We start from the raw sequence: 144,179 nt of genomic DNA on the forward strand, positions 1-144,179 counted from the left end.
CTCTCTCTCAACCTCCATACATTTTCGTGGGTCTCCAGATGGGTCCAGATTGAGAGACTTTGGGGAACTAGCTCGTTACTTGGTAGGAAGAACTTGAAATTTGTAAACACCAAGTTGTGGATATTTATGATCTTGCGAGGTGGCTACTCCCCCCACTAAACCCTTGTTTAGCCAAGTGCTTCCTCCCCAGGCCCCCATTCTTATGACAGTCGGACCGGACCGCAGAACTCCTGAGTCACCTGCTTCGGAGAGAAGCAGTTTTGGAGAGTGTCTTAGTTCCATTTTTGAAGCTAAACGAGAACGCCGGAAGCGACCCTTGACTCAGCCCGCCTAAGGCTTGGCGGTTGTGTCATTCCCCACACGTGATGCCATCCCAGGCGGCGGAGACTCGAGTATCACGGGGCTTTTTCATTCCAGTGACTCCACTCCTTTTCTTCTCTATTCCTCAACACCCCCGCCCCCACTTCCCCGCTCCGCCCCCTCTTGGAGACTAGAGGAAAGGAGGGTGGCTGGAGCCAGGAAATGCGACTCTCCCAAGTTGGCCAGGAGAGGCGGAGAAACTCAGTGTCTGGGAGAGCGCCAAGGTGTGACGGTACAATATTCTTCTCCAGAATGCTTTGCACTTACTCTCTTTTCCTCTGTTTCCCATTTTTCTCTGAGCCGGAAATTCTCAATCAGAACTGGTGTAAGTCTCCGATCAGCCTCCTTCCCGTTCCTGCTGCGTGACCTTGAGTGAACCACAACTTTCCTGGGCCTACTTTCCTTGTCTGTAAAACGGGGGCCAAACGTCTACCTCACCACGCCTGTTGTGAGGAACAAACGAGAAAGCCCTTTGTGAACTGCAAAAAGCAATAGAAACGTTAGCTGTGTTAACTCGGGACGGCTAGGTACGCTCCCAGACCCCTCCCTTTCCTTTGGGACCCGCCCAACAAATCCCGCCGGGTGCCCACAGGCCCCCCCTCTGGCAGTCGGTCCCACTGGCGAACGCACGGTCCGAGCGGCGCCCGGGTTGACGCCTGGTCCCGCCTCCGCCGGCGCACGAGGACGCATAGGCCCCGCCCCCGGCCGCGCTAGACCTCCCACGGGGCCCCGCCCCACGTGTGACGTGTGCCGCGAGCGGCCCCGCCGCCCAGGCAGTTGGTGCAGAGGCGGTTGGAATGACTGCGCTGACCGCCCGCATCCCCTCCTCCGGCTCCGGCCCCCAGCCCGCCGGGCCCAGCCCCTACCCCAGCCCCAGCCGGGCAGGACCCGTAGGGGGCGGTGCTGCCTGCTCAGCCGGCGACGCCCGGCCCCGCCTCCGCCGGCGCACGGAAACGCATAGGCCCCGCCCCTGGCCGCGCCAGGCCACCACCGGGGCCCCGCCTTTCGGGCGGACGCGACGCGGGTTCCGCCCCGCGGGTGACGTGTGGCGCGCGCGGCCCCGCCGCCCAGGCAGTTGGTGCAGCGGCTGTTGGGCTGAGTGCGCTCACCCCACCCCTCCCCTCCTCCGGCCTGGGCCCCCACCCCGCCGGGCCCAGCCCTAGTCCCAGCCGGGCCGGTGTGCAGGCCGGTGCTGGCCCCTCAGTCGGCGACGTCCCGGGCCGCCCGCCCGCCGGCCCGCTCTCCACCATGGAGCTGGAGGACGGTGTGGTGTACCAGGAGGAGCCCGGCGGCTCCGGGGCCGTGATGTCGGAGCGGGTGTCTGGCCTGGCCGGCTCCATCTACCGCGAGTTCGAGCGGCTGATCGGGCGCTACGACGAGGAGGTGGTCAAGGAGCTGATGCCACTGGTGGTGGCAGTGCTGGAGAACCTGGACTCGGTGTTCGCGCAGGACCAGGAGCACCAGGTGGAGCTGGAGCTGCTGCGGGACGACAACGAGCAGCTCATCACCCAGTATGAGCGGGAGAAGGCGCTGCGCAAGCACGCCGAGGAGGTGAGGGCCGGCCGGCCGGCGGGAGGGCGGGGCCGCGTCCCAGCGCCCGCGGGGGTCGCGCGGCCGGTCCCGCGAGGGTGGGCGCGCCCGCGTCGGGCCTCGTGGGGGCGGGTCTGCGGCCGAGGCTCCGGGACCCAGCACCGCAGCGCGAGGTCCCCGGGACCCCTGGGCGGCTTTGGAAACCGAGGCAGGCTAGTGAGTGTCCAGGAGGGAGTGAGATGGGGGTGGCAAGGCCCAGAGAGGAAGCCACAGCCTGGCTTGAGGGCACCTGGGGTTGGCTGAGGGCCGAGATTTTAGGATGTCTGGTTGCCCTTTGTAGTTTGGGGAAGTTTCCGACCACCGCAGGATAGTCAGACGGTGGTTCAGACTTTTACCATTGGGGACGGTGGTGCATGTCAACACTTCCGTCCTGGCTGTGTAACTTTCGCGGGTTCCAGTACCTTTCCAGGGGGTTACTGCTTTGGGAAGTTAGAGATCTCCCTCTTTCGGTCAGTCTCTTCTTGACGCTCTAACCCTGTTGAGAAGGATGTTTCATTTTATATTTTACGTGCTTTGATTGACACTTTGTCAACACTTGAATGTTGTATAGCAGTACTCTGTAGGTATAGTGTGCAGTGTTATTGGTATCCTACACCAAAGCATTCCTCCATATCAGGTGGTAACCTTGGACAGTTCCCTTTAAAAACCCTCAGTTTATTTATAAAGAGGACTTGCGGGGGCGGGGTTGAGGAGGTGCAGGTGACTGTTGGTGACCCTTTTCAGACTGCAATTTCCAGGTGTACTAGGCCGGTTATTAAGTGGTGCTAACACCTCAGCAGTGACCTCAGTACCCTCACCAAGGTTTATGAATCATTTGGAGCATTGGAGTGCAAGTGGTAATCTTTGACTTTTTGAGACAGGCAAGGATTTTAGCTTTCAGGCTGTCTCGGCGTTATTTCTGTGGAACTCTCTAATGCAGGCCAAGTGGCCTATTCATCTCTGTTCCCTGAGCATCTAGCAACACCTGGCTAAATACATGGTGACTGAGGGAAGCTAAATAACTCATTATTGAAGGAATGACATGTTATCTTTCAAGAATACTTGAAAAGTTTTTAGGATATGAGATTTGTTTAAAGTAGTACCACAATTTAAACTTTTTGTCTTGTCATGGATACCTTTGTATCAGCAAATAATTATTTATCTTTTTTAAGCTTGTCTGTAATGATGATTTTGAGTTCTGATATTGTGATCCATTTGTCTCAAAGGAATGCCATTGGATTTGCCAAACACAATTGACTTTATTTCAGGAGCATTTCCAAGCTTATACGGAAGGAGGGGTTGCAAAAAATCTGAGGATGGGATCACAATTTCCACTACTTTGTTAGCACTGTTTATAGAATAGAGGTCATGGACTACTTCGGAAATGGCATGCCATGTCTTCATGCTCAGACAGGCCGTTGCCTGTATGCGGATGTACTTGGAAGAGACTGGGGAATTAATCACGTATACACAGGTGAGGAGCAGCCCAGCATGACCTACAGCCTTGGATGAAAGAATAGCTTTCTTCAGCCTTCAACTCCTGTCAGTCCATGCAAATGTGGACAAAATGCCAGGGTTACACAGGCTAAGAAAACCATCTGCCACAGGTTGCAGAATCAGAAAATAAAACTAACTGCTAGGCTCTGGATTGTGTATTAAATTTTTTTTAAGTAAATGGTTTTTTAAAAATTGCTTATCCAGTGACTCTTTTGTAATTTATACTTTTTCAAACACATCTATAAATTCTCTGTGAAAACTTGGCAAAGGGCCATTACTGGAGAATAGAGAACATTAATGAAATGCTAGATGAGCCAACTCCCAGACCACAAACATAAAAACCACCTTGTTATCAGTCTTTATAAGATCATAAATCAAGTATTACCAGGTACCCAGAAATTCAGTCTCTTTTAGGCCCATATGCAAAAGTGAATTGTGTGTTTAATTTTATGTGAGTGCTTTGTTTGTGGCCTTAATATGGAGACTAAGAGCCTGTTATAGCAAAAGGGCCTCAGGATATTTACAGCAAAAGTATTTGAAAGCATGGAAATTGTCCATCACCAGAAAGTGTAAATTCTAAGCACCTTTGTGGAAAATTAGGAGGGTATGTAAATGGTGAGAATGTTTTAGTGGAGTGCTATAATCATCTCTTGCTTGCAGGAATTCTCAGCAAGGAATCAGAAATTTAATCTTTATTATAATGATACTACTTAATTTGAATACCTTCTGTCTTTTTCTTTGCTTTTCTTTGCACTTTTTGTGTGGAGTTAGCTGCTGTTTTTGTGAGTCTTTAAAAACAACCTTAGGGAGGGCTGATTTTGTGTGTGACCAGTTTCAAATGTGAGTCAAGAAACCTATCTTACTACTCATCTCTTGCTCCCTGCTCTGGCCATATATCTTTTCATGCCTTAACCAAGTCCTGTCTGATGCCTTTGCCCATGCTGTTCCCTTTGCTTAGAATGCTCTTCCTTCAAAGGTTCACCCTGGCTAGCTCCTCATTTTAGGCTCAGCTTAAATTTCACTTCTTGCTTTGGCTGGTAGCTCAGCTGGTTAGAGCATCGTCCCTATAAGCCAAGGTTGCAGGTTTGATCCCTGGTCAGGGCACATACAGGAATCAACCAGTGAATGTATAAATAAATGGAACAACAAATTGATATTTCTCTGTCTCATTCTTTCTCCTGTTTCTGTCCCTCTTTTCTCCTTCCACTCTGTCTAAAACCTATAAATAAATAAATAAATAAATAAATAAATAAATAAATAAATATTATTTTAAAAAAATGTTCACTTCAGTTAGAACTTACTTGTCTCTAGAGTAAGCCTTGTGAATCTATGAACAGTTTATTGGTAAATCGATTTTTTAAATTTTATTGATATTTTTAGACAGAGAAAGGAAAGGAGAGGGAGAGGAAGAGAAACATTGATGTGAAAGGGAAAAAATCAAATCAGCTGCCTCATGCACCCTACGGAGGACTGAGCCCAAAACCTGGGCATGTGCCCTGAGCAAGAATCGAACTCTCAACCTTTTTTTTGGTGTATGGGATGATGCTTCAACCAACTGAGTCACCTGGTGAGGGCACTTTGAGTAGTTTTTCTTTTTTTAATCCTCACCTGAGGATACTTTTTCCATTGCTTTTCAGAGAGAGTGGAAGGGAGAGAGAGAGAGAGGAGAGAAGAGAGAATGAGAGAGAAACATCAATGTACATCAATTGGTTGCCTCCCGCATGCACCCCAGTGGGGGCCGGGGACTGAGCCTGCAACTGAGTCACGGGCCCTTGGCTGCAATTATACCCGGGACCCTTCAGTCTGCAGGCTGGCTCTCTAACCACTTAGCAAACTGGCCAGAGCTTGAGTAATTTATTTTAATAGAAAATTTCCCTGAATTTATTAGTTCAAGTGATTCTTTGGGCCTGTTTCTTATCTTCATGCTTCCCTCCCTTTAATTAATTTTAAAATAAAATTAAAATATATATATATCTTTATTGATTTCAGAAAGAGTAGGAGAGAGAGAGATAGAATCATCAATGATGAGACAGTCATTGATTGGCCGCCTCCTGCACTCCCCCTACTGGGGATCAAGCCCACAACCCCGGCATGTGCCCTGACTGGGAATCAAACGCTGATCTCCTGAATCATAGGTGGATGCTCAACCACTGAGCCACAGCTGGCTGGCCTTTAATTTATTGATTGATTTGTGAGAGAGGAAGGGAGAGAGAGAGAGAAATAGATTTGCTGTTCTACTTATTTATACACTCATTGGTTGATCCTTGCATGTGCCCTGACTGGAGATCGAACCCACAACCTTGGTGTATGAGGAAGATGCCCTAACCGACTGAGCTCCCAGGCCAGGGCGCACCATTGTTTTCAAAGTGAGGGTTTAGTTAGCATGATTGGGTGGAGGGAGATTGCAGATTAAATGAAGATGCATCCGCTTCACCCTCCCTCCCCTCTCCGTGCATGACAGAAGCGTAGATGGAGAGAGTGGGCTGAAGAGAGAATACCTTTGTTGGGAAGATGTGTTTGTGACTGCTGTGCTGTGGCTTGCCTTAAAATATTGGGGTGATTAAGTGCACAGATGAAAAAACTGAGAATTTTTCTAATTAACTTTTCCCCAGTGAAGCAGCACTTAAAGCAGTAACAAAACTAATGTTTTGTATGAAGATTTTGATCAATTGGTTTTCTTTGGAAGTGTGTGAACATGTGGATGATAACATTTGTGGGCAGGGGAGCAGGCATTGATAGTGTTCTTTCTATTGATGTTATAGTTCGCATTCATTCACACAAATATTTCAATTAAAATTTGAGGGTATTTTTTATTTGTTTGCAAAGTAATTTACAGTGACAGTTAAGTTAATCTCTTTAATAAACACTAAAAAGGAAAATTGGAATCTTTTCTATTTTGTGACTTTATCAAGTGACTAAAGAGTAATTTTCCATACTTACAGCTTTAATTTGCTAATGGTGGTTATTGAGGACTTAAGTTAAAAAGCCAAAATTTCACTTCTACTTCAACATTGTTTATTTTGTGCCTTTAGCACAGTGGTTATTTATTTATTATTTTTATATTTTTTATTGGTTTTAGACAGAGAGAAGAATGAGGAGGCAGAGAGAGAGAACATCGATTTGCTGTTCATTCCACTTATTTATGTATTCATTGGTTGCTTCTTGTATGTGCCCTCATCAGGGATTGAACCTGCAACCTTGGTGTATTGAAATGACAGTTTAATCAACTGAGCTACCCGGCCTGGGCAGCACAGTTGTGATTTAAATTAGTGATTATAACGGTTCTTCAGTTTTTTAGCCTTAATTCTATCAGCTCTAGTGTCCTAAGGAATTGAACTTTGTTATAATGTAGGTTTTATTTCAATAACGTGGAGCAGCATGGGAAGAAGGGCAGTTTAGTTATGTGCACAGATGATCTGTCAGCACAGAACAAGTTGCTTATCTATGGGGTGTTAACATTTGACATCTTACATGTTTGAGTATACATGTTACTAAAGTTTTCAAACTCCTTTAAAAGTGAAGTCCCTCTGTATGGTATCTAGTGTTTTTGAAACCAGTATCTTGTGGTATCATCAGTGAACTAAAGATTTTTGGTCCAAGAATTGACTCAGGTGCTTACTTAATTTCTCTGTTGCTTCAGTTAGTGCAAGGGTCGGCAGCTTTTTGGAATGTTAGGTCTTAATTTATTCATTTAAACCTAAATTTTAGAATGCTCAGGCTACATCTTAGTGCTTCCTTGATCTCTGCATTACCTAAATTGTTTTGTACATAAAGCTAATACCTTTAAAAACACACTTTTTAAAAAACACATTTTCGTATTTTAAAAAATACCATTGTTTTTTCTTGCTGATCTCTTTGAATAAGCTACATGCTGCCTCTTGCCCCTAGTCAGTTCCTACTTCCAGACACTTTCTGAAATGAACAATCTTTTTGTTCTCTAGGGGAGTGTGTGTAGGTGGTGGTGATGGTGGTGCTTTTCCAAATGGTAATAAGTTAACCATTGTTTAACTCTTAAGACAGATAGATCTCACCCTTTCTTTTCCTTCAGTTTTCTGAATCTAGGTGTGTGAGATATAATGATATGTCCTTGCTATGGCGACATTCACATTTTTACTTAGTTAAAATTACAAAAAAAAAAAAAGAGCAAAATGGGTAAAGTACCTAGCTGGATCAGATAGATACCTCTAATCAGGGAATAAATTAGTAGAGAAGGACTACTCACTAAATGACTTTCGTACATCCCGTCGTTAACAGATCCAATTCTGTGCGTACTGTTGGTTTCTGTTTCTTGGACTCCATAGCTTACTTGTAACTACATGCTGCATACTTAAATCATACGGAACCTTGGTTCTCAGGAGAGCTAGTATTAGAATCAAGCCAAATATGTGTTGTTTTGTTCTGTTGACTTAATGGCTGAGTTATTTTAAAAACACCTTTGTACTGTGCTCAGCACTCATAATGAATACAGCTGTTACCTAAATAATTAGATTGAGATTTTAAAAAATAGCAATATAGGCCCAGTTTAATAAAACATGTAATGTGTCTATTCAGAAAGCTGATATTCATAAATATGTGTATATCTCATCTTGGGATCAAGTGTAGTATTTGTTCTTATCAGTTTAGCAATATGTCTGTAGCCCTGGCCAGGTAACTCAGTTGGTTAAAGCCACCTTCCAATATGCCAAGGTTGCGGGTTCCATCCCTAGTCATGGCCCATACAAGAAGCAACCGATGAATGCATAAATAAGTGGAATACAAATCAATGTTTCTCTCTCTCCCCTCCCTCCTCTCTCAGAAATAAAAAGTACATTCATTATTTGTATATTCGTTACCTAATTTCAGTACATAGTTGTTTTACTTATCTACCTTTATATGTGTATGTATGTGTGTATGTATATACACACAACATATATATACACATATACTACATATTTCTTAATTGCTAAAACCATTTCAAAGTTAATTGCAGATGTTATGACACTTGACCCTTCAGTACGTACAGTACTGATCTTGTAAAAAATGAGAGCATTCTTACCACATAACCACAGTAGTATTTATATTTGAGAACATTTTGTAATACAGATATTCTATTTGAGATAATTTTTAAAAGCACAACATATGTCAGTTATAGGGATGAGTAAGGTGTTAATATTTTTATAGTGAACTAATGTCATTCATCTGTAAAGGAAGAAATGATTGTTCGCAGTTTAGCTGCTTTTCTGTAAGAAATTTAAATCTGAGATCTGTAAAACTGAATTAAAATTGGTTAAAGTTTTTAATTTAAAACTATAGTGTAAAAATGTCATGGATTATATTTCCCTTTGAAACTTGGATATATAGAAATTCAGAAACTGACTCTACGTTTAATGTTTTTTTTCAGTCTTGCATATTTTCCAGGATATCTTGTTTCTTACTGCTTTACCTGCTCCACTAGGGTTATAGAGGCCAAGAATAATTTTTCACTTATAGTTTGCGGTCCTGCTGATTGGATCCCCTTCAGGGATTAAGTCTAGGATTTTTGTGATTCTGGGTTCTGTTATTGTCCTTTAAAACGTGTTTTCACTTGCTCTTCCTGCAGTTATTTTTTCTTTTTTCTTTTTTAAATTTATCTTTATTGTTGAAAGTATTACAGATGTCCCTTTCCTCCCCACCTCACCCCCCACAGTTATTTTTTAAGGGCTGGGAGGAAACTCTGCTACCTTCTAGTTCTGTCCTATCCCATTACTATAGGTTGATAGAAAGATAAACAGACACATAGATGATCAGCAAGGACAAATATTTATTGAGCTAGGCACTGTCTAGGCTTCGGGAATGTAGCCACAAACAAAACAGACAAAGAAGGTAGCCCATGAGTTATTGGAATTTATAGTGTAATCAAGAATAAATGAACCAGTTAATTACAGATTGTGATAGATGCCATGCATATAAAAAAGATGATGTTATAGAAGAAGGCACTTTAGATGGAACAAATAAATTTGTAAAAGGGTGAGCTGCCCATTGAGGAAATAATTCATCTCATAAGAGTAATTATTTAGATCTCAAACTTTAGGCATAGGTAGTCAGAATTTCTCCTGCTTGTTGTTCTTGAAAATTCTGACGCGTAAGTAGCTCTCAAAATGCATTTCTTCTGTTTTCTGCCTCATTCCTTATACTTCTCAGCAACATTCGACTCTTTCGGTAACTGCTTCTTTAAGAAACATTATATTTTGGTTCTGTGACTTTGACATGTCCTGGTTTTTTTCTTACTTTCCGACTATGGATTCCTCTTACTCAGTTAGTTTTGGTGTTTCTTGGCATTCTTTCTGAGGTCCACTTTAGTTCTCACTCTGCACACTGCCTAGCTTATATTATCCATTCCTGTGAGTTCAGTTATCATTTGTTGTCAGTTCCAGAATGTATATCTCATTCATTCAGCAGATATTTATTGAGTGTCAACTATGTCCTGTGTCCGCTGGGGATACAGTGGTGAGTAATACACACAAGATTCTTTCCTCATGGAGCTGACTGACAGCTTAAAAACTTTAAGGTCAGATCTTTCTGGAGTTTCTGATCCATATTTTTGTTTGTTGGACACGAATGTCTCCCGATACTGAACTGCTCCTCCTCTGTTCCCTATGTTCATAAGAGGTACCACTATCCACCTGGCCAGATGCCTGGTCATCTTCTCTCCTTCATCCCTATCGCTACTTTCTTTTGTTTCCAACTTTTAAATATTTCTGGAATCACTTTCTTTCCAAATCCATTTCTTCTCTGTTTCAGGCCACCCACATCTCTTGCCCTGAATCCAAACTCCATAGAGTTGGACCTTTGTGTCATTCTGACCAGGAATTGAACTGCGATCTCCTGGATCATAGGTCGATGCTCAACTGCTGAGCCATGCCGGCCCGGCTCACTTTTCCTTTTTGAGCCATACTCAACACTTTGCATGTGTTTTACAAGGTGTATTCTTTCCAGGCCTTCTTAAAAGCTGCCTGAATGCTTGGTGCTCTCTTTCTCTCTTCTGTTGCCTGGCTAACATTATTCATCTTACAGATTTCAATTCTGGGGTGCTTTTTATGAACACCAAGTGTGGATTGTGCCCATATTATATCTTCTCACAGCATACTATTCTTCCCCTCTCATAGCACTTCCAATGTTATATCAAACTACCCTAGTGCTTTAAGTCCCTTCTAAACAACTGGGATCCAGTAGGTATTTAATAGATACTATTTGTTTGTTTGTTGGATGGATGGATAATTATACTGAAGGTCAAATTGCTAAGCCTAACTATTTAAAATTCTCTTTTGTGCATTCAAGATGTTGTCTTTACTGTTGATGTTAAGTTATGCAAAAACTTCCAAAAAGTTCTTCAGTCAATAACTCCTTTGACTTTTACATATACAGAAAAACCATAACTTCTCCTGAGTATAGTTATTGCGGACACTTCACCTACTTTGTCCTATGCATAATAGATATTCTAGAAATATTTATGCATTTTAAAAACTGAAATATGAAGCTCATTGGAACTATTGTCAGAAGTATTGTAGGGATTATTTCTCATTTGCAAAGGTTGGGCTAGGTGATCTTAAAGTCATGTTAGCACCATGATTCTTGGATTATTTTAAACTTAATCGTAGCTTTCTGTATTCATTTGGGCTGCAAATATTTACTTTTAAGTTACAGGTTGAGGAATAAGTTGGTCTTTCTGAATAAATTTTCCACACAAATGAAGGTTAAGTGCCAAACTATGTGCTTAGAATCTCTTTTTTAAAATATGTTTTTATTGATTTTAGAGAGAGAGGAAGGGAGAGGAAGGGAGAGACAGCCATCTGCTGCCTTTCACATGTATCACAACTGGGGACCGAACCTGCAGCCTGGGCTGTGCCCTGACTGGGAATCAAATTGGCGACCTTTCGGTGCAAGGGATGACGCCCAACCAACTGAGCCACACCAGCCAGGGCTGCTTAGAATCTTTTGATAGGCGCTTCTAACTGGATACAAAAGTAGTACCCTATAGTAACAAATAAAATGGTTAGTAAAACAGCATTTATATTTGAAGAAAAATTTATTCTGAAGAATAGTAAACTTTTATTGCAAGGTGTTTAGAAATATACTCGATTAGCAACCTTGCTAAACTTATTTACTAGTTCTGAGTTTTTTGTGTGGATTCTGTAAGATTTTTAAGTATACAATATTGTATCATCTGCATATAGGTAGTTTTACTTCTTTCCAATCTAGATGCCTTGTATTTCATTTTCTTGCCTAATTGCACTGACTAGAACCTCGAGTACAATACTGAATAGAACTGACCAGAGTGAAAAATATTTTTGTTCCTGATCTTAGGGGGAAAGCATTCAGTCTTTAACCATTAAATATGATGTTAGGGTTGGGTTTTTATAGATGCTTTTTATCAGGTTGAAGTAGTTCCCTTCTATTCCTAGTTTGTAGAATTTTCATTATGAAGGGATGTTGAATTTTGTCAGATGCTTTTTCTGTAACTATTCAGATAAGCCAGTGCTGTTCAGATAGATTTTTAGGTAGAGGTCATTGTTTTTCTTAACATCTAGGAATATTTTCTTTTGACAAGACTTAAGTCTAATTTTATAATTCAAAAGTCAAGTTTGAGTAGTATAAAATTAATCCTTAAAGGAGGCATATGTATCAGTAGCGTATAAGAGTTATTTCCCTGTATCTTTGACAACACTTGACACTGTCAGATATTTTGGTTTCTATTGCCAATCTGATGTATGTGAAACAGCCTCTTGTTTTAATTTCCTTTCTCAGGTCACTGGCATGGTTGAGCATATTTTCTTTCTTTTTTTAACATAGTATCATTTTATTTATGTATTTTTAAAAATGTTTTTATTGTTGACAGTATTATAGATGTCCCCCATTTAACCCCCCCCCCCCACACACACACAGGCTATGCTTATAAGTATATGAGTTCTTTGGTTTATCTCCCCGCCCGGAATTTGTCAGTCTGTTGAGCATATTTTCTTGATTCTACTTTCCTTTTCTGTAAATTTCCTATTGAATTTCATTTACTCATAACTAGCAACAACCTCTGTCTGGCTAGATCTAAATTATATTTGTACAATGTCTTTATCGTATTCCCTTATGATCATCAATGGCTGCTACGATCACTCTGTGAAAGGACTTGGGAATCTGTAGTTTAAAAGACACCTGAGAGATGTATCATCCAATTGCAGCATGTGGACTTTGTTTGGAACCTGACTATAAAAGCATTTATGAGACAACCAAGCAAATCTGAACAGTGACTGGATATTCCCTATTATTTCATTAAGGATTGGGAAATGGCACTATTCTCACTCAATCCTTCAGCATTTATTAGCTAAATTTTCTTATAAAGGAGAACTTCCCCCTCATCAACTGTTTGGTTTACCCCAAAGTATAGTTTGTACAAGAAAAACAGAATAAGTGCTAAATTCTTTCATTTTCATACTTTGTAAGAGCTCTTCTTTGTTGTTACTTTCCCTCCAAATCCCACTTTTAAAAATAGCATACTGCTCTGGTGTCATGGATGCAGTGACTTTTCTTTGGTCTCTGAGTATATTAATTATAGTTTTTATTTGTTTCCTGCTTTGTCTGTTTTCCTCAGAGCCGCCTCCCCCCCTTCTTTTTTGGTCTTTATCTTTGAGCTTCAAGTACCTGATGACCCTTAATTATCCCTTCAAGTTTTTAAGAGCCAGGCACTAAAAACTGAGGGCCTTAAGCATTGTGTGGCTGGATGCAGTTTACTGCCTGTTGGGAACCCAGATTTCAGTACCCCATGGTCTTTTCTTAGAGACGGTTGAGGTTTTCCAAAGAAAGGTAGTAATCTCTGTGGAGGTTGGGCAGGGGAGTAGTAGATAAGCCTAGTTATTGGGAATGTGGGTGAGGGAAGGAGAGAAAGGGGCCTGTCAGTACTACTGTTTGATATATAGATTTTCACTTCATTTCTCTTCATTTGGCTGTGCCTGGTATCCCCTAGTGTAGAGTCTTTTTTTACTGAGTTTCTTCAGGGAACAAACTTCCTGTTTTCTGTATGAATAGGTAAGGGAGCTACCTGGCTGCTAAGGGATAGCTCTGGAGACCTACTAGGGATATTACTAACTAGTACTTTTAGACTTCCATTCATCCTGTTTTCAGTCCTACCCTTCCCCAATTTCCTAATTAATTACATAGTTTTATGATACAGATCTATCATATATACTTACTATTGATGGACATTTATCTTCCAGTTTAAAACTGTTAAAAATAGCCCTTCAACAAATATCCTTGTACATGCCCCTTTGTGCATGTACATTTGATTTTTAACGACAGGAAACTTATTACAATATTTTGTCATTTTATTTTAAATGCCACTAACAGTTCTATTCCAACTTATTTATTTGCTTTTTGTTATGGAAATATCCAAGTATTAGAGAGAATAGAATTGTATAATGAACTCCCATGTACCTGTCACTCAACTTTGACAGTTAACACCATCAAGCCAGTATTGTTTTATCTGTCCCTCCTATTTCCTTCCCCTCAGCATTTGCACCATAATTTTATTTTATTTTATTTTTAAAAAATATCTTTATTGATTTCAGAGAGAGGAAGGGAGAAGGAGAGAGAGAGAGAGAGATAGAAACATCAATGATGAGAGAGTCATTGACCAGCTGCCTCCTGCATGCCCCTGACTGGGGATCAAGCCCGCAACCCGGGCATGTGCCCTGACCAGGAATTGAACCCAGATCGCCTGGATCCTAGGTCAATGCTCAACCGCTGGGACACACCCGGCCGGGCTGCACCATAATTTTAGAGTAGATCAAAGACTACCGTCAGTGTACTTCTAAAAGATAGAGTTTAAAAAAATTACACCTAAAAGTTATAAATGATTATTCCTTAATAACATTTAATCAGTGTTCACATTTCTTCAATTGTCTCATAAATGTAGGGTTTAAAAAAAAAATTATTTTTAGAGAGAGAAAGGGAAGAAGGGAGAGAGAAACATTGATTTGTTGTTCCACTTATTTATGCATTCATTGGTAGATTTTTGTTTGTGCCCTGACCACGGATTAAACCCACAACCTTGGTATATGAGGATGACGCTTTAACCAACTTAGCCACCCAGCCAGGACTTCATAATACAGTTGGTTGTTTCAATCAGGATTGAAACAAGGTAGTCCACATAATTACATTTGGTCTAATATGTCCCTTAAGTTTCTCTTGATCTGTAACAGTTCTTTTTTTCCTCGCTTGCTATTTTGTTGTGAAGAAACAGAATAATTTTTGTGTTTTTTGTTTGTTTTTCAGAATCATTTGTATTCGAAAATTTTCCACATTTTGGATTTGGAAGGGTAGGGGAACCACATCCCTTGGGCATTATTAATATGGTTTAGCCTCTAGTTTCTTAAAAGATGCTACACTGAAAAACTATTACATTTAACTGAACTTAACTAAATTGAACAATAATTGTTAAATATAATGGAAATATTTTCCTTCCCCGACACTGCAGAGGAAATGAGAAGATGTCTTGGTGGATACAAAGCAAATAAATCAGCCTTTTATTTGGTGGTATTACTTTTTAGACAACTACTGTGGTCGAAGTTACTACTTTAAAGGCCTTTTTTTTCTTCTTTTTTGTCTCTTGCATCTTTACTCGAATAAGCAACAACCTCTAGGGACTTTTTTTAAACTTCGGGAGCTTGCTTTTCAAAGTATTCGTTTGTTTTTCTTCACAACAGTGGGGCAAAGCAGTCCCTATAAGCCATCTGGACTTGAAACCATTTGGCTTTATCACAAAGCTTATTCTTTTTAGATCCTGACATAAGTCTGTATTGTCTACTGCTTTTTTTTTTTTTTTTTTTAACAGAGTCTGGTTGCTCCCAGGAGAGTTCTATCTGAAGTTACGTCAGTGTTGTTGCTGACCGATTAGTTATTGAGAGGGAAAAGGGGTATCTAGTTAAGATGTGCTTATCATACATGCTAAAGGCCCATTGATGGGCTTACCCCCTGCCCAATACTTTTTGAAAAAGTGTGTGTGTGTGTGACAGAGAGACATAAAGACAGAGAGAGAGAGGAGTGGGGCTGAGGGGAGATGCGCACCCTACACTACCATAATGGAGGGACCTGATAAACTCTCCTATGCTGGGGGGAGTAACCAGAATTTTCCAGGGGAAGGATGGTTTCATAATTTGAAAAACTGCCTTTACTGCCCTGATTTTTATATTGCCCTAATGTCACTTGCCAAATGTAATAGAGGGTGCCCAACTTTATAAAGTTAAGCCACTGGCAAAAAGTTCAGTCACATTAAGTGGATTATGGATACCCTTAGGCTTCTTATGAGCATTCATGTACTTTTTTCTTCAGTCTGCTTCTGGCTGGGGCAGAGCTTCCAGAATTGTATTCACTTTGCCTAGAAATATTGTTATATGCAAATTACAATAACAAAAGGAAACCTAACTGTATTGGTAACTTTGTTGTAAATACCTTTACAATATAGGGGGGAAAGTCTATAAAATGAGTCTATTTGTACAATCTCTTTTTAAAAAATTTTATCATTTCATTTTTTCAATTACAGTTGACATACAATATTAGAGTAGTTTTAGGTGTACACCCCAGTGATTAGACATTATAAAACTTATTAAATCATCATCCCAAAAAATCTCAGACCCATCTGACACCATACATAGTTATAAGAATATTATTGACTATATTCCCTATGCTGTATAGTCTTTCTATAGAAATGGAATCGGTCCACATTTCTTTTTTTTTTTTTTTTTAAATCCTCACCCAAGAATATTGTTTTTCCATTGCTTTTCAGAGAGAGTGGAAGAGGGGGGAGAGAGAGACAGATCGATCGGTTGTCTACTTGTACTTGTCCTAACTGGGGCCCGAGGCTGCAACCAAGGTACATGCCATTGGCCGAAATCGAACCTGGAACCCTTCAGTGCAAGAGCCGACGCTTTATCCACTGAGCCTAACCAGCTAGGGCTGTAATACACATTTAAAATGGGTATTTTCAAGAGCAGAGGGAATTTTTTTTTAATGTTTTTTAAAAACCAACATTTACAATTTTTATAAATGGGGGAAAATCATTCTTGATTTCTTATAGAACTTGAAGTTGCATTGAAATAAATGCATTGTTTTGTGTTTCGTATATTTACCTTCCTGGGGAAAGAATCTATTTTCAAAGATTCTCGGAGTTTATGATGCCAAAAAGCTTAAAATCCACCATTTAGAATAAGAAAGTAAAAAAACATACCCTTATGAGAAATGGCAATTCATTTTGTAGTCTGTAAGTTTATATTTTAATTTGCTGGAAGGAAAGTCCTGGGATTATGTGTTTGCTATAGAATATTTTCATTATTGCTAGTCCTTTCCTGTGAAGGGAAACTGCAGAGATGAGATTTCCATTTGGCGATAAATAGCTCTGCCCATCCAAGAACTGTCACACAATTTTGGCAGGGAAAATCTTTCTTTTGCCATATTTACTTAAGGTTATCAGTATAGATATAAGGCCTCAGTAATCCTAAGAAAATGCAAAAAATTTTGAAGCTTGAATTGTCTAGGTAGGTCTAAGTAATGCTTGTAGAGTAAGCATATAGTAGTGACTGTTGAACAGTTATGGATTATTCATGCCTTTCTGTAGCCAAACTGGGTCGCCAAGAAACCAAGCAGACATAAAGCTGTGTGTCTGTGTGATGTTTCCTCTCTCTGTCAGAAAAGTGTTCTGAATAGGCAGAAGAGTGGTAAAATTTGTTTTCCCCTCAGCTTTATTGAGAAATAATTGACATATAACATTGTGTAAATTTAAGGTATATAATGTACATTGTAAAAGATCTACATATATATATATATGTAGAGAGAGAGAGTGTGTAAAATGATTGCCACAATAAGGTTAGTTAACACATTCTTTACTTCGCTCAGTTACAAATTTTTTTGTGTGGTGAGAACTTTTATATCTACTTTCTCAGCAACTTTCACACATACAATAGAGTAGTATGTTAACTGTAGTTTTTGTGCTGCTGGACATTTCATCCCCAGACTTACTTATCTTCTACCTGGAAATGGGTACCTTTTGACCACATTTACCCATTTCCCCCACCCCCGCTCCCTACCCCTGTTAGTGGTGAAGTTTTTTGTTAGGAGTTTAGTAGCACAGCATTGTGTTACTCGTAAACATCTGCTCTTTGTTATTTAAAACAACATTTTATTAATAGCACAAAAGAAACCTAAAATCAGAATTTCTAGTTACCCAGGTAAAGCAGTTTAGTAAGCCAAGGGAGCATCATTTTCAAAGCATGCCAAAAAATAATGACATTTTCTTATTGATACTTAGTCTTTGCTTATATCCCCAGGTAAAAATGTTGAAGTAATTTACTCATACTTCATTAGCAACATACGGTTGTTGTTTTTCTGTTCCATGGAACCTTTATGTTATCTGCCTGCACTCAGTTTGTAGCCAGTGAACACCCTTGGAAAGCAGGGATAGTGTGGTGCTCACAGTCATGTTCCACATGCCTGACACATCGTAAGTAGTCGTAGAAATTTTTTGAACAAACGAATGACTTGTTTGAAAGATTTGTCAACTTTGTCTCTTTTCTTATATTTACTGTATCCATTGCTCCTTCCACATATAGTTGTCTTTAGATTAATATTCTGGAAAAGTAAACAATGGTTGGTTGAGGCTTCTAAGAAGCCTCACAAATATGGAGTATTTTCATAGAAAAGTATGGGGCAGGAGTTCTAAATGGGGGTTTGTGGAAGGACTTATGGGGTCTCTGAGACCTTGAGAAAAATAGGCATAGTTTGGAGTGGGTAAGGGCATGTTTTTTCCAGGGAAACATGGTTCATGGATGTATCAAATTCCCAAATGATTAAGAACCAGTGTTTCAACCTAAGTATCCTTTGATAGGTGGTTGGATAAAGATGTGCTATACATATACAGTGGACTACTACTTAGCCATGAAGAGATGAAATATTGCCATTTGTGACAGATGGATGGATCTTGACAGTATGATTCTAGGTGAGATAAGTCAGACGGAAAAGGACCAGAGCTATATGGTTTCATTCATATGTGGGATTTAAAACAAAAGCAACAAATGAACAAACAAAACAAACAGCCCCCCCAAACTCTTAGATACAGACAATAGAAGGGAGGTTCCCAGAGGAAAGAAGAATGCAGAGAAGATGAAGGGGGTAAGGGGATCAACTGTGTGGTGACAGGAGACTGAGCATTGGGTGGTGAGCGTGCAGTAGACTGTATAGATGTTATAAAGCTGTGTATCTGAAAGTTGTATGTAAATGTTATTAACCAGTGTTACTCCAGTAAATTTAGTTATTAAAAAAGAACCAATGTTTCCGAGGTTGTAGGTTTCAAGCTTCAAAGATAAGAAAAACAGTGCTGGCTGGTGTGGCTCGGTGGGTCGGAGCGGCATCCCGTACGCCGAAAGGTGGCTGGTTCATTTTCAGTCAGGGCACACGCCCGGGTTATGGGTTCTATCCCCGGTTGGTTGATGTTTCGCTCTCACATCGATGTTTCTCTCCGTTCCTCTCTCTAAAATCAGTAAAAAGAAAAGAAAGAAAATATGAAAAACATTGGTTAGTGATTTAAGGAAGTCAGATGTCTCTTGAGGGAAAGTAGATGATTATTTTAGGATGCTTTCAGTTTCGTATGATAAAAACCCACTCAAACAAGCTTAAGTAAAATGGGACTTTATTGGTGTATGTAACTGAGAAAGAAAAAAAAGGCCTGGGAGTGCTGGCTCCAGGAACTGCCGAATGTGGGCCTCAGATGGTGTCCTCATTTCGGGTCTCATTTCCCCTTGCTCTTGGTTTGCCTTCATGTCGTCTTTATCCTCAGGCACGCTCTTTCTCTGTGGGGAAGGTGGCTGCCTGCAGCTTACGCCTGCTGGGTTCTTAGAGTTTGTGGCTCCAGAGGGCAGGAGGTGTGCAGTACTCTTCCTCAGAACTGGCGGGCACCCCAGGACCGACCAGCCGGGGCCACGCCGTGTGCCCAGCCTCGGGAGACGGAGCCCGCACCTCGCAGGGCGTGAACGGGACAGTTAGGGTGGAACGGGAGAGCTCCGCAGGGCAGACACTGCGCCAGAACAGCGTCCGCCGCAGCGACCGAAGCTTCAGGACAGAGGGACAAAACATTCCTATGAACACTAAGGTGTATTTAGTGATAGCTGTGTTGTTCTGTGAACTCTGCATTTTTCTGCGTGGGTTTCGGTTTTTCACTCTGGAAGTCTGTGTTTTTTCATTTGTTTAAACATTCGAGCACCCGCTATGTGCTATCCGCATTCTTCCTACGAGACGTGCGACAGCAAACAAAACCAAAACCCCTGCCCTCGTGGCGCCTACGGTTAGGGAGGCAACGCCAAGAGTAAGATAAACTACTAAAATATACAGTATTTTGTTTTACATGAGGATTAGTGCTGTAGATTAAAAAAACATAGAGGAAAGCAGGGGGTGGGTAGTACATTTTTAAATAGGATGGGCAAGGAAACTCTTAGTAAAAGGGTGACGTTTGAACAGGGACCATCGGGGGTGGGAGAGTGAGCCCCTGAGCCGCGCGGAGAGGGGATTCGGGCAGCAGGGCGTGCGGGCTGCAGGGGCGTGTCAGCAGTGAGAGGGCGGTGCGTTGTGCTGGTCCCGAAGGCGGTGAGAGGCCTTTGGGGGAGCGCAAGCGGTCAGAGGATTTTGAGCAGAGGGGTAAACTGATCTGCCTTTTTGTTATTTGTTGCACCCGCCTTACTTTTTTTTTTTTAGTCCTCACCTGAGGATATGCTTCATTGATTTGAGGGGGAGAGAGAAGAAGAGAGAAACACCCCCAGCTGCCTCCCACACACACCTGCACCAGGGATTGAACCCGCAACCTAGGTATGTGCCCTGACTGGGAACGAACCCAGTGTAGGGGACCACGCTCCAACCCACTGAGCCACCCAGCTGGGGCTGATCTGCCTTACTTTTTAAAGGATCACCCTAACTCTGGTATTGAGGATGCATTGTAGAGGGGCCAGGGTGGAAGGAAACCAGTTAGGTGGCTATTGCTATTGAACTAATCTAGACAATAAATAATGAATGCTGGCACAGCCCAGGTTGGGGGTGGAGAAGAGGAAGGTGGTTGGATCTGAAGGTAGATCTGCTGATAGATTGGATATGAGGTATTAGAAAACGAGAAAAGTCAAAGCTGACTCCGAAGTTTCGGCCTGAGCAATTGACCACAGTAATTTAATAAGCTAAGTGAGACCAGGAGGAGGAACAAGTGTTGACATGTCAAGTTTAAGATGCTCACTAGACATTTAAATGAAGTTGTCCAGTAGGCAGTTGGACATACACATCTGGAATTCATCACTGGGCTAGAGATTAAGCTAGAAATTTGGAGGTTGTCAGCGTATAGTCAGTATTTAAAGCCATGAAACTAGATGAGATCACCAGGAAGTAAGAGTAAACAGCAAAGAGAAAAAGTTGTCCAAGAACTGAGCCTGCCAGTGTTAAGCTGGGGAGAAGAGGAAGAACCAACAAAGAAAACCAAGAATGACAGCCAGTAAAGGGAAAGACGTCCTGGAAGCCAAATAAAAAAAAAAGTTTTGATTAGGGAGGAGTGAGTGATCAGTTGTCAGAAGGTGCTGGTTAAGCTGAGGACTGAGATTTGAGGATTACATTCAGTGATAATCTCCTTGATGAGAACAGTTTTAGTAATTGGGTGGAGATATTTCTAGGACATGCTCTTTTTCTTAGGAATTTAAATTCCATGATTCAGGTAATAGAAGACTGTCCATTAATCAAATAATCATTTAACAAATATTTATTGCTACTTCATCATCCTCTGGTTCTCTATTTGTTGTACATGTTATGTACAAAATTACATAAAAATTGTACCTTGAGCTCAGGTGAGTATGCAAGTATACTAGTAAAGCTCTTTCTGTTTTGGGGTAGGATATATGAATTTCCTATTGAATGTCTATTATATGATGTGAAAACACTTTTCATAAACAAATTATTTTGTCAGCCTTTTCTTCTATATTTGGAGGTTTTAAAACTTAATTTTTATAGAGAAACTAAAAAAATCAACCTAAGTTCATGATTCTGAGATCTTTTTGAGTAGTTAATGCCTAATTGTGATACTTGATACCAAGAAACACAGGAGTTGATAATGTTAAAAATTTTCATTTCTCTAATGAATATAATAAATATTTCTTTTATTAGAAATTCATTGAATTTGAAGACTCTCAAGAACAGGAAAAAAAGGATTTACAGACCCGAGTGGAATCTTTAGAATCTCAAACAAGACAACTTGAACTAAAAGCAAAAAACTATGCTGACCAGAGTAAGTAAAAAGACCTCTCTTCATAAGTACACATTAAAGAGTAGGCTCTAATAGTACAATGACTCATCCTGACATTTGACTAGGGTTCCAAATACATGCTTGGAATTGTTATGCCAGACTCAAGATTGAGACCCGGAAGCTAAGTTTAGTTCTTTTTTTGTTCAAATTTTTATGTAGCACCCATGTCTGCAGAAATGACTAAATCAGAAATATCTATAACACTCTCTTCTTCAATTTAGCTCTCAGCCTTTGTTTATAGTTAACATTGTGCTAGATCCACTGTGCAGGATTCTGGGGTGTGTGCATGCAGATCATTTCTTCTCATTTTGATCAACTACACAAAGTTCCATTGGTTTCTGTATTGTTTTGGGATTTAAAAATATAAGAAAAGTTCTAGCTTTGAAGTATGTATAAAAAAATGACTGAATTCTCTTTTTCCTTGTTAGTGGAAAACTGAGGGCATTTAAGGGAACAGACTGTCATTTTTCAGAATCATTTCATTTTTAATATAATTTTATATACTATTCTTGATTTTAAAATAATTGCTGTTTCAAACCCCAAGGATGATTTCCCCTTTTTGGCTAATGAAAGTGGTCCTAATTAAGACAAAATTAGAAAAAGAAATGGGGGAGAGGCTTCATGGCCTATTTTCAGGTTTGATTCAGGCAGGCAGAGTACTCTCCAGTTTTCCATCTCAGCAAGAGATGGCCAGCACTTACCATTTGCACATCACCCATTAAGGGTACATAGTGACACCTGCTGTTAAGGGACTGGCATTCAGGATGGATAACCTTCACTACCAGGCTTGGAGTGTGTGTGATAGCCGACTGCACCCTCTAGGACTCTGGAAGAGCCTAATAGTTAACCCTAGAGTCACTGGGGATCTGGAGTTCAGGCATCGTAGAATTCAAGGAGAACTCACATGGCTGTTAGGCAGATATCGTAAAAGGGAACCAAGGAATATTTGGTAACAGAAGCCAACTAGAGTGGTAGAGAATAAGCCATGTGTCATGTCTTTGTGTTTTTAGGCTTATAGATACCTAGACTGCTGTACCCTTCCTTTGTTAACACTGAATACATCGAATGATTTCTATGATTTTACTGTAGAAATTTGAGGTGGTAGAGAGCTGTATGATGGACTGCACAGTGCACACACTAACAAATAACACTCCTGGAGTCACATACTGTGAGTACCACTCATCTAGTGGCAATTATAAACTTTTGGTATATTTTAAGAGTTGAGCATTTTCTGTTCAAAGAAGAAGAAAAATGTGCTATTGGAAATATTTTAATCCTAACTTGATTGTGCTTTCATATCAAGTATTATGTAGTAGTTTAGAACCAAACACTAATGGCACGGGTGACAGAACCAACCTCTCATTATTTTACCTATTAAATTTCCCTCTTAACTTCTGAAGAGTACCAAGTTTTGGATAAGGAACTTTTAATTAGGAAGGAAGGAACTCCTTGTCTAGAATTCTTTTATGCATTAATTAATCTGATTGAAATTGCAGTTTTGATACTAAAACATCTCTCTTACATTCAAAGGAGATACTACTGCTTTTTTTACAAAAGTAACCAAATGGAATGAACTAATTTCTTCACATATACTTCATCTTTTTTATTTCTAAAAATTTAAAAACCTACTTCCTGTTCCTTTCTCATAAATGTAAATAAAATATAGTAGTCTCTTAATTAAGATTTGTTATTCAGTACAGTGAATCCTATCTACCTTTTTTGGAACTGTCATGTTCTGTGGTATCCATTCTCTCATTTCTCTCTCAAAAGTACTGATTACTGTTTTCTATTTTAATTCAAAGTAATTTTCAAACATAAGGTATCTTTGCCCAGCTGGCATGGCTTAGTGGTTGAGCATCAATCTATGAACCAGGAGGTCTCTGTTTGATTCCTGGTCAGGGCACATGCCCAGGTTTTGGGCTCTATCCTCAGTAAGGGGTGTGCAGGAGGCAGCTGATCAATGACTCTCATCACTGATGTTTCTATCTCGCTCCCTCTCCCTTCCTCTCTCTAAAATCAAATAAAAGCATATTAAAAAAAGAAAAGGGGAAGGCCAGGAACTGAGGACAATGAGGAGAAAGGGGAGAACAAGATCATGGGACTCCAGGATAGCCAGAACTATCCATGCATGTTTGCAGATGTGTGCCCATCACAGATGCTGGTGGACACCGCTGTCAAGACATTGCAGTTGGTTGTGGCTACAAAACAGCCTCCTGCAATCCCATGAATATCTAGCAATGGCCCCATTCCCCTGAGTTATGCTGGTCCTCAGCCTGACACCCCAGTTTGCTTCCCAGCAGAGATACAATAAGGACAGAACATCACAAAAGGGACTGAACCCCAGAGGACATCCTGGGAGCCCAAGATGGGCAAAGGGGAGGAGCCTAGGACCCAGCAGGCTCTCTTCCTATCTCTCTAAAAAGCAATAAAAACTATTCTTTAAATAATAAATAAATAATAAACAAGCACTTATTTAAGGTCACAGAAATTACTGATGATGATACCTGTAGTAGAGGAGGGATGGATTTTCTGGTTAGTGCCATATTTTGAGTACCATATGATAATAGTATTTTGTCTAATTTTCATGTTTATCTTTATATAACATGTTAGAGTCTTTAATTTTAAACAGCTGCCAATTCTGGCTAATGTGTTTTAGGGCACATATCCCTTTTAAAAAATAGCCACAATAAAAGTCCAAGTTCTGCTTTGAAGACCACTTCCTATGTTAAAAGGGGAAATTTTGGTTGTAGTTACTTGCTATTTAAGAAGCAAGAAAATGTCAAGAAATAGAAACTGAATTAAAAGACATATTTTACAGCCTTTGATAGTATGGAATCTATCAGATTGTCATGATTTCACAGTGTCGAGAAGTTGAGTCCATAAAAATTTTGTGGTCACGTTTGATTTTGGAGATTTCTGGTTGCTCTCTTTTCAAAATTTGAACTTTGTAAGAAATATTTTGTTTTTTCCAAAAATGCTGTGTATTATTTCTTATCTGGGAGTAACAGCGACACTTCTTGGTAGTTAACATCTTGTGAACCTTGAGGAAGAATCTGAAATACATATGGAGTGGAATAAGGAAGTTGTGGATTGAGAAAGACCTGTTGGTGCATTTCAACTGTGTAAGGAGTCTATGTTCAGCCTTGCCATTCATAGTGTGGCAGGAATGGGTTCTTCATCAGAAACTACTTTATAGTCATTAGTTCTGTTGTATATTGAGTATTTCTATCTTATAAACCAAATTATCTTAAATGAATCAAGTAAATATTGACATTTTAATACAGTTAAAAATATTAAACTACTATTGTATGCCTGACATTCAGCCTAGGTATGGTTGTGGTACAGAAGAATATGATATGATCATTGCAGTCAAAGAATTATAGGAGTTTTTTGGTGTGTGTGGGGGGGTGGGGGTTATGTTTATGACCTAGTCTTTTTTCCATATGTACCATGTTTTTATGTCACTATAGTTGGAGTATATATATAATTTTGTATCTTTTCCTTAACATCATGTTTTCTTTGTTGTATAATCTTTATTACTATTATTTTTTAAATTAACTTTTCAATTACAGTTAACATACAATATTATATTAATTATAGACATTTATATAACTTATGATATAAGTGATCACCCCAATAAGTCTAGTACCCATCTGACACCACTCATAGTTATTCCAATATTATTGACTATGTAGTAAATAACTAATTTTTAAAAATGTCTGACTACATCTGTCATCCAGAAGCTGTGCCATCTATTAACAATTTTGTTTTCCCTGAGGAACTGTTTTCTTCTTTCCTCTAATGAGAATTAGTTAATGGCTACTTTTTTTTTTTATGTTTGCTTCTCATAAACTCAGAAGAAACTTAGAAGTGCAAACATAATGACTGGTTTGGATCTTTCCCGACTAGCATATTTAAATTGTTTTTTTCCTTGATCCACATTTTATACATATATAATGAATAATTATATGTTCTTGTAAGCTATTTCAAATTCTTTGTGAAATGAAGGAATGAATTAGAGTAGAAAATAAATATCGGTAAATTTAAAAAAACACAAAAAACTTCTGTTGGTGGTTGGATATTTTTCCAGTATAGTGAATCATATTTTTCATACCTATAGATTTCCCTCTGTTAATAATTTTCTTAGAATATATTTGAGGAAGTAGGTCAAGGAATGATGAATAGTTTGGTGGTTCTTGGTATATAATAGTGTTTGGTGATTTTTAATGTGAACAGAATTGGAGAAGTAAGGTTTAGGTAGCATGTTTTATTTTGTTTTTAATCACTTATGAATTTGAGTCATTATTTATAATATTAGCACCCAGAGCTGATATAAAACCACTTCTAATTTATTCTTTTGAGAAAAATAGGTTTCCCTCAAGCTTCTTGAGTTTGTATTAGATGTCTTTTCCCTTGAATTGTGGAAGAAGATGGCAAGATTTAGATGGCAATGATTTTAAGCTATTAAAGATTCTTCTCTGATTCTGTCCTTCCTTCCTTTGAATGAAAATCCCATTTTTAAAAATTAAATGGAAAAATGTTTTTGACAACTGAAGACATTTGGGGTAGAGCCTTGTACTTTGACCTTTCTACCCTTTACATTTTCCATATAACATTCATTTGCTTTTTAAATTTGTTGCTAGATCTTAGTCTAATAAAATATAACTTCAAGCCTTTACTTTGAAACACTTATTATTGTAAGGGAGACACTTCTTATTTCTTGGTCATAAGAATTTACTACCGTAGGAAAGTATGGGGAAGTTGTATAATCATTAACATATTTTTTATTTTAAAGGAATAAATGGCTTAAAACACTTCACATTTGGGAATTATTTACAAGCAAGATCTATTAATGATGTGACTGATAAATTGAGAATTTTCACAACACAGAAGAAAATACGTTTTTGGGTATAGTTTATATCAAAATTAATAGTTGAGAGGGTCTAAATATTTTGTCACTATTTTTCAAATCACTTAAAAAATACCTCCAGGCCAGTACAAGGCTTTATTAGCCTCTTTACTTGCTTTGCAATTGACAGTGAAATTTAATATTCTCAAAATTTGTATAATACTGTAATAGGTTCCTTCCCATTTTTAATTTTATCTTGTCAATAGGTAATCTCATCTGCATTATTTTTGGATGATTAAAGCAGTTAACTGATACATATTTTCATTGAAAGGCAGCTTTAGGAGTTTTAGATTTATATCTTCTAATTTAAAAAAATGACAAAATTTGTTGTATAGAAAGTTACTTTTTTAGTCCATTTAACTTAAATCCATTCCTTTGCAATATTAAGAATATTTGTATATTTAATAAACTTCATTTAAGGGTTGTTTCTTCTTTTAGAGCCTATATATGAGAAGGAAAGCAGAAAGTTAGGCACAAGATAATTTATGCAAACCCTAGCATTTTATTACGTCTGCTTCCTTAGGTAACAGTCCATGTAGTCTTCAGATGTATTTTATGTTATCTGTATTTGGACTCTCTTCATTTCTGTAGTCTAGTGTTGTCTATTGAGAACCTTAAGGTTGTAATTTATAATTAATATCTAGAACTAAAGATTTTATAGAAAAATAATTTTATGAGTAAGGGTTAAAGGATTTATGCTGATTTAACTTAGAGAACAGAATAAAAATGATTTGACTACTCCTTCAAACATGTAAAAGGGTGGGTAAAAAAGATACCAGGTTGTTTTTCTGTAATCTTGACAGATTAAATGAGGAAAATTGTTGATTTTGGTTGATCATAAGGAAGTGTTTCTTGACCATGGAGATGATACATAGGAATGTGTGCTGAGGGAATGTGTACATGGATTCACTCTACACAGTCTTTTGGTGGGAGAGTAGCCACCTTTTTGTCATGCATGACAAGGTAGCATCTTCAAGATACCGACTAGATCAGATTGCTAGAAGCCCCTACCACTGGGATTCTTTGAAGTTATCCTACTCTCTCTTAATTAAGGATATGATCATTGATTCATGAGAATACTGTAGAATTTCATATTGTGTCATTGGTTAATAACATAGTATCTGTCTGAAAATCTTTTGAGGTTTAGAGATATAGTGAAGGGCTTAGTTGGCAGAGGAGATTTATTACTGTTTTGATTCTGGTTGTCTGAGATTTGTTTGCTCTGAAGTCAGCGTTTGATTCTTGCTTACCTGTTCAGACTTTTGATGCGAAATTCTTCAAAGAAAAGCTTCCGAAAGACTAATGTCAGTTTTCTGAGGCCAAGTAACAGTTGGATTATCTGCCTTCCATGAATAGTAAGAACTGAAGATTCCTTTTGAGAAGGCAAATAATGAGTTGGATATGGCGATCTAGCAGGTCTGTTTCTCTTTCTTCCCCCCATAGGCCTATCAGCAGTCTGATGGGGCAGAAGACAACAGAGATGGAAGGTGTTCCAAACTTGGCAAAGGCCATCATTCTAAGGAGGTAAGCTCTGATTTTGAGCAGGTAGAGCAGGTGGCTCTTCCTGCCATAATCATATCCTCTCGCTCTTTGGAAAGAGGGATAGAAAGAGCATTTAAAATGAGGCTGAAGCCTCTCCATTAGTTATTATGAGGGGAGTTTGGATTAGCCTTTTGATTCTTTTTTCTTTGTCCCTTTCCCCCTTTTAAGATTCCTTGATTTGTTATTTTCTCCCCAGAATATTTGCAGTTTAAAAAAATGGCTTATTTGGTTATCTGTTGTTTTGGGATAGGAAGGGTGAAGAGAATCTTGTTTATTTCCAGTTAATCTCATGTTGTGGCTATTCTGACGAGTAAAATGATTAGGGGTTTTTTTTGGATTTTTCATGAGATCATTTTGAGGTTTGGGTTCACATGGGAACTATTAAACAGGAAACAATCTTTTACTGCCTTTCAGATATCATGCAACAACGCGGGTATAGGTGAGTTTTGTGGTACTTGAGCTTTCCAGGGAGGTGCACCCTTCTTGCCCACATGGGCATGTCTTTCCCATTTTCCCATCCCTTCTTCCCTTTGCTTTTCCCCTTACTAATAATTGTCTAGTGGCATTTAGGACTTTGAAGAGACTGCTCTTCCCAGCATTATAGGTGCTTCTCAGTTAAACACTGTAACATCTCGTGAGTTAGGCCTTGAGAAAACTGAGTTCTTTGACAACGTTGTTTTACTGAGTCTTGTATTTTCAGAAAAGAATCAGAGGTTCTGAATTTGTATTATATGATCTTGGTGGTTATCGCATATACTTTAAAAGATAACACTAGTATTTAGATTCACAGTACAGATACAGAAAACATGAAATATGTTACATCATGGACAGTTTTTTATTGAGGTACGGGATGGAGGTGTTAGGTTGGAGAGAAAAATAATCGCCAGAAGATCATCCAGAATAACGAAGACGCGAACTAAGCTACAAAACATGTAATGACTCAGATGTTATATGTTTTTTCTCGTTCATGTGAAGTTTAAAGTGGATGTTTCCCGTAGATGGGTGGTTCCTTTGGAGACACTGTTCTTTTCAACATACAGCTGCAAGTTTGTCATTGTCACCTACATTAAGTTGGAGGAAGGGGAAAGGAAATGGAGAATTACGTGTGGAAGGTTTTACTGGGCCAGGCCCAGAAGTGGCGCGTATAGCTGTTGATCTCACACACACACACACACACACCCACTGTAAGGGTTTTTAATGCGGCAGGGCTTCGAGTGTCAGTCACTGCCGCCCTTATCCAGGCTACTGTTCTGAGGATGCGAGGGAGCAAAGGCCAGAGTGGAGACACTGGTCAGGAGGCAGTTGTAATAGTTCAGGCAAGAGGGTGTCTTAGATCAAGGGGAGTATGATGCAGGTGGTAAAAAGCAGGTTTTAGGGTTATTTTGAAGGTAAAACAGACAACTTGCTGCTAGATCGGATATGTGATGTGAGGGAAGGAGAAGAGCTAAAGGTAGCTGAAGATTTTTGCCTGAGTAAGAAGATTATGGGAAAGAACAGGTTTGGGAGAGACAGACAGTTCAGTTTTGGCATTGTTGGCATGTTAGTGGTATTACATTATAAATGGTTTTGTATTTTTTATTTTTAGATATAGCAATATTCAGCTATTCAGTTCCTTCCATTCAGTTCTAGGCACCATCCCATGTCAGTACCTACAGACACACTGCAATCCTTCTAACATTACCTTTTGTCATTGTATTTGAAAACTGTGTGTCCTGGCACTATTCTATACCTGTACAAATATTAACTCACTTAATCCTCATAGCATCTCTGATACGCTGTCATTACTCATCAGTTATAAATAAGTAAACAGAGGCGCAGGGAGGCTAATATACCTGAGGTAACATAACTTGGAAGTAGCAAAGTCACTGCATTGCAGTCCATTGTATGACTATCATAATTCCCTTCACCAACCAACTAATGACAAATTTGGGGGTAGTTCCAGTTTGGGAGTTACTGTATAAGATACGTTGCATAGATCTGTTTTCATATCTTTGGGCATTGCTGTGTTTCTGTAGGATAAATAAGAATGGTAATATTGGGTCAAAGAATATACACATTGCTTATTTTAACAGATATTACCAACATGACCTTCAAAAGAGTAATTCCATTTTATCCTCGCAGGTTGCGCATCTAATCTAGTAACATTTTTGCTCATCTCCCTATACATTTTCACTGTGATTCAGCACACTTCCTTGGTAATGGTTCTAAATAGTCTGATTAAACTCTGTGCTATATGTTGAACTTACAGCAGTTGCTGGAGAACATCAAGAACAATGAGTATTCAAGCCAAGGAAAGTGTCTGTGTGAATGGAACACATTGTGTTTGGACTGGGGTGGCATGGGATTGTACATACAGTAAATTCATCAGGTCACCAACTCCTCCCAAAGGTAGCACTGTCCTGACTTCTAACCCGTTAGTTTAAATTAGTTCTGTATGTCTTTGAACTTTGTATTTTTTTGTTTCTATTTCTTTCCCTCAGTATCCTGTTTGTGAGATTAGTCCATGATGTTGTGTATAGCAACAGTTTGTTCATTTCATTGTTGTATAGTATTCTAGTACATGAATATTTACCCATTCTGCTGTTGATGGGTTGTTTCCAGGTTTGAATTATTACAAATAGTACTACTTTGAGGATTGTTTTAACTTTACTCTTTTTTTTTTTTATCATCACCCAAGGATATTTTTTTCCATTGCTTTTCAGAGAGAGAGAAAAAAACCCAAACATCAATGTGAGAGACACACATCGATTGGTTGCCTCCCACACTCGCCCTGACCCGGGGGCGGGGGGGGGGGGCTGGGGATCGAACCTGCAACCCAGGTACGTGCTCTTTGGTCAGAAATGAACCCGGGACCCTTCAGTCCCCAGGCCAACATTCTAGCCACTGAGCCAAACCAGCTAGGGCTTGAGGATTGTTTTCAGTGTCCTTTGGTGGGCACATTTATGCACTTTTTAGCAATCAACTTGTTTTATCATAGGGTTGGCAAATATTCAGCTTTATTAAATCTTGCCAATTTTCAAATTGGGTGTACCATTTTATACTCTCAACAGCAGTATATGTGCGTTCCAGTGGCTTCAGTCCTTACCAGCACTTGATGTATTGTGGTTTTTCATTTGAGCTTTTTTCTGGTGGATGCGTAATGGTATTACATTTGGTTTTAAAATGCATTTCTGCCCGGCCAGTGTTGGCCTAGGATCCAGGAGATCATGGTTCAATTCCCGGTCAGGGCATATGCCTGGGTTGCGGGTTCGATCCCCAGTCGGGGGCGTGCAGGAGGCCGCCAATCAATGACTCTCTCATCATTGACGTTTCTATCTCTCTCTCTCCCGCTTCCTTCTTCTCTCTGAAATCAATAAAGATGTATTTTTAAAAATAAAATAAAAAAATAAAATGCATTTCCATGATTAATAAAGTTGAGTGTGTATTTTACTTGGTATTTTGATACCTTTGAGTTGAAGTAGCTGTCCGTAACTAGGTTCTTGTACCTGTCTGTTACTAGGTTCTTTCTGTAAGTGCTCTCTATATTTTTTCCCCATAACTACAAATTTAAGTAGACTCCAGTATATAAAACAGATTCGAAAGAGTATTTCTTGAGAGCTAGTATTATAGCATGGTATTTAAAAATAGATTCTGGACCCAGACTCCTCCATTAGGAATGCTAGTTTTTCCATTTATTTGCTGTGTGACTTTGGGCAAGTCACTTACTAACTCCTGTTTGCTTCAGTTACCTCATTTCTAAAATGAATGTAATAATACTTTCATCTTAATGTCAGACTCAAATAAGTTAATTAACATAAAATCTGTAGGACAGTGCATGACGCATAAGTACTAAAGTTAGCTGTTAGTGATGGTATATAAATTTATTTTACTAATTCATATCAAGTTAGCTGACAAGAATATTGAGGGGTTACCGTGGGACAGAAATTTGAGATTGAGGGTTAGAGATGATAGTTGTGGTTTTATTTTAGCCTCAGTGTCCAGTTTTGTTTGTTAGTTTTTTTGTTTGCCTAATACCAAGAAAATCTTGAAGACGTGCAATTAAAAATAGATAAGGTTTAGCCAGTAGTTATAGTATTAAGCTTTTAGATCAGTTTAATTGACAAGCAGTAGAAAATGTTTACTTTGAAATTATTACTGAATATCTTAATTTGCTTGGATTTCCTGTTTTCAAATAAAAAGCAGAGAAGTAGCACTAAAAATTATGGTTTCAGTATCTTTTGTGTTATTTGCATCACTAGTTTGCTTTTTATTGCTTGCAGCCACAAGGTAAGATGAGTAGCACATGTTCTCAGCCTTTGCCTGGCACAGTAAAGTGTGGACTGTAGTGTGTGTTTACTCACTGGTGTAAATTTAATGAGCCAACATAGAGGCTTGATTAGAAACAAAAGTCAGAGCTACAGTTTTCCTAATTAGTGACATATTTTCAAGATATTCAAACAAAGGGGACAAGTAAGCTACACAAACCAACCTCAGTTTATCAAGCAGCACACATGGTATCTGGTGTGTTAACATTAGGCATATGAAAACATTTGTATGTGTGCTGTGATAGTTTATAGTAGTTACTTCTACAGCCTTCTGACGCAGTCACAGGCTGTCACTTACAAACAGCCTTGTCTGTTTGCAGGTGGCTGACCCTTACACTAAAAGAACAGTTCCATCTAATATCAGGCCTTCAAATAGACTTAAATGAGCCCGGTCGGCGTGGCTCAGTGGTTGAGCATCAACCTATGGAACCAGGAGATCGTGGTTCGATTCCAGGTTGTGGTCTCGATCCCCAGCAGGGGGTGTGCAGGAGGCAGCCAGTCAATGACTCTCTCATCATTGATGCTTCTCTCTCTCTCTCCCTCTCACTTCCTCTCTCTGAAATCAATAAAGACATATTTAAAAAAAAAAAAGACTTAAATGAGTATCTTTACAAGTTCCTCTGGCACCAGCTTTATTTCTCCCCAGCAGAATCTCTCCCACTGCTTCTTAGCCAGTTTGGGCTCCTCCTGCCTGGCCAGTCTGCCCTCTGCCTTACCACCAGCATGGTTTGTGTTCCTGTCCCTGTGGTAACAGTGCACAGTATACTCTCATCATCTGTCTTTAGTGCTGTAGTTTCTTCATGGTCTTGCTTGAACTCCACCTTCTCCCAGAATCAGTCTTGTCATCTTTCTTTCCTGTGAAATCCTGTCCCAGCATTCTAAAACTTTTTTAAAGAGTGTTTTAAAAGACTTTTTTTCTACTCTAAAACTTAAAAAAAAAATTATAAAGTTGTACTCTGGGAGTACTACCCCAAATCAATGCCACTCACAAACTCCATCAGCAGAGGGAGCTAAATAAAAGAAGAGGAGTCCCTGAAGCAGAAAAAAGCAATGACATTTTCACATACGGCTTAGTAGGGAAAAAGAACTTGAATAATGTTAGAAGTCAGTGATTTGGGCCCTAATCCCAGGTTGAAACTTCTTTGAGGTGATTTGTAAAGTATTATTGAAAGAAGTGATTTTATATCATGTCAAAAACCTATTTAGAGGGATGACCTAATAAACATGTGCATATTAGGAGAAGCAGTCTGGTGTTTAATTTTTGAAAATCTAGTCTATCCCCCTCTGAAAGTTTTATTTCTTAGGGATGATGAAATGAGATTACTAGCTTTGTGAAGAATTTCATATGGAGCACCGAGTCCTAAAGTTGCTAGGGATTATGGATAACCATTCCAAGATTTTAAGATGGAATTTTCAAGTATATTTCTTATATTTTGTTTTGATTAAGTGTATGTATCTTAATTTCAGTTAGCAGACTTGAAGAAAGAGAAGCAGAACTGAAGAAGGAATATAATGCATTACATCAAAGACACACTGAGGTGGGTTTCTGGGTTGTTCTTACCATGCTAATATTGAGACAAAAAAATTAGCCTTAGGGATTATGTCTTAGTTTTCCTTTGAAAATCAGTTAGTATAATTCTTGGGGGTTATTTTCAGAAAACATTAAATTTCTTGTAGCATTTTCCTAATTACCAAATGTTGACTTTTAAATGTTTTTTGTTGTTGTTTGGAATTACCTTTTCATTTGATGAATTAGTGTGCCTCCAATAGTTTCTTTGGCTGGCCCAGTAAAAACTTATGTGTGCATAATAAAAAGTCTACACAATGCTAATATGAGAGAATTGATTTAATTAATTTTGTTAACAGTTGAGAAATGACGGATTGGTAAATTATTTGTAAGAGTCTCTACATTTATAATCCAGTATAAAGGACTTATTTGCATTAAGCTTATAATAAATAACATAAACACAGTTATAATGCGTTAAATCAAAATGGCTCTAAAATAGGTTTTCTGCATGAAGTTTCAGTATTTTAGCAGGACAACTTCTCCTAACGTATAATAGCACTTACATATTTAAAGTTACAAAGGCAAAATTTTTACAATTTTCAGTATTTTAAATTAATGACCCCAGCACATAATTTCTCCAAAGCAAATTAGGAAAAGTACATTAGGGTTTTTTAAGTATGATTCTCTGTCAGTCTCTTATGTGTTGCTTTTGTTTATTTCTCAATGTGAAAATTGTTTCTGTTGTATCATGATCAGTCTAGGGATCACATACCTGACTATATGGAATTTTCATAGATGCATGCACTATTTGTTACAAGGAAAAAATAAGGATTCCTCTTTTTCCCTTCCTAGTCCAATCTCTCCCATGATACAGATGGTTCCAGTCTTCGCTCCCATTTTTCTTTCTTTCACTGGTTTGTGTGATCTCTTACCCTGCCTCTGGTAGAGACCTATATATTGTTGCTTTGTAGGAAGATAAAACCCACTGCACTCAGTTTCATTTACTTTGAAATAAGGTGCTTAACACTTTCTTGGTGAGTCGTTTGAGTTTCTTCCTGACATAGGACTTTTGAGTATCACTATCGTAGCTTACATGGCCACACACAAATCATGAAGTGTCACAGAATTGAAATTCAGTGGTAGAGGGAAAAGATTAGCCACAGAAGGCTGGAACCATAGAGCTCTGGGAAGACAGGAACAGCTTCACAGTAGCCTTCTCAGTATGTAAAAAATACCCACATTTTAATAAGATGGCATTGGTGGATATCAAGACTGTTTAAAAACGATTGGTAAAGGCCTCTTGTTGCTTCTTTTTACATCATTCATTTCAGTGACTGAACAATGCCCTGTATATAGTGTTTACTAGTAGTGCTTATCAATGCTGTAATTATAAGTATGTTTGGAGAAATATGTTTATGTTCCAGAAATAATTGATAGTGTTGAATAACTCTTTTGTTTTTTTTAATCAAGTTCTAACCTTTGTAATAATTGAGGATCATTAAATTAGGATGTGTTAAATTGAAGCATGCATAAAATACATGCATTCTTGAAAACCACTATAAAGTGAAATTTCATATTTTTTCTCACATTTATTTAATAAAAGTGATGTTGCTACGGAAAAACAACCCGACACCTTGAAATAAAAATATATAATAATTTTTCTGTCCTGTTCCTTCAGAAAAGGACAGTGCAGGAAGAAAAGATCTCAGGAGAAATCTTAAGTACCAATTCAGAGAGCTGGGCCTATGCAGTAACCAAGGCTGATTTTGTGTGTAGCAGGGCAGCTCTTTTCATCGGGTCCCCTCCCTCAGTCATAAGCAGCTTCTATCCTTTGCCCTGATAGGCTCCCTTTATTTTGCTCTGCCTCAAGAAAGGTTTATGTAACACAGATGTAGCTGCTTTGAAATGTGGGTTGGTTCCACTCTAGCCCACATTTTTCTGTGTTTATACATCTGTACAAGAAATGTCATTCAATTAGCTATCCAACACTAATGAACCAAGTGTACTTTAAACATAAATTCTGGAAACCTTCAGGGAAAGGAAGTCTGAAGAATTTATGCTTCACTTTTTCATGATTATTATCAACTAAGGTAAGCTTTTAAAATAGGCACAAAAATGTTTAAATACCACTTTTAGCAAATAGGGGAAATCTGTGGCTCTTTTTTAATGTGAATAACTGTTCTCTAGTCAAATCCAAAATTTTGTACACATTACTGAATTTGCTTAAAAGAAGACATGCTTAAAGAAGAGGGCAGTGTGGGTAATATAAACATCCAGTAATTGTGAGGTACTTGGCCAAATGTGTGCATACTCCTTTTTTTTTTTTTTAAACATATCTTTATTGATTTCAGAGAGAGGAAAGGAGGGGGAGAGAGAGAGAGAGAAACATCAATGATGAGAGAGTCATTGATCAGCTGCCTAGCCTGCAACCCGGGCATGTGCCCTGACCGGGAATCGAACCCCGATCTCCTGGATCCTAGGTCGATGCTCAACCACTGAGCCATGCCCGGCCGGGCTGCATACTCTTAATATTAATCACCAAAAACTTGAACCCCAGTCTTACATCAGGGAGTGTTTATTATTATTATTATTATTTTTAATCCTCACCTGATGATATTTTTTCCATTGCTTTTCAGAGAGTGTGGAAGGGAGAGAGAGAGAGAGAAACATCGATGTGAGAGAGACACACTGATTGGCTGCCTCCTGCACGAGCCCTGACAGGGAGCCAAACTGGCTAGGGCATAATGCATTCTCATTTATCCTCTGACCAAACCCATTTTACATATTGAATTTTAGAAAGCGAATGTCAAGATATTTGTCCCAAACCCTATGCTAGTAGGTGACTGGATTTGAACCTAAATCTGTCTGATTCCATTACCTGAATTTTCTCTTTTTTAAATACTTTAAAATTTTTTCTTTTTCTTCTGAATTTTCAATAATGCTTTTAGGTTGTGGAACACATGAGTATTAAATGCACTAGAAATTTTTCTGTGCTTCTTTGCTTTATGGCATCTCAACAACTTTAAGAAGCGTGACTACGGATGTAGATGTATGATTCTTGGGCTGCATATGGAAAGATTCAAGGTCAACACGATTAAAGAGAACCATACCACTGTCTCCAAAATCTCATTATTGCCTTGCTCTTCACTTTTAATCAAAGATGATAGTCCACCTCTGCTGTGAAGATTTCTCCAGGTGGGAGGGGAGTTGGGATTTTCCAGACAGTGTGCTTGGAATCCTTCTTCATGACTAGCTATGGGTTGCTGAATTGCCACCTGACTGTGAATAAATGTGCATGCCTGAGAAAGTTAAGAATTACAGTTCTGAGAGCAGGAAGGATGGGGCTGATGGACCCAATAGTAGCTTGTCTAAAGCATATCCCATTTTACTTTTACCTATCTGGCAGCACTGATCCTGCCTTCCCACTTGGGATTTTTAAAGACCAGAGCTACATTGTGAAACCCTGTCATTAAAATTTAGTTTTTCATTGTACAATTTATTTTTTCTACTCTTTTGTGCATTTATAGAATTAGTGCATATTTTATTTCAGACGTCAGGAAATGCTTAAGGGTGTGGGGGTTTTGTGGGTGTGAGGAAGAGAGGACAATGAGCTTATTGCCTGGCGTAGAGAATTAACTAAAAGGCCGGATACAGCATGAGTCCATAATGCTTACTGCTCAGTTGACTGAGTCAGAGGGACCTGAGTTCTGAACCCGAAGCCAACCAGCTAATGACACTTAGAACATAGTTGATCACTAGCTGGTCAAATAGGACATGTTATTTTAACCTCCTTAAACTGAAGTTTACCTTAAAATTCTAATATTGTGAGGATTAAGCAAAGCCATGGCTATAATGCACTGGCTGACCTGTAGTTGGTGCTCAATAAATGTTTTGTTGTTACTCTCTCCTATTAAGTTCTAGTTGAGTTGTGCTGGAACCAATTTCATTACCTAGAGCATTTTGGAATGTCAGAATAAAGAGAAAATCTGTAAATTTAAAATAAGTGTAAATTTAAAGTTTAAAAATTACTTTCACATACCATATTCATGTGATTTTATATTCATTTTTCTTTGCCTGACATATTTCTTATTTGGGTTAGTCTTAAGTGGAGGAACAACCTGATTAATTATTTTATAATGTTTGATTTGATAGAATTCCTCATCTTAATTCATGCATCAGAGTTTAGTGTTTTGTTTATTTAACGTAAATAACTTTCAAATTGAGTTAGATATTTCATAATGATTGTACATGAACACCAAGTAAAACTTTTACAACAAAAGCATGCTTTAAAATTTAAAATAAAATTGTTAAATTTTTTTTCTTTGAATAGTTATCTTTTTAATATGCTACAATGAATATTTAAGTTACTAAGATTGAAACCCACCTTTATACAGCTAAAGTTCCAAAGATATTTCCAAAGATATTTCAGGCTACAGTTTTAAGAATTCAGGGAATATTCCCAAGAAAGATATCAACCTTCCGCCTCCCCCCTTAATATTTACATTCCTTTAAATTGCTAACATACCTTTTGTTATTTTTAAAAATTCATTTTTTCTTATTCATATCATGTTAGTATCTAGCATAGGCTTTTTGATATTATGATTGAAATTTGTTGCATTTTACATATTTTAATGCTAAATTTAGGTTTCTTAAAAGTGGAATGATTATCGAGAATCAAATAGGACTATAGAATTTCTTGGCAGTTTATATACTTGATACTCTTGAAGTTTTTACTTCCATATTTAGCTTGTCTATTCAAGACACAAAATCACAGTGCTCTGATATTTTACTTGTTTTAATGTGCTGTTATTATAGATAATTATATTAAGTAATGATTCCAGTAAATTAGCAGTCAAAGGAGAAAATGTATTATCATTCTTTCAACTAAATATATAGAAAATAAGAAATAAACATCTTGGTATTTAATTAAGTTGAAAGTGATCTTTACTCTGTGAATCCTTTGTAAAATAGAATCACCACGTAAGGGTATGGTTTTGTTAAACGAAAAGCTTCCACAGCTGAAAGTTCTTCTGAGGACATCTCAGATTTTCTCCTTTTCAGTTTCTTCTCAAGTTTCATTTTAATTTCTTCGTTGTTTCCCATTTTACTGAATGGACTTCTCAAATGCCTTCTATTCTTTATTTTGCCAGTTTTTTCTGATCACCTCCTTCCCAGTGTCTATATCCTAATTTGTGTTATTTATTTCAAAATTATACCATTTGATAGCATCGCAATGTAAAAAAATAGTTTTTGGCTGTGCTAAGTAGTATGTTGGCTACTTCCATGGGTACCAGCATCCTTAAGTGTAAACATTTGCTATTCCTTTGCCATTAAAAAAATTTTTTTATTGAGTTTTTGGAGTGACATTGATTAAAAACACCATACAGGTTTCAAGTGCACAACTCAGCAGAACATCATCTGCATACTGCATCGTGTGCCCATCACCCAAAGTCAGGTCTCCTTCTGGTCCCATTTATCCCCCATCCCCACCCCTTTGCCCTTTTCCACCCGCCCCCCCCAAATTTTTTTCATACTAATATGTATTCTTTTATATGGAACTATGGGTAATCTGAAAAATAAGAAATTTATACAAAAGAGTTCTTTTTGTTTTATTCCAGGTATTTAAATTTTTGTGTATTTTTTTTCCTTCAAAACAGATGATCCATAATTATATGGAACACTTAGAAAGAACAAAACTTCATCAGCTCTCAGGGAGTGAGCAGCTCGAATCTACAGTCCATAGTAGAATTAGGTAAGCTGTGTCATACGTTTTGCCTTGAGAAAAAATCGAAATAAATAATTTGTCTATTTCTGTGTCTCTCTGTTCCTTAATCCTGGAACAATAGTTAGACTGATTCAAAAGCTCTCTGCTGTGGTTGGAATGCTATAGGAAGAATAGCTTAGAAAAACAAACAGCTTTCACTATTTCGAAGGTAGATTGTGAGCCATGCCATGTAAGCAGCATGTTGAAATTTTTTATTTTTTCCTAATACTGGGGATTACAGTAGATTTAAATTTTTCTGATTTGTGGGAACGCTGAACACTTTCCAATTCTCCTGGTTTCCAGTCCTTTTTGGTACCGAGAGGCACCTTTGAAAGGGTTAGCGACTCCTCTTTGATGTAGGAGTGTGAATAAATTATGTAGATCTCCAAGCGGGGTAGCCAATGAGCTAAGCCTGGGCTCCTAGTGGAGAGGAGCGTAGTCAATAGGCTGCCGGTCGCTCGGGATAGCTGCATAAATGCTGGGGGCTGCCGCTCCACGGATTTGAGGTGGGGAGAACGGGTGACGTCATCGCTTCGGAGCTGCTGCAGGATGGAGTGGAAAGCTGCTGCTGATGGCATTGTTTTCGTGGCAGCAGCCGAATGACAGATCCTCACTACAAAGATACCCCTTTGGCCCCCGTGTAGGCCTCCTGGTTCGGGCGTTTCACCATGCCAGCACAGCGCCATGAGTCCTGGATGCATGCTGCTGTTTGTGTTTGGCTTTGTTGGCGGGGCGGTGGTCATTAATTCTGCTATCTTAGTATCTCTCTCTGTTTTGCTGCTTGTGCACTTTTCTATTTCTACCGGTGTGCCAGCTCTGACGCAGAACCTGCCAAGGATACTCAGGTACTCCAGTCTCTCTTAGCAACCCCTGTTGGTTTTTTCCTCAGATTTTTAGCTTCACGGGTCTGCTTTGTAATCATTTCTGTTGCAGATTGAAACAATGGGAAATGGCCTGAAGCTCAGATTTCTATTTTTATTTGCATTCATTTGTAGGCCATCACTTAGGAATGCTGCTTTGTGTATGGAAACCTTGGACTTAGGAAAAGGGTTTTCATATTGTACTTACCTACAAGTACAAGGTCAGTGTGGTCTTGTTTTAAGCAGAGTGTTGAAAGAGTGAGGGGAGAGCAGAAGTAGAGTGCCAGGTCCAAGTTCATGCAATCTCTGGTTCAGCATCTGAGCATCTAGCAGCAAATATCTTTTATGCTGGGACTTGCAGTCAATTAGACACAGGCCATAGGTGTTTATTTTGTTCCAATTATCCTTTGACTGACAGAGGTTCAGTCATTATTTTTGCAGTTTTTGATAGCAGCTCATGGGAACTGAGAATTTAATTTTCCTCTTACAACAAATTATATTTTAAGGTGAAAGAGTGTAAACCTTTTAGGGCAAGAAATGCATTTTCCTCCATTATTTACACATCAAAGTTGTGAACGCTTTACAAAGCCTATTCACTATTGTTTAGTCAGATGTTGCCCTTTCTTTGTAGACTTGGGTGACAAATATTCATGCCTGCTTGTGGGGGTAGTCATTAATCTCTAGCTTTTATGCTGTTCACTCTGCTTGTACCCTGTGAGAACCATCTTCTACATTTTAGAGATGCAAGGTTTTGGTTTCTTTTGTTTCTAACTCACCAAACTAAAACTGTCTGATTTGTTCAGCTTTCTGCTTTGTGCATGGTTTTAGATGAAGGTTCATAGTGTATAGCTTTTGTTATTTAAATGTTTACTTAAAATACTTAACTCCTAATTGTGGATTTAGATAAATTAAGAGGAATTAAAGTAGTAAATTCCTTCATGTGTGTCCTTTTGAATTCACAGGTCAATTCCTGTTCAACATTAGTTTAAGGCCTAGATATTGAATTGTATGTTCCAGAACTAGATAACTTGGTCATTTATTTTCTTGGTTCTATAAATATCAGGAGGAATCTTATTACTTGTGTATATTTTAGTACATAAAGGATTTGTGTGTGTATATGTATATATAGGCTTTTAGGAAATTAAATATACCTTAACTCAGTATTAAAGTGAGACTAATTTTAAAGGGCTGTCTTAGGTTTCCATTCTTTTTGAGAAGTCAGTGCTGTGCTGTGTGGTAGGTAAGAGGCTTTGCAGCTGGACTGCCTGGATACACATGCTCTGCCACGTGTTAGCTATAGGACTTTTGGCACATTGCTTAATTTCTCTGTGTCTGAGTTTCTTCCTCAGAGGTTCTTACCCCATTATTAGGTGGTTTAAAAAATCAAGTGAGATGATTATTTTTTACTTGATCAGTTACAAGATATGTAATACATTAAACAAGTAATAATTTTTATAGTTACTTATATGTACCCCTTTATTAGCAGAACTATTTTAGCTCCAGCTATCTTATTGATCAAATAACATGATTAAATTTAAAAAAGTTCCTTGACACCAAAGTTGCTGTTAATCTGAATAAAGATACCGAAGTCCTCAATATTAAGATTAAATTGTCAAGAAGGTAGTTCCAAGGAAAGTATATTCTTGGGCCTTGGAGTCAAACAGGTCTGACTTTGAATCCTATCTCTGCCAACTAGTGTCTAAAGTCTCTTGAGAATTTTTCCTAATCTGAAAACTAGGAAAATAGTCCTTATTTCCATATGAGAATTAATGAGATAATGAAAATAAATCATCCATTTTAGTGCTTGCCACATGGTATTTGAGCAAATGTCATCTTTTTTTTACTGCCCTTTATATATATAGTAGATTTTATTAATGATTATTTAAGTGTTAATATAGCTGAAGCATATTTGTGAAATTATGCATGTAAGGTAACATTTCAATAAACAACTAAAAAATGGATATCTGGAACTAAGGCAGTTTAAAAAGAGTATAACAAGGATTCTGATAGGTGATGATAACTTTGTTTCTAGACAGTAATAGCATTGAGACATCTGAGGTTTAAATCTGCCACATGTGTCCTGTTCTTTGGTTTCTTCTGTGAATTTTACTGAAGCATTTAATACAGAGTACTAAACACGCCCTCCAACATAGTACAGACCTAATGTTCACCTTTTGGGGGTTCTTTTCAAAAGTAGGGTTCTAACTGGCTTGCATAATTACATGTCCTTCTCCCTCCCGCTAACTCTTACGTAATTTATCAGTGAACCAAGGAGAGGAGAGATGTATGTAGTCTGACTGTTTTTCATGAGTTGGAATAATGTAACCCAGAGTGTCATTGACCTGCTTGACAGCTAGTACCAGTCTCTGAAGAAAGTTCCTTCCCCATAGAGCAGTATCCCAATGATTAATGAAAGCAAGATAAAGAGGTGTGAATATTCCTTGTAATTAACAGGAATAGGAAAGTAAAACTTGGATCCACAGCAGACTTCTTTCCCCAGTAGTTTTACACTTTTTCAATATGTGAAAATGAATGTGTTGTCATTCATATAGGAAGATAATTCTGCTGACTGGCCTGTATTTTGATTTCTGTTAGCAGTTTGATGGATTCACAAAGTCTAGTATCTTTCTGGTTGTCTGCGTTTTGGATTAGAGAGCTTTCCATTAAATTTCATCTATTAAATTCCCAGTCCCTTTTTTTGCTTACGTCATTAAGATAAGTTTTTTTTTAAAAAAGTTGTCATCTGGTAGCTCCTAGAGCTTTAGATTTTCAGTTCCCAAAATTTGTTCCCCCCAAATTGAGGGATAAACATCAGGTCAACAACCTTTTGTTTTGTCAAGTCTGGACATTAATGCCTCTTTTTGCCATTTAATTATGAAAACTTTATTGCCGAACCAGCATTTGGGAATAAGTGGTATAAACAGAATAGTTAACAGGTTCCTTTAGTTTTTGTCATTTGGTTGTTTGGTGGCTCATCGTCAGAAACTTGGGTTTGGTATTAAATTCTAGTATTTTGTGCTGCCCACCTGCATTCGCATTTTCCTCCCAAATCAAATAGGAAAAGTACTCCACGCGTGAAAAAGTGATGAGTAATTAACTCTAACTGATAAAATCCTGTTTTATTTTCTTGTGCATAAAACCTTAGTAAAATGCAGTCTCTTGACTTGTTGCTTCATCTAATCTTTAAGAAAGTTTTCTCACAGTTTTATAAATCCTTTCTGATCGTCATTAGCAAACTCTTTGTGTTAAGTAGGGGCACATTTCAAAAGTGGTTTAAGTTTCTTGATATAAAAATGAGTTTACAGAATAAAATACTTATTTAGCAAAACAGAATATTTTGCCACTTTTATTTATAACCTCACTGTTTCTATTCTAACTTATATTCTTACCAGTAGAGGTAGAGTTCCAGGAGGCCCCAAACCTTTACTGTCTCATTTATTGCCAGTGTCCACACTTTCAGTTAATGACCTAGGATAACTATGTGGTAGGCTTGTTTCTACCCTCTAAAATCCCTTGGATTTGGAATCTTCCAAGCATCAGCAAAGAACACGTTTCTTGTTGCGATTCTATTATTATTGAAATTGTAACTCTTGTTCATTGAAATTTCCCACAAAGCAATGGAAACTCTACAGTCTTTCATAGAATTTTTTGGCCTCCTTGTTTGGAAAAACTGACAATGGTTTTTTCATATGTACTGTGATTGAAAGGAACTCATACATGGGTTCTGTAGAAGAATACAGCTTTCTTGCCTTAGGTGATAAAAGTCATTTTGAACTCTTTTCACGATCTAGTCAGTAGCCCTGATTTAGATCATATGTTGATTTTCCTTTAGGCTGAAAAGGCATACTCTGAAGGAGGTTGGGTAAACATCTAGGGATTAGTGTGAGGATTTGGGAAGTCTAGAAGCAGAGGTTGTGGTCGTTTCCTAAGGAGGAGGTTGCAAGTTCCCCTACGGCTAACCTAAGCTTCAGTGAAAGTTACTCTGTGAAAGCAGACCACAGACTGTTTTCTGGCAAGGAACTCATCAGTAATTTATAAAATTTCTTAAACCATTTCTTACTGCTTTTCTTAGTTGATTTCTTCAGGCTAATTTAAACTTCTGAGACCTTATACTTTCTCTTTGGTAAGTCTACTTGTTCAGATAGGCAGACAGTATTATTTAGGAGTAATGATTCTAAAGTAGTAACAGCCCAGGTGTATTACTTATAGTCATGATGAATAAAGAATTAAAAAATGAATGAATGCTTAACTTTTTCTCTCCTCTCCATATAGAAAAGAACGCCCTATATCACTAGGGCTTTTCCCATTACCTGCGGGAGATGGATTGCTCACACCTGACACTCAGAAAGGCGGAGAGACCCCTGGGTCAGAGCAATGGAAATTTCAGGAATTAAGTCAGCCACGTTCTCATACCAGCCTGAAGGTAAGCTTTGTTCTGCTGAAATCTTCAATTTGCATTTTATGAGTTTTCTTACCCAAATCCAAGTACTAGACGACCAAAACATAATAAAATGAAATCGTTTATACATTTTAGTTGTAAAACTGTCTTTTTTTGGGAAATGAGTTCTTTCCAAAGAGTTTTAGTTTTTACTGTTCTTTTTAAGTTGTTAATGGTACTAATGACCAAAAGTTCTTTTTGACTTAGGCTACATCATATGAATTTAGGGTGGGGTGACTAGTGAACTTAATTATGTTTTTTAGGATTGAAAAAGATTGCCACCTGAAACCCTTGGTTCACAATTCAGTAGGGCTGCACTTTTAAAAAACCGGTTCCTTCCTCAAAACCCTTCATAAAGCAATATCCAAAAGTATATTGTGTTTCACTTAAAAGGCCTGGTGTTAATTTATCAGAGATTGTATTCTTGGCCAAAACTTGTCATCAATAAGTTATAAATGTGATATGTATATAATATATATTCTATAGTATAATGTGTAGATAATGTACCTAGGAGTGGAGATACACTAATAATTGGTTTTTTAAAAATATTAAAGTTGTATTCTATATCTTATAACATGCAATACTTACATACTTATAAAGGGAATGAATGTTAGTTATAAAAGAACCTTGTTCTTTATAAAATCTACTTTGTCATAAAGCAGAGAGGCCACCCACAATGAGTACAAATGAGTTATTTACATCTTATCTCTTTTTCCTGCTCTGTTTTCTCCAGAGTACTTACCATAGTCTAAGTACTTGAAGATGGTTCTCAGGATACTTCTAATATACTCAGTCATTTACTTTTTGACTTTGTCTGTTTCTCTCCACAAAGAACATAAAATCCACGCAGTCTATTTACTGCTGTATTCCTGGTCCATAGTGGCCGTTCAGAACATGTTTGTTGGCTGAATTGTTTTAGATGTTAGAAAGACTCTTTAGGATACTACAAATGGTCTGTTCTCAGCTCTAGAAGGTAGAGGCATTTAGAATCATTCCATTGACCTTTGAAATGTGACCAAAACACTTAAACAGTCAACCAATATTTGATAGCTTTTCTTCCTCCAACAACTATTTTTAACACTAAGACTGACCTCACCTTTCCCCCTTCTCTTTTCCTTGTTGCTCAGTTTATTAGAAGTTAACCATGCAGCTGCTCAGTATCAGACCACAGTGATGCCAGCAGGAAACTCTCATTCTTACTCCTATGGCCACACTGGTTTTTTTAGCCTGCCTGTATGATTAATAGATCTTCCAATACACCCATCCCTCCATCGCCTACTTGCAGTGCCAAAACAAAATTAAGTAGGAGGGATACTTTTAGTACATCAAAAATGTATACCATATGGTAACAATATTCTAATTACTATCCAATAGGCACCTTAAGAGAGGATTATTATAATTCTCCTGTTATTTAATCCAGTGATAGGCTGTGACAGAACTTTACTGGCAGGTTAAAACTGATTAACAGACTATTAATATGGACTTAAGCATAGGTGTTTCCTGTTTCCTCTCAGATATACTAAGGCAAGTACTCCCCAGAGAGTTTTTAAAATAAAACCCTGTCTCACTTCGCTCTGAATCTGGAGCCATTAAATGAGATAAAGGCTCAACAGAGGGATTTCCTGGAAGAGAGTGGTGCATTACAGAATGACAAAAGTCTAGTTTGTAAAATGTTGCCTATTAGGATATATTATATTATTTACCCATGCCCTTTTTGTTAACCAGATGTCCTTCTCTAACTTGGTGAGAGGCTGGAAGTCAGTTTATAGTTCACTTGTGGACTACGTCACATGTGCCCACCAGTCTTGGTTTCTATTCATGACAAGAACTGGACTAACTATCTCTAATTGAAAGTGTTCTATACCTTTCATTTCTCTGAGAGCCTGGGGGATGACTAGCCAGATTTAGGGCATGCTTTGCCTTCATTATGAAAAAAGTGAAGGTGAGATTATAATTAATATTAATTTTACCAGCACAGTTTTTTCTGTGAATTAAGGTTAAGGTGAAATGTTCTGTGAGAAAACCACATGATGGGTTATAACCAAGGAAACAGAACTGTGGGAAACTCTGTGGCAGAAGAATAGCAGTCGGGGACTTGCCAGTGCTCGTAGAGTTGTGGACAGGTCTTTGTTGTGATTATCACAGATTTCTCACTGTAACAGGTTTGTAGTATAAGGTTATACCTTCAGGTATTGGAAAGTCTGCCAGGAATGATGCACCTAGGAAAATGTCCACATTGTTTTTAAAAAGATGTATTTCTCTGTACTACTCCTTCCCTTATATTCTTGTAGGGGAAATCAACAAACAAGTAAATAAGTGAAATAATAGAATTTCAAGTATGGTTAGGTACTGTTAAAAGAGAGCAAGATATAAGGAGACAGAGTAATTAGTAGGGAGGGATGCTTATTTTAGGATGGTGAAGGAAGGCGTCTCGGAGGAGATGACTGGTACCTTGACATGAGGGATGCGCACATGCATGGAAAGGTCTGGAGGAATGAGTGTTTCAGGATGATCAAAGAGCATCTGAGAAGGCTCCGAGGTGGGGGCAAACTTGGGCACTTTTGAGGAATAATTGATTTATCTTCATCCCACTCCTGAGACTTTCATTCCTTCCTATTGCACCAACATCCTTTCATTCCTTCCTATTGCACCAACATCCTTTCATTCCTTCCTATTGCACCAACATCCCTTTCCTCACGGTTCCCCGTACATCCACCTTTACAAACCTAGTGGAAAATTATCATTCTTCACCCTACATTGTTGCAACATTTGAACTCTCTCTGCTTCTTGAAATGCTTTTCTTTCCTCCCAAGACCCCACTCTACTCACTCGTGTGCTCCCTGCTCCTTTTCCATTGCTGGCTTTGGGCCTCTAAATGTTGGTGTTCCCAGGGCCTAAAGCTCAGCCTTCCTCTCTACTTAACCTGGGTCGCTCAAGTGTCATGTCTGTAGATGCCACCCACACATCGATGTTCACAAATTTGAATCTCCAACCTTCACCCTTTCCCTGAACTCCAGATCTTAACATCCAATTGCTTTTTTTATAGTTTAACTACATACATATTTGTATCCTGCTTAGGTACCACCAGTATAGAAATACCCTCTTTCAAGACCATTATAAATGCTGCAACTTACACAAAGCTTTGCCTGATACCCTGTAGATGGTTCTCAAGTGTAGTTTAGAGGTCAGTTCAAGGCAAAAAGCAGAGTAGTTTTATATTGCATCATTCACAGAAATATTTTTGCTGGGGTCCTAGTGAAATTGGTGAAAAGTAGCTGCTTATGTTAAATGATCAAAACTGTACTGTTAAAAATGTATTAAAAAGGTAAGGCTGGGGATAGGCAGAAATGTTAAGGTAGGGTTGTTCTCTCTGAACAACTCTTATTCATGAACAAGCTGAAAATAAAGAAGGAATTGGAGAACAAAAGGCCAAGAATAACCCACGACAGTCTTGAAGAGCAGTAAAAAGAACTTGCCCTCCTAGATATCATGACGGTACTATAAGGCTGTAATTATTAAGATGGTGCAGTGTTGCATTAGCTAGCCCTTTCTATTTTCTTTCTGCACATTTCAGTCCTAAAGCTACTAGGTAGGGCAAAGCAAGGTAAGTTTCCACAGGGTGGGGTGGGTATAGGTATAAGGTTAGAAGGGTACCCATGTGGGGATAGCCTGCTTTAGACAGTCAGGACCCTGGTGGTGTGGAGGATATCTCTGCAGAGGTACAGCCTGGCTTGGAGGGGTGTCAGATCCAGAACAGAGTGATGAGGGTCTCCCCAAGGGAAGGCACTAGGCATAGGGTGTCAGTCTGAGCAGCTGGGGAAGCCTAATGCTTCCTCATGCAGCATCGTCCAGGGGCGTGGATAGGGCCTGTCTAGAACAAAGAGGTGTAGGCTGTACACGGAGAGAGAAGGGCATTGGTAAGGGCTGGGGTTTTGTAGTGGCAGCAGGAGAGGCCACAGGAGACTGCACGCCTGGAAGTCAAGGGACAGTAGAGTTTTAGAGAGTAAGGAGCTGTTAGCAGTAAGGTGTATGGAGAAGTCAAGTAGGACAAGGACTGAATTTGCAGGTGTAGGTTTGAGCAGTTTGAGTTGCGGGGCCAATGACAAGAGTGCGTGTGAATTATGAAGGAAGGACTAGAAAGTGTAGGTGACTCGAGCGGTGTTGTAGTGGGATGAGAGGAAACAGATTACGAGTTGGCAGGGTGGAGGGAAAAGTACTTTTAGAATGGGAGAGATGGGGCTGTTTGTAGGCTTGAAGAAGGCTCTTGAAGAAGAGCCCAACAGAGAAATTTAAAACAAGGGTGTGTGAAGGAAGGTGATATATCAGAATGGTAGAGGAAGGGCAGGGGAAGGGGATCACATATCCCAACTGCAATTAAAATCTACTCTCTTGAAGGGACACCTCAATTTTTCCTAGTCTTTTGCTATTACAATGCTGCAGTAGATAACTGCATACATAATTTTGTAGTTAACAGTTCCCATAGGTAGGCTTGCTGGGTAAAAGCGTGTATTTAAGATCTTGGTAGATATTGCCAAATCGCCTGCCAGAGGGATCGTAGCCATTTGTACTTTCACTGGCAATGCCGTATGAATTCTTTATTGCTTTATAAGTTTAGAGTTCATGTATCCCTCTCTTACGCCCAAATATGGAAAGAGAGAGAATGAAGTGTTTTAAATATCATTTTAAATGTCTTAGATATTTAAATGTTCCTGCTTTTTCTAGACCTTGCTTGGTGTCAATTTGACAATGATTTCACAGGTTTCATCCAGTTTCACATAAACACATAAGTGTGTATATGTACCTATACACATGCCCAAAGACATGTGTGTAAGTGTATGCATGTACTGCAAAAAAGGTATATATTTTTTCCTTTGAAGAGTCTCCTGGGTTAATTGTTATATAATCTGACTTTTAGAACTGAAAAAAAACAACTCTAATGAAAAACCACTTGTATTACTACCTACTTGTGAAAATCTTAGAGAATTCTTTTAAAACCATGTGACTTGAAATGCTGTAGTGGAACTATTGTGAGAAGCTCTGGTTAGCAGGGCTTGGTATGTAAAGCCAGTGGTCAGTGGCTCTGCACTCTTCAGGGCATGCGCTTAGCATGCAGAGCAGGGCTGTCTGAGCAGAGCCAGCGTTCTCGTTCGGAGGAATTTTCCCTGCTCCACTTGTGGTTAAGTTCTGAACTTGTTCCATTTCTTTAGTTTTCCCAAACTTGAATCTCTGTAGCAGTTGAACCTTAGTCCTGTATCTTTTGTTATTAAAGATTCCTCTTATATAAAATGTGTGTGTAATTTTAAATTCTCAAACAGTTAAAGCCCCCAGGTTTTAAAAACTTTTGTTTTGGAATATTGGTCACCCTTTGATTATTCGTGTTTATCTAAAAGTTTTGGAAACAATGTGGGAGAGAAAGGTAGATACAGTAAACATTCCCATGTATGCTAAACTGGAATATTTAGTATTTTATATATATATTTTGTTTGTTTGTTTGTTGTTTTTTTACATTTTCATTGATTTCAGAGAGAGGAAGGGAGAGGGAGAGAGTTGAAACATGAATGATGAGAGAGTCATTGATCGGCTGCCTCCTGCACGCCCCCTGCTGGGATTGAGCCCAAAACCTGCACATGTGCCCTGACTGGGAATCGAACCTTGATCTCCTGGATCCTAGGTCGATGCTCAGCTACTGAGCCGTACCGGCCCTGCAGTATGTTAAATATTCAAGATGATTAAAATAAAGTTTAGGAAGATTTCATAGAGTTGTGTGAATAGAAAAAAGGGTTAAATGATGAGCTGCTTATTGATAAAATATAAAGTAAGACATGATTCATGTGGTGACTTCCAAACCATGATAGTGCTTAAACTAGAGGCTCAAAGGAGGTGTGATTTTAAGTCAAAATAAAATGAAACCCCCAACCCCCCATTTTAACATAGTAGATAATAGAAAGATGGATTTTGTTATCTTAAGGTAGTATAAGCCAAAAATACTTAGAAATATGCTAAGAACATTTAGTAAATGTATGATATTTTTCTCCTATAATCTTTCCCTCTTACCAGGTCAGCAGTAGTCCTGAACCTGAAGGTGAGAATGGTGTTTTAGAACATTTTGCAAAAAGTAAACGAAAGCGATTGACCACTGGTTACTCCTCAGCTGGTGTTCTCAGGACATCAAGTGCTCAGTTTCGAAGATTACTGATGTTATTCACTGAAACGCAAAAGAAAGTTATTTCCTCTACAATGGTTGCCAGGGCTTTACTGTAATCTATAATTTATTTCTCCTCTGAAGTCAGCATTTTGAAATAAATAAGAGAGAGAAAATATAGTAAATCATGTAGAAATGCAGCTTATTTACATTTATGCAGCTCTAGGTAAGAAAACTAGTATGCTTTGCACAAATATCTTCCTCAGGACAGAATGTGCATAACTTACCTGTATCCTAGAGACAGCCCAGTGTGTCAGTTTCACCATGGGCTGCCTCCTAGCTGAACAAATTTCTTCAGCCCCAATCAGGGCCCCATTCAGCTTCAGAAAAGAAACATTTGTTGAGAGCCTACTTCATCTCAGGCTTGATATGCTGGGCACTTGGGATATGAAGACAGAAAGACATCCCCTATCCACTAGGCCACGGTTAACCCAGGTCCACGGAAGACCTTCAGTAGGCAGGTCTCTGACAGTGAAAAAGTACCCTCTTTCTTCAGAAATATCCTCAGGGTCAGGACATTCATATTTCCCTTAACAATATAAATTTTCTTGAACCTACAACATAATTTACATCTAGATTTATTTCGCCTTGCTGTGTCTAGAGTTATGGTTCTCAGTGTTTTTTGGGGTCACAGACTCCTGCTAGGAATCAAATTAAAAACTCCACAATAATGTGTGTACACAATTTTGTGATTCTGTTTGCTATAGAGTTGTAAATAAAAAGGTTTAGAGCCATTGCTTTAGACATTTAACTTTTACTTGGGGAGAAAGACATGCCAACAAAAAATTTAAAGTATAAGGTAATAAGCGTTATAGTGGGATCCACGGGACTAAGTTAGCTTTTGTAATTTTGTCTTATCTTTCTTTAGGCCTAAAATGGTTGCACCTAAAACACAGATAAACCTATGTAGAAGAGTTGCTTGCCCCTTTATTTAGCTTATTTCAGATAAGTCAGGCAGACTTAGACATAGAGTTGTGTGAATAGAAAAAAGGGTTAAGTGATGAGCTGCTTATTGATAAAATATAAGGCAAGACATGAATCACGTGGTAACTTCTGAATCTTGATATTGCTTAAACTTTTTTGTCTTCATATCTGAAACTCTATACCCATTAAACAAGTCCCCCCTTTTCCCCTCCCCCCAGCCCTGGTAACCACCACTCTACTTTCTATGAATTTGACTACTTTGGATGCTTCATATAAATGGAATCATGTAGTATTTGTCATTTTGTGTCTGGCATATTCCACTTAGCATAATGTCCTCTCATCCATGTTATAGCATGTGACAGGATTTTTTTCCTTTTTTTTTAAACTAAATATATTGGAGTGACATTGGTTCACAAAACCATACAGGTTTCAAGTGTAAAATTCAAGAAAACATCATCTGAACACTGCCTCGTGCGTCCATTGCCCCAGGCAAAGTCTCTTCCTGTCCCCATTATCCCCTTGCCCGCTTCTATCTACCCCCCTTTCCCTCTGGTATCCCCACACTGTCGTCTGTGTCTGTGTGTTATGTATATATATGTTTTTTGTTTAATCCTGTCCCCCCAACCCCTTTCCCCTCTGACAACTGTCAGTCTCTTCCATGTATCCATGACTCTGTTTCTGTTTTGTTCATCAGTTTATTTTGTTCATTAGATTTCACACATAAGTGAGATCATATGGTACTTGTCTTTCCCTGACTAGCTTATGTCACTTAGCATAATAATCTCCAGGTCTATCCATGCTGTTGCAAAAGGTGAAATTTCCTTTTATATGGCTGAGTAGTATTCCATCGTGTAAATGACCCACAGCTTTTTTATCCACTCATCTACTGATGCACACTTGGGCTGTTTCCAGATCATGGCTATTGGAAATAACACTACAATGAACATATATTCTCCAGTTAGTGTTTCGGGTCTCTTTGGATATATTTCCAGAAGTGGGATCGCTGGGTCAAAAGGCAGTTCCATTTTTAATTTTTGAGGAAAGTCCATACTGTTTTCTACAATGGCTAAACCAGTCTGCATTCCCACCAACAGTGCACTAGGGTTCCCTTTTCTCCACATCCTCGCCAGCACTTGTTGATTTATGGTGATAGCCATTCTGACAGGCTTGAGGTGGTATCTCATTGCGATTATAATTTGCATCTCTCTGATGATTAGTGACGCTGAGTATTTTTTCATGTCTATTGGCCATCTGTATGCCCTCTTTGGAGAAGTGTCTATTCAGGTTCTTTGCCCATTTTTTAATTGGGTTATTTGTCGTCTTGGTGTTAAGTTGTATACGTTCTTTATATGTTTTGGAAATTAACCCCTTATCAGATGTATCATTGGCAAATATGTTCTCCCATTCAGTGAGTTTCCTTTTCATTTTGTTGATGGTTTCTTTTGCTGTGCAAAAGCTTTTTAGTTTGATGTAGTCCCATTTGTTTATTTTTTCCTTTGTTTCCCTTGTTGGAGGAGATATATTGGCAAAAATATTGCTGTGAGAAATGTCTGAAAAACTGCCTATGTTTACTTCTAGGACTTTTACGGTTTTGTGACTTATATTTAAGTCTTTAATCCATTTTGAGTTTACTCTTGTGTATGGTATAAGTTGGTCTAGTTTCATTTTTTTGCATGTATCTATCCAATCTCCTATTTTGGAGCATTTAAGTGGTTTGCACTTTTTTGCTGTTATAAATAACATTCATACATCTCTGATTATTTCTTTGAAAGTATACACTTTTCCCAGTTTAACATATAAGGATTTTCCTATGTCACGGGAGGGAGGGAGGGAGGGAGGGAGGGAGGGAGGGAGGGAGGGAGGGAGGGAGGGAGGGAGGGAGATGTGAGAGAGGAACATCAATCAGTTGCCTCCCATACTCCATACTCACCCCAACTGGGGATGGAACCTGCAGCCTAGTATGTGCCCTGACTGGGAATTGAACCCATAACCTTTAGGTGTATGGGATGAAGCTCCAACCGAGTCACCCGGCCAGGGCTCTGGCTACTTTGCTTTAAAAGAACAGCCTTATTATTGTTAGTCATTGGACAACTGTTGTAAATTATTTTGGAGTCACAAACCCGTTTGAAAATCTGATAAAAGTTGTATATTCTTTTCCCAGAAAAATGAATGGTCCACAGATTTTTGCATAAAACCTTATCTGGGCATGTAGGTTTTGAAAGCTGTTTGTGGACTCTAGAGTAGTACTTACCAAATTGTAGTGCGTATATAAGTCACCTGGGTTGCTTGTTAAAGAGCAGATTACCTGATCTCACTGCATAAAGTCTGAAGTTGGACTTAGACTCTTCCCTTTAATAAGCACTTCAGATGATATACTGTATAATGCAAGTGTTTTAAGAACACTGTTTACAAAACTCTTGCCTGAAACTGGAGAATCTTGATATCCCACTGCTATTTTAGAGTAGCTACTACACAGTATATACTCTTTAAGTGTTTTGAAGCAGGTCTTTATTATTAAATGATTGTACATTATTACACTGCCATTAAAAACTCTGTGTTGATGTTAAGATGTAATGTTATTGCTAATACTGCCAATCTACTCTTCAAATTTTCTATTTAGAAGAATCTCAAGTATGTCTGAAAAAATATGATTTACTTAAATATTTCCTAATTATTTGAATAGCCTGTGGAGATTATTTATTGGTTTCCTTTGGTAATCAGCGAATCTTTATTACTGTTTTTTAATAGAATTTTCTCTTGGCATGTTTATTTCTTAACCCATTTTAAAAATGGTTTAAAATAAATTACTTATTTAAAAATTCTTCTGTAATTATTCTTATTTGTAGGATGAACTTTCTGATGTTAGCCAAGGAGGATCTAAAGCTACCACTCCAGCATCAACAGCTGCTTCAGATGTGGCAGCACTTCCTACTGATACACCCTTGAAGGAAGACACTGAAGGATTTGTGAAGGTTGCAGATGCACCAAATAAGTCAGAGATAAGCAAGCATATTCAAGTACAGGTAGCCCAAGAAACTAGAAATGTATCAACAGGTACGTGACCCTAGTTCTTTTTTTTTGGTTTATATTTAGTGGTGGTGGGGGAATATCTATTGGTTTCTTTCTGCACGTGCCCAGACCGGGGATGGAACCCACCACCTTTTTTTTTTTTTTTTTATGTCTTTATCGATTTCAGAAAGGAAGGGATGGGGGGGAGAGAGATAGAAACATCAGTGATGAGAGAGAGTCATTGATGGGCTGCCTCCTGCACATCCCCCACTGGGGATCGAGCCCGCAACCCCGGCATGTGCCCTGACTCGGAATCGAACTGCGATCTCCTGGATCATAGGTGATCATGATCTCATGCTCAACTGCTGAGCCATACCCAGCCAGGCGAACTCACCACCTTTTGCTTGCTGTATGGGACGATGCTCCAACCAACTGAGCCACCTGGCCAGGCCGTGATCCTAGTTCTTTGCTTACTGGCAAAGTATTCAATAAACCCAGATGATGTGGGTATGAGAAAGGTCATCATTGGATTGTTGGTGCTTTGGATTTATAAAATAAATAAACAATTTATTGTACTCAATTGTGAATAAGCTTAAAGGGGTGGTGATAAAGTAATTTTTGGAGAGGAAAATGTTGAGAGCTGGAGGTTGGAGAGCCTGAAAGATAGGGGCCCTATTTTTCTGTCCCTGCCTCAGACCATTAGTCTTTGTCTTTATTTTCTCTCTATTCCACCCCTTAAATAGGAATGAAAATAGGGAGGTCTGGCCTACAATATACTGCACTGTGTCCCAAGAAATACAAATGAAAACTTTCTTTGGTTACTTATTAGTTTCTGATATTAACTGTTAATTGAATATGTGACATAGTGTCTAACCCTGTGTTTCCTAGAATCCACTCTTTAAAATTTCTTTTATGATCAAATGTATTTACAACCATAGAAGCAGCAGCATTTTCATACTAGGGATAGTGTGTGATCTAGTCATTACTTACGTCATCATGTCCTTTTAATAAAGGCTCTGCAGAAAATGAAGAGAAGTCAGAGGTTCAGGCCATCATCGAGTCCACTCCTGAGTTGGATATGGACAAAGACCTCAGTGGATACAAAGGCTCCAGGTGCTGTAAATGTCAGAATAAGACATTTGTTCTCCTGTCCCCTTTCTCAGAAGTACACTGTTGTTCTCTGGTCTCTGACCAGACTGAATGCATTCACATGTTTTGCTGAAGAAATGGTGGAATTATATTTCAGTTTCTGTTTTTGAAACTGGACATTGTACATGGTTTAAATGTTTTATGAAATGTCGCCTTTGCAGAATCAGGTATTGGGAGCAGGTGGAAGGACGGGAAAAGGACAGCCAGAGGATTTCCCTATATTCTGGAACTTAAGGAAACACGGGAGCAGGAGTGGGGGAATTAACCATTTGAGCAAACTTTGTTCCTTCCCCCAGATCAGGAAGAAGAGACTACTCCCTCTAGAAGTGTGAGGGTCTTGCTCTTGGAAGGCATTCTGTTCATTTTACTGGGGGAGGATGTTTGGTGGTGGGAAGAAAATGGTGACATATCATCGTCTTAACCAGGGCCATCTGAAACAGATTGACATTCAAGAATGTCACACAGGAGCTACTGCCTTTTAATTTTTCCCCATAAATTTTATCCTTTAATTAACTAATAATGATCATTAAAATGCATGCCATTTATTGATCACTGCTAGACATTGTGCAATATGCAGTAGTGGTTAAAAGCATGAGCCTAGGGTAAGAGAGTGGGTTAAAATCCTGCCTTGGATTTGACTCTAAGGTAATTTTCCTTATCCATAGAAGGAATTTATAGTAATACCTCAGATGGTTGTGAGAAGTGAATGAATCAGTATATGTTAAATCACTGGCAGAGTGCCCAGTTCAGCGATGTTCACTAATGTCAGCATCATCATTTTATATAATTCGTTCTAAATTACAACCATGCGAGGTAGAGTTCTTCATCCCCATTTTACAGATGTGGAAACTCAGGAGGTCCAGGATTCCTAAGCCAGCAAGGGGTAGAGCTGAGTTCAGCCTAGGACTCTGATTTCAGAGACTGTGTCCTGTAAAAATATTTTTTCCTTTATTGTATATTTAAAATTATAAACAATCTAGAGTATAAAAGGTGATTTGCTTTTTGTCCTTCTCCTAAGCCCAGGAGATGCAGCTACTTGTTAACTGTGTGCTTTTGTCGTTTTGAGACTCTGTGAAGATTAAACATTTATTTTTATTAGACTAACGCATGTGTGCTGGATTAGGGTCAAATGGTAATACAAAATATGAAGGGCAGTCGCCCTACCCACTCCTCATTCCCCCTCCCAAGAGGTAATCTATGTCACGTCTTAGCTCTCTTTTGCTGTTTATCTTCAGGTATTTAAATCACATCCTTATGCTGGTCTTCCTTGGTCCTGCTTTCCCAGCTGGAGTTCTGTAAGAAGTTGTCCTGATGCCCTAAGGCATCTCTCCTATTTATGAATTAGTCACACTCCTGTGCATCTCGAGTAGTAGTAGCTAAGTATGCACTTTCTTTGGGAGAATTGGGGTTATGATCATGTTCCTTGGTACAGGGGTCTCCTGTTTTGTATCTTGCATATAGTAAATTTTTCATCTGTAAAAATCATACCTCCCTGTTCTGAGAAATTTTCGTTTTTATTTCTTATTTTCTCTCTTTGAGGAACACCTTTTAGTGGACATTGAACATCTCGGGCTGACCCCCATTGTTCTTGTTTGCCCTCTTCAATCTCTCCTGTTTTCTAATTTCTGGATGATTTATTCAACTTTACCCTTCAGCCCTCATTGATAATTTTTTTCGTAAAAGATTTTGTTTTCAATATTTATTCTGAAAATTTTTTTTGTTCTTAATTTTCTGCTGCTGCCTGCATTGTCCCCTTTTGCTCCGAGTGCCTCTGTCACACTCCGTTTGTTTTGGATTCTTTTATATATAGAGGTCTTCTTTAAGTGTCTGATGCTCTGGGGCTGTTTTACTCACACTTAAATGACTTACTCTCCAGTGTCCTGCCTGGAACATTTAAACTTGGCTTCTATTATGCAGGGAGCTATGCTGCAAGAGGGAGGTCTGAGTCTTGTAGAGGACTGGGCCTCACTGCTTCTTGTGTCGTGTTTCAGCTCATCCTTCTGTTTTATGTCCCCCTTGCGTGCTCCTCTCTGCAGATTGCTGGTTCCTTCGATTCCTGGGCCTTTCAGGGGTTCTGGCAGCCTCCTGACTTCCTCCCTCAACCCCATTGGCTCAGGTTTCAGCTTTCTCTTGCCTGTTAAATCACTTTCTACTCCTTGCCCATTTGTTTTCCATCTTATAGAATTTTGTTCACATGTCATCTGCTCTAGTTTCATTTTCTATTCCTTATGTCCTTTGGGTCCTTTTTAATTCCTTTCCTGTCATTTTAGTTGAGTTTTGAATTTTTGGGTGACTATTTTCAGTTCACCATGTTTAATTGGAAATGCTGCATAAATTTTTTTCTATTACTATGACATTAGTGTGCAAACGTACATATATTTCCCCATTTCCCTCTACTCCTGCAAAAAAGGGTTATGTTATACATACTGTTTTGCTGTTTGCTTTTTTAAAAACATCTTTTTATAATGGGTTTCTTTAGCTTATAAAGCTCTATTTTAATGTTTTTAACTTTTAACATATATATATAATCTCAATAACTTATTTCATCTGCTCCCTATCAACTTAGGTCACTTTAGCCTTTTGCTACTATAAAAATGCTGCTCTGACCATCCTTTTATATACATAATTACCTTCTTGTGACAGGGGTTTAATTTTATTTATTTTTTCCCGAGGATATTTTTTCCATTGCTCTTTCAGAGAGAGTAGAAGGGGAAGAGAGAGAGAGACAGAGGGAGAGGGAGAGAGGAACATCGATGTGAGACAGATACATCGATTGGTTGCCTCCCACATGTGCCCCGACCAGGGCCAGGGATTGAGCCTGCAACTGAGGTACATGCTCTTGGCCAGAATTCAGCCTGGGACCCTTCAGTCCTTGGGCTGACGCTCTAACCACTGAGCAAAACCTGCTAGCGCAGTGACATCAAATTCTTGGCTCAGTGGGAGTGGGTATTGCATTTAAAGTTTTAATGGAGGTACCCTTTCCCTCCCCGGAGCACACCCTGACCTTTCCCTTCCCTCTTTTCTTTCCCCCAGGTGTGTTATCTTTGCCTTTTTCTTTCCTAAGCTCCGTGGGCTCTTCTGTTCCTATAGCTGGCTCTCTTATACTACATCTGTAACTTTCTAAATAAACTTTCTATTATAATTTGATTAAAAAAGAAAAAAAAGTTTTAAGCTACTGTCAAGTTGCCCTTAAAAGAAAAATTAAATAACCATGCCAATTCATACCCAGACCATATAGAGCATGGCAGTTAAGATCGTGTTAGTTAAGTGGATTCTCAAGCCAGACTGCCTGAATTTGAACCCTACCTGTGTTTGAATCCCGCCTGTTTCAACTCTTTTGCTGGATGATCTTGGCAAATTTCTTAACCTCTTTAGTTTTCTCTTCTGTAAGACTGAGATAATAGCAGCATCTACTTTGTATAGTAGGTGTGAGGCTTCACCAAGGTAATCTATGTAAAGCACTTACACCATTGCTGGAATCAGAGCAGCTCTTCGTGAATTGCCATCGTGTTTGCTGGGGTTCACTGCACAACACTGTGTGTTCTTCACTAGTTATCTCGGTGGAAATTTAGTGGGAATTTCTTAGGAAACTTTGAGAAATCTTTTAAAATTATATTTTGTATTTATAAATTATAGGTAAGAAAATTTCTATGTAACTTAGCCTATTGTACTCATTTACACTGTTACAATCTTTGTGGTGTTTGTTGACTTGGTTTTGTTGTTTTTGTTGCATAGCACTCCCACCAAAGGCATAGAGAACAAAGCTTTTGATCGCAACACAGAATCTCTCTTTGAAGAACTGTCTTCAGCTGGCTCAGGCCTAATTGGAGATGTGGATGAAGGAGCGGATTTACTAGGTACGATAGCTTATCTGAAGAAGTAGCGCACTGTTTTTAAAAATAGATTTTATAAATAAGAAACTATAACACTTGATTTTTCTGAGATTTCACTGAGTTTTCTGTTTCAGCTCTGTGGGAAATGTAATCATTTTAGAACTCGTGTCATTGAGGAACACCTGGTCTGAAAAGAATAGTACATTTGGCTCTTCTGTTTATCTGGTGACCTTTGCCAAATAGCTTAACCTCTCTGAGCCTTAGTTTTTTTGTGTATAAAAGGAAGAGGTTAGACTCTTATTTCAGGGGTTGGGCAAACTGCAGCTCATGGGCCAAATCCAGCTCATCTTCTATGTGTGTGAATAAAGTTTCATTGGAACACATCACACTCATTTGTTTGTTTATTGTCTATAGTTGCCTTTCCATTACGACAGGAGACTTAAGTAGTCTGCAGCAGAAATCATACAGCTTAGAAGCCTAAAATATTCACCATCAGGCCCTGTATAGAAAAAGTTTGCTGACTCCTGCTCTAGGTGATCTCTAAAGTTCCTTCTAACAATAATTACAGGATTCTCACTTGTGTCAAGTAGCTTCGGTGTACCTTTTCTTATAACTTAAGACCTTCTGTACAGTTCAGTGACAGCAATTGAGGTGTAATACTTCATAAGTGGAATATAGCTACACTAATAAAATTGTTTCCCAGGGTCCATCGATTGACCTTGGGTTGATAAATAAGTACACGGCCCATTTGTATCACTCATTATAAAACTCTTCTCTTGTTTGAGGATCATAAAGTTTTTGGTAATCATTATACATGTGCATAGATCCCTTTTTTATGATTTTAATAATTTAAAATAACTAACTCCTTATGGCTTGTCCTTTCTCTCAATTGGTATCTCATTCTCTGCCTTTCTTATTTTGATTGATCCCTGTCTCCATTCACGGCAGCCCCTTGTTTCCCGTGGCCACACTCTAGAACTTGGAAATCATATGTTTACGCATCCTTATGTTGGGATTTTCTTTCTCTTGATTATGTTCTATATTTTCTACTTCTCCACCTATATTAACTTCTTTCTATTATTATTTAAACATGTTCAGGTCTTTACCATTAAAAAATAAAAATACTGGCCTCTTCTGACCCGCTAGCTTCAGTAGCTACCCTCCCTGTCACTCACTTTTCCATTCCTAGTCACACTTTTATGCAGCAATATCAGTGAGGTGTCTGTTATGTGCTTGGTACAATTCTAGATGCTGTGATACATCAGTGAACAAAACAGGCTTCTTAGAAGTGTGGCTGCTTTTAACCACAGGGTTTCCCAAGTCCTACTTGCGTCTCAGCCGGCTGCAGTGTGAGTGGCATTCTCCCCCACACTCGCCTTGCCTGAGACAGCCTTTTGTTTGCTGTTTCCAATAGTTCCTTCTCAGTTATTTCACATGACTTCTCAAATAGCATTTGTCTTTAAAACTGTCTTTGCTGGGTTTCTGTGATATCAGACTTGCCTGCATTCTTTTCAGTCTTCTTTGCAGGCTCCCCTTCTCTGCCCATCTTCCAGATCTCAGTGTTCCTGTTCCAAGGTGGCTTCTTTGTTTAGGAAATCTTATTTGCTCTTGTTTCTCAGCTTTCATGGCTAATGGTGCCAAAGTTTTAACCTCCTTCCAAGATCTTTTTGTTGTACCCCAGACTGTTACTTTTTTTAAAAAAAAATATATCTTTATTGATTTCAGAGAGAGGAAAGGAGAGGGAGAGAGAGAGATAGAAACATCAGTGAGAGAGTCATTGATCAGCTGCCTCCTGCACAACCCCTACTGGGGTTGGAGCCCGCAACCCGGGCATGTGCCCTGACCGGGAATCGAACCCCAATCGCCTGGATCCTAGGTCGACGCTCAACCGCTGAGCCACGCCCGGCCGGGCCAGACTGTTACTTTCAAACAGCCATCGACAGTTCTCAGATGATTTGTAGGGCTTTACACTTGATATGCCTAAAGCTCAGTTCATCATCATCCTTATTTTCCTGTCCCACAAGGCTCTTCTTATACCAACCAACTTGTACTAACTCAGTGAATGAATGACCTCACCATCCACTCAGTTCTCCATTCTAGATCTCTCCTTCTTTCCTCAACAATCACAAAGAATTGTTTGCTCTTTTTCTTTAAAAAAAAAAAATCTGTATATCTGCCTCCATCTTGCTTCTGCTTCAATGGCACAGCCTCCTGTAGGAATTCTATCTTGATCTCCTAGTTAGAGTTTAGTTGTCCCTGAAGTGTATTCTCATAGCACTGCATTTTATTTATTATGCCACTCTTCATACTTTACTGTAATTTTTTATGTACCTTGAGTAGACTGTAAGCTCAATGTGGCCAAGACAACTATGTCTTTGCTCACTGTCCTGTTTTCAGTACTTTGCACAGCATCTAAGTGAATGGATTCCTATATAGTTCTGACAGTTTTGTTTCATCTCTAAATTTGTGATTCTTCACCTTTTGGAGTGAAGAAACTCCTTTACTGGAGAATCTGTAAGAGATCAGGGTACTTCTGGGGAAATGCCCATACAGAACTAGGTAAAATTCTGTGTACTTTCTCAAGAGATGAACAGGTAATTTGGAAGCCCATTTACGGACCCAACTTGAGACTCAAAGCTAAAATCAATTGAGGTGTCTCTGATTTTGAAAACCACAGGCAGGTTTTTGCTTGTTCTAATAGTAAAGTTTCCAAATATGTTAGACCTAAGTTTATGTTTGGTTGAAGTCTCGAATAGAAATGAGGCTACTTCCAATTAAATTTTTCTTTTAAGTTTTTCTTTGGTTATGAGTTAGTGTTTATTGATCTCTTTCAAAGTGAAAATTTTGGACAATTCTTTTGATATTTTAAATTTATACACTAGATTTTGAGAGAATTCATTGGGAATGTGTAAACTTTTTTTTTAATGTATCTTTATTGATTTCAGAGGGAGGAAGGGAGAGGGAGAGGGAGAGAGAGAAACCTCAATGATGAGAGAGTCATTGACCAGCTGCCTCCTGCACACCCCCGACTGGGGATCGAGCCCGCAACCCAGGCATGTGCCCTGACTGGGAATCGAACCTTGATCTCCTGGATGCTAGGTCAATGCTCAACTACTGAGCCATGCCGGGCCTGACAGGAATGTGTAAACTTTAGAAACTACATTGTAGGATGTGATCCCCATATAATACATATTTTAATTTTTCATATTTATAATATTTACACTTTATTGTGTTTAGTTAATGGTTTCTACACATCTCTTCAATTTTATTGTCTCCTCTCTCTCATTTTGAAATAAATGAGTGTAGATCTTGCTTTCTGCAAACAATCTAATTGAGATTCTCTTTCATTTTTCTCTTGGGCTGCTTACCCAGGGGAATACTCTGGTGTGTATGCTTTTAAATACTTTAATATACTGCTTTTTAAGCTAGGTGTTCTTGGCTGCTGTTCTCATTTGATGCTTTCTCATCATTTTTTTCTGCTCAGCTATTTTTTGCGCCCTACATATATTTTTAACTTTTATGCTTATCTCCCTGTATGCTTATGAGTTTATAGCAAACATAGTCATTATATAAACTTTTTAAAGCAAGTCTAAACTTTATTTCTTCCAACTCTGTAGCTTTTTTTTAAAAGTTAGCATTAGTGTTTAAAGCAAATATTTCAACATATCTTGCCAGAATTCATTTTGGAATTGGAATATGGAAACTTTTAAAGGTTTTCTTTATTTTCAGTTTTTGGAGAATACATAGATGATTATATAAACACTATTTCTGACATTTAATTCTTCATGGTAGAAGTATGCTGATCTTTGAGAATCTGAGATAATTATAATGTGGACAAAATATTAGTCCATTGTAAGCATTGAATTTTTAGCATTCTTAGGTTGGTTTTATGTTAAATTATCTTTAAGTCATTTGGAGTATTACCTTTTTTAAAATAAGGGGACATGTTAGCTCTTTTGCATAGTTTTCTTTAGAAACATTTTCTTCCTGTTTAGCTGTGCTATGAATACTACTTCTTCCATTGTATGTAATTTTCTAACATGTTAGCTTAGGGTAAATGAGCAATGAGTTTTGGTTTTGTTTTTCTTTGCTTTTTTTTGTTTGTTCATTTTTGTAGCTTTTTGAGATATATTCCCTCGTGTGCTTTTTTATTTCTTCTATTTCTTAGAAGTAATAAGTTAAATAGTTTCTCCTTAAAGATTACTGCATTGGATGTTGTATTGATGCTCCACCCGCCTACCTTACAGTACTCAGTAAATTATTACGCACAGTTCTTTAAAGTGACAACATTATCATTAACATTAACACTTTGAAGGAAACTTATACTATTGATCCAGGGTTTGATCTAATTATATTCTGTTTTATTATGAGAAAGAATTGGTAAAGCATTGTTTTATAACCTGTCTGAGCTTCTTATGAGAAAATCATTGTAATTTCTGTCTTTTGCACACCATTAGGCATTAAATCATGGCATTGTGATTCCAGATGTGTTTCATATCATGCATAAAACTGTACAGATTAATGATCAATTTTCATTCTGTTTCTTACACAAAACATTTCTTGTTCTTTGTTTTTGCTTTACATGGAATGCATGGGCTTTAAGAACATAATTTCTTTGGTAAGGCTTCATCTGCATTGGGGTTTCGTCTTCCTTTGGCCTTATTTCTGCCTGTTCTTTATGAGTAAGGCCTAATTTTTAGGCAAAGGCCTGAAGTGCCAGCCTGTGATTTGAAAAGGATTTTCTATCCATATTAATGTTTTCCTTTTTCCCCCTAAATGCTGCTACATTTTAGAATATTTGGCAGAAATGTCTTGATCCTTTTGAAATATGAGAAAATACAGCTAATGGTTATAAAGAATTGGCTAACAAAATCTTTAGCTTTGTTTTGTGATGGGAAATCATAATTTTATAATCCACTCTAGATGTATCAAATGAAATGGTAGACAAAATGAGATTGCTAAAGGAGAGAGGACGTTCATAAAATAAAACTTGCAGCTATAGCTTATAAGCTTATATAATTTTTTATAAATTTATTTTCAAAGTTTTTATTCTTTTTCTTTTGCTAGGAATGGGTCGTGAAGTTGAGAATCTTATATTAGAAAATACGCAACTGTTGGAAACCAAGTAAGTATATATAAAATTTTAATATGGATGAAAGATACTGATTTTTTTTCTTGTCCAAGTTAATGACATTTCTTCACTTCAGCACGGCACTAATGCTGTCTCACTGTCCCATCTCATTTCCCTTCTCTGTGTGTGGGCTTGTGCATCTGTGCGCGCACACACAAATTGTTCATGGGATCTCATTTCATGGATGAGTAGTTTCCATTGCTCAGTTGTTTGCAGAGGTTTTTATCTGCTTTCCTTATACATGCGTCCGGGCTTTCCCTCAGTATTCTGGATGAGTCCTGTGCGTGTTTTGTTCCCTCCCCAGGATGTCTACTTTCTTATCTCTTTTCCTGGGGTTTCTTTTATTTCTGCATAAATGTATTGCTCTATATCCAGCCCACCTCTTCAGACTTCCCCACCATAATTATAGGTTCTCAGGTACAGTTTGTGGGGTCTTAGGCCCTCAAGCACATGAGTCATGTGGAAAACATCAGGCCCCATTGTTATTTGTTGTGTCAGAGCAACTTTGGAACACTTGGGTATATCCAAAACAAAATGCATCTATAATGAGGTCCTATGCCCACAGTACTCAAAAGGGAATTAGATCTTAGATTTTTTTTTCCTAATTAATTTTACTTTATTGATTAGGTAATCTCTCCAGAACTTATTAACAACAGTACCCTGTGGATTCGGTTAGAACGTTGCTTTGTGTTTCTTTTTACCTTTATCCACAAACAATACCCGGTAGAATGCCTTTGCAGTGTTCAGTTATTCAGCTTTATGACTGTGTATTTCCTTAGTGTACAAGAGAATAAGCTTAAAGATGGAAAGGATTTATTTGTACTGACACACTTGCAATCTGTGATTCCCAGAAATGCGTTGAATGTAGTCAAGAACGATTTGATAGCAAAAGTGGATGAACTGACCTGTGAGAAAGATGTGCTGCAGGGGGAGTTGGAGGCTGTGAAACAAGCCAAACTGAAGCTAGAGGAAAAGAACAAAGAATTGGAGGAAGAGCTGAGGAAGTAAGTTTCCACTGTGAGCCCAAGTGTCCGCCAGCTGCTGGGGACCATGAGGCTAGCCGCCGAGACCGATGCCACACAGACCAGGAGGCGCCAGGAGCGGCCCATTGCCCTGCTGCGGGCACGCTCTCCGTTTACTGCATATGAGCATTTTTTGTGTTTGTCATGGTGCATAAAAGGGTTAGCAGAACTGTTCAAGTATTGCTAATAAGGAAATTAGAAACATTCATCATTTTCTTTCACCCAACCTTCTTTAATACCTGTTTGTTTTTTTCCCTAGTACAGTGCTATGGTAATGTTCCCCTAAATAAAGGCAGCTAAGTAAAGACTGTTTGAAAACAGAAAAATAGTCCTTTAGTACTGGTTAAAATTTTTGACCTACTTTTTCATTCTTTGAAAAGATGAACTCAACTCACATAACATGTTTTTTCCCACTAGAGCTCGTGCTGAAGCTGAGGATGCGAGGCAAAAAGCAAAAGACGACGACGACGTAGGTTTACGATTTTGGGCTTTTATTCTTACCACATTTTCGTATTTAGGGGAAGTCTTGCTAACTAAGCTTTGGATATGGTATTATAAAGATTTTTTTTTTTAAAAAGCCTGAAGACATGTTTGTGGTCATGAGTAGGATAGCTTCTGCTCCCACGTGGTGTCCAGATGCAGAGCTTTCTAGCTACATGTGATGTGTTTTTCGCCCCCTGTGGCTCTGTGCTCTGACCTGTGCCTGCATGTGGAAGCTCATGGACTAACTGGGACATTTTTGAGTTTTTGGTTTTTGTTTGGGTTCAGATTTTGACTTAGATATATGAAAGCTTAATAATAAAAATTGTTTAATAGAATTAAGCATAAAAAGGTAAAGTCTAGCATTTAATACTGGGCCACTAGCCCATAATGTTATCAACATATATAAATACGAAAGAATAAATATGAGCTTCTTGCCAGTATTATTAGCATACTAGCTATTCTGTTGGTAGCTGGGTTATCATTCCTTTGACAGGTATTTGCTACTTGAGCATCCCATTTGAGCTATATGGGTGTCCTGGATAGAATGATTAGTTGGTGCCCCTTCAACCTCTTATTTGTTTTTTATATAATACTTAAAATATAAAATATACATGTAACATAACAAAATTATGAATAGTAACTTAACGTTATACTAAAAAAAAACCAAAAACATTATACTAAATTAATATTATGAACCTACTACCCAACCTGGGAACTAGAACATTTTCAAACATTGATGCTACCCTGTGTTTCTCCCCTCCAGAGAAAACTACTATCCTGTATTTATTATTTTCTCACCTTAAATAAAAATAAATTTATGCCACATGTATGTATTCATACAAAGTATGGTTTAATTTTCATTATTTCTGCATTTTATACTGTATTTAGTCTGAAACTTGCGTCTTTTACTCAGTATTATATTTTGATATTCACCTGTGTTGTAGTATAGTGCTATAGGTCATTCATATTAGCTGCTTTGTAATATCCCATCATATGAATATACTACAATTTATGTATCAGTTTTCCTGTTAATGAATAGGTTGTTTTCAGCTTTTTACTACCACAAACACTGCTATTTATATGAACATTGCAGTGGAAGTCTCCTAGTTTTTCCAGGGTATATACCTAGTAGTGGGATTGCTGTATTGCAAACCCCTTTAATCATTTGTTGTTGGACCTTTAAAGGAGAGGCCAAGTTCTATGGCAGGACAGAGGAGACTGCTCTTTTCCTCTTTCTTACTGTCCCAAGCTTTTCAGCTTTGATCCAAAATGTGCATACTTCACTCAGCAAAACAAAAGCTTTACAGTTAATCTAACCTTTCCCCTTTACCATCAGCAAAGGGAAGTTGACCTGAGCATGCCCCTGTGAGATTTTACGGTACTCACATCCCTTATTTTTCCTGACAAGAATTCTGGGTAATACAATTTTCTTCATCTTGTATTTCTCTTGGTGTTTTAGTGCCTCTTAGAGTTGAGTACCTTGGTAACCAGTCAATAAATTTACACTTTACACTGGCCTTGGGAGCATATGGATTGGTAATTTGAGATAAATGAACCCCTTTTGAAACTAAATTGTAACTAATTTTTGAATGACTAGCATTTGTTGTAGAACATGAATTTAAAATAATGTTGTTAGAGCAGCATTTCCAGGTGAGCATATTAAATGTATATAGATAACAATCAACTTTTTTAAAAAATTGATTTTAGAGAGAGAGGAAGGGAGAGAGAGAAACATCGATTTGTTATTCCACTTATTTATACATTCATTGGTTGATTCTTTTTTTTTAAATTGATCTTTATTGTTGAAAGTATTACAGATGTCCCCCTTTTTCCCCCCCATTGACCCACTCCCACCCCCTCCCCAGGCCTTTCCCACACTAATGTCTGTCCATGGGCTATCATGTAAGTTCATTGGTTAGTCTCTCCCCTGCCCCTTCCCTCTGAAATACATCAGTCTGTTGCATGCTTCAAGATTTTCTTTCTGAGAGAACATCAAAGCAGATATAGTCTCCCAGAGTGATCTGTAGTCTTCTTTTCATTATAGAGTGATATTCCCACAGCCCAGAGGAAGCGGTTTACTAGAGTAGAAATGGCCCGCGTTCTAATGGAGAGAAACCAGTATAAAGAGAGATTGATGGAACTTCAGGAGGCTGTTCGATGGACAGAGATGATTCGGTTTGTATTGAGAAGTACTTCTCATGTTTTCCTAGTATTGTTTCCTAGTTTTCAATATTCCTTTATTCAGAATTTAGAGTCCTGCTTTTGGGAATCCAAGCTCCTTGCTCTGTTTACTAGGAGAGACTTCCTAAAGTAACACTTGGAATTAGTAACAGAATGTGATCAACGTGGGTGCCTTTTGGGCCAGTAAAGGGCTCTTGGAGAGTGTTCCCACAGCCTCTAAGACACAATTGTTATTACTTAGGAATGATGTTCATTTCTCAGAAGAAAATAGAAATTGACACTACTTTTGCAGTAATGTCAGGGAAATATAAGAATTTCATATGCCAGTAGGAAACACTCATTTTTACTCAGTGTCTTCCTTTAAAATGCCCTTGGCTGGATTTCTCTTCCCTTTCTGACATACATGCAAAATGCCACTTCCTTTGAGATCTTGGTCAGATCTTAAATCTCTCTAATGCTGCCATCTAGTGGTCAGATTCTCAGTAACAGTATTCCTTTCACTTAGGAAGAGCTCATGAAAAGTTTTATAAACTAGTTACCTCTAATTTGCCTGCTTTTTTGAGTTTGGACTGTCACATCAGATTTACCAGTAATGGCACACACATACACATTCTCTTAAAGTTTACGAATATAGTTTCTAGCCTCCAACTTTTACTTCCTTATGATTGCATCATGTATTTAGCAGTTTATATATCCTTTACTATTGTTATACTAGAAATCTTTTGTATAGAATATTTACAGTTTGCTAAAATTGTAATTGTGTATAGCTACCAAGAAGGAAGAAGATTAGTATTCTAATCTTTATTTATTGTACAAAAAACTAATGTCCTAAGAAATGCGTTCTTAACTCCAGCAGTTAATGGATAGTAAATAAATGATGAATAAATATTTTAAAAACTGAGGCATATAGGAAGGCTCCACTTTTCATTGCTATTTTTAGCAACCAAGTGGTAGTCAACAAATGAAAATAAATAGTACCTTTTAACTTTTTAATTTAGTCTTTTAAGAAACATAAAGGTGGGGGGCTCTCATAGTGTTGGCAGAATCCTTACCATCTTACTGAATCAATTTGGAATGCCTTATTTTCTCAAATTTTGTTGAATTACCTATCAATTTAGTTTATCTCGTTCTCTGATCATCTTTTCAGTGGTGGAAAAGTTTCAGTCCTGTGAAAAATGACACATCTAAATAGTAAAATTACAAGCTACTTTCTGAGAGCTGGGATTATAAGGTGATACAGATCTTTATGTAAAGATAGGGATTTATAAGGCAATATTTTGATAAAGGGGAATGAGGTGGAGGCTCTCTCTTCAATAAAAAATTGTAAATATTAACATTCAGTCATATCTGTCCAGTACAGGTAACAGTCTTATCTCTATCAGTAGACTGAGCTCTTTGAGGGAGAGATGGTATTTTAATTGTAGCTTTAGCAGACCGGCCGATACAATAGGTCATCCATGAACTACTTTTGTACTTGGTTCTTAGACAGCTAGAACACCTCACTAATAACACTTTTTTTTCTTCTTTTTTTAATGTAGAGCATCAAGAGAAAATCCAGCTATGCAGGAAAAAAAAAGGTCAAGCATCTGGCAGTTGTAAGTATCTAAAAAGGCATAAAGACATTAGATGGCACTTTGAGACAAAATTCTAGTCAAAATTTATTTTCAAGAATGATTTGGTACCCGGCTGGGCATGGGTCAGTGGTTTAGCATCAACCTAGGATCCAGGAGATCACGGTTTGATTCCCGGTCAGGGCACATGCCTGGGTTGCGGGCTTGATCCCCAGTCAGGGGCCTGCAGGAGGCAGCCGATCAGTGACGACTCTCATCTTTGATGTTTCTATCTCTCTCTGTCTCTTCCTCTCTCTGAAATCAATAAAGATATATATTTTAAAAAAAGAATGATTTGGTGTCTCCTCCCTTCCTTAGTTCCTCCCTAGCTTCTTTTCTCAAATTTGGGGTATATAGCTAAACTGAACTTTTTCTTTTTGATATGTAGTGTGCCAGCTCGGTAAGGCTGTTCTTGAGGACAAAAATATTGCTGTCGTAAGCTGCATCATTTTGGTTATGCATTTGATGGAATCCTCTGATAAGTTAAATAACGTAATGGGGAACTATTCCTAGAGTTGATAATTACCTGGATCCCCATTAATAAGTGACTGCTTCACTGGTTGTGTGATTGTAAAAAACTTTACAAAGCAAAGATTAGAAATTTAGTGTTTGCAGGGTTTGAATAGTAGTATATGTTGGTTTTGGACTTGAATTATGTTCATGCTAGCCGTACTGTGTGTTTAGTGTGCATAATACTTACCCTTTTTTGGTAAATCTGCTATTTAATGGAAGTATTGATATTTTTGGGGGGTGGATGTGAAAATATTCAATTGAATTTAATAAGAAAATGTACAAGATGTGTGTTAAAATGGTAATGCGTGTTCTAGTATTTGTTGTAACTATTTTTAGAACTGGCGTACTAGGCTTCTGTTCAAGCCACGCAGCCATAACCTTGCTGTTTAACAACCACTACATGGCACCAAGTAGGAGCTAGCTAAAGGAGCCATCTTCTTTTATTTTTTCATTACAAGCAGTTCCCGGTACTTCAGAGCTGCTTCCTTTTATTCTGGGAATTGCTAATTAAAGAACAGGGATCTGCAAGGCTAAGCCATAGTTTCTCTTTCCCGAATGTCTGTGTTTGGCTATGAGTTATTGCTAAGGCTGCACTGTGTGACTATAAAAAACTTTTTTGCCACTTTCTAACTCACTACCTTGTAAAAGCATTCTGGAATTTGTGGAAAATTGTGGGTGTGGTTTTTTTACAGTGCATGTATTACATACATAAACATACATACACACTCAATTTTTTCCTTTTAGTTTCAGCCGACTTTTCAGCTCCTCAAGTAATACTACTAAGAAACCCGAACCACCTGTTAATCTGAAGTATAATGCACCCACTTCTCACGTTACTCCTTCTGTCAAGAAAAGGAGCAGCACCTTATCTCAGCTCCCTGGGGACAAGTCCAAAGCCTTTGACTTCCTTAGCGAAGAGTAAGTATTTTCCAGACCATGTTATGCCCTCAGTAAGTTAACATGTGCCCTCAGTAAGTTAGCAGTTCCAAAATACTCTCACCATTTATCAGATCAGCTGTAAATGTTCAGCTAAATCTACACACAGACTCTGTAACATGGCTATTGTTAGTAAATTACTTGTAGTCAATTCCTTTTAGGAAAATTGCATTTCAGTTTTCATAAAGAAGGAATTTTTTTTAATATCTCCTTTTTCTGGTATGACCACATTGATAAATATTAATAGAAAGTTAAAGGCTTATATAAACCTTTATCCTAAATGTTTGAACATTTCCTTTGGTGTAAGAAGGACTTGGTTTTTCATCCTGACTCTGCTTCTCATTAGGTACATGAGCTTGGTGCATGAACCTCTTAGAGCCCCAGTTTCTCTGCCATTGAAATAAGGATTCACTGTCTAACTTAAAAGACCAGCTTTGGTACAACACTTTTAAAGGAGAAATCTTAATCTGAAGTAAATGAATTCGAAATCATGTAATTTTAATTTTTAGGTGGTTATTTTTACTATTTTAGCAGGAGAGCTATTATATTCACTTAATTTAAAAAGGGCATTTGTTTTCCTTCTAGAACCGAAGCTAGTTTAGCCTCACGCAGAGAACAAAAGAGAGAGCAGTATCGCCAGGTAAAGGCACATGTTCAGAAGGAAGATGGGAGAGTGCAGGCTTTTGGCTGGAGCCTGCCTCAGAAGTACAAACAGGTAATGTGTGAGCATGGTAAGAGCATACAGTGGGAAATGCAGGGGACAGGAGTGTGGCTGGGCAGGAAGGAATCGGAAATCACACCCCAAACCCACTCATCTCAAGCTGCTTGGACTTGATGCCCATTTAGAGAATTGTTGAGGGTAATGGGTTTGGGGCTGTTTTCCATAGCCCTGGAGCTCTAAGGAAATGCCTCTTCGTCTGTGAGGAGGGAGGGGGTCAACGGGAGGTGGTCGAGTGCATGGAACTTGAGTATCCAGCTCTGTTTTAATATTTGAAGATTTCATTTTTTGAAAAACAGCACCTATTGTTTAAAAGTGTTAAGAAGCCGTTGGCATGAAGCCTTTCAACTGCTGACTTAAAACTCAGTTCAGGTCTTCAGGAACTGTGCCTGTCTGCCCCATATTCCCCATTCCCAGAAGACTCAGCGCATGCTCCCTCTCTCCCACTCCCACGCATATGCGAATTAGTCTGTTTTCTGAGATTTCATAGCATCTTATTTTCTTTAATTGCCACTTGATTTTCTCAGTTTACAAATAAGAATGACAAAATTAACTTCAACTTGATTTCAAAGAGAAAATCTGGAACAGCAGTACTGGCCCATATCTTAGTGGTGCTGTAAGTTCACTTTTGGTGAGGCTAACCTATGTGTCTTTCTCTCCCCTCCCCAATTATTAGGTAACCAATGGTCAAGGGGAAAATAAGATGAAAAATTTACCCGTGCCTGTTTATCTCAGACCTCTAGATGAAAAAGATGCATCAATGAAGGTAAATTAATTTTCAAGTTAAAGAAGCTACTTCCTAAAATCTGGGTGGATTTTTTTTCTAAACCAAAAAAGTTAAACCCTACTTTTGTGGATTGGATGATTTACTTGTAGCTTTAGACTGGGGTACTTTGAATATTAAAAACCTATATTTATAATCATTAGACTGTTAAAGAAAATCTGGAAAATTCTGAATATTTTTTGAGAAAGTGACTCAATGCCTTTTTATTAACCCTAAAAGCTGTGGTGTGCTGTTGGAGTCAATTTATCTGGTGGGAAGACCAGAGACGGTGGTTCTGTTGTTGGAGCAAGTGTATTTTACAAGGATGTTGCTGGTTTGGATGCAGAAGGCAGTCAGCAGCGGAGTGCATCTCAGAGTAGTTTAGACAAGCTGGATCAGGAACTGAAGGCAAGTGTGTGCACTAACACTGTCCCCTGGTGTCTGAGACTATTAGTTTAGTTCATTGGTCCAAAACTTAATTCTGGGTTCAACTTCTAATTGGGATTACTGTGCCCTTGCCTCTTCCTTACCCTTTCTCTCTTTCCAAAATCAGTTTTATTGAGGTATGTTTTACATACAGTTAAGTGTATCCTTGAAATGTGTACAGTTCAGAGTTTTGACAAATGTATGCACCTGTGTAACAACTGTCACTGTCAAGACACAGAACATTTTTGTCACTGATCTGCTTTAACTGCTAGTTTTTAGTCTGCTGATTAATGTGGAAAGGTAGTTATATTTTCAGCCTTCCAAATAATCTGAAAATAAACTTGAAATAATATTACCCTTGACTGTGATAGCACAGCTTTATGACTGTTTGCACATACACCATTTTAAACATTCATTTCTTTACTTTTCCTCTGTAGGAACAGCAGAAAGAGTTAAAAAATCAGGAAGAATTATCTAGTCTCGTCTGGATCTGTACCAGCACTCATTCAGCTACAAAAGTTATCATTATTGATGCTGTTCAACCAGGCAACATCCTAGACAGTTTTACTGTTTGCAACTCCCACGTTCTCTGTATAGCAAGTGTACCAGGTAAGAGTGAGCTGTGGCCCTCTCTTCCCACCATCAGCACCTCCTTTGCAGGACCTAATTTGGTTATTGGAGATATAGTTATGCACCACTTCAGGAAGTTTATGTTCTACTCGGAGAAGACCAAAAATAAACTGGAAACAAATGACTAAACCTGATATTTTCAGATTTTATGGAGAAAATTAAATAGTGTAGTAATATTAGAAGATGACTAGAAGGCAGAGCACAAGGGGTTATTTAGATTGATTAGTAAGGGAAAGCTTTCTAAAGTTTTGGATTAAATCCATGGTATTAAAACATTGGTTTAAAAATTAAAGAGATTTGTGATATATCCACACAGTGGACTATTACATAAGAAATTCTCATACATGCTACAACCTGGATTAACCTTAGCAACATTATGCTAAGTAAAATAACCCAGACACAAAAGGACAAATATTGTGTGATTCCACTTATATGAGCTGTCTAGACAAGGCAAATACATGAAGACAGAAGTAGATTAGAGATTACCAGGGGCAGCAGGGGTGGAGTTGGGTTATAGGACTGTTGTTTAATTGGTACAGATTTTCTGTTTGGGTGATGGGAAAGTTTTAGACAAGGACAGTTTTGAAGGCTGTACAACATTGTAAATGCCAATGAATTGTACACTTAAAAATGCTTAAAATGGCAAATTTTATTACTACATATATATATTTAATTACAATAAGAAACTTTGTGATAAGAATAAAAACAGCTTTCTAAATTAAAAAAAAACTGAAAAGGTTTATCTTTATACTGCAAATGCTTAGTTTTTAAATGCCTTATTAATACTTAAAGCACTGTATACATTTAGGGTGATTAATTTTCAATAGTGGTGGACAGAAGTCTATATTTCAGATAGCAAATATAATTAGATATCATTAGATTCATTGGTTTTAACCTCATTAGGTGGCTTCCTGAGAGCTCATATTAAGAACAGAAGCATCATTTCTGACATTTTCATGTTTTCTTATGCTTGTGTTAATAGAAATATTATCTTTATTTTTAAAGGTACTTGTCTACTTTGTGAAGGTTAGTTTAAAAAAATTTAAAGCTACAGTCTTGGCAGTATATTCAAATAACTATTTGTCTTACCTGTACACTCTTATTTCAAACCTTAGTTGCTTTTATGGAGAAAATGCTAGTTATTTGAGTTCACTTAGCATTAAAAGAAGGTTTATCTGTGTTTTTAGGAGCACGAGAGACAGACTACCCTGCAGGAGAAGAGCTTTCAGAATCTGGACAGGTAGACAAAGCATCTTTATCTGGAAGCATGACAAGCAATAGCTCAGCAGAGACAGACAGCCTGTTGGGAGGCATCACAGTGGTTGGTTGTTCTGCAGAAGGTGTGACAGCAGCTGCCACCCCCCCTAGTACCAACGGTGCTTCTCCAGTGACAGAAAGGCCACCAGGTATAGCTGTCCTCCTTACATACCATTTGTATAGCATCTGAGCCTATTCCAGATGCTTCATGATGGACTTACTTTATTACTATTTTTAAATATATCTTTATTGATTTCAGAGAAAGGAAGGGAGAGGGGGAGAGAGAGAGAGAAACATCAATGATGAGAGAGTCATTGATCACTGCCTTCTGCATGCCCCTATTGGGGATCGAGCCTGCAACCCTGGGCATGTGCCCTGACTGGGAATCGAACCATGATCTCCTGGTTCATAGGTCGATGCTCAACTGCTGAGCCATGCCGGCCGGGATAGATCTTGAAGTAATAAGAATCAAAGAACTTAAAGAAGATGCTGTGAAGTCATGACTTCTTAATATCATGATGCAGCGCAGAGGAGGAGGGTGGAGTGGAATTCTCTAGCGAGGGTTTGTGCAAGGAAATAATTGGGAGAAAAGTTCGAACTCCGAATGGTTAGCATGTTTTATTTATTTTTTAGAAAAGGAAGCAGAGAGTAGTGAGATTGATGAAAATGTTCCAACAGCAGAAGAAGCAACTGAAGCCACAGAAGGCAATGCTGGGTCAGCTGAAGACACCGTGGACGTCTCCCAAACTGGCGTGTACACAGAGCACGTCTTTACAGATCCTTTGGGAGTTCAAATCCCAGAAGACCTCTCACCAGTGTACCAATCAAGGTATCCAAATGGGTCACCAATTTAGGAAACCGTATTAGTGCACACATTAAAGGAACCAAAATAACCTCAAATAGCCACATATTCCCACTAATTGGCATGGTTGTGGCAGACTTAGGTGTTATTACTTATTCCCACTGTCTTCAGTTATTCCTTCGTCTTCCTTCTCTCTGGCTATTTCCCCCAATTTGTTCTCTTTTCCTTCCAACTTAAGAAAGAAGTCTTGTTTATAAAATGTATTAGAATCTTCCTGGTCATTTTCTCCTCTAGAATGATTTTTTTTGAATTGTCGTGCTCACTGTCTTTCGTTCTATTAATAACTCTTGCTATTTTAATCCCACCCCCACTTTCACTCCCACTCTAGTTCAGTGAAATTGGCCATTATTTCAGTTTCCCATGTGGGCTTGAATGACCTATTTGAGTTTAGTTTTCTGGCAAACATTTTATTAAAAAACAATTTGTTTTAGGCTCTTTCTTGAAAAGGTTGGTTAATCTAGGTCCATTTAGTGAATGCTTTAATTTTCTTTCTTTCCTACTCTAGGTCTTACAGAAAGCTGATAGGGTTTTATCTAAACTGGATTCTTTTTACAATTTAATATTTTTCCTCTAAGTGTATAGAACAACCAAAATGTCTTAACATTTCATTGTTAATGTGGGAGTAAAGTCCTGCCCTGGCTGGTGTGGCTCAGTTGCTTGGGCATATCCCGTGCACCGAAAGGTTGCCAGCTCGATTCCCGGTCAGGGCACAGCCCAGGTTTCGGGCTCGGTCCCCAGTAGGGGGCGTGTTGGAGACAGCTGATAGATGTTTTCCCTCTCACATCGGTTTTTCTCTCTCCCTCCCCCTCTACCTTCCTCTCTAAAGATCAATTTAAAAAAAAAAGAATAAAGTCATCTTTTTAGAATTAGTATGTTTATCTGTCTGTGTTGAATTTGATAACCAGTCATAATCTCTATTACATGTGACAGTCTGAGAGAAAGAAGGCTTGGTGAATGCAAGCTTACTAATGTATCTGAGAAAACCCTGTATTTTGCCCTCCTTTGTGAGTATGGGTGTGGTTCTAAAACATCGTTCCTTCCTCTTTTCTCCTTTAAAAAACTTATAAAATGCACCGTAAGCGTGAGGGAGACCTGTGATTGTAATCTGGGGACTCACTGCTGTATTTCATTAGCACTTCTTAACTCCCTGTTTGCAACTTGGTCCTCCTAGTATGTTAATGTTCTTCTCGTACAATTGTTGAAATATTTATTGTGAGCATTTAACTTTGGCTTTTCTGGAATTTTTGTGTTTGATCTTTTTTCTTAAACTGTGAACTAAAGTGTGGGAATGACCAATTCCTGAAAACTAACTGAGCACACTCAGCTGTTTTTCCTTTTGTCCCACCTTTCCCAGTAATGACTCAGATGTGTATAAAGATCAAATATCAGTGTTGCCAAACGAACAAGACCTGGTGAGAGAAGAGGCCCAGAAAATGAGTAGCCTTTTACCAACTATGTGGCTTGGAGCTCAAAATGGCTGGTAGGTGCCAACTCTTAATATTAGAGTATCTTTAGTCTTTTAGCTTTCCTTTTGAAATCAGAATTTAAGTAAAATGTCCTACATATAACTACAAACAAAGTACATATTAGGGCAAAGAATTTCATATACACATAAATTTTGAGATTATATTGCAACTGTCTCATAAACTGGACTTGCATTGGTTCTGAATGGTAAACCATATGTTTCTCTGTCACAGTGTTCCCTTTATATAATGTTCTTGGAAGAACAGGTTAATAAAATTTTTAAATCTGGGTGATCCAGAAATAGAAGATCCTGAATAGCAGAGACAGAATTATTGATGCATATATAGAAGGTTTATGTAGGCTAGAGCTTGTTCAGGAAATACCAAGGATTAAACTAATGCATTTGGCTGCAGGAAGACCCAAAACCAAACATAACTTTTCAGTAGAGTTACTAGGAAAACCAGGACAGATCAGTCGGAAAGCTTAGAAGGTGATAACAAATATTATTTCGTGATTTGCTCGCATTCTAGTAGTGTGAGGGTCTTACAGACTTGTACATTTCCTATGGTTAAGCAAGGTCATAGTGTGTCTTCTCCACAGGGGTCTAATACTATAAAATGAAGGGCTGGCAAACTTTTTCCATAAAGAGTCAGATAAAAGATATGTTAGGTTTTGTGGTTGTATGATCTCTGTAGCAACTTCTCAGTTGTGCTGTTGTGGTGCAAAAGCAGCCATTGCATTGATAATATGTAAGTGGGTTAGTGGGGCTGTGTTCCAGTAAAACTTTATGGACACAGAAGTGTGAATTTCATACACTTCTCATGTCATGAAATACTCTGATTTTTTCCAACCATGTAAAAACCACTTTTAGCTCGCAGACTGTACTGAGATAAGTGGAGGGCTGTCATCACAAAGTTGTAGTTCAGTCTAGTAGAAGAGTAAGATCGTTTTCTAAAAGGATTTTTGCCAAGGATTCTGAAGGGTGGGGTAACTTGAAGCAAACTGCCCCTGCATTATTCTCCATGTTCCTGTTTGCTTTAGCAGCCTGTTTCTCTGCCCTAGGCCTACCTGTGCTCTCATTGTTTTTTTCCTGAAATGTGTATGTTACTCCTCCTTCCCCCTGAAGGAGCTTTGTGGTCATTATTAGAGATGAGCAATGACTTGATGTTCTCTATGCCTTACCAGTCTTGATTTTGTTCTTGCAGTTTGTATGTCCATTCATCTGTAGCCCAGTGGAGGAAATGTCTCCATTCTATTAAACTTAAAGATTCGATTCTCAGTATTGTGTAAGTTTTATTTTAGAAATTCTTCCTTTTAAAAATACTATATTTTGGTATAAACTAGATTTTAAGACTATTAAAGCTAACATGTACTTCGTGACTAAATCAGAATCCAGCCTTTTTTTACCTTTATAGAATTAGAGAAGTTGGGTGAGATTAAAACCTCACCATGCTGTGAGTGCCTTAGTACCTTGGGGGAGAAACCAGTCAGTACCTGTTAATACTTGTTTTAGAGTATTCTTTATACTCTGAATATGTTCACTAAGGCATTTACTGGAACTTTTCTATGTGCTGACTATTGAAAGTCAGTTTATCTCCTAAGTGACAGAGCTGCCTCTGTTAGTTCCACTCAGAGTGTGTGTCTCTGGTCTGTGGACCTTTTGTCAACAGTCTGTGATGAGAGGAGGAGTTTGTGCCTGATAGTGAACATCTGGGGTCCACACATGCTGTTTATTGAGTTCAGCTGACATTTCTATAGCAGGCTTTCCCAATGAAGAGAAGAGCGGCTCACTTAGGTTCTGATGTGAGCTCCCTCATCTGTCATGTGCTGGCCCTCTGAGAGCTTCTGAACTAGTTCAGTGTAGATGATCCCTTCTGTATTCCCGATGGAGAGGTCTGAAATCCTCTTTCCTGTTTGCAGACACGTGAAAGGAATTGTGTTAGTGGCCCTGGCTGATGGCACCCTTGCAATCTTTCACAGAGGAGTTGGTGAGTTGTTAGGAATCTGTAACCTGGGCATATTCTTAATTGGAGGAAATGTCTTGCAGAAGCATTTTCAAGCATGTTGGTTTCTTATGTTTTAAAGAAATGATGCTTAATAGGAGAAAGAATAAAGGTTTAAACTGAATAGTAACAATATATGACAGCAATAAATATGTGAGTGCCTGCCCAGAGGTGTGCATTAATAGTATTCCTCAGTGAAAATATGTTTACCATAATGAGCAAATAGTTTAGCATTTCACAGTTCTCGCACATAATGTCATACAGAGGTGCTGGTTTTTAATTGGGAGAAATTTAGTGAGAGGATATGTTTTCTTTTATCCGGTATTTAAAAAATACTACTTACATTCAATTACATTGCATGCACTTACATTGGGTATTTAAAAATAATTTTTAATTGGGTAAAGTTTAATGATTTTCATGTCATGTTATTTATATTCTCCCCTTTTTTTAAAAAAAAAAAATCTTTATTGATTTCAGAGAGAGGAAAGGAGAGGGAGAGAGAGATATAGAAACATCAATGATGAGAGAGTCATTGATCGAGCCCACAACCCGGGCATGTGCCCTGACCGGGAATTGAACCCCGATCGCCTGGATCCTAGGTCGACCCTCAACCGCTGAGCCACGCCCCGGTGGCTATATTCTTCCCCTTTGAAACCAGTGTTTCTGCAGGCAGAGCACTGATGGTATCAGAAAACCTGACTTGAGTGAATTAAATTAAGGGAATTGAACATGTAACACTTCATAACTCCTTGGTACATGTATCAACCTGAAATGATACTTCATTTCCTACCTGCAAGATTACTAGATCAGGGGACTATTATAAAAAAGTAGATACACTAAATTCAGCTTTTGACAAGGCTTTCCCCAAGTCTCATATCCCTTTGGGCTTGAAGAAATGTGAGGTCGATGGAGAATATTTAGGTGGGTTTGTGACTGACCAGTACCTAGAGAAAGCTGGTTGATGACCACATAACAAAAAGAGGGAAAGTCTTCTGTTTTACCTTGTTCATGCCCTTATGAGGGGGATTCTACTGTCATCCTCATTTTATAAACGGGGAAACTGAGGCAAAGTGTTTTAGTGACAGCTAGTAAGTTAAGTGGAAGAGCCTAGGGGAAAATGGAAGTAAATGTTTTGGTAAACTGAATCCAAAATTATGTTGACAGAGCAAGACAGGCAAAGCACATTTAATAAAGAAATGTAAAGTCCTGCGTTTGGGTTCAGGAGAGTAAGATGGAGGAGACCTGTCTGAAGAGTGAGAACTACTCGGAGGTTGACTACCTGCTCAGTATGAGTCAGTTAACCTCTCGGTCTCAGGGAAATTAGGGTCCAGAGTAGGCTCCCCTCTGATAGATAGACAGCATTAAGTGGGCATGAATGGACAAAGAGAAGTTAGAATGAAGGCTCCATAAGCATGTGCCAAGAATGCTTGGGTTTGAAAGGAGAAGCCATTGAACAATAACAAAGAAGTTGTACTGGATTCTGTGTTCCCATTGGGCAAAGCTATAGACTAATGGGTGATTACTTTTGAGGGGGCAGACTTTAGCCAGGTGTGGGGAATGTTTTTCTGACAATTACAGCTTTCTGAAAATGGAACAGCTACTTTGTGAGGTGGTGTTTTCTTTCCCTAAAATTGTTCAAGCAAAGCAAGCTTCCCATGGTTGGTTCTCACTTGTATTCTGTCAATACTAAAGTTATAGTACACATGACTCCTAAAGTTGCCCTTGACTTACCCAAAAAAATATGTCAAAAGGCAACCGAGTGAGATAGGTATGTCCACAAAATAATCTTAATCCCTTCTAATTTTAAAAATATTATTATAAACAGATAACTTATAACTGATATTATCAATCACTGCTCTTGAGAGCATGATTGTCCAGGTATTGGGTGGCAGGTTGGGCCGAAGACCTTTGAGGTCTCTTCTAACTTTGCACTTTATAGAATAAGAGAACTCAGTTTCTGCAAGTAAAAGATACACAGAATACATAGTATTTGGGGGTACTTCATGAATAAATTTAATTGTACACCCTAGTAGAATGTTTTTTGTGTTGAAATTCAGTAAAAGGTGGTATGCAATAATTAAACATCTGTCTCTTATTTTAAAGATGGGCAGTGGGATTTGTCAAACTATCACCTGTTAGATCTTGGGCGGCCTCACCATTCCATCCGATGCATGACTGTGGTACATGACAAAGTCTGGTGTGGCTATCGGAACAAAATCTATGTGGTTCAGCCAAAGGCCATGAAAATCGAGGCAAGTTTACCCATGTTGTCTCTACTTACTGAATTTGTATTTCCTGCAGATTCTAAGACTACTTATTTTCAGCTTCTTCAGAAGCTGTTTCCTGAATCTGTGTGTTTTAGTGATACATTGATGACATCTGGCCACTTTTGGCTATGAGGGTGGGAAGTGTTTTAAGGAACAGGGTTAACACACATATGTTTAAATATGTGTCTGAGTGCCTCTAGGTGCCTGTGTGTATTGTTTGAATGTGTAGTTCTTGGTTTGTTTAATTACGTGCAGGTCGTGGGGAAGGAGGAGCCCCACGTCTCAGCCTCCCCGTATGTATTTACGCAAATCCATATGTGTGTATGTCAGAGACTTAGAAATAAGGTTGCAGCAAGCATTTGTGTAAAAACAAGAACCTCTCAGCATTGCTTTCTTTAAAAAAGTTTTGCAGCAATGTATAAATTCTAATTTTTTTTTTAAAGAAAACTTAAAGTAGGAAAATTTTAAGGTGAAAAGTCTCCTCCTCCCTTTGTCATTCCCTTACCTAAAAGTCCCAAAGTGAACCATTTGGTGTTTATTTTTCTTATTTGCAGATATATATACACACGCAGCAGTGCAGGTTCCTTTTTGTTTAATTATAAATAGGATCTCACTTCATGTATATCTCTGCAACCCAACACAATCTTGAGATCAAGTGCTTTTGTTGAACGCTGACACGTGGCATGCGTGTGCCAGCATTGCTTCCGTACGTGAGTCACCTTTACAGCGTTACAGTCCAGCATCTTTTAGTTCTTGGTCCTTCATTTTGTTTTCAGTTCGGGATAAGAGCTTTTGTGTAGAGAAGAATGATCGTATTTAGTGACCACTGTTTAGGCTCCTCTTTTAATATACATTCTGCCAAATTTTTGTGCAGATTAGCACAGTTCTTAAACACAAACTCCTACGTAATAAAAGTAACATTGTGATTGACCAATCTTTCCTAGAAATCATTTGATGCACATCCCAGGAAGGAGAGCCAGGTGCGGCAGCTTGCGTGGGTAGGTGACGGTGTGTGGGTCTCCATTCGTTTGGATTCTACTCTCCGTCTCTATCATGCACACACTTACCAGCATCTGCAGGATGTGGACATTGAGCCTTATGTAAGCAAGATGTTAGGTAAGCTTCCAAAGCATTTTATTTTTGTCAATTAAAGAAAATGTTTTCTTTTTAAATGTTCTCAAATGCTGGGTGGAACCAGTGAATAAGTTGCCTGAGGAATAGTGAGCTCTTATCAGTGAAAGTGTCAGGCAGATACTCCGTCTACCCTGTGGGGAACTGATAAGTTTGCCTCCAAAAATATCTTCTTTTTTTTTTAACATATCTTTATTTCAGAGAGAGGAAAGGAGGGGGAGAGAGAGAGATAGAAACATCAATGATGAGAGAGTCCTTGATTGGCTGCCTAGCCCGCAACCCAGGCATGTGCCCTGACCGGGAATTGAACCCCCAATCTCCTGGATCCTAGGTCCATGGTCAACCGCTGAGCCATGCCCGGGCTGCCTCCAAAAATATCTTCAGTCAATTACTTCTTTATCTCTGGCCCCGGCCCTGTAAGCCAGGCCACCATCTGTTCCTGCCTCAGTAACCATGAGCCTCCTAACTGGCCTCCGTTTCCATTCCAGTATGTGCTGCATAGTAACCAACGTGCAGTATCGCCACTTCCACTTATGTAAGCCCAGCCACTTTTAGAATATTACTGCCTTTAGGTGAGGTGGCATTTGTGACGTGACCAGAGGAATTGAAGTGGCTGGGCCACTCCCCTCACTCACTCTGTTCCACCCACACTGACTCAAACTCCACATGTCCTCCCCATCTTGGGGCCCTCGCATGCTGTGCCCTCTGCCTGAGAAGTCCTTCTTGGTCCTTTTACTTGGCTTTCAGACCAGAGCTTACGCGTCACACCCAGGAGAGGCCTCCTCTTCCCTCCCAGTTTGTTTAGGTCCTCTTGCTTTTTCCTCAAGGCCTTGTCATCGTGGCTACGCTGGTATTATGTGGTGCTTGTTTATACCCCTCTCCCCCATGTACTGTAAGCCTGGTGAAGGGCGGGGACCACTTCTGGCTTGTTTTCTGCTCCTAATGCAGAGCTATATGACTACTAGGGATGCCATTAATGATTGCCTTTAGGAGGAGAGGTTGAGCTGCATCAGTGGTTTTTAACCTTATCAGGGTCTTTGCCCTCAGAAAACCTGATGATAGCTATGTACCCTCCCTGGAATCAGGTGTATGTTCACACAGACAGACTCATTGCAGGGATGGACTTTGACCATAGGTTTAGACTAATGAAGGTTCTAAGACTATTTCTGAATAGAGTTAAGACTCCTTCTAACACTGTGATTCTATAATCATACTCTCAGTTCTTACAAGTAAAACTTGAGTGACTAAAGGCTGTTTGTTTTAAATGTATTATCTGTTTAATATTTTTGCCTCTTAAATCCCAGAAAATAAGGTCAGTGTAAAAATTCCCTTGGAAAAAAAAGTGCATTGATTATATGCCCTAAATTATATGCCTGCGGTTTCTTAAAATTTGTAGACTGCCATGGAACCTGTATATGTGAATGAGGAAAGCATGTAAGTTTTGCCAGCAAAGATTGTTTTTATCTATGCAAAGACATTCAAGGCAAACCAGAACTCTTTCAGTGTATAAACTTGAAGGACATTTGATATCCTGATTTAGTAAACAGTTTTTATTGAGGGTTTTTTGTTTTGTTTGGTGTTTTGGTTTTGCAGCTTCCTGATTAAATCCTGTGTCATATTTCCTGAGCCACAGTGTCTTCCTTCTAAATGATAATGTGAGAATTTTCTTTTCCCATTAAGCATGAATTGTGAGATAGGCAATAAAGGCAAATGAGAGTTTGCATTGATGCCTTCCTTCAGGAAACGGCCCACTAGTTCTGGCCACACTTCCTCTCTGTTATATTAACCCACTACTCTGAGGGACCTAGAACCTAAAACATCATCTGCTCTAGTTTCTTAATGAAATGTTTTCCTCCCCGCTGTGCAGGTACTGGAAAACTGGGCTTCTCTTTTGTGAGGATCACAGCTCTTATGGTGTCTTGCAATCGTTTGTGGGTGGGGACAGGAAATGGTGTCATTATCTCCATCCCACTGACAGAAAGTAAGTATATTTTCATTCACCTAACTGTCACTGTGCAGACTGGAGAGTTGCAGGGAATGATCGTGTCCTGAATTTGGGCAGAAGGAACTGTTCTGGTTTGGCAACTCTGGTGATTCAGAAAATCAAGCTGGTGGCGGAGAGCTAACTATTGTTCCTTCACTCTTTCTATGCAACTTATGAACTGTAGCAAATAACAGTTCTCATGTATCAGGACCAGTATTTATAATTAGAAGTTTTTCATTCTGAGAAGCTTTTTTTCTCACTTCGGGAATAACAGTCCTGCTTCCTGTTTGAAATAAATATCGAAGTCCATTTTTCTTGCCGCTGTATTACACCAGTATCCAGAAACACTGCTAGTGTTCATCCTGGTTTCTCACATCTCCCCGGCAGTTAGTTTAGGATGTTCCCTTTGGCTGACTCAGGGTTTAGAGAAAGTCCGGGAGAAGTTTCTCAGGTTAGCAAGCCCTTCCTTATGATGCAGACAAGTCATCTATCCTGTATTTGAAAAGAATGTGAACAAAGTGTACATTGTATGTTTTTTATATTATGTTCCATTATTATTATTTTTGTGAACAAAATATACATTGTGTGTTTCTCCCATTATGTTCCATTACATTGATCATTCATTAAATAAGTGTTTTTGTGTTGCAAAATTCACGGGCAGGGAATGGTTTGAAAACAAGTGCTGTAAGCCCATAAAATAAGTTAATGAAGAAACACCTCAGAGTCCTCCTGCCTTTTTCAGGGGAAAGGAAGGGGACTAGAAGGTGGTATACCTGGAGCCTTTAAAGATCCTAAGTTCTTAATCAGTTACTTATAAGTCTTATAGACCACTTATATTCTAAGAGATCCTTGGATTCCTCAGAGTTCATTCAGTTCTTTATAAAAGTGACTTCCATTTTAACAATGTTATTTTGAACAGGATTTCTTTTTAAAAAAAGTGGGGGGGAATATAAGCATTCAGGAAATACTCCCCATTAAGTTCTTATTAAATCATGAAGCACTGAAGTTGCTTTAGGATTGAGAAAAACAAAATCACAGTAAATCAAATTGTGTTTTTTGAGCCAGAGAAATTGTAGAGAGGCTTTGGTAAGAACTTTGAGTAGTTACTTGGTATTTTACCAAGTTGGATTTGGTTAAGAGCTTTGGGCTCCAAGTTGTCAAATGGAAGACCCTGAGAGTGGTGGCTCATAGTAATTCTTCTCCCCCTGTCGTGCACCTCTCCATGTCCCCTTTCCTCCTCTCTCACTGTAGCTGTAATCCTCCACCAGGGACGTTTACTGGGGCTGAGGGGTAAGTGCAGATCCTGAACCCACTCTTCCTCCTGGCTTCTGATGGCCACTGCGAGGCTGTTCTCACATCTCTAGATGCCCTCCTGAATGTTCTAAATGTCAACCACTTGCAGTCACTGCATCGCAGCAGGTGTTTTTTGTTGTTTTTGACATCTGTTACATGGCCACCCAACTACTGCTCAGCAGCTTATTCTGTTTATCATCTTTTGTTGCAGCTGAACTTTCTTTCAGACTTTTTTTCCTTCCAGTAAAAACATGAAACGTCTCTTAAAACTGTCATTAATCTACATTGTTTACTCTTGTTACCAGTCATGTTTCTCTCATTCATTTACTGGCCCATGGAATGGGGATGTTTTGTGAGTCTGGTCATTCTAAAACATTCCAGCAAATCATTGGTCTGGTGTCAATAAAAGTTACTCTATTGTAGTGGCCGGATCCTTTTAACCACAGCTTTTTACCACTCCCCTCCAGGGAGGTAGTCTTACCACGGGGGAGAAAAATCAGAAGATAAACTATAAAAATTTTATTTAAAAATATGCCCATTTACTTTATGTACTGGTTAGTTTAATAAAATGAGGATTCAAAAACAAAATAAAACAGACATTCCTAAGATTCAGATCTGTTTTCTTTTGTTAACTAAAATGACTTTTAAAAAAATTACTAGATATGTTTAAAAAGTAAGCTTAGTTCTTGCTAGACTGGCAAACTCCCTCCTCCATTTACTGAGGTACTTAGAATAACTCGCATGCTCTCTCCTTCCAGCTTTGTCTTGATTTGGCATCGCTGCCTTTGTTTTACCTCAGCTGGCTATAGCTTTTAGATAATATCATAAGGATTAACCAGTAACCTCTTGCATCATTACAGCTTTCTCGGGGAAAATATTTGTATTTGGTTTTTCTGTTGCAGCAAATAAAACCTCAGGAGCACCGGGAAATCGGCCTGGAAGTGTGATCCGAGTATATGGTGATGAAAACAGTGACAAAGTGACTCCAGGGACGTTTATACCCTATTGTTCAATGGCACATGCACAGCTTTGCTTCCATGGGCATCGGGATGCTGTGAAATTCTTCGTGGCCGTCCCAGGTGAGTTAGATTATGCTGTTGAGAAGTTGTGTGTCATTTTCTCTCCTCGTCCCTTGGTTCCACTACCTGCACAAATGCTAAGTACTAGAATTACAGATAATTTCACTATGAAATATGAAACGTTCTATAATGGAGGTGGGAATAAAGCGCTGTAGAGTTATTTTGAATTAAATTGTTTTGGAATCTCTCCTCCACCCCCCAAAACAAACTTACTGATTTTTATTTAAGAAGCCTGCTTGCTTTTGAAAAACAGTGGTATTATTTTGTCACTGCAGAATACCAAAAATGGTCTCGGCCTAATAAAGGAGATTGCTAGAAAGAAATGGTCAAGGTTTTGTGCAGGAAGACATGGAGAATGTGCCCTGGTACCATTGGCAGTGTTGTGGCAAAGAGCAGCAGACTGGGAGCCTGGGCCTCCACCTTCCCACCTGCCTGTTACTTTGAGCAAGTCGCTTAACCTCTGAGACTTGTTTCCTCATCTCAAGTGGATGTGATTAATAGCTGCTCTCTGCCTGCCTCATTTGTTGTAAAAATTAATGAAAGTGCTTTGGGAACTCTAAAGTACCACCTAGATATAAAAGGCGGTAGTGGTGATGTCCAGTGAAAAACATTCTGTCCACTGAGAACACTAGCATGGTGTTACTGACCATCTGTAAGCAGGACCGATGTTTTGAATTTCCCCCCCATAAGAGGCAAGTTTATGAGTTAGACAAATTTCAAATGTGACTTTGTCACACCAACTAACTGTAGCATTGGACATAGTGTCCGGGTGTAGTAATTAGGGTTCTTCAGAGAAACAGAACCAATAGGGTGTGCGAGAGAGAGCAAGAGGAGGGAGGAGGGGCGAGAGAGGTGAGGCAGGTGGGAAGGGGAGATGTTTGGATTTATTTGTTTTAAGGAATTGACTCATGTGATTATGAGCGCTGGCATATCTGAAATCTGCAGGCCAGGCTGGCATACGGGAGACCCAGGAAAGTTACTATTGCAGCTGAGTACAAAAGCAGCCTGGAGGCAGAATTCCCTCTTCCTTGGGGGAGCTTTTTCTCTTAAGATCAGCAACTGATTGGATGAGGCTCACCCACCTTATGAGAGTAATCTGCTTCACTCAGAGTCTACTGACTTGAATGTTAATCATATTTCACAGCAATATCTAGCCTGGAGTTTGACCAAATATCTTGGCACCTTGGCATAGCCAAGTTGACACATAAAATTAACCATCACACCTCTTTTCCCACGGGTGTTCCACAGATTAAATGATTAGTGTGCATAGTGCAGGGCTGGCACATGCTACCCTAGTTGCTCAGTATCCTTAGCAACACCGTAATGAGTTGCCTGAAACATGCATCTTATGTATTTGTATAGTTATTTCCTTAGGATAAATTCCTAGAAATGGAACAACTAGTAATAGTGTTTTCTTTCTTTCTCAAAGAAAGAAAAAATATGTCATAGAGTCCCCTTTGAGACTCCTTTATATCCCTCCAGTCCCGTTCCCTTCCCTTTTCCCCTCCATCTGTAACCATTATTGCACCAGTGTTTTTATGCTTTTACTACATTTGATATATCTATAAACTATATAGTATTTTGTGGTTTTGAATTTAACTTAAATGTTATGTTACATATACATTCTTTTGCAACTTCTCATTTTTGAGATTTATTAAGTTTATACATAAAAACCTAGTTCATTCAATTAACTATGGTTCAAATATCTGAATAAATGTGCTCTATTCTATTGATGTACCTCTAGGTTTTTTTCTCCCTTCTATTAAAAATAATGCTGCAGCAGACCTTCTCGTGTATATGGGAAAGACCTTCCTGTTGGTTATAAATCTGGAAGTAGAATTGTCAACATTGTTGACCAGTTGGCCCTAAGGATTAAACCATTCAGGTTGGCTTATCAGCATACCTCTGCGCTCCTCTCCTGTGGCAGAACTAAGCAGCCTGCTAGCAGTTTTCTGTAGCAGGCCTGATTTCCTCCAGAGTAGAATTGACTAATGCATTAGTGAGGCACTGTGGGAATAAAACTGACCTACCCATTTCAACGTAAATTAATGTTTAAGTGTGTCACATCATGGGACTGTGTCCCGCTGTGTCCTAGGGGCATGGTCTCTGCAGTTTGACCAAAGGACAGCAGACTCTCCAAGAAAAAACAAATACCGCGCAGTCAGCTTTCTAAGAGGAATGCCATAGAGATTATAGTGTGAATAATATTTGACAGTTTCTCTCTCTACCATTTCACGCTATAGGATTCCACCTTAGCACTTACACTTTAGAACAAATGACATATTTACCAGTAACTTTATTTGCATAACCTAAATTAAAAATAAGATATACTTTTCTTACCTATGAGAGGAAAATCATGGATTTGAAATAAATATAAATATTAATTAGGAATTTCCAAACTCAGAAGGCTTAAGATGAAGACTTTTCTTAGTCTTTTACACAAACGTTCGTGTACCCTCTCAGGAGAGACACCTTTCCACTGTCCCTCAGATCAAAACATGTAGATTATAAAAGTCTAAAGCAGGCAGCTAACACCAGCCTGGCTGTACACAGATTTCATACTGGATTTTGGACCTATGTCTGCTTTTGTACAAAATGGCTTCATTTAGATTCTCAAATTGGGCTCTTAGGACCTCTCTTAATGTTTTCTGATTATGCAGAGGCTTCTAGCATCCCCAGTGCTTTGGTTGTATTAGGATATACTTAACCTTTTTGTTCAAGTTTCTGAAAATATTCAGAAAAAAATGAGTCTCCCCACCCCAATCTGTGATAAGTAGTATTCACTTGTTCCTATATAAACAGGTCAAGTTATCAGCCCACAGAGTGGCAGTAGTGGCACAGATCTGACAGGTGACAAAGCAGGGGCGTCTGCACAGGAGCCTGGCAGCCAGACACCCTTGAAGTCTATGCTTGTCATCAGTGGAGGAGAGGGCTACATTGACTTCCGAATGGGTGAGTCCGTGGTTCTGGGAGCTCAGATTCCACTGTGTTCTGTGACCTGGATTTTCACACATAGTAAATAAGAAACTACTCTGTTAATGATTTCTAAGGGGTTTTCTTTGAATTCTTTACTTGGAAAAGGACTTTATATATCTTTCCTTCCTTCCTTTTTTAAATTTTTATTTCTTTTTATACCAAAGTGTATTTGCTTTGTTTGAAGGGACTTTAGAAATAGCAGAGTTTGGTCCTATATTGAGTTATATGTGAAGAGCATACGCTAGGAGGTCAGAAGACAATAGGCAAATCATTCCACCTCCCGGAACTTGTTTCCTCACCTGCAAAATGGAGGAACAAGGATACTTCTATAAAGTGTTTGTATTAAAATTTATTTCACTTGTTCACTTTCTCACCTTGTAAACATTAATCATGTGCTATACTTGTGTATGACTGGCAGCACAGTAGGTTTGTTTATGCCAGCATCACCACGAACACCTGGGGAATTCCTTGCGCCGTGACATGATGGCCAAGACATCACTAGGCCATAGGAATTTTTCAGTTCCATTATCTTATGGGACCACTCTCATATATATGATTCGTTGTAGACCAAAATATCATTATAAGGTGCATGACTATAACAGGATGTGAGCAACATCCTCAGAGATGACTGTCAGAACATCAGCAGCAGATTTGGAGGGAAAGAAAGAGGAGTTTGGTGTTGGACGTGTTGACCTTGAAGAGCATGGGGAGCTGGGCGTTGTCTAGGTGGAAGATGTGCACTGCACTTTTGGGTAGAAGGGTTCTAGACCTCAGGAAGGGGGGATTTGGGGCCTGTTGGCCTACAGTGGTACTAAAAGCCACAAGGGTTGATGAGTTCACCAAAGGAGAATATGTCGGAGCTAAAAGAAGAGGTTCTAGGATAGAACCCTATATTAATAATTTAAAGAATCATTAGAGCTTCTGAAGGGTTCTTTCTAAGAAAGAATGGCCCATGGCATACAAAGAAAACACAGAGTTGATGCTTTGTAAACTGTAAAGCACTGTGACGTAAATTTATTTATTTGCCATAAATGAAGGAATCCTTTGAAATGGCCTAAAATTTACATGATTCAAAAATTCCTAAACATAAAGTTTTAAAGGATGTAATGTTGTAGACCAGTGATAGATACTTTTTAGTTATGAATACTATAAAAAGGGGTATAAAATTCGGGGTCATGTAAAGGACAGTGACCATTATACTCTAGAATACCTGATAGGCTTATGGAAACATTTTTAAAGCGAGTGTTAATGTTAAGTTTAGGAATTGATTGATTCTGGTGACAGTAGCCAGAATGGAAGTGTAAATAGTTGACTGTTGGTGCCGAGTTCCTTTTTAAAGAGGGACTTCACTGGGCTGGGGTGATTTTCGGAGTGCAGCAAACCAGTGCAGTTGGAACCATATGAAGTATGTCATGTTAATAAAATTTCTGTGTGGTTTTTCCATTTCCACTAAAAAGTCCTTCCATTGTGGATTCTGAAAATAGCATAAACATTGCTTAACCAGGTTTGTTGGTATCTGTAGTTAATCCGGCGTGAAAAACAGACTTGTCTTAAAGCATAGGTAAACTTTAATAGTAAATTTTTAAAAATTCAATTTGATTCTTTTTGTTTCTTTCCCTTTTTCATTTCCTGTAATATATTAACAGTGAAAAATTGATCCAAACAGTCCCATATTTATTTTTTTATATATCTTTATTGATTTCAGAGAGAGGAAGGGAAAGAAGAGAGAGAGAGAGAGAAACATCGTGCGATCTCCTGGATCCTAGGTCAATGCTCAACCTCTGAGCCATGCCAGCCGGGCAGTCCCATATTTTTAATGGGTTAATTAAGTAGGATGTAAAGACCTTAGGAAACAGGGTAATTTTTAAAAATAGAACCTTCAAAGTTCAAAGTAAGACAGCTCAAAAACAAATGCCAACAATCTTTTGTCTCAGCCAATTAATGTCGTTATCATTGTAACTTTTTAAAATTTAAAACCTAAACTTAATTTTTTACATTCTACCTACTTGATTATATTTCAGTTCAGAGATTGGATTTTGTCTTGAGCCTCTTAAAGCATGCTCTTCTCCACAGTTGGACATTGCTTTAAAAACTCCACTAGGGGTTGGGTAAAGGAGAGCTTGGCCTACAACGAGAAATGCACTTTTTTAGCCCCACCCACCCACCTCCGTTTCTAGTTGACAGTATCAATGTTTTCCCATGCCCAGTTGAAATTCAGGTGAGACACATTACAGAATTCTAGTAGATCAGAATTTGCCCTTTTTTTTATAAGTGTAGGATTCTGCTGAAGAATCTGTCCCACTAGACGAGTTGTCACTGGGTTATGCCAGAATAACCCTGCTCGGCAACAGCAAAGCCAATAGATGTGCCCCTGCAGAGAGGAGTATTAACACTGGGCCTTGGGAGAGCAGCGTCTGATCAGGACTTCTAGTCTGCCTATAGCTTGGCCTCATTTCTTCATCTCCACCATGACTGGTAATTCATTACCCATCCTAAACTTGGAAATGATGGGAAGGAAACCCCAGTACATTAGGTGATGAATCTGCCGTCTCTTAGTGCTGCAGGGAGATGGTGTGAGTTTCCGTGTGCTTGTGGCAATTCCTTTGACTGGAGAACTTCACTGTCTGACAGGTTTAGTTTGTGGGGTCAATCCCCATGCTTTCACATTCATAATGCCATCTAGTCTCAGTTCTAAGTTTGAAATAGACAAGAGTAGACTGGCCATTTGGGGTAAATACAGAATTGGACAGCTTTGCCTTCTTAGTTCCCATTTCGCGTGAACGTTAGGATACAGACATATTGGGATGAATCTCCAACATGCTACAGTGAGTTCACGGTTACAGATGTGGTCTGAAAGTGAATTACCCTTTTCGGAAGTGAGGCAGGAGGACTCTGGTTCGTGGCATTTCTCTCCCTGTGTTCTCTGCGACAGGAGTCAGGCAGGTTGTGTGTGTGCTGTTGGTGCTCTGACCACGAGCATCATGCCTGATGCACAGCAGCCTGCATTTTCCACACTCAGCCTAACTCAAGTCTCCTTATCATCCACCCACCAGGTGATGAAGGTGGAGAATCAGAACTTCTGGGAGAGGAACTTCCACTTGAACCTTCTGTTGCCAGAGCGGAAAGGAGTCACTTGATAGTGTGGCAAGTGATGTATGGCAGTGAGTGAGCCCATGGGACACAGGTGGAGACGGGCAAGCTGTCTCTTCTGCATGGTTTCTTTTCCCTTGCCTCTTTATTTAATTCTCTCTTTGTGAAATAAGTTTCACCACATAATGTGTGAGCATTTTTCCCCGTTAACTTTACATTACAGAATCTGTCTTAACGCAACAATACAGGAACAAGCTGATTTACTGCACCAGTGTTCTAGGCAATTTCAGTATGTTATGAACAAATCAAAGAATGTTTACTTTCTACAAACTAGTGAATTCTAGAAAGCAATCCAAATGTGGTTTATTCTGCCACAGTGAATGTCACTCACTTCATTTGATGGGGTCACTTTTTAGCTGTCACTAATAATGGAATTAATGGAAACACTTGATAAATGAAACTGTACCATTAAGTACAATAGTAAAGTTTTACCCAATGTATTATAAAATTGACACAAACTAATATTGGGTGGAATATCAGGATTTATCTAAATGTCCCAAGAGGGCTAAAAGCTAACTGTAAATTACTTTCACTTTCACTTTCAAATCTGAAAAATCTTGTTTATATGGTATATAAAAACTTTGTTTTCATCAGATTGGGGGGGTTTTATATTAAAGAAATTAAGACTACACTATTTAAATAAATGTTTCCTATTTCCGACTTATTAGAGCTCTAAAGTTTATGAGGCCTGCTTCTCTGAATATGCTTTTTCTTTTTTTTTTTTTTTTTGAGACTAGTTTTACTCATTTTCACACTAATGTGTCTGAAAGGTTTATACTTATAAGGCTTAGAAGATAGGCATCAACAATGGGAGGATTTTTTAAAAAGGAAATTGTTTGGATTCCTTGTACCAGCAGATGGTGGTGGTTGGCTGAGTTTTTTTCATGTAAAAAACTACCTATTTACTAATTGTCCTTGGGCTGCTCTAACCAGTTCATACGAGTAAAGCTGTAGTGGTGATAGGATGTGGCCTAGCGGACTGAGTGAGGGATTTGATTAGAAAAGGTCTTTTCTCTTGTTCTGTATAAAACTACAGAACAGCTTGCAGTTGATATTTTGTATGTAAATGACACACTTGAGCTTTTATGCCCTTGCAAGATTAAAATGCCATCTTCAAAGAGGAAAGCTATGCAGGGCATGACCACAAAGCCAGGATACCATGGAGTGAACGTTAACATGACATCTTTTCACTCACAGTGCCCATTTAAAAATAGTCTGCATCTAACTGATTTCCTTGTTTAATACGTTTTTAAGAACCAGTATGCTGCAGTTCTTTCCCTTCAAGCTTCTTGAAAATGTGTGTTTACCATTTTTTACTCACTTTAAGCAAAGCTAAATATGAATTTAAGAGCTATTTTAAAAATATAAACTTGTTGGATAAAGACCCCTCATCAGGACTATCAAAGAAAAGAAAGCAGACACAGGTCTCAGTAGTCTAAGTGTTCTTAAGTACCAGAGATTGTTCCTCTGAACTGTCGTGTAAAGATATTTGTAAAAAGTACACCAGTATCTTTTACATATATACAGGATTAGGCTAGATTATCAAATACTTGAGATTTAATGAGCTGGAGGAGGCCTTTGGATCCATTTGGCCACGTGTGTCTGTAAGCACATTGTGTACACAGTAAAATGGTAGCCCCTTTAGATGGCTAGAAGGAAAAACTCTTGGTAAAAGCTGTATTAAAAGGAGAATGTTTTTGCTTGAGCTACGTACTTTTCTTCAGTGCACCAAAACTTAGGCCTCTTTTCCAGAACGTATAAGCTATGTTTTTATTTCATTTTAAATTGGAGTCATTTTTACCTTTGAAAAACCCACATTCTAAAATATTTTGGGGAATGTTGTATAAATTCACAAAAAAAGATATAGCAAAGTATTTGGGGATTTTAATCCCAAGAGTCATATCCCATTTGCTGTTCAGTCTTACAGTTTGTATGACCGAATGTAATTTAGGAAGTCAGGAGTTAAAGATGGGAAGCGCAAAGAAACCTGTTACAATGGTTGCAGTTTGCTCTTTTAAGCTTGCTGGCTTTAATTTAAGGAATATGGGTGTGTTGGTATTTAATCTGTGAAACTGTCGTTGCCTGTGGCCCTGATAATCAGCTTCTGGGACTACAAAACGCCTGTACGATTTGTTTTAAGGGCTTGTCCTCATGTTTGTAATTTCAGCGAAATATTTTCTACTGATTGTTTTATCCGCCCCCCCCCCCCCCCCCCAAGAACAGGTTTATATTCCTGTAATGCTCACTTTAGTCAGGGTGGCAACTGTGGAAGAAAATGCCAACATGGAAGCTTCTTGCGAGCAGCAGAGTGGTTGGTATGAACTGCCTGTAGCTTGCGCATCAAGGGCAGAAAAGAGGCTTCACTACACGGAGTTGTCTCTCCATGTTAATAAAAAAAGTTTACCCCTATTGGAAGAAATAAGGATTCCTGAGAATTTTCTCATTTTACTACACTCGGGTATGTATGAGGTGGAACCCGGGAGACTGCCGATGGCCGCCTTGCCGACCTGCAGGAGGGGCCGTGTCCTATACACCAGCCTGGCGCTTACTGGCAGGTGCAGGGTCAGCTCCCTGTGAGGCTGGGGAGAGAATATTCTCTAGGAACCCAGGTTCAGAGCGTTTTCTCTAATTCATGTGGATCTAAAATTTTAAAATAGGAATGAATATCTTAATAGCTGCAGCTTGTTGAGAGTGTAAAAGGTTTTGAGCACAAAATATGCAGCACACCACTTTTCCAGTTAAGTGTGTTTGCACAGAAGAGGCTGAAACACATTCTCCCGGCTGCTTTAGTCCCTTCCTGGAAGGGTCGGCCTGCGTTAGAACAGACCCTTGAACAATGCGCGCCTTAGAAACAAACAGCGGAACAGTTGTCTTACAGTGTTCACTGTCCTAAAGAACGCGTGTCCTGCAAATGCTGTGGAACTGCATATTTATTTCCTTGTGAGTATTACGGCCACTACCAAAGGACTCGACCAGATTTCAGGCTCTCCTTCATGGATCATGTTTGTAATGGGAAGAGTAGAGAGAATTAAATGTGGAAATCATAAATGCTTTTCTAACAGGGTTATGCTGTTTTATAACACAAAATGTCTTTCTTTCTCTTTAAAAAATTAAGTTGTTATTAATGTCCTACATTTCTCAATATTTGAATATATATTTTAACCATTTTATGTTCTGAATTTGTTTTTTGTCCTAGATATTTTATCCGGAATTTTACTTGCCTCTATAATCTGAAAACTGGGTTCTAGATTGTCCTACGTGCTGTCTCTTGGAGGCTGAGGCTTCATTTCTATGAGCAAAAAGCTCGTTTAGCAACGTAGTTATTTCAGTATTTATTTCTATTATGGAATCCCTGGGGTTCGGAATGTAACTTTGTACATGAAATATATATAAATATGTATATGAAACATGCATGAGGTCCAGTGTATTTTGTTTGTTTGCCTTTCCTAGGAGTCTGAACTTGGTTTTTATTTGAAAGTCTGATAATCTTCCCCCATCAAACATCATTTCTGAGGGACTGCCGCCATGTGGCACTAGCTGAAGGTGAGCCGTGGAGAGTACATGAGGAACATGTCTGCCTGGCTCACGTGTTCATGAGACGTGAATAATAGACAACAGGGCTTTCTAGAAATGTGGGTGTGCTGAGGAACGCCCCACACGTGATAGGAAGGCCTGCCATTTGCCAGATTACTCAGTAAAAAGAGGCAGGCTGCAGTGCAGATGCGAGTGGGGCAGGGTGCTTATTTGTGATTCGTTTGCCTGGGAGAGACTCTGGAAGGAAGGGGGATTATAAAACAAATCATGTGGTAGCACAGTGTGAATCCACATTCAGTGCAGTGGTATTCAGACTAAGCCAGTGTATTTTGTTTACAAGAAATGTGGCTCTCTGACAGGATAGTAAAAGTAGCCCTGATTGGCATGTTAATAGGACAGTTTGCTAGACAAAGGCACAGCCGTCTATCCAGTGGGGTTGGATGCTCTAGAATATAATTAATAGCCTGGCTCATTCCTGACCTTACCTAACTGCCCCTTAGTCCTCTGGGGCCTGCCCAGTCATTGTTTTGGAAACTGATTAATTCTTTTTAGCCTCATTCAGTCATCTTCCTGATCCAGCCAGTCTCGAGTGAGAAGCTAGAGTAGCATCACAGGACAGGAAATGCTCATTTCAGTTTTGTCAGGGGAACAGGACAGAGTGCTGTCCTCATCGCTGGAAAGGCTGCCTGCAGTCCTACCTGGGGGTGAAACTGTCTTTCACACCTTTGTGGAGACACACTGCCTAAGCCCCCAGGCCTCCTATTCAGTGTAGACTTGGGAGCGCTGCCATCACAGAAAGCATAAACTTCGTTTTCCACAGTGGCCAACTTGTTAGGAAAGGTTTTGTAGTTAGGGAACTTTTCAAGAATGCATTCAGTATTTGGCAATGACTGCAGTTCAGTTTTAAAGTCACTTCCTTTACAGACACAGTGGTATAGTGACAAGAAGGCTGTAGACCTGGCCAGGCTCTGCCCAAAATTGCCTAGACCAAAATTGCCAGAATGGCCTCAGACGCCACCCCAGACCTTCTTACTGAATTGGTGCTCTTGGGGGTCTGAACCAGGTATCTGAAGGGTCATAGGTAAGTGTGATGTGTGGCTAAGGTTGAGGAATACTGTTGAACATCTTTGGACCTTAGTTTTCTCTTGTGTTAAAGGTAGGTGGCTTATCCAGGTGATCTAAAAAACATCCTGGCTCTGTCCTCTCTGGGTCTGTGGCCCTGGCTCTGATTTGCCTCAGCGTGTTGTACGTACAGTTGCCACCCACACCTGCTTGCACATTCAGGCTGCCCAGTCCCCCAGGAGGCCCAGGTGTCTGGTGGGTGGGATTTGACTACTTGGAATTTCCAATTTATGAGAATGACACCAGATAGTTCAGCTCCTTTCTTTTATGTCCAAGCAGAACATTGGCTCCCACCCAAAACAAAAAAGTAGTTATGATTTAATTTGAAGCCTTAAAGGAGAGGTGAACCAACCAGCCCCAGCGCAGGGGAGCCAGCAACTTCATGTAAAAGCCACAATTATCAACCTGGCCAGGAGAGGGGAGTGTGGCCCGAGTCACCCCAGGGCTAGTTCCCCGAATGACATTTCCTTCCTCTTATCTAAAGACTATCAGATGTGTATTTGGAAAAACAGTTACCCAGGTGATTCTGATTCTTGTATCGGGGACTGAAGAGCAGCCCGGCCGGATTCACAAACATCTGTGTTTCCAGGAGCACAAGGCCTCCTTCATTTTTAGCTGGTTATTACCAGCACATGGTGGCCTGCCAGCAGCTCACCCCAGGCTCAACCCAGTGCTCTTTCCTTTTTGATTCATGGATAATTGAAGCTTAGGGTACTTTGAACTTATTGTTATATTAAAAGCTTAAAGAGAATATTTCATCTCCCATTCAGAAAAGAAAGCCATAACCCTTTAGTTGTTATCATGACTATTTTGCATTTACATAACATCTAATAGTTTTCTCAAGTATTTACTCCATAAATTCAAAGGTGGTCATCAGAGCAAGCCTTCGGAGTGTTACCATCCTCAGGATGGTGGGAGGGGCCCTGCCCTTGGTAAGCTGGTCCAGCTGAGATGAGTAAAGGCCCAAGGTCCTCACTGGGGGAATAGCCGGATTCTATTGATCTCAAGTCAGGAGACCTGGGTTTGAATCCTGGGCCTACTGCTGCCTAATTCTGTGACCCTTAAACTGTTGTGTCTCCTTACTATAAAAAGAGTAGCCCCGGCCAGTGTGGCTCAGTCGGTTGGCCGCCGTCCCATGCCCCGAGAGGTTGCTGGTTCAGTTCCTGGCCAGGGCACGTGTCCGGGTCTGGGTACCGGGTTGGTGGTGGTGTGATAAGGGCGCCTTAGTCACTGGACTGCGGGGAGGGTTCAATGAGATAATGTTCTCAGCATTGAGCAAGGGTTTGAATCCCTCCCCCAGTGAGGCCTCAGTTTCTTTAACCATTGTCCTTTTCCATCCAGCCTACTGTCCCTCACCTCTGGCTAGCTCACAAGGGACAAGTCCCCGAGTGAATTTTCAGCTGCTTGCCTTTTGCTGCATTTTAGCCTGTTATGCTTCTGTGGAAAAAGGCTTTTGTAGTAAATCTGTATCTCTCGTTTTGGAGAGCTTACCTCGAGCTGTAAGTAAGGAACTAGGAGCAAAACTCGGGCGTGTCCCTCATCAGAAAAGACTCCGATATTGATCCTTAGAGGCATCTCAAGCAGTCATCCTTCCTGGAGGAGCCTGGCTAGAGCTGAGCAGAAATTGGGCAGATGCCTCCAGCAGCCTGGGCTGATTTAAAGACTAGTCCTGGGCTCTACTGAACCGAGGGTTTATCAGGCCATCCTGCCCCATATTAAGGCTGTGTTTCTCGGGCCTCAAGGTGACCGCCCTTTCTTCCAAAGGCCCTGTGATAAGAGCCCGAAGTCAGCATCTCAGAAAGTCATGATGAAGATACAGGTTCTAGCCTCTCCCTGCCACATCACGTCACCCCCTCTCTCTGGACCCAAAGTTTTCCTTCTCTGTAAAAGCTGGGGCTTGACTCAGATGAGCTCTAAGGCCACTTCTAGGGCAACATTCTTTTTTTTTTTCTTTCTTTTTTTTTTAGAGGAAGAGCGAGAGAAACATCAAGGATGAGAGAGTCATTGACTGGCTGTAGGGCAACATTCTTTAAGGGTGGCTTGTCTGTGTCCATGTAGTTGGGTTGTGTGAACTAGTAACCTTCATGCCCAGCCAGGTCCTTAATGGGGGGAATTCATGTAGCCTGAACCACTTGGTACCAACTAGCCCCTTTAATGCACCAGTTTGTCCCTGAGGCACCAGGTGCCCCTTCCACGAATGGGAGGAATCCATCTTAATGAAGAGGAGATGCACTGTTGAGCTCCCTGGCCCCTCGGGTGTCCATCCTTTCCTTCTGAACCTGGGAAGAAGTCTCCAGAAGTCTGCGTTAGGATGGCAGCTGAGGCTCGAGAGAGCTTCTCCCTAGGGCACCTGTGATATCACTTGGGGAAAAAAGAGAAGGGCTGAGAGGCGACACTTAATTAGGGAGATTCTTGGCTTCCCAAGACCAGCCCCCAGAGCAGAAAAGAGGCGGGGGCTGGGAAATGAACTTGTTTGAAAAGGTGCCTCACTGAGGAGAAGCTGGGCTCTGCTCCCTTTTGGACACAGGTGGCGCTGTGATGCCATTAGCACCCACACTCGGCCAGCCCCTCCCGCTCCCCTTCATTCTCACTGGGCTGTCACTCCAACAAAGGCCAGACCAGATCCAAGAGGCTGCCTCCTGGGGACCTGACTGCACAGATACGGTAACCTGGTTCCCTGTGCTAGCAAGCATGAGGCCCAGAGCGCCGGTCAAGGGCCGAGATTGGACTAGAACTCTTGACTCGGTTCAGGGCTCCTTATGCGAGGCCCCCTCTAGTTCTCATAGCCCTGGGTTCTCCTCACCCCTTTCATTCCCAGGAGCAGAAAAAACAACTTTTCTTCAGGCCTCCCCGCCAGGGCAGCCCAGGGACCCAGAAGGAAGGCACTGGGACCACTGCTGAGGTGAGCAGAAGTTGATAGGGTGAGAAACACAGCCCAAGGGACTGAATAAGGGGATTTTTGAAAGTATCTCCACCCCTGATTTCTGGTCTTTGAAGTTGCAGGAATTTCTGCAGCACCCACCTCTGAACAAGGCTAAAGGAAATGTCACAGAATCGGCTGAGTGAGTTGCTTCAATAGAAACTTCATCCAAGACCGATAATAAATAAGTTACATAATTCAGCAGGTCACAGCACTAACTAAGCTCTTTATAGGCCATCAATCCACATTTATTTCCTGGATTTTATAACTGCTGCTGAAAAGGGGGAAAGGGGGGGGTGAGGATTAGAGGGAGGGAAACAGTGTGACTGGAACAAATCTCCCAGTCACCCCAGTCTCCTGGCCCCCACGCCCCCACTGCAGCCCACCCTGGGGGGACTGCCGAGTTCCAGCGCATCCACACGGCCTCTGGCCAGGAGACTCGGACCCTGTCCCAAGCTGCTCCGAGGAGCCACAAGCCCAGCTGTTCTCTCTCTGGCCCTCAGTTTTCTATTCTGTATAATGACAAGGTGCACTAGATGAGTTCTAGGATCCCTTTCCACTCCATGATTCTACATATTAGAAGCAAAAGAGAGGGGATTGTGGCGTTACCCCACCCCCACCCCCAAAGTTAGTTGCAGGAGGCTGTTGGATCTTCTTGATGAGGAGGGGGGAGAGTGAGATGTTACCACATTAATGGGCGCAGTTGAGGGCCCCGAGGAGGGAGATATGGCTGGTGAAATTGTGGGGGCATTGAGGCCAACCTGGGTAGGCAGGGAGCCCGGGAGAGCACAGGGTAAAAGACCCTTGCCTCCTTCCCCCAGCCTTCAGGCACTGCAGTCCAGAAGTGGCCCTGTGGTCAGGACATGCAGGTGTGAGCTCGTGTGCGCGCGCACACACACACACACACACACACACACACACACACACACACAGAGAGGCCTGGAGAGGCAGGCGGCTCACAGCAGCATTTGCCATCCTCAAGCTCCGAGAGGGTTCAGGGTATAAATGTCTCAGACTCCAGCTGATGGGCCCTAGACACAGCTGCTTTCCCTCACCCCTTGGGGACAGGGAGACTCCCACCACCCACACACCTTTCAGAGCTTCCTCCTTGCCCAGCCTCCTGTGCAAAAAGCCACAGGCAGATCCCACCAGCTGGGAGTGCCAATGTAAAGCTGATTGAGGAAGGAAAGGGCCTAGAAGAGAAGCTTGGTGGGGGGGAGGGGAGGGGACATCAGGTTTGTGGCATCGGAAAATGACAAGAAAGCTGGTGGGGCCTGGCCAGCATGGCTCAGCGGTTGAGCATCGACCTAGGATCCAGGAGATTGCAGTTTGATTCCCGGTCAAGGCACATGCCCTGGTTGCAGGCTCCATCCCCAGTAGGGGGTGGGCAGGAGGCAGCCAATCAATGACTCATCGCTGATGTTCCTCTCCCTCTCCCTTCCTCTCTCTGAAATCAATAAAGTATATTTTAAAAAAACAAAAAGCTGGTGGGAGTTGGAACAGCCAGAGGGACAAGGGTCCTTGGGAGGAACCCTTGGTGAGCGGCAGCTGGTGATGGGATCAGGCCTTGGGCACACAAAATTATAATTCTGCATATTCAGTTAGGAGATTCTGCTTCAGTTTACACTGGGAAATACTTTTTTCTGCTGTGAAACGATATGAACTCAGCAGTGCTGACCTTCTGAGTCCTTAGACTGGAACTAAACCTAATGAACAGCAGCGTTGGCTAAACCTTTGTCAGAAATAGTTCTCCTGAGATGCTCAGAAGAGAACTTTGGTGCCTTGAAATAAATAAAATGTACAGAAAGAATTTCAAAAGGTGAACCAGAAGTCATGTGGGGGTCATGTGGAAATCACACTGGAGTCTATAGCTCTGTGAGTTTTTTCAAAGTGAATATACTCTTGTATCCTAAATGAAGTCTTTTTTTTTTTTTCTTCCAAATAAAAATTTGACTCTAGCCTGGCCGGGTGTGGCTCAGCGGCTGAGCATCGACCTAGGATCCAGGCGATCGGGGTTCGATTCCCGGTCAGGGCACAGGCCCGGGTTGCAGGCTAGGCAGCCGATCAATGACTCTCTCATCATTGATGTTTCTCTCTCTCTCTCCCCCCTCCTTTCCTCTCTCTGAAATCAAAGATATGTTTTCAAAATATATAAATATAAATTTGACTCTAAATAGCACTGAAAGGTAATTTGTCTTTAGTCTCTTAAAGGGGCAGCAAAAGAAATTCCACCATCATTCCTTAAAGCCCTCTCCTTAGAGAAGCTTCTCCCCAGCCCAATCTCTCTCCCTTCCCTTCCCTTCATTGCTTTCACAGATATTTATTGAACAACTACCAGATTGGGCACTGGGCCGATAATGATGAGAAGACACACCTGGTCCTGCTTTTGTGACCCTCATGGGTCACAGAGTCACGTGATGAAATTTATTAGAAACATTTAGGGTTGATGTTTTTAGCCCTCTAAATGACCTAGTATTAGATCTACTTAGTATTAGATCTCAAATTCTACACTACCTCAATTTAACCTGTTCATTATTTGGGGGTATGTACTTCATAACACTTAGGTGTCCTTATCTCAGGAAATATACGCCAGAAATATTTTTAAAAACACGTACCACTGTGTGACAATTGCAGAAGTTAGGTGCACTTAAGGAACACCACAAACTGTGCACATGGACGCATTCTGTTCAGCCCATAACGTTGCCACGGAAGGAAAGTATTTCTGGACTTTTACATTCTTACTCCAGTCTCGTTGTTCCTGAATTCCCATGCTAGAAGAGCCCTAGAAGATCAAGACGGGAAACCCAGCAAATATTTTACTCTGAATGACAGTTTGACCAAATGCTTTCAGGCTTGGACACATTTAGTGTATGTACTTATTTCAGATTATGAAGTGAGAACCAAGTCCCACGTCGACTAATGCCATACTGTACCGGGAACAGTATTTTTGCATTTCGTCACTTCCACATCTCCTCTTTCCCAAATGTACAAGGCCTTTAGAAGATTTAAATACTTTCTCTAGACTCAAAGCACAAAGCACAGCACCTGATACAGAAAACTGCTAACACCTGCCAAGTGTGTGAACGAATGAAAGCCTCCCTAAGACCGCCGTCTGCTTCCCACACTGGCGAGTTTCCCGACTTCCCTTCCCTGCCAGTTTCCCGCGTGTTTCAAACCACAGAACGTTTAACTCGGGGGGAGTCCCTGGGCAGGGAAAAGAAATGTAAGCAGTTACGTTTATTAAAGCGCAGGTGAGGAGACACGAGCCAGCAGGCCTGGCTTGCCCTATCCTGAGACTTGATGGGATCTTGCCTTGGGCTGGAAGCTTCCAGAGCTGGTGAGCCCCTCTCGGGGAAGATGGGCAGAGGCGGGGGCCTGCAGCTCGGAGCATCCCCAGGGAGGGGGGGCGCCAAGCAGGGAGTCAGCCCGCCCGCGGCACAGCCCAGCCGGAGGAGAAAATGTAAGGTCACAGGTAGCAGGTCAGGAAGAAGCTTCCAGTCAAGATGTTTCCCCCAGAAGAGGCGCTGGCGGGAGGCGGCAGCGCTCCTGCCTGGACGGTCCCTTTTATTTTTATTTTAAATTAAAATTCTTTTTCAATTACAGTTTACAGTCAATATTTTGTATTAGTTTCAGGTGTATAGCATAGTGGTTAGACATGGAACTTAGGAAGTGGTCCCCCCAGTAAGTCTAGCAGCCATCCGACGCTGTACAGACTTACACATTATTGACTATTTCCTGTGCTGTGCTTCCATCCCCGTCACTGTTTTGTAACTACCAATTTGTACTTCTTACTCCCTGCACCTTTTTCGGGCGAGTCTCGTCCAGACCCTTTTATTAGTCCTCTGAACTGGACTCAGTCAGTCCTCGGAGCCCTGGCCCCCCCCCCCCCCCCAGCGCCGGCCCTTCCCCGGTGCCGCAGCTTCCTTCCAGAAACAGCGGCGTGCCTGGGCTTGTCCCAGAGTCAGCTGGGTTTCCAGATGCAGACGGGAGCCCCACCCCCACCCCAGCCCTGCCTGACACGGTTGCCGAGGTTTGGAAGGTGGTGGTGTCCCCCCCATTAAACAGGTGCCTGAAGCTGAGACCCAGATAGGGAGGTGTGTTTAATCCCCCAGGCCCCACAAATGCGCAGTGCCAGATCGGGGGTCTCAGGGGCCCATCTCTGTCAACTGGCCTCACTCTTTCAGCCCTAATCCAATAATCTACTATTACACTTGAGTTGGCTAAGCCAGCAAAGCAGAGCTCAGGGCCAGGGTGTGGGGATTCTGATCTGGCTACACCAGCCCCGTCCCACGGGAGAAGGCGGTGACTTATTTGGGACCAATTTTTGAAGAGAAGACCTTTAAGCCCACAGCTGTCGAGGCTGAAGAAGCACCAGGTGCCCACTGAACAGAGTGACAGGAGGCCTGTCAGCTCCTTGACTCAGCCCCACGCCACCTTCAGAGGCCATCTCAGCCCCCCCGCCCCCCCTCTGCACAGGGCTGCTGCTAGACAACCCCCCCCCCCCAGGGTCCTCCATAGGGAGACCTGGAGCTTGTCCCCAGTCCTCTTCCCTTTCTCTGCCTCACGCAAGTGAAAGGGTGGGTGGATGGGTCCAGGGAGGCCCAGTTGCCCACAGGTGCACATCCCAGGAGGGTGGGCTGCTCCTTTCAGGGCCTGCTTCCTCCTTGTTGGAAGGATCGATGAGTCTAGAAACCGGTCTAGAAACCCTGCCAGGGCTGGGTGGGGCAGAAACACCAAGATCGTCTCCGAAGAGTCTCATGTGATGGTCACAGCCTGTGCCCACTCCACCTCGCCCACCAGTTAGGTGTCCCAGGCCAGGAAAAGGCCTCGGGGAGGAAGGATCCCTTGCAAACCTGGAGCATGAGGGGGGCCCAGGCCTGGGTTCTTCACAGCCATCGCTGCCCTTGACCCTGAAGGCTGCTGAGAGGCAGAGGTTCCCTGCTGGACAGATGGCTCAGACCAGGGTTTCTCCACCTCAGCCGGCATTATGGTCTGTGTGGTCTGTGCCGTGCATTGAAGGTATTTAGCAACATCCTTGGCTTCTACCCACCAAATGCCAACAGGACACGCATACCTCTCTCCCCAGTTTTGTTTTGTGTGTGTGTTTTTTAAAAATCTATTGATTTCAGAGAGAGGAAGGGGGAGAGAGAGACATCAATGATCGGCTGCCTCCTGCACGCCCCAGATTGGGGATCGAGCCCGCAACCCAGGCACGTGCTCTGACCCGGAATCAACCTGATCTCCTGGATCCTAGGTCGATGCTCAACTGCTGAGCCATGCCTGACGGGGCAACCCCCCCCCCCCAGTTTTAACAATCAAAAATGTCTCCAGGTGTCACCAAATGTCCTCGGGAGCAAAATCTACCGTATTTGAGAACTCGCTGTCTTAGACGATAGGTGCCCAGGAACCTGGATTATCTACTTTTCCTGCTGCTGCCTCTTTTGGGGGAAAAGTCCCCTTTGAAAATCTCTTCCCAGAACAAGGCTCCCACCTTCAGTTGGACACGTGGTGCTCATTCATTGAGTCCCTGTTAAGAACACTTGCTTACAAGGAAAATGCCTGGAAAGAAAGCTGCTGAGTCAGCCGCCCTCATCCCTCTGACCCCCAGGCAAGGCCAGTGGGGACTGGAGGTGGGGGGGGGTGCTTTGAGAGAGGGATGTGAGGGCGGGGTTGTTGGGGGAGGAGGCGCCTGCCCTTTTTGGACGTCGGACATGTGGCCATGCCCCTGTATGCCCAGCAGCCCCCAGGCAGGCGGCTCTGCCAGGCCGGAGTGCTGAACTGCAGGCATCACCTTGCAGGTGGGTCCCCTGACTCATGGCCACTGGATGTGACCTGCAGTTGTCTCATCCCAGAAGATGTTTACTGTGGCTGCGTGGCCTCGACACACCCTGACATATCAGCCCCTACAGGCAGCCGGATAGGCCCAATGGACTGAGGAGGTAGCCTTTGGTTCTGGGTTCTAAAATGTGATGATGGGGGTGGTGGAGGAGCTTCAGGACTCCATGAACTCCCACTTTCCCTACTCTGTAGCACATTGTAAAGACACCTAAAGCTCAATGCCAGGTGTCCGCTCTCATTCTAGCTCTCTGGGCCTCAGTTTCCTAATCTGTGAAATGGAGAACATGGGATGATTTCTCATAATTCACATGCATTGTCTCCTAAGTGACACAGTTTTTACATATATTTAATTCATGCAATGCTCTGTGAGGTAGGGACTGTAATCATTATCCTCAGTTTACAGCTGAGGAAGCTGAGCTCAGAGAAGTTAATTAACTTGCCCAAGGTCACACAGCCAATAAGTGGAGGGGGCCAGTCATGTATCTAGGTCTGACCGAGCGGCACTGCTGAAGACGGCAGTAGTGACGAGTACCCAGGAGAGGGATGGAAGGGTGACCTGCACAGCGAGGAGGGGCAGGACCAGGCACCCAAGGCAGTGTGGGCAGGAGCTGAAGATGACTCATAGGTTTGGAGCCTGAGGGATGGGGAGGGTGGTGGTGCTATTAATAGAAATGGGGAAGTCTGGAGGAGGGGCAGGTTTAGGGCTAGAAGATGACAAGTGCTTTCTTTGACATGTTGGAGCCGATTTGCTACTAGGGGGCATTTAGGCCAAGGTCCAGTTCACTTAGGAAAACTCAGCACCTACAAAAATACCTCCAACTGCCAACAGCCTCCATACCAAAACCAAATCCCCAAACCTGGCCCTGGGCTGAGGCTGCAGGGCTGGGCCTGCAGCAGCCAGCGCCCCGGCCCAAGCCAAGTCCCAAGCTGGCCGCTGGGGGGCACCACTGATGCACGGACCGCGGCTCAGCTGCCCGAGGGGTGCCCGCCGCAGGACCCCGCGAGTGGTGCAGCGCGAGGCTCCCCCTGGCAGGGAGGTCAGAGGCTTCTTCCTTTTTTAGGGGAGGGAGGAAGGAGGGCTCACCACCGCTGAGCTGCCGATCTCCCCAGGCCCCGGCAACGCCATTTCACGGGGACTCTGTTGACCTTAGAACCGGGAGGAGGGAGAGGGAGCCGAGCCCCCTTTGCTGTGTGCTGGGGACCAGCCTGGGGGACACCTACGTGTCCAGGGCGCTGCGGGCAACCTGCGGCCGGGCGACCCGCGGAGCCTGGGGAACAAGATCCCAGCTGTTCCAAACCGCGTGTCTCCCTTGACATTTGCGTCAGCAGCTCTGCCCTTTGACTTTTAATTCCTGGGAGTGGAGGGTGGAGGCAACCTTGGCAATCAGGACTAATTATTTGCAATTCGGTTCAACCAGCAGTTCCTGGGGTTAGGCCTGGCTGCCTGCCCTCCTCCCACCTCCCGCCTCCCACACCCCAGGTTTATGGCCTGGGTCTGGGTAGGAAGAACAGAGTGTAGGAGTGGTTCCACCTGGGAGACACCTGGTTCCTTTTTGTCTGCTGATCTCAGGAGTATCCGAGGAAACTGACGCTTATAAAAGTGCTTTGAGACCCCCAGAAAAAGAGGGGGTGTCCCCAGGCTCTCGTCCAGCCCAGGCCTGGCGCTCCCTCAGGCCAGCGTCCAGCTCCACCAGGGCTTGTTGGGACATGGGTCCAGCCAGGCCAGGAGGCGCTGGCCTCCCAGCTGCCAGGTTTAGGGGGTTCTCAGAAGGGATGGGGGTGGGTTAGATACTGAGAAGCCAGCGGGGCACCCCAGGTCCTGTTCCTCCTCGGTGTCCTGTGTCCCTCTATATTTGGCTTTGGCAACACCAACACCAATGTGCCCTCTCAGAGGGGCCGGCAGGCAGCCTGCACCATGACGTCTCCTCTAGGGCCCAAGCTATTTTGGAACCAGCCTTAAGGGCGTCAGGGGAGGCAGGGGGAGGTGTGAGGGAACATTTCCTCCTGGCTGAGAAGAGGCTGAGCGTGTGTGTGGCTCAGAGACTTGGCCCTGAGGCCATTCTCAAAATTCCCTGTACGGTTCCTCCAGTGTTCCTTCTGCTCAGGTTTCCTGGGGATGCCTGGGCTCTGGGGCTGTGGGGGCTGTGTTGGGGCAGGAACCCCACCCCTTCTCACCTTGGGTTTTTCCAGCTGCTCAGATATCATCCCTCAACTAAAAACAACCCCTTCCATGCCAGGTCCCTCTGAGAACTAGGCGCTGGCTCGGCAGTTCCCAGTCTTTCGATTTCGCAGGTCACTAAGGTTTCCACAAAAACAACCTAGGATCTGACAGGGTCACCAGTTCTTCATTTTGCTGAGTTAAGGACATTAAAAGGCAATGTCAGCCCGGCCGGGCGTGGCTCAGCTGTTGAGCGTTGACCTGGGATCCAGGCGATTGGGGTTCGATTCCCGGTCAGGACACATGCCCAGGTTGTGGGCTCGATCAGTGACTCTCTCATCATTGATGTTTCTATCTCTCTCTCTCCCTCTCCTTTCCTCTCTCTGAAATCAATAAAGATATATTTAAAAAAATAAAAAAAAAAAAGGCAATGTCAGAGGAAAGGCCCTTTTACACACACACACACAGCTCAGGTAAGAGGGCCACAGTTCAGGTTGAAAACCTCACTATATTGTCCTTTCTTTCTCATTTTGCATCAAGCAGATGAGAACATGGCAACAGCTGGCCCTGGGCACCCCATCGATGGGCTCCTGTTCCAGGAACTGCTGGCCCAGTGTCAAGGGCAGCAGGGGGACACCCTCCCCAGCGCTTTCTCTCAAGTTCACTTATTCAGCAGTCACCTCTGCTCCTTTAGCTCCTCCCACACATCCCACCCCCAATATCTGCAGGACGGGGGAGAGGCAGGAGCTTCACGCTGCTCCCAGATGAAGACACGGAGAGTCTGGTCGGAGTGCAGGCCCACTGATGGAGGCTGGCCCCTGGAGAAGTCGCTGCTCCTCTGAGAAGGGCTGCTGCTATGGAAGGGGCGTCTGGACCGGCTCAGGAACTCCTGTGCTGGCTGCCACTTGCTGGCCCTGTGATCTGAGACCAGCCCCACCACCTCCCTCCCTCCCAGAGCTTTAGTGTCCTGTTCTATAAAATGGGCATATTAACTCCCCATCAAAGGGCTAGTGTGAGGATCAGATGAGAGAATGTTTGTGAAAGTGCTTTGTGAACTGGAAAGCTTAGGCAGGGCTAGTTATTATTTTTATTATAGGAAACTAGTAAATGGCTGAAGAAAGAGCACCCCAAAAGCTGATCTCAGCTTCTGGGTGCAAAGACAGTGCTCCTACCCACCCCCGGGTCTGTGATCTTGGGGCCTCTCCAAATCCACAAAGAAGCAATGCAAGCTTGGTCCCCGCTAGTCAAGGTGGCCTGGCCTGGACCAAGGCATTCTTCCCCAAATAGGGCGCAGCCTCGGGCTTCCACTTGGAGAAAAAGTCTGACATTCATCAAGGCTTCTATTTCCTTGGGGTGGGCCCACTGCATGGTTATTGATGTCTGCCGCCCCCCAAATTGTAGAGAAGTGTGTGGAGTATCTAAGGACTGAGGCAAAGTCCAATGCCTACACTTCAAGGCATTCAGAGGGGCAGTTTTATTGATTTCAGAGAGACGGAAAGGGAGAGAGATAGAAACATCAATGATGAGTCATTGATCAGCTGCCTCCTGCCTGCCCCTAGGATCGAGCCCACAACCCAGGCATGTGCCTTGACCGGGAATCGAACCTCGATCTCCTGGATCATAGGTCGATGCTCAGCCGTTGAGCCACGCTGGCTGGGCAGAAGGGCAGTTTTTAAGGACAAATCTGCCACCTGTCCCATGTCACTGGCTGAAGAAAGAGCACCCCAAAAGCTGATCTTCCATGGGGTGGAGTGGGAAACAAACCAACCCATGTTCCTAGGTCATTTCCACCACTTACTCTAGCTGTGTGGCTTCAGACACATCCCTTTGTCTCACTGAGCCTCAGTTTACTCATCTGCAAAGTAGGGCTAAAAATCCTTACTTCCTGGGGTTGCTGAGAGCTTATCAGGGGTCACTTGTGGAAGCTCCTGGAGAGTGCTCAGTCCTTGAGAGGTCCCCTTCCCACCTTCCCAGGAGGCCCGGCATGATAACCATGGCCCCATGGACCTAGGGGTCCCCAGGAAATGTGAGCCTGTAGCTGGGCTGCTTCCCCACCCAGAGCAGATCCCCAGGCCCTGCCCTGAACAGGGGCCAATGGGGCAGGTTTCCTTGCTTCAGCCAGACCCTGGCTCCCATCCCCCACCGTCCCAGCTGCTTAGCAGCCAATTGTCATGAAGTCATTGCCACCTTCCCCAGCCTGCACCCCCCACCCTGGCCCAATGCTGACATCCCATTTGGCAAAGAGGTCAGAAAAGCCGCTGACTCTTCCAGACCCTGAGTTCATTGACTGGTCAGGGCCCGTCAGCCACAAGAGGACCATGTGGTCAGAGGAGGTTTCAGAGTGAAACTTTGGGCTTTCTGAAGCCATCCCTGCCCCTGAGACACTCCTCCAACACACACACACACACACACACACACACACACACACCCCCGTCCATACTCATACCTGGACCTATGCACGTGGCCCCACACATGCACACTCCACACTGTATGCACACTACCTCCTTTCCCCACAACATAAACAGTCCTACACACACACACCAAGCTAACGCTCCCTCCCATGCATATGTTTTATATAACCAGACACCCACAAGGGCCCACTCCTACACATGTGGCTGCAAGCACATCCTGCACACTCACACAGGCACAAGAGTACATGGGGCTTCCTCACACACTGGCACGGCCTGTTGGCCACCACGACCGAGCTACCCATGATCAGTTCAGCCACTGCTGACTCACCCACAACCTGTGCCCTTGGACTCGGGCTGAGGCAGACTTGGAGTCCCTAGACCACAATCCCAGGCAGCCAGAGCTGAGACCATCCCAGCCAATCCCTTCGTTCTTATTTGTGGAAACTGTGGCCCACAGAGGGCAAGGGGATGGTCAAGTGACACAGGCAAAGTTCTTCCAAGTGCTTCATTCAAAGTGCCTGAGAGAGAGCAGGGCAGAAAAGGAAGGAAGCACCCAGACTGCTTCCTCCGTCACCGGCTGCCTTCCTCAAGCCTCCTGACTCAGTTCCTCCCCGCACTGGGCAGAACCAGCCACTCAGCTGGTCCCAGTCCCAGGGCTTCCCCCAGGATGACTGCCAAGATTGGGTGCCGTGTGAGACTTTCACCCTCTGCCCTGGCTGCAAGGTTATTTGCAGCTGCAGGGGAGGGTGCCCACTGTTGAGGAAAAGCCTCCATGGGCTTGGGATATTAACATTCAGTTGGCCTTGGCTGCCCGCAGTAAATACTCGGCCCAAGGCTGCAGTCCCACAGCACGGCCTCAGCCCGGCCCCCCTTGCTCCTACCTCAGTCTCCCTCCCAGGAATTATGGCATCCAGTTGTTTCCCATCAGCTGGCGATCTGCCCTGGTGGCTGTGTGACCTTGGACCAGTCAGTCCCCACTGAGCTTCAGCGGCCTTCTAGGAAGGAGGGGCCGACGCTGGGGAGGGTGCCCTCTGTCCTGTGTGATTCCAGGGACCATGCCCGTGGGGAGGGGTTCTAGTCTCCAGCACTGCCTCCTCCCTGCTGGTGCTGAAGAGGGCACCCTTGTGGGCAGACCCAGGGTGGGGAACCCCAGCAATGGGAGTAAAACTTCCTGCCAGAATAGACCAACATTTTCAACCTGGGAAGCAGAACAGGAGTAGTTCTCGAACCTTCCCCCAACCTGCACCCCGAAAGAGCCACGGGGCCCTGACTCCGGGTCAACATCCTGCTTCCCGCAGGCCGCAGCGAGGCCGCGTGGGGAGGGCACACAGAGAGCTGTTTGTTCGGAGTGGGTGGCGGGGAGATGCTAATCACAGCGGATCGCTGGGCCGGCTGAAGGTCAGGAGGTAATGCGACCCGAGGTTATAAATAACCTCCTGTGCTGCCCGGCTGGCTGGGGCGGGGCTGGGTCCTCGCCCCCCGCCGTCGGGGGCAGGATTGATTACCGCCCTCCCAGCCCCGCTGCTGCAACCTGAACCCCTAGAGCCCCAGCCCCTGACCTCCAGGGGTGAGGTGCAAGGTCAGAGGAGGCCCCTGAGTGGAGGGGAAGCAGGTGCCCCTGTTCCCTGCTTTCTGCTGGGTGGGTGGGGTTACTAAAGTATAGAGAGCCTCACCTGCCACCCCCCCAAACCCCTCAGGGGACCCAGGGTGCTGAGAGACTTCGGGACTTAACCCCAGGGACCCCAGACACCTGCGCTCCACCTCCAGTTGGACAGAAAAGAGTCAGATTTAACCTGCTCCAGGAAGCTTTTTTCCCCTTAGCTGTTTATTGGAGTTAAATATGCATACAGAAAATTGTGTAAATCAAAGTGTACCGCTGGATGGATTGTCAGGAGCTGAGCGGGCCCATGGAACCAGCACCCAGGTAGAAAAACAGACCTGACCAACACGCAGAAGGCCCTTCGGGGCACCTTCACCTACTACCCCCGGAGTTAACCTCTCTCCTGACTCCTAACCCCGCAGGCTACCTCCACCTGCTTCGAACCTGGGTGGAGCCAGACACTGCGTGGTCTCTCATGCCTGGTTTCTTTGGCTCAATATTATGTTTGTGACATTTGTTATACAGGGGGCGACTGTCTGCGTTGCTGGTAGCCCGCCATCCTGTGGCTCTGCCCTAACCCATTCTACTGTGGATGACACTGGGGTAGGTTCCAGTTTCTGGCTGTCGAGAACAGTGCCACCAGGAAGGTTCCAGTTCCTGTCTGTTGTGAATATGTGGATGTGTTTCTACTGGGTACATACATAGGGAGGGATTGCGGGGTGGGTGTGTGTCTGCTCAGCATTGGAACATACAGGAAATGTTTCTCTGTAATTAACATTTTAATAAGAATGAGTTTTCAAGGGAAGTTTTTGTTTTTCATTCTAAAAAATGAGTGATATACATTATTTTTAAGAATTGGAAAATACAGAAAGAAAGAAAAAATCACTTGGAGTTATTAGAGTCAACCATTCCACCAAACAGCCAACAGATATTTCCTAAGAGCCTCTTATGTGTCAGACCCTGGACCCAGACCCAAGTCCTCCCTCAGGGAGTCTGTCTAGGGCCTGGGGCCCGGTCGGTAGTGGTGGTGCCAGGGGAGAGATCAGGGGGCCTCAGCACCCTCCATGACCTCCCTCGGCAACGCCTCACCCATGGCAGCCACTCCTGATAAACTCCGGCAGGCTCACTATGCAACCAGGACTGAAGACAGAGGCTCAGGCCTCCAGCCAGCCAGGCTGCACCCCGAAGACTCAGAATGGGAAGTCAGGATGGCACCACCACAGTTAATTGTAATCAAGCAGAAGACAGCTGTAGATAGGAGGGGCGGGTGTTAGGGCACAGTGGGGAGGCAGCAGGTGTTGGGGTTGACCTCACAGCAGCTCGCAGAGGAAGGAGAACCTGGGAAGTGGGGCCAGGCAGACACATCCAGGCTGTGGGCTTTATCCTGAGGACCACAGAAGGGGTTAAACAGGGTAGGGAGTAGGTCAGGTGTACTTGTTAGCAAGATCGCTCTGGATCCCTGTGGAAACTGACTTGTGGTGAGACAAGAGCGAAGACCAGAGACCCTGGAGACCTTGAGCGGATAAGAAAGGGCGCTGTGGGACAGGAGGAGAGTAGGCTGAGGAATGTTTTGGAGGTGTCCTGGAAGAAACTGGGCCTGGCTTGCTCTGGGGCATGGAGCACAGGAGTCATCTGGAAGATGTGAGGTTTCAGGTAACAGAGGGGAATTGCAGATTTGCAGGAGGCTGCAATGGTGTATTTCCTTCCCATTTTTAGCAGGATCTACTTAGGTCTAAAAACTTCTGAGAGTCAAGTTGGTTGGACCCAAGGAGGACAACCTGAACCAGTCCTAGAAGACTCTATTTATTTGACCAAAAATGGGGGGGGGGGCATGTCAAAGGGGCATAGGAGCCAAGTAAAAGAGCTCCCAACAGCCAAAGCTGGAATAATTTGAGCAAAAAAATAAAGTATTATTGGATTATAACCCAGCTATACAATAAATATGCACGAGTCTGTTATAAATAAGTGATTGGCTAATTTAATAAATGGGGGAGAAGAGACAACTCTTTGATGCAGAAGAATGCCAAATAATCTGTGTAGATACTTCGCCCTTACTAGAGGGGGGCACAGCCCTCACCCCTTAAGTGTGGGCTGCCCCAGGGCTTCCTTCCCAAGAGGACAGTATGGAGGGGGCGGGTTGGAGACTAACTTTACAGTGGGGACACCTGACAAACACTACGTCAGTCAGATGATCAAGGTCAACATCAGCAGTCACAAATCATGTTGATGGCACATACCCTTGATATGCTACATGATGCAAATGTAATCCAGCTCCTGGAAACCCGTAGCCCCTGTCTGGTCATGAGAAAACCATGTGGCAAATTCCAGTACCAAGCACCTGACCAGGACTCTTCAGAACTGTCAAGGTCATCAAAAGCAAGGGAAGTCTGAGCGACTGTCACAGCCAGGAGGGGCCCAAGAAGACAAGACAACTAAGTAGAATGTGGTGTCCTGGATGGGGTCCTGGGACAGAAAAAGGAAATTAGGTAAACGTAGGAAATCTGAATAAACTGTAGACTTGAGTTAATGGTAATGTATCAACATTGGTTTATCAATTATAAAAATGTATGTACCATTATATATCTTTATTGATTTCAGAGAGAGGAAGGGAGAGGGAGAGGGAGAGAGAGAGAGATAGAAACATCAGTGATGAGAGAGTCATTGATCAGCTGCAGCCTGCAACCCGGGCATGTGCCCTGACCGGGAATCGAACCCTGATCGCCTGGATCCTAGGTCAACGCTCAACCGCTGAGCCATGCCTGGCTGGGCTGTATGTACCATTATAATATTAGGATGTCAATAACAGGAGAAACTGTGTAAGGAGGAACTCTCTACTATCTCCTTTTTTTCTGTAAATCTAAAACTGGTCTAAAAAAAAAATCTATCAAAGATGACAACCCCCCAATTCCCCACAGCCCTTTCTGCATTGTATTTCTCACCATTCAGCATACTATTTATTAAACTCGTTATTGCCTGTTAACTCTCTAGCGTATAAGATCCCTAAGGGTTTTGTCTCTTCACTGTTTTAACTACAGCACCTAGCACAGTCTGACAAATAGTAGGTGCTCAATAAATATTTGTTCAACGATAAATTTCTAAGATAGTCACTGTTAGTTTTTCCAGTTTGCCCCCTCTGCCTAAATGCATTTATTATTGTTTCAAAATAAACACAAAGTTATAATGTTTTATTTGCTGTCTTCGCTTGATAGCTCCTGATTATTTTTCCTTGTTTTCTTTGACAATATCATTTTTTAGAAGCTGCTGATGTTCGCAGGCCTAGGGTGAACCAAATGGCTGTGACTCAAGAGGTGAAGGCTCTGGGGCCCTCTTTCTCTCTGCCGGTGCAGCCACACTGCCATGTGGGCAGGAAGGATGGCGCTATGCCAGAGCCGCCCTCTGACATCAGATCCGTGGGCACTGGATCCTGCCTGGTGGTGAACCCGGTGCGTCAGAACCCAGGGATTAAATAGCTTTCGAAATCTACCAGCTTGTTTGTGACCAGCCAGAGGGCCCGGGGCACATGCCCAGACCTTCTGCGGGCTCAGGAATAGTGGAAAACACCTTCCTTGCGCACATTTGGGGGAGCCCCAGCCCAGACTCAAGGCTGATGCTCAGGGCCCAAACTTGTCTGGAAACCTGAGCTCCTGAGAGGGGGGGATGGGTTGGGCGGGCGGTCAGACCCTCATCCAGGCACCTGGGTGGAGGTTGGAAATCTGCCCTATTGGCTATTTTCCTGGTGGGAAGGGGGCAGCTGGGGCAGGCTTCTGGGGAACCCAGTCGGCGGGAGAGGGAACAAGAGGTATCCTTCTGTACCCAGAGGCCACCTGCTTTAAAATCCAGCCACTTGTCCCCCTTCCTGGTAGCCACACGGAGCCACCCAGACTCCGCCAGACATATGAGTGCTGAAGATTAAAACACTCGAAGGACACATGCCTTCTGCGAACTGCTTTGCTCAGTGTGCTTTGGGAGTCCTTCAGCGTCCCACTGAGCCACAATTTCACTGCACCCCACCGGCCCCACTTACCTGAAGCAGCGAGAACCCGTTATTGCCTTGGACGGGGTGGCGGTGTGTGAGGGCGGGAGTGTGTGCGTGCGGGTGTGTTCTCCGCAGCGTGCCTGTGTGTCCCAGCGGCCGGCATCTGGACTCACCTGCACACACGCCCGTGGGTGTGCATGAGTGGGTGTTGGGGTGTAGGGTGCTATGTTCAAGTGTCAGTGTGTGTGCGTGTGTACGTGGACATGTGTGCTCCTAGTGGTGTTTCAGTGTCTTTTGTGTGCTTGCTTTTTCATGGGTGAGCTCTTGTGGCTTTGCCTGGGCACGTGGGCTTGCGTGACTGTGTACCTGGATGTGTGCATGGACATGTGCTCCTCTGCGTGGTGAGCCCGCTTGAATGTGAGTTGGTGGGTGTGAGGAGCTGTGTGGAAGCTCTGACAGGTGCACAGGTGTGCATTCTATGTGAGCAAACACGGATGTGAGCTTTGTGCGTGTGTGTGCACATATGTGCATGTGCCCAGGGCTCAAGTTCTGAGAAAAGAGATTGACATTGGTCCCACGCACCTGCCCCGGCACACACACATCTCATTGGCAGGACCGATTTTTTAATCTCTCACAGATGAGGTGGTCTCTACTTTTTTCTCACACTTCCTTCTACTTAATTACCCCTTCTTTTTCAAAAAAATATTTTTATTGAGTTTTAGAGAGAGAGGGAGAGACAGAGAAAGATCAATGTGAGAGCCTCACATCCATCAGCCGCCTTCTGCATGCCCCCCACTGGGGAGCGAGCCCACAACCCCAGGGCTCCTACTCCTCTTAAGTTTCCCCAGACTGTGCCTGTGACAGTCCTTCACCCTTCATGCCCATGTCCCGCTTTCACTAGCGCATGGGTTTGGAGTTCCCTAGCCTGAGGGAGGCCCTGGCAGGAAAGGGCCCCTGAGTTGTGCATTTTTGGTAAAAGCTGCATTCAGTACTCCCTGTTGGAGAATCTCCTTGGGCCTGAGCATATTAGAAGCCTAGAGAATCCCTAAAGTAAAGAAACCTAATTAAGTTAGTTCCACATGAGGTTTCCTGGAACCATTTGGCAGCTGATTTGAATCAGGTCCCAGAACCAGTGCACACCTGCCGTGTGCAGCGCGAGGTGGAGTCACCCAGTGCCCAGGTGGCCGCCTTACTTCTTCTCTGGCTACTGTGCGGACGCCTCCAAATGTCTGGTCGGTTGGTGCCATGTGGACAGCCCGGGCTGTCTGAGGAGTGGTTACCAGGCTTGGGAAACACTTCCTGGGAGCCTTGGCCTTGCCCACAGGGGCCAGGTCAGGGGATGCTTCTCCAGAAGTGGCTGAGGCCTTGCATTCGGCCCCAGAGCTGGCGGCCAGACTGCGGCTCCTCCTTCTGCCTGGCCCTGGCCTGGTCCTCAGGGCAGAGGATGCCAGAGCGGTGGGTGTACAGGAGACTGGGCCATCTGAGCCAACCCTGTGGGATGAGAAGCCCCTCAGCCTTCTCCAGGCCAGGTCAGGAGCCCATCCCTTCCTCAGCCCCCGGACTTCCAGCAGCCAAGGCCTCTAGCACAGTGGTCAGACACCTTGAAGCCCCAGGAGCGGGGGTGGAGGGGTGGGGTATGTGGGAGTGGGGTGGAGAGCAGATGCCTTCCAGCCAGTCCCACTCCTGATCCGACCACTGACTGCTTCCAGAGAAATAGCCAAAGAGGCTCCTGGCTTCTCTCCCTCCCCCATAACCCTGAAGGCAAATATTTAAAATCATGCAACTGCCTGTAGCAGTCACAATACAGAAGTAGATAAACCCCAAAAGCCTCTTTCTCTCCATCCCAGAGGTAACCACGTTAACAGGTCAATGCATCCTTCCATTCCCAGGTTGAACCCAAGTAGAACTATACTCCGTATTTTTCTGTGACCTGATTTCTTTAAGATTTCATTTTAATTTGATCCGTGTCAATACATCTTGATCTACCCCGATCTTTTATTTTTTATTATTATCATTATTATTATTTTTGCCAGCTACACAATATCCTGGAGTGTCCACGTTCCCTTCCTTTATTTGATCGCTCCCCACTGATAGCCGTGCTGGCTCCCGTTTTTCGCTGTTCCAGAGTCAACAGTGGCGCGACAACCGTCTTCCACGCGGGAAAGATGGATTCCTGCGCCTGCCGCACAGGACTCGGGCCGAACAAAGGGCCGGGGCGGGGGCAGAGGTTCTGCGAAGCCCCCCCCCCCCCGCGGCTGCCCCCGGCGCCCCCTGCGTGCGGCGCGCTCCCGCCCGCTCCCCGGGCCCCGCGCGCCCCGCCCGCCTCTCCCGCCCGCTCCCCGGGCCCCGCGCGCCCCGCCCGCCTCTCCCGCCCGCTCCCCGGGCCCCGCGCGCCCCGCCCGCCTCTCCCGCCCGCTCCCCGGGCCCCGCGCGCCCCGCCCGCCTCTCCCGCCCGCTCCCCGGGCTCCGCGCGCCCCGCTCGCCCGCTCCCCGGGCCCCGCGCGCCCCGCCCGCCTCTCCCGCCCGCTCCCCGGGCCCCGCGGCTCTGCGGGCCCCGCGCGCCCCGCCCGGCCTCTCCCGCCCGCGCCTCGGAGGAACCGAAAAGCCCCAGGGGCGCGGGGCGTCCGCGCTGCCGTTTTTAGTGTGCCCGGGGCCCAGAATACAGACTGAATAACCCCAGGAAACGCGGCCATCGTATTTTTGGTTGCATAAGCAAACGAAATTAGAAATCTGGAGCGCGTCCCAGGCCCTAGAGGCGCGCGGGGTCCGGGGGGAGACAGATGGGGCTCGGGCGAGGTGCGCATCGGGGGGCTCGTTTCCTCTTTTGATTCGGGTTCCACGGGCGAGGAAAGCGGCGCTGGCGGCCGGTTACGTAACCGGCGCGGAGCCCGGCGCCCGCGGGCCGAGCCCTGCGGGCCTCTCTCTGCCTCTGCGCCGCCTGCCGGCCCCGGCGCCCCGACCCGCCGGCCGCCCCCGGCGCCCCGACCCGCCGGCCGCCCCGCGCCAGGTGCGCGCTGCCCAACACCTGACCCGCAGAGAGCTCCAGTGAGCGTCCCAGCCCCGCAGCTCCGACCGACCTCGGTTTGCCTGGAAAGAGGCTCTCCCCCCACCCGCGTCGTTGCGCAGAATTGGCCTGTTCCGCAGCCCTGTAAGCCTGGGAAGCACTGAACACAGCCCGGGGATGCCCATTGCGGGGTTGTGTGGCTTAATAGAAAATGGGCGAGCCCCCAGAATGTTCGGCAATGAGGAGAATGGGCAGGGGAACTCTGGAGCACTCATACTCTGAGATGTTCTGCAGCAGCGCCCAAAGACTGGGGTGATCTCTGTCCAGAAAGGAAAATATGACCCAGACATGGATATAAGTGAAAAGGGGTAGTTGACTCTAGCCGGCTTGGCTCAGTGGTTAGAGCGTGGGCCTGCAGACTGAAGGGTCTGGGCAGGTACCTAGCTTGCGGCTCCTTCCCTGCCCTGGGGCGTGAGGGAGGCAACCACACACATGGATGTTTCTCTCTCCCTCCCTCCCACTCTCTCTAAAAAAATCAATGGACAAAATATCCTTGGGTGAAGATTAATAAAACAAAACAAAAGAAGTCTGTCTGACTACCTTGAAGCTGGAGAGGCCACGTGCAGCACTTTAGTCAAAAGACCAGGCAGGCCTCCAGCCAACCGCCAGCATCCACTGCAGCCATGTACTCGGGCCCTCTGGTGCATCCAGCCCAGTGGAGCTGTCAGAGGTCTGCAGCCCAAGGCAGACCCCTGCCTGAGACCTCCCCAAATTCCAGACCCACAAAACCATCAGCGAAATAAAATAGCGAGTTTAAGCCACTGAGTTGTAGGGTGATTTAGTACGAAGCAATAGTGTCTGAAAAGGGGGTTACTCTAAGCCAGGCATCGCGCAGGGAGGAGTAGAATGACGAATAAGCATGGTCTCTGCCCCCAATAAACTAACAACTTAATGGCGAAGCTGGACACATAAGCAGATAATTATAATATAATGCGGTGAGCACAACGATAGAGTCATGCCCCGGTAATGCAGGAGCAGAGCTGGAGTCTGTAATCTAGGCTGGGTGGGGTCTGAAAAGATTTCCTGGAGGAGGTGACATTGAACTGGCTTTGAAAGGTGAGTAAGGGTTGTCCATGTAAGAGATGAGGTGAGGAAGGAAGAAAAGATGGTCCAGGCAGAAGAGAGGCACTAGTAAGCCCCAGAGGTGAGAAACAGAATGATGTCATTTGGGGGGCTCCTTTTGAAGCAGGAGAAAGAGAGGGAAGGAGATGAGGCTGGGCAGGTGGCAAGGACCCCAGACCATGGGAGCCTTGGAGGACAGGAAAGCAATTGGGAGGTGCTGAAGGTGGAAGCAGGAGGTGGAACCCCCCGGGGGGCAGCAGCTGGGAGGATGGGAGAGAGGAGGGGGAGCTGGGAAGTAGGTAGGAAGTAGATAGGAAAGATAACTTAGGGACCCCAGAGCTAGGAAAGGATGAGAGGACTGAGAGGTGATAAACACTCAGGAAATAAGCTGTGAGGCCCGGGTGCCTGGTTGGGAGTGTCAGGAGCAGCTCCTGGTGTCTGTCTTAGGTGGCCGGGTAGGTAGTGGCATCAGCAGCTTAGAGAGCCCTGGAGGACAGGTGGGTGTGATTTGGCCTTTCTGCAGCATTGTGGCAGGTCCATGTGGAGATGTCCAGTAGCTCATTAGATGTTTAATCCAAAATTTTGGGAGAGACCTGGTGTGGTGATCACTGACACTCCATAAAATGGGTCAGATGAATGAATGAATGAATGGATGAATGAATGAATGAATGAATACCAGGTCATCACTGGTATTCATTCATTCATTCATTCATTCATTCATTCATTCATTCATCCCAACAGGTGTAGGTGGGAGCCAGGTGTGGTAAGGGCCTGGTGATCCATGCTCAACATTCCCAGAATGTGTCCCAACAAGTGGGCCACAAGAAAAGACAAGGAGGAATATCCAGAAGTCGAAGGAGTCGGAGGTTCAGATCCAAGAAACATTAATTCCAGCATCAGCAAACAGTTTACTTCATTTCAAAGGTGAGGGTATGGAAGTATGGCTTGCATAGAACAGCTTCCCTCCAACGCTCAGAGACCAACTGTCTGGCAGGCCCTGATCTGGGAAGACTGAGGAGGTTGTCTGTGAAATCCAAGGAACCCTTCCGACCCCAGGAACCTTAGTCATGTCTGCTGGCTTTTCCCACAAACCCCAGTGGTTCTCAGTGTGGACAGTACATGCGAATCACCTGGGAGCTTTGACAATCCTGATGACCAGGCTATACCCCCACCAATGAAATCCCGAGAGAAGGCCCAGGCACCAGCATTTTTAAAAGCTCCTCAGGTAATCCTCATGGGCACCAGCAGCATCAACATCACAGGTAACTTGTTAGAAATGCAAATTCTCAAACACCACCCTAGACCAGCTGAATCAGCACCTTTGGAGGCGGGAACCCAGCAATCTGTGGCTTAACAAACCCTCAGGTGATTCTGATTCTCAGTAAACTTTGGAGGCTCATCATTTGAGACTGAGGAGGTGTGAGGCACAGGTGGTGTCTGTCAGTAATTTGACACATCTGAAAACAACAAGCTTAACAAGACATCTGCTTTAAAGATGATTTTTTTGGGGGGGAAATCTTACTCTGGTTTATTAATTTCCCAGGTTCAAAGGACACTACAGGTGGGGCTATTCTCCCTTATTCAACTGGAAGAATTCCTCACTCTGACTGCAGAATTGTTAAACAATCCCTTCTTTACAATCTGGGGCTGGCACATAGTAGGTGCTCACTAAATGAAAGTGTCTTCCCTTCCCTTTTACCTTTGGAATTTATAGAGCAGTGGCTTACATACGTCCTACTGCTGTTTTGATTTATATTGAAATTAGTTGCATTGCCCAAGTGCCCTGCGTGGGGGTGGCCAGCTGGCCAGGGATTATGAAATGCTGGGTCTCATCCAGTCGGGGCCGGTTGTTCTTTTAAACCTTTTCCCGGTGCCGAGGCAGCGAAAGGGAGGTGTATGGAGTGGGAGGCAAATCACATGGGTGATTTTATTACATCTCCACAAAATGACCTGTTCTATTTCCTTGATTCCATGAAACAAGAGCTTTACCAAGAGCTTTTTTTGGTGATGGGAAAAAATACAGGCAAGTTATGTGCATACGTCAATTATAAAATACATTGTATTTTAGATATGAGAGAAATGTAGTTCCATTTGTCTCAGAGGCAATTAAATTGGATTTTCCTATGAACAATGATCAGAAGGAAGCATAAGAGCAATATTTGCTGTCTTTTGGTCTTTTGGAGTTCTTGTCACAGGCATGAACATGGGGTTTGTATAATGATTACAAAATAAAATTTACAAAGGGAAAGAAGTCCTACTAGCTGCAGCAGCCACAGTCTCCTGGGGCAGATATGATAAGACACGGCCTTTGGGAAATCTGCTGTAACGTGGTCCTACTTCTTAGGACTGGATTTAGTCCCTGTGCAACCTCTGATAAGTCGCTCTGAGCCTCAGTTTCTTCACTTGCAACGGGAGTCATGACCGTCTCTGCCTGCCTGGTTCATGGTTGGTGAGAGAATTAGATGCACAGACTGTTAAAGGGAAGAGCAGATGGAAACGCTGGTCTACTTAGTTTGGGGAGGGGGTGTTTCTGGCTCCCCACTCACCCAGAATCCCATGCCCACAGCCCTGGTGGACCCTCTGCAAATGCAGAGCACAGCTGACACCCTTTGCTTCCAGAGAGGCCTCCACTGTATTTGCTGGCAAAAACTCAATGCCTTACTGTTGCCAAATCTTGAATTCACTGGTGCCCGAAAATGCAGTCAGCACAGGACACACAAACGCCTGGTGTGACCCAGGGGCAGCCAAAGCACTGAGATTCCCCCTTTTGGAGGAAATCATTTTCCAGAAGGGCCCTGATAAAATGCAAAGGCGTTTTTTTTAAGCGAGATCAACACTAAGATTTAGAACATATGTTACAGCCCACAGATGGTCTTGGCCTTCACAGAGCTTTTTAAATGTTTGAACTTCCCACAAAACAGCCATAATCCTTTTCATTCCTGTGGCTACTGTTTGGGGTGTGGTGGGACTCAACGTGGCAGTTCTAACAGGGGCTGCCTGGGCCCCAGGGCACTGGGAGGAGTTCCAGAGAGCCGGGCATCACAGTGGCTTCAGCCGTGGGCTTCTGGCTACAGCCTGTGCTGGAGAATTTAGGGAGCAGAGAGAGCTTCTCACTCAGATTATAAAGGCGAGATGTTTTACACCTCTGAAGCCAGAGTGGGCATGGTTTCCAACCCAAAAAGGGAGAGTAGCCAGCTCATGCCTTCATCCACATGTACAGCAGTGTTTACTGAGTAACTACTATGCGCCAGGTGCCCTCTAGGGTTCCATGGGCCAGTTGTCTCATTTAATTCCCCCAACAGCCTGTGCAAGTGGTATTACTGTCCCCATTTACAGATGACTAAACTGAGGTGGGGAGGGACCAGGTCACATCAGTGCTCCTCCTCTAATTTAGGGACGCTGTACCCCCATTTCTCCACTCTGCTCCCCAAGGCTGGCAGGGCCAGGGAGGAAGTTAAAGGCCTATGGTGGGAGCTGCCCACTCATTGCCCTTTGGCTGGGGTCAGTCTCTGGGGCCCCTGGGCCGGGGCTCTCAGCACAGCCTCGCTCACCCTCAGAGGTGGGGCTGGAGGGTCGAATGGACTTGTCTGGGCATGTCCCAGGCAGGAGAAGGGATGGACCCGAGGGCCAGCCCATCCTCCCGACCCAGAGGCTCTCTGTGGTGTGCCATTTTCATGTTTACTGGGGCTCCTCTGCTTCCAGAACTTCCATCTTACAGAGCAGGAAGTATGGGAAGCGTAGCAAAGGTATTTAAAAGTCACCCACAATGCCACCAGCTAGAGATGACCACTGTTAGTGTTGGGAGGTATATTTCCTCTCTGTCCCTAAGTGATGTTAGACGTGAATTACAACTAGGTTTTATTTTTCTATGGGGGCAGGGATCTCAGGTATGTAGTGTTCCTTTTTGTCTCCCTCCATCTATTTGGGCTTGTTTGGAGGCTTAAAAAAAAAAATCCTTCCTAGTACTTAGCACAGGCTTCAGGAAGTAGTCATTCAATGAAAGAATGACAGGAAGAGCCCAGGAATGGCTGGAGCCAGAGCCCTGGCTGGCTTTAGGTGTGCCCGGCCCGGCGCTGAGAAGTCCCATCACCATTCACCGTCCAGTTCCTGGCATCCCTGGCGTGGGTTCAGCCGTATCTGATATTATTGCTGTTTGTCAGCCTTGAATACCGGAGATGCAGGTGCAGAAGGGGCGGCCGCGACCCCTGCGGCTGTCGTGTCAGCCTGGGTCTCAGCCTCCTCTGCGAGTTACGGGCAGAATAGAGCCCAGGATTGAAGGGGGGGGTTCCTCCCCCTTGAGCACCCTCGGAGGTAGTTAAGAGGGAGGCAGTGCTGAAGGAACCAATCTTCAAAGACAGCAGGAGGGGTGCAGGTTGGACCAGGGAAGAACAGACACTCTGAGACGCCAGCAAAGGTCGCAGAGTTTCTCTTCCTGGAGCTGGAGCCTTCCCAGAAGGGGGTGGGGCATCTCCGTGGGGTGGGTTGGCAGGGGGAGGGACCAGGGACATCAGAAACCCATCAAGAGAGCAAGGAGGCTGGGGCAGGCAGTGCACAGGGGAGGGTGGGCGGCAGGGCCTGGTTTTCCTTACTAGGCTGCCTTTCCGGTCCTCCCAAGGCCACCCTGCTCTGTGTGGCTCTGCGCTGGCTCGGCCGCTCTCAGATCCGGGAGCTAGTGGGAGGCCTGGGACAGAGCCTGCCTACCTCACAAAGGTGCTTTAGGATTCTTCCTGGAAAACCAGCTGGAGGAAGAAGCCAGTGATGCCAGGCTGGTGTCCTGTGCCATCAGCTCCTGCCAGTGAGAGGCCCCAGGGCAGGGCCTCAGACGCTGGGCTCAAATGCAGACTGCTGAGTCCAAGCTGAGTGACCGTGAGCACGCAACAGATTTCACCTCTCGGGTTTTCGTTCTTCCACCATGAAACAGGATTTAAAATGGCCCACACCTGTTTCCTCCGTTCACCTTCCCCCGCTCAGGGTGGATAAGTTAGGCAAAAGGGCCTGGCCTATCTAGGTGCTCAATAAACCTCACTCACCCTGAAATGATGGTTCTCAGAATTGACTGCACCCCGGAGTTGCCTTGGAGACTTGGTTAAACCACGGCTCCGCCTCAGCCCCTCCCAAGCAGGTCTGTGGTGGGCCTAGAGTTGCCTTTCCCACAGACCCAGATGTTTCAGAGGTGGCAGAACCCCAACATAGTACTAAAAAATCTAAAGGGCCAATTCTAGGCAGGGGTCCTGAGCAGGAGAGTGGGGTCTCTTCGCCTCCCCAACCTCAAGGCCTTGACCACCAGCTCAGGGGACCTGGCCTGAGCCCCTCCCTCCCAAGAGCGCCATGGGCCTTGTTGTGAGCTGCTGGTTGCTGGGATGTGGTGTGCTTTTGTCTGCCTTCCCCACCCCATGCCAACCTGCCCAGCAGGCCCCACTGCCTTGGCAACACATTACAAAGTCCACACAAAGGGAAACTGCACCGGGAGGCTGGTCCTGACGCTGGGGAAGAGTTTCCATGGCAATGCTGACATCACTAGGCTCGTCTCTGCAGAGCCAGACCCTGAATGGAGGTGCCTGGGGTTCATGCTGCAGCCCCAGGGGAAGGATGACCTAGGGTTCTGCTCGATGCTGGGCTGGGCCTCCTCCAATCTCGAGCCCCATGCAAACCTGGGTTCAAAACCCAGCCCTGCTCCTGACTTGCCAGGTGACTTTAAGCAAGCCATGGGGCCTGAGACTCTCCTCATCTAGAAAACAGAACTAACAGTATTTGCCTTGCAGATAGGGTGAAACAAAATCATGGCTATAAACAGGTAAATTATAAAGACCTATTCCAATGGTGAGTGGCAACTTCAGGTTGCTTCCAGGGGAGCCCTCTGACTGCCGGGGCCCCTTGAAGTGGGATCCAGGAGAGGACCCTGGGAATTGGGGAGGAAGGCACAGCTATCCATCAACTCCCCCTGGGTGAGGGCAGGGTGATGGGGGGTGTCTGGTGAAGAAAGTCATAGAATGGGGCAACTGTAGGGTCTGGATGGTGTCTTAGAGGTGCTCTGGCTTCATGCCCTGGGTTTGCAGACAAGGATTCAGGAGTCCAGGGCGCAGGTGTGACTGGCCCAATTATATCCTGTGTTATGATGGAGCTGGGATGCTGACAAGGGTCCCCTGTGCCCAGTGGAGGGTCCTGGGAGTGGAGCCACCTCTGTTCTTCATATAGTGGGAGTAACTCTAACTGAGGCAGGAAATCAACAGTCAGAAACACAAGGTGGGAAAGGGTGTGACCTTCTGAGATCAGTGGAGCTGTTGGTTGGAGTTCACCCCGGGTGTGCCATGTGGTGGGAGGTCAGCTTCCTCTTTGCTGCCTCCTTCCTGGAGGCTCTTCTCGGGGGCTGGGCAGCATGTTCAGGAGGTTTCCTCAGCCAGTTCCTTTCACAAGCTCTGGCTAGGGGGCTCCATCTGGTCTCCATCAGTGCCCCCAGCCCACCTGGGCAATGCATGGTGATGGCCTCCCTAGACCTCAGCCATGGCCAAGGGCAATTCTAAGAGGCCTCAGGCCCCTTAGAACTTCCTCCCCACCCAGCACATCCCTCCACCCCCCTCAAGCTTTCCCCTTCCAGCCTGTTCCCCATCCAAGGGAATTGCTGGGGCCTCTCCTGCCCACAGAGGCTCGGCCTGTGCTCTGGTCCCCCATTCCGCCAGACCGCGCTCAGCTTCCACCCAGACACCTGCACCCAGGCCTCCCTTGAGCCCAGAGACATCTCTGGGGCCTTCAGCTCTCCCATCCTGCTCTGTGAGTTCTAGACAGCCGTTCAGACCTAACTGTGCCTCCCTCACGTTAGGAAGGCCACAGCCCCTCTTCTGCTTCTCCGTCTCACCCCCCTCTTCCTCCTCGGGCGAGGGAAGGGGCCTGCTGCTGGGGAAAGGAGGGCTTTGCTGCCCAGCAGCCATGGTAGAAGCTCAGGAAGAGAAGGAAACTCTTGGGGTCCCTGTGCTAGGCCACTCTATCCCTGTGCCCAGGGGAGCACAGGGAGGAGCTTGCCTCTTACATGCCCTGGTCTGCCCTGGGGTCCCTAGGGACACTTTACCCTCCTTGGCCTTGAACTGACTCGTGTTCACCAGGCTGTGGCCTCCTGCTCAGCTGGACTGAGACACGCCACTGTTTGGCTTCAAACCGGTTCTGTAAGAGCAGCTGCAGTCCCGTGTCCTGGGGGTGGCAGAGTCACCCATCAGGGTGCCTAGGAGGAGGTGGGCACCTGGAAATAGGAGTTCTGGAAGGTATGGGGAGGAGGAATGCCCCTTCTGAGACAGAAGCCCAAGGACCCCGCCAGAGCAGAACCCGGTGTCCACCTGAGACACATTCTCTCTCAGCAGAAAAGCGCCCCAGTGTCTTCTATGGTTGCCTGACCTCATCAAAGAATAGTGCTGGGACTTGGGACCCTGGGACACCAGCCACACCCTTTCCTAGTCTGGCTGTCCCTCAGGAAGGGAGGAATTGGTGAAAGGTTGGGAGCACCTGGCAGAAGGATCCCTCCTCCCTCCCCAGGTAACGCGTGTTCCTTCGGCCTCCTCTGCACAGGAGGGTGGGCCCCAGTGTTGGGCTGAGGCCCACTGTCCCTGTCCCAGAACACACTGGGGAAGAGCGCAGCTCGTGTGGCCACCTGCTCGGGCCTCAGTGGGGTTCCCAGAGCTGCTAAATGATCATCTCAGCTGGCCCAAGCCTTTCAACACCCTGGGAGCTTAATTCTTGACTCTGACTTGAGCATGTTCAACCCAGCACCTATTGACAAGATGGCTTTGCAGGGTAAGAAGTCAAGAAGTCGGCCTCCAGTGTGGGGAGCCTCGGCTGCGGAATGCCTGCCTGGGCAGCTGTCTTCCCCCCTCTCTCCCTGGGATCCTGGCTCCCGCCTCCCACTGACTGTGCAAATTCCTTGGGAAAGAACTTCTGCACACACACACACACACCCCAGCATGGCATCAAGTGGCCTCCTTGGAGCAGGAGCCAGCTGCTGAGGGCGAGGACCCCGTGCTTCCTCCTGGGGAATCTGGAACCTCCTGCTCCACTGAGGCTGACATTGAAGCAGAGATGTGCAGGGAGGCGACTGGGAGGGACTGTGGGGCACCCATCGGCGCCAGGCCCTGTGGGAGGCTCTTTCACACACGTTACATCCATAGTCACACCTTCACGCGACCAGCTGAAAAGGTGGCATCTTTTTCAGGCATCTTTTTCGGAGCCAGGATGAGCCAGGCCTGTCTTGTGTCGTGTCGTGTGGAATCTCTGGCTGGGGAGCATTGCCCTCCCTGGACACCCGAGGACTCCACAGATGGGGAGGAGGGTGAGGCTTCTGCCTCTCCAGGGTCTCCAAAACTGGATGGACTGCCTCTGCCTTCCTGGGGTCCTCCTTCTTCCCATTAGTGTGGACACCGAGTGAGCACATGGTGATAGTTGAGACCCAGCTTGAGAAACAGCCAAGCTGACAAAGTAAGCCGAGTGGCACCATGCCCCAACCGTGAGCAGACAGACTGTCTCAGAGCCCAGACAGGCCCACCCAGCCTCACAGGGAGAAGTGACTGTCAATTCAAAGAAAAACCCTGTGGGTCCTCAGCCCTCATCAGCCTCCTGCCCAGACCAGAAACATTGCCTCCCGGGGTCCTTTCCCTGGATGCTTGGGCAGGTCTGGCAAAAGCTCGCAACTGCAGATGAGCCTGGAGTCTGTATTCACTGGCGTCCAGAGGTCTGGTCTCCCTCAGGCTGACTGGCTGTGACACTTTGAATGAGGGCCTAATCTTGCTGACTCAGTTTCCTTGTCTGTAAAATCTGCCCTGCTCACACAGAAGGTTGTTGCAAGGGCAGATGAGATCCCATGTGCCCAGCTCTGTAATCAAGCAGGTGCTGAACAAAGAGAGAAGAGCAGCCCCCACCCCCATCACACAATTGAAGGGATCGAAGGCCAACGAGGACATTCGACTCAGCTGGAAAAGCTAGAGATTGTGAGGTGAAGCCCCCACCCCCAGTCTGGCTCTGCCTTTTTGGCTCAGCCATATCGAGCCAGGTCTGTGACTCGTAGTGACGCCACTCCTCTTGGCCTCTGTTGCTTGTCCTGTAAAATGGGCGCAGAAGCTCTTGGTGAAGCAATCTCCCAATGAAAGGCCTTATGGCTGTAGAACTCTATTATTACCATCTCTACCCCCTTGCTCTTACTCATCTGGCTTGGAAGGTGTGTGAAAGGGGGAGACTCCGGAAAAAAATTAAAAATAAAGCAAAGAAGCTTCCTTCGCGCCATCCAGCACCCAGAGCTAGCTAATCTCATACCGGCTGGTCATCAGAGCTGGTGGCTCCTTCCCTGTCACTTTTCCACACATGACCAAAGACAGGTTACCATTTAACCAGCCCATGGGAACTAGGGGCAAACTCTACAAATGGCAAACCAGCAGGACCTGTTTGCTGGGATGAAATAACCCCACTTGACCTGGTACATGGCTGTCCTCCCACAACCTTCCACCTCCTGCCATGCCTAGCCCAGCAAGGTGACCTTGGCAAGTCTTCTAACCTTCCTGAGCTTTGGGGCTCATGGGTGGACATGAGGGGAGGGGCCACTGGGAGGAGCCAGAGGTGGGGCCCTAGGGGAGAACATGCAGACATTCAAAGGGGTGAGTTAGTAAGCAGTGTCCCCCACACTTGACTTTGTGGCTGGGAGAAGGGCTTTGTGGTCCCACCATGCAGCAGGCACACTCTGGGGCTCCTAGGGGTGAAAGGGGCAGCTGAAGGGTCCGAGCCTCTGGACACAACAAGCCTTGAGTCTGGCATTGTGAGAGGTGTCCAGCCTGCCCCTGGGGGACCCCCACCAGCTCTGTCTTCTCTTGTACCATCACCCAGGTCTGTGATTCTAGCCAATTATTCCGTCTTCCCTCCAGCTGGCAAAGCATGACACTTCCGTACTGGGAATTCTCAGCTACCTCCCCGTGCAGCTGGGAGCCGTCAGCCAGCAGCTTTTCTCAGTTAAGGTAGGGGGAAGGGGAGGGGGAGGGGCCGCACCACCTCTCAGAAAATGAAAAAAACGCCAGGTGCTTGTGTGCATATGACAGATAGCAACCTTTTTCCGCGAGGGAAATGGAATCCAGGATGTAATGGAGTTGTCAATGTTTGGGGGGGAAAAAAAACACCCCAGCACCCTCCACTACTACAAAATAATATAAATGCACATAGTAAAATACTCAAATAATACAAAAGCCCTCAAAGCTTTAAAAAGATTGACGCTGGCCCGTGTGGCTCAGTTGGTTGGGCATCATCTTGTGCATGGAAACGTTGCTCATTCGATTCCCCGTCAGGGCACATGCCCAAGTTCTGGGCCTGATCCCTGGTCAGTGCAGGAGTCAGCCAGTTACTGTTTCTCCCTCTCCCTTCCTTTCTCTCTAAAAATCAATTTAAAAATCTTTAAAAACAAAACAAAACAAAAAAAAGATGGACACGTAATTCACCTTTGGCCACTGGCCTTGGCAAATCCCAAAGTGGGCGCTCACGGGACGCTCCGCGCCTCCCCCTCGGCCCGGCCGCCTTGCTCTGGGGAACCCAAACAGCTGCATTTTCTAAGGCACTCGCCTAGGAATGTGCCTCCTAATTTCGAGGAGTTGTCAACAGAGGACTGTGCTCCAGAAACCACAGATAAAGAACGAGTGCACGTCCTGAGAGTTCACTGTTTTAATCAAATAAAACCTACAACAAAGTTGATCCGACACACGGTTCATGAGATAATCATTGTTGCGCTTCACGGGGATCAGGCATTAATGGGAAGCAGTTTTTATAAATGATGGTAATTATGCTGTTGCCTTTACTCAGCCAAAATTGAAAAGTTTCTCCTTGTTTTGCGACTTCCCTTGCATGTGCTGTCAGTCTCTGAGCTGGCTTCCTGTGGGTTTCCGTGCCGTTTCGTCGCCGCTGCCACCCAACCCTGCCGCCCCCGCCCGGGTCACAGGCGGACAGCAGGGTTTCCCTGGGCGCCTACCCGGTGCTCTATGCAAAACACTTGGCTCGGAGTATCTGATTTAATCCTCACTGGAATCCCCAGAAATACGTATTTTTAGCTCAGAGTTTACAAAAGAGAAAACTGAGGTTCAGGTTGGTTGTGCTGCCCGTAGTCTCAGAAGCAGGAACGAGCCAACCCGGGCAGCGTGGCCCTGTCGCTGCAGCGAACCACAGTGCTGGGCAGCCTCCGTCCCTGGCTGGTCCCTGCACCGGCCGAGTGCTCTCCCTGCTCCCGGGGACACTGGTGCCAGGCAGTTGAGGGCAGGGGAAGCGGCAGGCTATGTGCTGCCCAGGGGGACACAGCCTAATCTCCAGGCTGTAGTGGGTGGAAAGGGGTTCAAGGCAGCACAGGCTTTGCAGCCACATAGACCAAAGTTTAAATCCTAGCAACCCACGCACTTGGTGTGTGATCCTGAGTATTGGGGAACTCATCTCGGCTTTGATGAGTCTTCATCCATCAAATGGGTAGGAGGGTTCAGGGCTCTCGTGATGATATCTGTGAAGGCCTACAGGAAGAGGTGATCATGAACAGGCCCCTTCCCGGGGTGGGGGGGCACAGGAGTGGCAGCAGAGATGGCAGGCACGGGGATCCAGGTACAGCAAGGGAAATAAGTGAGACAGCGCATTTTCCACAGAGCTTTGTGACTGGAGGACACCCAAGGGGTAGAAGCATTACAGGCCCTGGTTAGGACTAGCTGTGGGTCAGTCCAGGTCTCACGATCAAGGAGAACCCCCACCTTCATTCCAATTCTCCCCCAAAAGCCTGAAGTTCCCTCTGCAGTCCTTTCATGACACTCTTGGTGAGGAAAGGGTTAAACCCCAGTGTCTAGCCTGGCGCATGGGGAGAGGGTGAGGTGAGGAGAGGGTGGGAAGAGGGTCAGCCAGCAGGAAACCCCAAGTGAAAAGAGAACAGAACAGAGAGGCTGCAAACTCTGTCCAAGACAAACTTCTGCCACCTTACATGTTGCCGTGGGCCTGCCCCATCTGCTGTCACCAGCAGTGGACAAAGAGAGGCTGTGTGCAAAGGTACTTTGTGTTCCTGTGGCAGGGGGCCAGAGAAGAGCTCTTGTCACCTGGCTGGGCTGGGGATTCCAGGGCAAGATCTAAACCACCAGGGCCATGGGCAAAGCTGGCCCTAGCAGAGCCTGTTGTGACAAGTGGAGGGGCCTGTTCTCCGGCCTTGGACCACTAAGGGTATAAGGGCCACCGGGGGTCTTTGGAATTCTTCTCAGCTTGCCCAGGTCAAGAGTAACAGGCTGTACGTAGGCTTTAGTATCAGCTACACTTGGGATCAAGTTCCAGCTCTGCCACCTTCCAGCAGTGAGATTCAGGGCAAGCTACTTACTTCCTCTGAGACCCTATTTCCCCATCTGTGAAATGGGCTAATAGTTGGGGCTGCTGTGAAGGCGCATGCGCTCTGACTTGCACGCTGAGCCCAGCGGCTAACTCAAATGAGGACTCGGTCAATGCCGGCCATTCATAATGACAATAAATAGAATGCTAATTCCTTCCAGAAATACCTGTTGAGCACGTGTGACTCAGCACTGTGCAGGGTGCTCTTGGAGATATGAAGGTGTGTAAGATGAGCCCCACCCCTCCTGGGGGACATGCACAAGAATAATTCTAACCAAAGTTTGAGAGTGCTGAGTGATGTGAGAGAGGCGTGTCAGGACAAGCATTCCGGGAAGCCTTCCTGGAGGAGGCGGCATTGGAGCTGGGATTGAGTGGGTGGCTAACTGTGGAGGTGGGGGCAGAGAGGAAGGGCATGACTGCACGAGGAAGGAAGGAAGCAGAGGAGTGAAAGAGCATGTGCTAGGGCACACAGAAGCTCTGTGGGGCTGCAGCATAGTGTCCAATGAGGGCGTGAGGGAGCGGTCAGCTTGCGTGGTGAGGGGCAGCGCTACGGTGCCCTGAACATGCCATTCTTCTTCCTGTGCCTGGCTGGGTGACCTTGAGCCAGCCAGTCCCTGTTTCTGTCTGATGAATGGCTCCTCATCTTCCCTCCAAGACCTTCAGTTATTCCCTTCGTTTCTCCCCATCTTCCCTCTGCACAAGCTGAGTCTTCGTAGGGCAGTCGCTGAAGGTCTTGGTCAAGGCTGTGAGTCACCAGTTACAAGCAAAGTGAAAAACCCCCTCTGTTTTCAGTGTGGGGGCGGGTGAGAGGATGGGAGGGCCACAGCCATGGTCCAGGAGGGCAAGGATGAGGCCTGGGCTGAGAGATCTGAGGAGAAGCAGGGCAGGCTGCGGGGGGGGGGGGGGGGGGGGACCCTTTGCATGGGGGGCCCTCGCCTCCTGGAGGGCTTGCCAGGGACCAGGAGGAGGGAGGGGTCAGGGGTGGCGATTCCCTGGGTCAGAGCGCAGAGCCTGGGAGATTGGTGGCTATGTGCCAAGTTGGGAGAACCCAGCCCGAGGGGCAGCCTCCCCCACAAGAGGGGGAATAATGAGTTGGTTTGAGCAGTTGAATTCCAGGCTCCCCTGAGACATCCAGGTGGATTGTCCTATAGGGAATGGAGTTAGGAGTAGGGGTGACACAGCTGGCAGTTAGGAGATGGGGCCAAGACTAAAAAGCCAGGTAATGCCATCAAGCTCGGGGCCTTTGACCTAGGGTGCAGGGGTGGGGAACAGAGAGAGAGAGAGAAAGAATGGCAGGGAAGTGCCACTCCTGAGTCTCCGTTTCCCCCTCTGTAAAATGAGAGGAGGTCTTGACAAAGGGCTGAGGGGACCAGCTCTCCTTGCACCTTGGCTTTAAAACCCCTTGAGACTGTCTGAGGAGCAGCCTCTGTTCCCAGAGTGCAGTCTCCTTGACAAGGCACCTGGACTCTTTCCCTTGGGAAAATCCTAAGGTGTCCCCACCATGGCCCTTACCTGCTTCCACTATCACTGATGTTAACTGTGGGTGGGGCTGGCAGGTAAGCAGCAGAAGGGTCTGTGCTGGGGGTGGGTATGGGGGCCCAGGCCCTGGCCTGCTGGCCATCTTCTCTGCTATCTGATGGGAGACCAGGCCTTGGTAGGTGGGACCAATGATACCGGTGCCCAATGAGTGACTGATGTGCTAGCCAATAGAACACACTCAGGCCTGCAAACCCAGCAATACAAAGGATCTTAAGGATCCCCCATCCTTGGCTCTCCACTCTCTACCCCAGTCCAGACAAGAGCAGGAAGGAAGAGACCTGGAGTTGATTTTTATCTTTCGAAAAGCTTAGCAGAAATAGAACATTTACCTGTGTGGAAGCTATCACAGGCTTAACTAAAATGTCAAGTTTCATGCTAGATGTACAATTATTTGGTAATTACTAATTCAGGATCCTGTTTTATGTGAAACAAAACCATAGCATACCGCTCAGAAGCTCTGGTTGGTTTTGTTTCATACAGAGTCTGCTTCTGAATTAATAATTACTGAATAAATGTAATTTGATAGCCCTTAACTTTTAAAACATGGCCTCTGTGTGTGTGTGTGTGTGTGAGAGAGAGAGAGAGAGACAGAGAGAGACAGAGAGATTGAGAGAGAGAGAGAGAGACAGAGAGAGAGAGAGACAGCGAGAGCTGGGATACTAAAAAGGTCAGATGCTGTCATTTTGCAAATGAGAAAGCTGAGAGGCAGAGCGAGTGCCCAGCTCCAGGTCACATCATGAGGAACCATCAGGGGGCAGGGGTCCCACAGCAGGGAGGGGAGGGCCAGGGCCATGGCTTCCTGAGCCCTCACCCTGGGCTCTCTTGGGGCTCTGCTGCTGGTGTTCATTGGGAGTGCAGCAGGTGGGAGGAGAGGAAGAGTTAACTCCTCTGTCCCTCCAGGCCAGGGCCAACAGCTGCCTAGAAGATAAGGGAAGGGACCCCTGGGAATTAACCGCCTGTGGATTAGAGAGATTGAGCAAGGCAGAAAAACAGGTGCAGGTGACAACAGGGATGGGGGAGGGGAGACAAAGAGAGAGAAAGACAGAGACAGAACCAGACAGAGCAGCGGAGGTGGGGCTCCTGAGACCCTGGAGGATCCCCGGAGGTTCAGAGGCCAGACATGCTCTCAGGCCCACCCTCTCTGTGATCCTGGCCTGCAGAAGGGTCTGAGGGAACACGTTGGCTGCAGCTGCTCTGGCCTCAGCCACTGGGCAGAGGCGAGGTGCACACCTGGGGGGCAGGGCTGCCCTTTGATAAACTGCCACCAGCAGCAGCCTCTCCACAGCCACCAGCCACAGTGAGAGTGTCCCTTTGTACCATAGGCTCTGACCTGGAGAATTCCTGCTTGGAACCAACCCCACTAAAAATCCCTCCCCCAGCAAGTAACTGGGAACCCAGTCTGTGGGGAAAAGGGCACTGGGCTAAGAGTTCAGAGTCCAGGCCCTGTTCTGTCACTGAGTCCCTGACTTTCTCTGGGCTGTTAAACCATCCCCACATGGAGTAAAGGTCTCGGTGACTCTCTGGTTGGGGAGCTGGGTGGGTGCTGGGCTGTTGCTTCCCTTCCCTGCAAGCTTGCTCTGCAAGCACAGGCCCCGGGCTGCCTCCCTCCTCTGCCCCCAGCAGGCTGTGCCAGGACCTCGGGTCCTGTGCTTGGGCAGCAAGCTGGCACCTACGTGAGGGGTGGCTGGGCGTCCTGCCCGGAGCCAAGGGAAAGCTGCCCGGGGACTGCGCCCAGGCCTTCTTGTTCAGCCAGAAATTCCAGCCTTTTAAGGATCAAGGGCCAGAGAGGGCCTTTTCCAGGCTGCCAGGGAGCCGTTTTTCCAGCTTGGCAGTATCACTGGGCCTTGTGGAGGCTTTCCTCACCTTCGATAGGCTTTCAGAAAGGTGTAGGAACCTCAGAGGAGCTGGCAGTCCCGTGGCCACTTCTGACAAGATGGAACCTCCAGCCCCCTCATCTAGGCCCTTGGGAAGGAATTATTATTATTTTTAATTCTCACCTGAGGATATGTCCATTGAGAAAGAGAAACATCTATCAGTTGCCTCCCCCCTCCACCCCCCCAGGAATCCAGCCTGAAACTTAGGTATGTGCCCTGACCGGGAATCGAACCCGCAACTTTTTGGTGTACAGGACGACACTCCAACCAACTGAGTCACCCAGCTGGAAGGAATTCTTTTTAAAATCAACTTTACTGAGGTCTAATTTATATACAATAAAATGCACCCATTTTAGATGTACTGTTTAATGAATTATAAATGCTTGTGTACCTACCACAATAATCAAGATACAGAACATGTCCCTCATTCTAAAAGGTTCCCTTGTGTCCCCTTCCCAGCCAATACCCACCCCCATCCCCACATCCACTGATCCACTTTCTGTCCCTAGAGGTTAGATTCACCAGTTTCACATACGTTACCAACAAGTCTACTCTTGCGGGTTTTTTTGCTCAGTACATGAATTTTGTTTCATCCGTGTCATCGTGCCTGTCGGCAGTTCGTTCCTTTATATTGCTGAGTAATTGGGATGTATCATAGATTGTTTATCTGTTCCCTTGTTTTGGGACCTTTGAGTTGTTTCCAGTTTGTAGCTGTTATGACTAAAGCTGCTGTGAACGCTGGTGTGTGTCTTTATGTGGACGGATGAGCTCGTTTCTCTGGCCTTAGCACCCAGAAGTGGGCTTGCTGGGTTATACCACAAGCGACAAGTGTATGTTTAACTCTTTAAGAAACTGCCAAACCCTTTCCCAGAATGGCTGCCCCATTTTACAACGTGTGAGTAGGAGAAGGCAGCCCTTTCCTGTCCCACATCTCGGCCTTTTCTCTTCCCCGGGGACTGAGCGGGTTTTGTAAGGTGGTTTGGTGCTTCAGGGAGGACAAGGGGGGGCCCTGGCCTCGCCAGAGAACATTCCGTGCCCCCTCCGAGTGGCTGCTCATGGCTGAGATTAAAGAGGCTGTGCTGGGTAGAGCAGAGCTTAAGGATCTATTTATACCTGAGTTTAAGCAGATGCATCGCTGGCTAAAATGCTATAATTATTTTCCTTTTGCGAATGTCTTTAAACAGAGCTGCTGCGCGCTGGCAGTCTCACCCCGATTCCCCGGCTCCCCTCCTCCCCCGGGTGAAACCATTCGGGCCGGGGCAGTTCAGTGCTTATGTTCCGAGGAGTCCCCCCTTTTCGCCAGCTCGCGCTGAGGACTGGAGAGGCGACGTGTGTACCTAGAGACCTTGGCTGCTTCGCTGTCCGTGTCCCAGCCCGGCTCTCTCCCCCCTGCCGCAGGGGTCCACCGGGCCCCCAGCCATCAGAAAGGGCTGGGCCCCCCTAACTGCAAAGAATGCAGCTGCCCAGGGGGAAAGGGGGAAGCTTGCTTTTGTGTTCAGATAGCTTGCTAATTGCCCAGAGGTAGGAAGGTCCTGGCAGCAGGATCTTCCCCTGGAGCAAGAGTTAAGGCAGCAGAGGAGCCTGGCACCTCTGCCGAGCTGGTCCTACTCTATTCCCACTCCTGCTCTGAAGCTTTTAGGGCAGGGCCAACAAATGGCTCCTTCAGGATAAATTAAGATCATCTTCGTTGTCCGACTCTTGGGCTGTAATCTCTCTCAGACCGCAGGATACCTAAGACACTATCCTCTCCTGCTTGGGGAAATACCACCACGCAGTCCAGGAATAGTTCACTCCACTGTCTTCAAGAACAAACTCTTTAGAAGGCACTTCCTGCCCCATGTCAAGAGAGTCCACGGATGATATGGCACTGGGGTGATGAACCTGTGATATCACTCTAGTCTAAGCTATCAAAATAACTTTTAATCCCTTATTATTACTGTTTGCATTTATTTTATTCAGAGATTGCAGTATAGTTGTGAGCTGTTGAATTTGATACAGGTAGGTATCTCTTTAGGCCTTTATTCTAAATTGGCTTAATCCAAAAACTATGATTTCCACTATGACACCCACTAGCCACATGTGGCTACTTAAATGTAAAGGGAAAAAGTTAAAATGCAATAAAAGTGAGATTTTAGTTCCTTGATGGCACCAGTCACATTTCAAGTGCTCCATAGCTACATGTGGTTTAGTGGCTACCGCGTTGGACAAGGCAGATATGGGATATTTCCAACATTGCGGAAAGTTCTATTGGGCGGTGCTGGTTGAAGCATTTAGCCATGTATTCAGCAGCAACTTTATCACCTAGAATATTTTCTGCACCATCTGCATATGGCCCTTATCTGGGATGGGCCTTCAAGAAGAAAAAAATCTCAAAGATATCCTTGCCCCAAATAATCTGTAATTCTAGAATGACACAATGACTCACAAATTTTAAGACAGTGGAGGACAAATATTAGACTAAGCAAAGATAGATATATAAGGGTGAGAGAGAGTAATTAAAGAGTGTAAAGTCCTGTGGAACCTCAAAGGAGGGATAGCTGTCAGAAGGAGTCAGAAGAGACTTGTTTGAGAAGGAGGTATTTGGACTGGGAGCAGGAGCAAGACATGGAGAGATTTGCATTTGAGAAAGATCACTTTAGAGAAGGTGAGATGGAAAAGGAGAAGAGAGCAGCCAGGAGAACTATGGAAGAATTTGGGTAAAAACTGAATTGTCCTGACTAAAGCCCAGACAGTGGGCATGGAGAGAAGGGAGCAGAACTGAGGGGCTTCCAGGTCCAGCCTGGACAAGACAGGTGGGAAGGAACATATACTATGCCCAAGAAGATTTCGTGTAGAAGATGTGACTTCTGGGATGAATGTACTGCTATGGGCTCTAAATTCAAAAGGCTCCTAGAGTTAATACCCAAAGCTAATTTGTCCCTAGAAGACCAAGGTGACCAATGTTGATTCCCTCCAAACAATGAAGTGTGAGAATTCTCTGAGACTTCCGATTCTTGTTTGAGCCAATGAACCTATTGGAAAATGGGCCCTCCGGGGAGGGTGCTGGGGGTGGGGGCCCCTGGGCTCATTACAGCACAGAACGCACAGTTTGGTCGCCCAAACTCTCCACTTGGCTTTATTTATCATCCTAATTACACCCTCCAGGAAAAACAATCGCTGATCAACCCAGTTACAAATTAAAGTTAATACAACGAAGAGACAGCAACAAATGATCGATGCAAACGCTGCCAAAATGCAGCGATCACGGGGCTGCAGCTGCCGGCTCTCCTCGTTAGGCCCCTCCCTTCCCGCCGTACCTCCCTTCCCTCCAAGGCTCAGTGACCTGTTATCTCCCATCAGGGGCTGTTAGGCTTCCCGTTCCCCAGGTGGGTGCCCCACTTGGCCGTCTCCCATCCACAAGGCCTTTCCAAGGAGCCGTTGTGTGGAATGAGGCTGCTGTGAGCAGAGCTGTAAGGAGCAGAGACAGGAAACTGGGCCTCAACTTCCATCCTTCCTTTCCAAGTCTCTTTTGTTTTTTCCTGTTCACCGAGTCTCTCATTTCCCATTATCTCCATCTCTACCCACCTCCTTTACCCTGTGGCTGACCTTGTGTGTATGGCCTGACTGTTCTGAGAAGGGCCCTGAATTCCGTGGGTGTCCCAATTGGTCCAGCAGTCACTGCATGCTTTGCTCAGCAACACAGGCAGCTTAAACACAGCCTCCAGCTTTGCTGACCCTGTTCATTCCTTTGTCTTTGTAAAGAGAGGCAACTGGAGAGGGAGCGTGGCGGACAATCCTCTCCTCCCAGGCCCTGCTCTCTGCACTTTGAGCTCCCCTCTCTCTACCTCCTTCCGTCTCCTGCAACTTGCCTCCTGCTAAAACAATTAGAAATAGTAAACCGTCATTCCTTGCAATCCACAGCACACCTAGATGAATGGGTGTGGGCTACCCGGGAGGCCAGAGGAAGCATGTGGGGACTTCCCTGCAGTGTGTGAGAAAGGCATCCCTGACCCTTTTTGCCAGCCCCCGGAGCCCATCCATCGTGGGTAAACCAGCCCATTAGCAGAAATAGCAGCACCACCCCGGGGGTTGCAGCAATTATCCTGCATGTTCTGGCTTGTTCTGGCCTCCTATCTGCCCAACTCCAAGCTCTTGACTCTGCCTCCCCAGCCCTGGCCATTTGGACCAGGGGTTTCTAGTCAGTCCTCCTGGCATTTCCTGGATAGGCATTGCCATGGCTAACACACTGGGAAGCCCAGTTTCTGCGCTGTTTTAGTAGGAGCCGTGCCCTGGCTCCAGCCCTGCCAACCCCTAATATGCACACCAGACTCTTGGCCTCTGCCCTGGAGAAGGCAGGCTGGATACCCGAGTAAAGGGGAAGTAGAGGGACCAGCAAACGGGTGGAGAGGAGACTGGTGTTGCCTCTAGTCTGACATCACCATCGAATGCCAAGGACTGGGCTCTGTGGGTGGCCCACCCACCCCTTTGTATTGTAATCATTGTTTCCTTGTCTGCCTCGCCCACCGTACTGTGGGCTCTGCGAGGGCAGGCTTTTGTCTGATCGGCGGCTGGGTGCCCACTACCTGGTGCAGGGCCTGGCTCTCCCACCTGGTGCCTGTTGAACAAAGAAATAGATAAGAACCAGCTCTTCCTTCTTCATTCCCTCCTAGGTTAATGTCAGTCTGTTTACATAAGGCCCAGTGAGAAGTTTGAAGATCCTGTTGATTCTACTTCTTGAAATACCTCTCCAACCAATACCTCTTTGGGGGATGTTTGTTTTCACCTGGTTAATTCTAACCAGGAATTGGTTGACTGATTTCCTGGCTTCCCTGTTTAACTCTCTCTCCTATCTACGTGACCATCTTCCTCACTGCTCATAGGTGTAACACAACTCTAATCACGCTACTCCTTTGTTTTTGTTTTGTTTTTAATATGTATTTTTTATTGTTGACAGTATTTCAGATGTTCCACTCCTTTCTTTTACTACGTTCAATAAGTCTCCGTTTCTCACAAAGTGAAGCACAATTCAATTAGATGCCTCATGATTTGGCCCAACCTGCTATTCCAGCCTATTTCTTGCTGTGTTTCCCTGTGGACCCTGTGAGCCAATCCCTTGGAGCTTCTCACTGTTTATCAAGCAAGTTCTTCTTTTTCTACCCCCACACTTTGCATCTTCTCTGCTCTCTGCAAAAATTTCCACAACAAAGCCCACGCTTTCTGATCTATTGAGCTCATACTAGTCCTTGAAGACCCAGCTGAAATGTCACCTCCCCTTTGATGTCATCAGCTAGCCATCCAACATCCCTTTCTTGTGTCTTTTCATCTTGCACTTCTCCTGTGCAATGGACGACCACAGAGTATTGCAGTTTTGTGTCTTTTGTGTGAGCACATAAGCTCCTTAAAGGCAGGGCCTGTGTCATGCTCACTTTCATACATTGAAAGCTGACAGAGAGCCTTATGCATGGCAGGAGAGGCAGTACATCATAGGCTGTGTGGCCTTGGGCAAGTTACTTACCCTCTCTGTCTCTCAGTTTACTCATTCATAAAACTGTCATAATAATAGTTCCTGGCTGAGGGAATCCTCAACAATGAGGATTTAATGAGTTACTATTTATAAAGTGTACAGAGCAGTGCCTCTCACATATTAAGCTCTCAATAAGTGTTAGCTACTGTTATTAACTGATTATTAGGCCCTGCATAAATGTTTTTTGAATGAATGAGTGAACGAGAGCCTGAAGAGTCTAATAAGGCACTTTTCCATCCATCAAGAACATTCAGCATCAGAGTCCTTCTGTTCAGATATTAATGACAGTCAAAGTACCCACTATGTCCCCTGGATTGGCAGTGGCTTATTTGTAGGTTGCAATTCAACACTTCTGCAGGTTGAGCTGAAAATGTCTGGTTAAGCAAAGATGACTGGAGGAAGTTTATCATCCTGTGAGATGAAGGACAGGAAAGGACAGGGCCTGAACAGCTTGGTGACAACAGTGGTACTGAACGCCGGCAGGAAAGCAGCACCAGAGCCACCCATCAATCCACAATTTATTCACAAGTTTCCTAGTTACCTTTGAGGAGGATGTGAACCCATGATTATTTGGCTGCTAAATTACAAGGATCCAGTTGGGGAGACACATTTCCTCATCCAAAAAACCTTAAAGACAGTTGAATCCCAATCATTTCTTCAGAGAATGACGTTTATTTTGATCTTGGTTCAAAATTCTGATTTTGTTATTTACTTTTTATAAGGTGCTGAATCTGGCTGATCTGTAATATGAAAATAATTCCTATCTCAAGTAGATGCTGTGAAGATGAAATAAAATTAAATGGGATAATTTACATAACATGAAGCATTGTGATCCTAGGTGTGTACAATCTTAGTGTCTGATTTAATTTTGAAACGTAAGCTGTACCTGGATCTAATAAAAATGCTCACCTCCTGAGCAAGAACAACACTGGGGAGTTACAGGTATACTTCTCATTCTTACATTCTAGCCAGCAACAAAAAATTTTTGAACTGAATATATATGGTGGGCCAGACATTTTGTTAGTGGCTAGAAAAACAGAGTTAAAAAAACAACAGCCCTGGCTGGTGTGGCTCAGTTGGTTGAGCGTCGTCCCATGTACCGAAAGGTTGTCAGTTCAATTCCCAGTTGGGGCACATGCCCAGGTTTGGGGTTTGGACCCCA

The 144,179-nt window shown here is 43.2% G+C and overlaps 1 protein-coding gene across 7 annotated transcripts; it reads left to right on the plus strand.

Moving 5' to 3' along the window:
* Positions 1–1,425: 1,425 nt before the first annotated feature.
* SPAG9 (sperm associated antigen 9) lies at positions 1,426–97,476 on the plus strand. Of its 7 annotated transcripts, XM_081162957.1 has the most exons (31): positions 1,430–1,911; positions 21,607–21,727; positions 22,835–22,913; positions 33,968–34,038; positions 39,665–39,759; positions 44,904–45,054; positions 55,042–55,249; positions 56,218–56,317; positions 60,089–60,210; positions 65,254–65,311; positions 66,169–66,321; positions 66,757–66,808; positions 68,867–68,997; positions 70,542–70,598; positions 71,871–72,044; positions 72,648–72,777; positions 73,457–73,546; positions 73,784–73,951; positions 74,407–74,578; positions 75,787–76,005; positions 76,490–76,685; positions 78,073–78,198; positions 79,388–79,468; positions 80,103–80,170; positions 82,289–82,437; positions 83,397–83,568; positions 85,451–85,564; positions 86,819–86,857; positions 87,763–87,939; positions 90,742–90,891; positions 93,969–97,476. In XM_081162957.1, the coding sequence occupies exons 2-31, from the start codon at positions 21,716–21,718 to the stop codon at positions 94,082–94,084; spliced, it is 3,630 nt and encodes a 1,209-aa protein (XP_081019083.1). In that variant the 5' UTR covers positions 1,430–1,911; positions 21,607–21,715; the 3' UTR covers positions 94,085–97,476. The 7 variants fall into 7 exon arrangements, with proteins under 7 accessions (XP_081019081.1, XP_081019082.1, XP_081019080.1 ...); XM_081162955.1 differs by lacking the exon at positions 22,835–22,913 and having other exon boundaries at positions 1,426–1,911; positions 76,535–76,685; XM_081162956.1 differs by lacking the exon at positions 22,835–22,913 and having other exon boundaries at positions 1,426–1,911; positions 76,538–76,685.
* The last annotated feature ends 46,703 nt before the right edge of the window (positions 97,477–144,179 follow it).

Source organism: Miniopterus schreibersii, assembly GCF_964146895.1.
Source record: "Miniopterus schreibersii genome assembly, chromosome: 16".
NCBI classification, from domain to species: Eukaryota; Metazoa; Chordata; class Mammalia; order Chiroptera; family Miniopteridae; genus Miniopterus; species Miniopterus schreibersii.

Bases quoted from the DNA above. Each gene is read 5' to 3' on its own strand.
- SPAG9 (XM_081162958.1), top strand. From the start codon at position 1,609: ATGGAGCTGGAGGACGGTGTGGTGTACCAGGAGGAGCCCGGCGGCTCC. The intron at 21,728-33,967 runs GTAAGTAAAAAG...TCTTAATTTCAG, and splicing joins AAAAAACTATGCTGACCAGA to TTAGCAGACTTGAAGAAAGA. The intron at 56,318-60,088 runs GTGCTGTAAATG...TTTGTTGCATAG, and splicing joins AGTGGATACAAAGGCTCCAG to CACTCCCACCAAAGGCATAG.